Genomic DNA, 121896 nt, shown 5'->3' on the forward strand with positions numbered 1-121896 from the left:
GCTTCACGATCATCAGCCTGAGGACAAGCAAGCAGTGATTTGTGCTCAGGGATTGAATTGGAGGAAGGTGGGGGGATTCTTCCAAGCTCCACCCCCAAAATAAGCTCCACCCACAGTGATTTGCCAAAATGAGAGGCCACGCACAGTATATTGTGCAGATGGCCAAGAGGTGATGATGTGTCCTTGGTTGATCCGCTCTGAACTTCGCTGGGCTCTGCCCATGGGCTCCGCATCCTCTAGGCTGGGGGGCGGGAATCAGCTGTGACATCCCCTGAACATCACCCGTTTGTGGCCCCCAGTGAGACATCCCCGGCAGTACACCTCGCAGCATCGCCCCCCTTTCTGACCTGAGGAATAGTTGACAATGGAGACATTTAAATTATTCATAAATTCGTCGCTTTCAAAGCCAGAAGGGACGGTTAGATCATCTAGTCTGACCCACTGCATAACCCAGATCAGAGAAAGAAAAGGAGTACTTGTGGCACCTTAGAGACTAACCAATTTATTTGAGCATAAGCTTTCGTGAGCTACAATACAGACTAACACAGCTGTTACTCTGAAACCAGATCAGAGAATATGTGGTGGGGTCCTCACCCCACACCAGCCCTAACAGGGTCAAGGAAGCTGAGAAAGGGCCAGTTAGTGAGATAGGCCACACATGAGGGGTTAGGCTAGAGAAGCAACCCCTGACTGGAGGATGAAGCTCAGCTGAGCAGTTGTGGGCTGGGTTAGGATAAAGCCAGGAAGCTGGCAACAGAATGGCTGTAGTGAGGAAGTCTGTAATCACCCTCTGTGCATCAGAGAGAGAAGGAGGGAACTGTTTTTCTTGTCCTGGCCTTCCTTTCTAATTTGTTGCCGTTCTATCTCCGGGTCTATGCCCTGTGAGTTCTCTCTGATTGAGCCCCTCTTCGGTCTCTTTTTCGACGTTCCACAACAGATCATGTGTGCTCCTAGCCACCCATATTGCTAACACACCACCCCTGTTCCGGCAGAGGGTGGACTCCTCCCTCCTTTTCTCAGTCCCTTGTCCTGCCTGAGCATCTACTGACGTCTTCCCCATCTCCTGTCCCAGCAAGGGATGGACTGTCCTTCTGGGTAGGTTGGCCTCTAAGAATTCTTTAGTGAGCTTCACTGCACTGTCCAGTGCTGAGGGTTGGTGCCGGGGCACCCATACAGAATAACCCGCATTTACTCCTGTGACTTGTGTTTGACTAAAGCATACCTTCTAGAAAGTCTTGGTATGAAGACAACCAGAGACGGAGAATGCACCATTCCCCTTGCAGGTTTGTTCCAATGATTAGACGCCCTCACGGTTAAAAATGTGCCTTATTTCAAATTTGAATGTCTCTGGCTTCAGCTTCCAGCCATGGGTTCTTCTTTTGCCTTTCCCTGCTAAAGTAAAGAGTCCTTTATACCTGGTATTTTTTCCCTGTAAAGGTCCTTAGATGCTGTCATCAAGTCTCCTCTTGATCTTCTTTTTGATAAACTAACCATTGAACTGCTTAAGTCTCTCTCTGGAAGGGGTTTTGTCCAGGCCTTGAATCATTCAGTCTTGCATTCCTGAGTCCCACCACACCAGATTATGAGGCCTGGGGCAAAGCTTTGGGACATCTGCTCCAGCATCTTCCTCCGTCACCTGTCTCCGGCCAGCTGTGCATGACAAGAGGTCATTCAGTTGCCCTTCCAGAAGTGGCCGCTCCTTATGGGCGCCTCCCTTTTGGAGGTGTCCAACCTGCGATACCTAGGCCTGGAGATGCAGGTGCTCAGCACTTCTGAAAATCAGGTTCTGGATGGCTCTAAAAGGGTGAAGTGGAACTGGAGAAGAAGAGGGCCAGGTTTTGGGAAGGTCCTAGTGTGGTGGGACTCAGGAATGCCAGGCTGCTATTCTCAGACTTTAGAGCCTCAGCAGGTAACAGCAGCCTCTCTGCATGCGGCGTAAAGATCTCTCTCTTGCAACTCTGCCTGCCTACCACATCGGTCGTTGCTAATGCAAACGGCTCTAGTAGGGCACCCCCAAGGGCTGCCAAAATCGGTGCCCACTTTTGAAAATGTTGGCCACGGTAGTCGTGTAGCAGGCGTCAGATGAACGGGGAAGCCTAAGGGAGGATTCGGGCTTTTCCACTGTCGCATACAAAGGACTGGAAGGAAGGCCCCTGCAGCAGATGCTACAGGGATGGGTGCACTGGAAGTGCTGCCTTAGCTCAGAGGAGACTCGTTCCACACACAAGTGTTTTAGTCACTGGCTAAGGCAGGAAGCCGAACTCCAGAAAGGCAGAGATCAAAGTGGAAAGGGAACTTGCTGCCAGCCAAGGCCCCCAGCACTCTGGGATCATTACAGCGAAGGTGTGAGCTGGGAAGGAAAGAGTGAGCTCATCCCACCCAGCACACTGGCTGCCTCTGGAGAGATAGGGCACTTAGTCTAGGGAGAAGCATCCACTGCACTCAGGCCACCCTCCTGCCTGGGGCAGGTGCTCACTGACGTATTATGGGGTACCAGGTAAATGCCCTCCTTTTCTTTGTGCAGCTGGTTTCAGCTCCCTCCTCCTTTAGCCTAATGGTCAGCCGCCCATTGCCACCCTCCACCTCCTCCCCAGTCATGGCACTGGCAGGCATTACATTTGAAAAGGAAGCTAACACTGAGTCTGTAGCAATAAATATCTCAGTTTGGGGAAAGAGAAAGAGAGACTTCAAAGCAATCTGTTAAAGGGTGGTCAGGAACAAGACTCTGAGGAGATGCCATTGTGGGGCTCCCAGTGATTCTCTTCTGTTAGGGTCCAGCTCAAATCCCTTTTACAGCATTTTTGTTTTAAAGGATTCTGCAATCAGCACTGAGTTGAGAATGTTGCACCCAGAGTATGAACCAGAATAGAATCCAGGTCACCTTCCTTGAGCTGGATTGGCTCTGCAGGGCTAACCAACGTAAAATGTTTTTGGGTCAATAAAGCAGAAGTAACTTACAGACTCACTGGGAGTAGCTCTAGTAAGAAGGTTTCAGAGTAACAGCCGTGTTAGTCTGTATTCGCAAAAAGAAAAGGAGGACTTGTGGCACCTTAGAGACTAACCAATTTATTTGAGCATGAGCTTTCGTGAGCTACAGCTCACTTCTGCGATTTCCATAGTATGCATCCGATGAAGACATTATATACACAGACACCATGAAACAAGGAGGAGGTATTGTTTCATGGTGTCTGTGTATATAATGTCTTCTGCGATTTCCACAGTATGCATCCGATGAAGTGAGCTGTAGCTCACGAAAGCTCATGCTCAAATAAATTGGTTAGTCTCTAAGGTGCCACAAGTCCTCCTTTTCTTTTCTAGTAAGAAGGAGAGGCAGGCCACATTCTGCAGCCTTTTCTCAACTGACTAGCACTTACTCAGATCCAGTGAGGGCCGTTTGTAAAAAGAATAAATATTTGCATGTGATTTAGACTGGTGCTGCTGCTTCTCTCTCTCTCTCTGTATATAATATAGCCATGAGATTGTTTGTGGTGTCATGTGCAATCTCAATTGTTAAACATGAGATCTGGCTGCAGTCTGAGGGAGTGTGTGTGAGCTGTGTATTCTATCCTATTCTGGTTTTTGTAGGTTTTTATACTGCACTCATCACCATAGTATCTAGCGCCTTCCAGCTATGTATTAAGCAGTGTGACTAATATTTGTGACGTGTTTTTTCTCCCATCCTCTCCCTGGAGGAGAAGTATGTGCAGTGGATTGGTTTGGAATTGTTTTATTATATACAGTATAAAATTTGTGCATTATTTCTAATTTCTATATACCCACAGATGCATATGTTGCTATATGTTTATATTAGAGAAGCCAAGACCAAAGGAATGCACCTTGTCCTAGGAGTGGAAGGTGATGAGGTTTGTGATGGTGCTTAGTTCCTGGGGGAGTTCATTTCCCCAGTGTTGCACCTGCCCCGAAAAAGCACTGTCTCCTGCACAGACAAACTTTACCTTAACTGTAGTTCCATTGTGCCGGAGGAGTGAAGTTGTCAATGTGACAACAGGCTACCACCAGTGAGTCCTTGATCTGCAAAGCACCAGACAGAGGGCTCCCAAAAGAGACTGCAAAGTTCGCATTTTATTTTATTTTTACAGATAATTTTAGTAAAATATAAACATCTGTTAGCGTTGCTGAAGTAGGAAGATTCGGTTTAGAAGAGTTCCCCATTCTCCCAACCCTGCATGGCATACGGTGGCACCTGTACTGTTGTTTGCTCTGCTTACCACTGTCATTCCATGATATTTTTAGTCAGGCATGCAATTCCACACTTGCATGAAAAATGTTGTTCTCCAGGTGGCGTGACCTCACACATTCTGTGCAGGAGAGGTTGTTCTACAATATGGTGTCCTCCATGTACATTCGGGGACTGGACAGAATCATCCCATGGGCACAGCTGGCTTGGGCAGACAATGTGTGCCTTGCATATGCAGACGGCATGCCACCATTGCTTGCTAAGATTGTTTCTCTGCCTGAAGAAAGTAAGAGGTGAAGTTTCGAGGGTCTGAGTGATTAAAATAAAAGTTAGGTGTGTCAAAGTATGCTAGTATAAAAGTTGTGCCCTAACGAGGAACAGCTCCAATTGTTATTTGGGGGGGGGGGGGGAGTTTCTACAGTGTTTTTGGATTAGTGTTAGCAGAGTTGAATAGTTAACATGTTGCACCTTCTCCAAGGTGCAACGTTGTCAAATTTACACTCTGCAGGTCGATTTCCCATGTTCTTGCCTGTCTGCTTCTCCTTCACACGTGCTTTGCACTGGGTCTTTACGCTACGGTTTTCACTTCCATTGTTTGACACCTGCCACTGCTTCTCTATTTAACCCACTTGTAAATGTGTCTTACAGACTCCACTCTGTTCCCAGTCCACAGAGGATATGAGTTTTGTTACAGCCCCACCCTGCCGGCTTTAGTTCAAGCCATTTAACAGCTTGTGTTTTGAGTGCTGGATGGCCCCACTTCAGTTCCAGGTATGTCAGCCAAGATGGCGGCCAGCACAGCTCCAGGGCTTTACATCTCTATGAGCCTCCCCACAAACTTGAATGCAAGTTTGGGATTTGGGAACAATTCCACTTAGAAACCATTTTCAATAAACTTCTGGGGTCTAGGAACGGGTCACTCCCATGGGGGCTCATCCTCTGCCCTCATTTGTCTATTTTATTCAGCTGCCGCGTCCTGTCTGCCATGTAGGTGGGGAGCTCTCCGGGATAGGGACCATCTTCGTTGTTCCATGGGGGCACCGTGCCTGGCACAACAGATCCCTGGTCTTTGACTGGCGTTCCCAGACGCTCCCATGCTCTACGCAGGAATGGGCGCAGCACACGTGTCTCCGGGGTGGGGGAAGGCCCCTTGAGGGGCAGCGCTGGCAGGAGAAATGCCTGCCCCAGACAGGGCCTTGCCCTGGGAAGGGCCCGGAGGGGCTCAGGCCAGCTGCAGGTTGCGGAAGCCCATTGTGACGAGGCTGGGCGACCAGAGCGTGAGTGTGAAGGAGGAGGCCGGGGGGGCGTGGCGGGTCATAGGCGCCTCTGTAAGCCAAAGCCCCAGGCATCGGGGCTGTCCCGATAAAATCGGGGCATCCGGTCCCCCGTGGCGGGGCTGCGAGGTGACGCCAGCCCCAGCGCGCCAAGGGCTGTGATGTCACAGCAGTGACGTCACCGAGCAGTGACGTCACCGGCGCGGGAGGGGGGGTCACCCGATGCCGCGGGCCTGGGGCTCACCCCGAGCTGGGCCAAGGCGGGGGGGGGGGGTCGCGACCCCCCCGCGGGCCCCGCTCAGCTGCGCTGGTTCTACCCGGGCCCGGAACCGCCGGCGGCGGCCCCTGGTTTCCGCGGGGACCCACTTCCCGGACGGACCCGGACCCGGCCCCGGCCCCGGCCCCGGGCACCGCCCCCTACAGGACGCGGCCCGGCAGGTGAGGCCCGGCCGGGGGGGAGGGGAGGCCGCTCGCCCCCGGGGGCTCCTGCCCCGCCCCCATCTCCCCAGGGTGCGCTTCCCGAGCGCCCCCTGTCCTTGTCCTCCGCCCTCCCCCCTCTCGGGGGGCACCTGCCCCGGCGCTGCCCCCCCCCGAGGTGCCTGCGCGCCCGGGGGGGGGCGCCCCGTATCCTGCGCCAGCAGTTGGGCAAGTCCCGCTGCGGGGGGTGGGTGCTGTCCGGGGGGGGCGGTTGGTGCTGTCTGTGCCCTGGGGGGGGGGGGCGGATCGGCGCAGTGCCTGTGCTCTCTGCTTGCCTGGAGGGGGATACACCAGCCGGGGGGGCCTGGCTTCCATGCCTATAAAATATGGCAACAAACAGTAACACTGAAAATACAAACTGTTCTGAAGTTTTTCCACACCTCTTTAAATAAATCCCACCACCCTGAAACCACTTCCTCCAGTCGCAGTGTGCATCCCCACATCTTCCTTCTCCTCTGTCTGCGGGAAATTCTCCCTCCTTTTCCTGATCCACATTTAACAGGAGCCCCCTGGGATTTGTTGAGTTGTCTAAATTTCTGGGTGGAAGTGCTGACATAGAGCTGTTTGGGAAGTTTGAAAGCATCTGGTCTTTCTGCAGACAACAGATGTGAGTTTCTGTTAGTTTGAGGGAAGCGTTTTTTTCACACACTTCAGAGCAGCACGCAGGCACCATCAGCTGATGCAGAGGCAGACAACGGCAGAAAGTTATCTGGTAGCCTGCTTGTGCTTCTGGTTTGATCATGCTCTGGGACGATGGGGCACACTCCTCCTTTTGCAAGATTAGTTACAGTGGCAAGAGCTGATCTTGGAAGAGAGGCAGTGATAACCACGTGTCTGAGGACAGGATCAGACCCTTTGACTAGCTCAGCAAAAAGAGTGTTGCTCAAGTCATCTAGTGTGTTTTTATAATTACATTTGTATTTATACTGTGACCAAGGTGAGATTAGATAATGGGGATTTGTAGAGACACATTTGAAAGAGGAGATGAGTTAGAGATGGAATAGCAAGGAACGATTTAGGAAAAGTTTAAGCAAGAGATAAATTTCTTAGCAGTGAGGGAATTTGTGCACTGGCATGAGCTTTCTTCCTAGGGTGTAGCTGGACCACTCTTACTAGAGATGTTTGAGAGATGACTCGGGGCCTAGGAGTGACTGAGGTCACTGAGTGAGCCTTTCTGTCCAGTCTCCAGCAGAGTCATAGGTGCTAGAGATGCAGCTGACCTATGTTACTTTGTCACCTTGTTCATTCACAGAGATCAGAGCAGGGCTGCGTCCTGGAAGGTGTCTTCTGGTGTTTTGTGTGGTCTAGTTTCAAACACCTAAAGCAACGGACAGTGTTTTCTGTATAAATTTGACTCGTAAACTGACGGTATTGCGGGTTTACAGTGTAGAGCTGCTGAGCCCGTTCCCATTTTTGCTCCTTCAGCAACTGCTGTGCTTCAGCATAGGAAAGAGAAGCGTGATGATGGGGCGTGTTGTGCAGGTGGAAGAATACGGGTAAAACTGTAAATAATGTGAGGGCGTCTGTAGAGAAACTGTGGCTTGCAAGGAAATAATCCATCAGTTACTTTAATGCTTATGCTTAATTTCATTTTAACCGGTATGTTGTTTTCCTCCTGATAGGCTGAACCGTAGCATCATCTGAAATAAGTGACAGGTTTCTACTTTAAATCCCAGCTGGGTTTCCTAAGAGGATTTATACCACCATCTAGTCTACGTATTGTTAGTGGTCATATGTGAACAATACATGGTTATTAGTGTCTTGGAAAATGAACTGACATTGATAAATCTGTGACAGTTACCCAGTTACTTTGCATTGTACTGTGGCTCCATTAGCATTCTGAGATCACCTTTGTTTGCTTTTTACTCCTAATTTGACAGCTGTGAGGCTGGCTCCTGTTTTCCTACCTTTAGACCTATAATTTCTGGCTGAGTAAAGCATTAGAGTGGGGAACTGGGGGATGGAAACACTGTCTAGGGTGAAGGGAGAATGTTAACTCCTTATATATCAGTTTGTTAATCCCATAGTTCCTGCTTCTCTGGCCAGTCCTAGCTGGTTTGGGGTTGTGTTCCCCTCCCCACCTTCAACTGTGGTGGTGCTTTATCGTGTATAGAATTTGGATCCCACAGTTGCCCATAATTACCGCTGTCTTTTCTGCCACTCATTGCAAGGCTTTGTGATGTCAAGAGCTGGGGTGAAACCACCACATGTACTTTCACTTGTTACCTTAGCCATAGTAGGGTAGGGTTTGAACCTTTCTCCAAAGACAGAAGCTAGTGCATTGACTTGCTGTCTTGCTCCTGCAGTCCCCATCCCACGGCAGCAGGTCTTACACAGCTGTGCATTCTTAGTCAAATTTGATTCTGTTTTCTGATGTAGCGCTCTGAAAAACTGGTAAAAGAAAGGAATCTGCCCCAGCCCTTGCCAAACTAGCATTGTCCAGCACTTCTGTAATACTGTACACAGTTGGCACAAGTTCTGTGAAGTCCATAAATGCACAGGACCAGTGAAAGCTGCTGCTGCTTATTGTTCCTTTAAATCTGCGCTGGCACTGTGGTGAAAAGAGGATAATGTAAGTCTGTGAAGCTGCAGTTTTGAAGTGGTGGCTACACCTGGCTCTTTGAGCTTTACAGGGGAAACCAACTAAGCCAAGTGTCGTTAATGATACTGGCTTGGAACTCTCTGCTCTTCAGTGACACCATGGAAATGCAGTCAGTCCCAATTAACACCCTTGTTAACATTCCATGTGTGCTCTCACCAGCAATCCGGCCTTGGGGCTACTAGTTAGAAAGAGGTGATTCTGGTTTTGCTAACAGTTTATGTTGCCTTTTTTTCTTTCTTTAAATTTGTCTGTAAAGAGGAACGTGAGAAATGGAAAGATGTTGTGCTGGTGTCGCCTGTTTTGTTTTTTCCATTTCATTGGTGTGTGTCATGTGCGTGCAGTGACCACACATCGTAGTTTACAGCCCACTTCCAGATGTCTCTGCACTAAGTCACGGGCTTCATTGCGGAAGTAGAAATTGAGGTTGTTCCGCAAACAAGTTTCTGATTTGGGAAATTTCATTAGTGTGGATGAGAGAGACAGGAAAGCTCACGGCTACGTCGATGCAAAAACTAAATAAAAATCCATCGTTGACGGTAGGTGTTAGCAACGAGCATCTGAGCTGGTGCCAAGCACAGCTGAGCTGCACGGCATTTGGATTTTACATTGATTCAAAGTTGCCAGACAAATTCTCTGGTTGTTTGTTGTTTCTGCTACTTCACGCTACAGGGGGTTGTGTGATGGTTTCGAAGCCCTATGAAGTCAAAGGGCCAGTGACCCCATCCTTGAATGCAGTACTCCCACATCTTTTCCTTTTTGTGAAATGAAAATTTAGATTCAGTTGGACAGAAGTTGGCTTGTTTTAGTTTCACTTTAAGGATGCTTCACTTGTTGAGTTAAACTTTAATAGTCACTGATACATAAGAAGCAACATAAAGTCCTTTCTCTCCTGCCCTTTGCCATAGCCCTTTCCTTATTTTTCTTCCTCTCTTTGGCTGGGTGTGTGTGGCTCAGGACAGCGTCAACCAATCAGAGTCTTCCCTTTCTTCCTACTGGGCCTGCTGGTCCAGCTCACAACCGCCGTTCCAGTGTTGGCACTGCCCTGGACGGGGTTCTGGAGACCCTCTTACCCACAGCTCTAGCTCAGTTTCTCCTGCACCCTTCTGTAGCCGTCTCTTCCTGATGCTACCAGTGTAATGTCGCTCTGCCCTGCCACTGGAGAAACAACAAGCTGCAGCCACCACGGTAGCACAAACATATTGCTTTAAAAAAGAAGTGGCTGATGAATAGCATTTAGACATTCCAAACGTTTGTCTCCATTGCTGTAAAAACAAGAGAGTCTTTTTCTGAACTTCTCCCACGAGAGAGTGGACTTTAATGTCATCTTTCAGAGTAGCAGCCGTGTTAAGTCTGTATTCGCAAAAAGAAAAGGAGTACTTGTGGCACCTTAGAGACTAACCAATTTATTTGCGCATAAGCTTTCGTGAGCTACAGCTATAATGTCGTCATGCAACCTGAGCAGAATGTGTAACTCTTATGCGAGCCCATAATCTTCCCCCGTAACGGTGGGGACTGTTGCTTAATCCCAGTTCCCTTGTGGATGTTTTTCTACATTGCTGAGCCTTGATACAATTTAACATGGTTCACACACACTGTGTAGGAGAGGTAGTAGGTAGGGTTCAGTGGTAGGGTGCGTGCCCGGTCAGGATAGCGCTGCACCGGTAGAGCTGGGGGTTGGGGGGGCAGCCAGCCGAGCTCATGCTGCCACGTTGCCTGGCTCTAGTCAATGCTGTTAGTTTCCTGCTGTCCAAGCTTTATTCAGAAATGCTGTAACAAATCCCACAAGTCAATAATGGTGGGTATTTGCTTGCTTGCTTGTTTTCACTTGGAAAACCAGCTGCTTGGCTGTAACGTATGGTGGCTGCACTCTGTGCTGTTTCTGCCTACTCTGGCTGTTGTGCCCATTCTGTTAATGTTGTGTCATGTAGGACAGAACCTTGTGCCTTTTACAGTACCTGTGATGATCAATCAGATCAGAAGGGGGGACAGGCCTCCTTTGCGTATTTTCTTCAGTCACTGGAAGTGTTGAGTTGCTACAGGACGGCATCAGTAAGCATTAATTACTGTGCTAAACTCACTTGTTAAAAATAAATGCTTTTTTAATGTACATTTTTGTATTAAGTTAGATTGTGATTTAGAGATTCCACTGTGAGTGCTTCGGGCTGTCTTCCTGCGTGTGTAGGTGGGGCCTAGCACCTAAACAGGCTTAGAATGAAAGCTACCCCCTTTTTCTTTGTGTGAATATTTTGTGTAAATTCCTGGATATTCCCACTTCCTGCTCATTGGTTCACATAATTTCTCTCTGCAGCATCGAGTCTGATCAAGTAATGCTGGCAGAATGTTGGGCTCCTGGATATTTTGCCATGTGAATTTACCCATGCGATGTCTTGTTCACGGAGTACACCGCTGGAGGTGGCCTGCCTGTGGATGGAGGAATGTTGGACATTTCAGAAAAGGTTTGCACACCACAAGAACATCATTCAGTGCTAGGGTTACCCCCGTCTTCACCAGAGCTTTGGCTTTTGGTGATAAAATTGCCATCATTGATCAAAATGGAGAGCACACATACAGGGATCTTTACACTCAGAGTGTCCACTTGTCTCAGCAACTCTGTGAAGTGCTCGGATGTTCCAGTGGAGACCTAAAGGAGGAGCGGATCTCATTTTTATGCCCTAATGATGCCTCATATGTGGTTGCCCAGTGGGCTTCCTGGATGAGTGGAGGCATAGCTGTTCCTCTGTACAGGAAACACCCAGTGCAGGAACTGGAGTATTTCATCCAAGACTCCCAGAGTAGTCTAGTCATTGCCACGGAAGAATATGTGAGGGACATAACCCCTAGTGCTGAGAAACTGGGATTACCTGTTCTGCCACTTGTTAACTCTGGTAGCAATGGTTGTGCAAGTGATAAGGCTGTGGAAGCATTCCCCTTGGCAATTGACTGTCCTGAGTGGAAAGATAGAGGAGCCATGATAATCTACACCAGTGGGACTACAGGAAGACCAAAAGGCGTCCTTAGTACCCATCAGAATGTGCAAGCTGTGGTGAGTGATACTTCCCTCGTGATATACTAATGGCACGTTATTGGAGGTCAGTTTTTTTCAAAAGTGACTAGTGATTTGGGGTGCTTCCTGCTGGGTGTGCAGCTTGAGCAACTGCACTCTGAAAATCCAGGCCCCCCTAAAGTGTCTCAGGTTGGCACCCAAAACGATTAGTCATATTTGAAAATCTTTATGGGTGTGTATGCACTGTGGCTTAGGCTCTCGTGGGTGGGCGGGTGCTTTCCTGCAGGGGTGGTAGTGACTCTATAAGTTGCCTTTTTTACTGGTTGCTTTTCTGCAAGATGACTTAAATGTATCCATGCCCCTCACTGAAGTATAATTTGATCCAGCACGTCACTATTATGTAAAGTCTGTGCATTATTTAGCTATATATCCCCAAGGCAAAAAATCCATTAGCTATCTGAGCCAAAAAGAGTTAGAAGTCTAAAGGAGTGTTCTGATTGCCTTGCCAGTTCAGTGTCTCTGCCTGCAGCTGATAAAATCACACCATTAAGGGGAACAAATACACAGCATCTCAAAGATGTGGTATCGGACTAAAATGGTTCTAGATGCTCTGATACTGTGGCGAGGGGGGCAGTATAAGAACCTAGACAGAGAGAACAAGGGCTTGACTGTATTGAGGAAAGACTCTTTCCTCACAAGCGTTCAGATCATTTGGAAAGCAGACTGAACAGTGGCTGTGTCTGGCAGTTTGGTGCAGAACACCAGGGTTGTAGCGGCTGGATAAAATCTGCCCTCCCCACTACAGGAAGGGGGAATGGAATTGTGAATGACACTACCAGATTCCAAAAAGAAAAGGAGTACTTGTGGCACCTTGGAGACTAACAAATTTATTTAAGCACTGTTCAAATACCTTTTCTTTTTAGACAAGCTGGAAATCACCTCTTTGACTGCAAAGGTTAGGCTCTGAAAGGCATTGTCCTGCCTAAAAGGGCTCAAACTCGAGTGCTTTAGAATAATTTTTTCTTTTGGAAGCTTAAAATTAATATTTTCCCAATATTGGGTTTATTTTCCTTTCTATTTATGGACCATTGACTTCCTGCCCCCAATTTCTATTTCTCATGGATTCTAGTAAGCCAGCACTGGTCAGCTTCTTTTTGTCAGCAGCATTATCAATGGTGTCAGCAAAGTTTCTTAGATAACTATTGTTTCTGCTGACTCTGGTTGTGCAACAGGAGGTTAACAATAGTGTAGGTCCTACCTAAACAGCAGCTATTAATTTCTAATTTTTTGGCAACATAGATAGAGCTATAGGTGCCTGTATTTATATACATATGTATTCTATAGATGCACAGAATGTTCCCATTCAGTTCTATTTTTATGATAGATGCTTTTCTCCTGTTGGTCTCAAAGAAGAGACCACACTTGCCTAGCGTTGATCAAAGGGGCTATAGGTCTTCCACCGTGCAGGTTCTTGTCTGTTTTTTACTGGTGACACTTTCATTCTGACACCTATTTTTTCCCATTAATCCCCTGAATTTATGTTCACATTCAGGGCCCAGAAACTAGCCCAGGCAGGGACATGCTGCTACCAGCTTAAACAGTGGAGCTAGGGTTTGAGCTGGGGCTCCTGAATTAACCATGCTTTCTCTGTGGTTAGAGCTCTGTTCTGTGGCTCTGCTGGTGGTCACCCTGTCCTAATGCTGGATTGCATATTTTTTCCCCAAGGTAACAGGGCTGGTTGACAAATGGGAGTGGACAAAGGAAGATGTTATCTTGCATGTGCTGCCTTTACACCATGTCCACGGAGTGATCAATAAGCTGCTGTGCCCTCTTTGGGTGGGAGCTACGTGCATCATGCTACCTGAGTTCAGCCCTCAGAAGGTAAGCCTGGAGGGAATGTGTGTTGGCTTTGAAATTCATCAGCAAAGCCCCAAGCATTCTAATTAGAGTAAGTTTGGAGACAGGGTCTTAAACAGTTCTAGCCTATTTAGCTTTTGGTTGCGTCCAGGTCATGAATTGTCTTGTTAAAAAGACTTTGAACTGAATATTCAATCTGGGGCAAAGCAGCTTCTCTGGGTGGTTTTAACTTGTTTGATTATTAAACTGCTAATAATCCGTAATATTACACTATGCTCCTTGGTAACGCTAGGAGGTACATGCTGTCAAACCAGGGCACTACACACAGAATAATAACGGAGTTAATTTAGGATCAGGAAAGATGAAAACATAATTTACTCTCTTGTTTTGTCACATACTGTACCTTAGCAATACATTGCCTCAAACACTTAACGTTTGTTTTGTATTTCCATATTCAGTAGCTCACAGTAGCCCTTTTTCTGTGTTAAATACACTCACACTCAATGTCTTGTGTGGTATGTTGCTGGTGTTAGAATTTCTGGTGCCCCAGGTGAGACTAATACAATGATACTTGATATTTATATGCAAGCTCTGCTTTTCATCCTCCAAGCTCTTTAGAAACATTAGTAAATTCATCAAGATTAGACTGGATAGCAGGTTCCTACTCTAGGCCACAATGGGAGAGAGTTAGCAAAATTGAAACTTTTCAGAGTCCCTTAGGAAAGGTGGTGGTAAGCAGACTGTCCTCATCAGATTTGGAGCAGAGATGCTGTTAGAATGTTGTTTTCCTGCAGATGCAGGAAGCCCTGGGCCTGGTGCTTTGCTCTACTGTGGTACCTTGGCAGTGCCAGCGGTTTTAAAGGGAAAAAAAGTGGTTATAGCAGAGTGTGTGTCTGTTAATGGAGAAGAACACATTTAATCTGTTTCCACCTGGGATTGCCTTTGCCACTGTTGTGATGGTGCTGCTTGTTTGTAGAGTCCCTAAGGCTGGTCCTGAAGAAGAATTTGGGAGATCACTCTGGTCCATCCTTTAATTCATTTAACAATCTAACTACTGTGGTGATGGGTCCTGTAGAAGACCCTAAGGTAGAGAGATGGGTTTGTCTTCTACCCAAAGTGTGTAAATATCACTTTGTGAACAATGTGCCAAGCATTGAAACCAAGTGTGATTTGAGGAGAGACATATGCTATGTTCCTCTTCCCTGGAGACAGCCCCATCCGGTAGACTGGTGAGAAGGCAGCAGTCTGATAAGAACGTGTGATCTAAGTGAGTCTGACAGAAATAGGTGAAGAGAAGATAAAGGAAGCCGGAACACTGGACTCTGAAATGGCCATCCTTTGTCATGCATGTGGCATTCACATTCCAGGTGTGCTACAGGTATCGGGGCTCCTGTATTCTCAGAGCTAGGGGAATCATTTCCTTAAGATAAGCTGAAACAGGATGGACATTAAGGTGGCATTATAAAATGGAAAATCCTGGAAATCTTCTAACCTCAATCCCAGGTTTCTTCGCTTGTTGCTCACTTCCTGCTACTCTGAGCCCTTGCTGCTCAGAGATTTGGGTCCAGCTGCTTGTTGGAAATGCACCATGCAAGATCAAATAAATACAACCTGAGAAATGCCTGGCTATGCCTAACTCCCCACCATGTAATGCCAAAGAGCCTGTGAGGGGAGGAGTTCAGGATAGCTTAGGTTGTCATTGCAATACACCTTATAACTCATCAGTTCAAGCTCTTCCGGGAAGTGATGTGGGAATTCAACAAGCAAATAAAATATAGAAGGGAATAAAGTACAATAAACAACAGTGCCGAACACTTCCCCTCTTATTACATGGCAGGCGGGGGAGAGGGGGATTTTTTGCCATGCAGTCCCCATCTCCTTGCAGAGCTATGCAGAGCAGCAGATTAAAGTTATGCACTTCAAGGCGCTGGTGCCTCAAGGCCTAATTCTGCTTTGGTCAGTGGAGTTACTCAACGTTAATACCACTGTAGCTGAGATTGGAATTTGGCCCTCAGTCTTTAACTAGCACCGGTTCCTTTATGGCCAGAAGGCTCAGTGTTCAGTGAATAATTGGGCTTTCAGGTGCAGAGGCCGGCTTTAAGTGGGAACGGAAGAGTGCATTTTTTGAGATTACTTCTCATAGGAGCATAAATTGATAATCAGTCCTGCAGCCACCCCCGGGTAAGACCAGGACACACATTACTAATGAGCAGCCATGGTCAGAGGCTTTTAAAATTATACTGTGCTCTCTCTGTATGCTTCAGGTCTAATAAGGCTACGTGGGATATATAGAGAGATATGAGCAAATGCAAGAAATCGTTGTCCTGTTCACTTGTCGAACACAGACGTGTCTGACTCCTTTCACTCTCCCAGGGAGTTCTCTACAGCCCATGCTGACTTCATTTTACACTTTCCACCTTGAGTCCCCCACAGCAGTCACCATCCTTCCAGATGTGGAGGAATGGAAGGAAACCTCCATCAAAGCCTGTCCTCATCTGGTGAATGGCATAAGAAAATTCCTTCCCTGAGAGCTAAGCATGCTGCCTCCACAGCTCCTGCAGGGAGCAAGCAGTCAGGATAATACCCAGCAGTAGCTGGACACTGGCGCTGCCCAGCATTAATATTTCAATTTAAATATATAGTGTATGTGCATAAAGCGTTTCAGATGGATACAGGTCCTCTTTGGGGTAAGGCAGCAGGTTTAAAACAAACAAAAGGAAGTATTTCTTCACACAACGCACAGTCAACCTGTGGAACTCATTGCCAGAGGATGCTGTGAAGGCCAAGACTATAACAGGGTTCAAAAAAGAACTAGATAAGTTCATGGAAGATAGGTCCATCAATGGCTATTAGCCAGGTTGGGCAGGGATGGTGTCCCTAGCCTCTGTTTACCAGAAGCTGGGATTGGACAACAGGGAATGCATCGCTTGATGATTACCTGTTCTGTTCATTCCCTCTGGGGCACCTGGCGTTGGCCACTGTCGGAAGACAGGATACTGGGCTAGATGGACCATTGGTCTGACCCAGTGTGGCTGTTCTTATGTTCTTGGGGTCCAGTCTGAGTACTGTTCTTCCCTTGATATTTAAAATCACTGCATCCTTAGCTTCCCCGCTCCAGTCCTTAAAGTCTTTGGGAAGAACCTTCTTTGAAACCCTCACCTCAACAGAACACACAGACTAAGAATATTTAGCATTTGCAGTGCTTGACAGCTTCCAAACACTGTCCTGACCTATTGCAGAAGGCAAGGCCTTGGTGCTTCGCTAGCCTTGGTGATACACTGAGGCAGCTAATTGCAGGCAGGGTCAGGGTGAAGAGCACACTGATAGTCCTGAAGCAAAGCCAATCCAAAGCCCCATGTGCATTTCTCCCCATCCTGTGGCATCTCATGATTGATTGTCCCTTGTACTCTTGTGTTTCTCTGAGCTGCTCTCCCGACATCTGCAAATCAATGAGTTGATGCTGAAGAATGGGCTCTGCTGGGAGGAGGGGGATGCTCAGTCCTGCATTCCCCAATCAGATTGCTCAGTGAGAATTGACAACCAAGGGCAAGCGAGGACTGCGCTGGAGGGGATCCTTCACTTTGACCCAGAGGGCTGAGCTCGGGTGGGGCAATCTGCATGGAAAGTGATGCAGGAGCAGTGAGCCAGCTCCATTCCAAGAGCTCTCAGGTGCGGTCGGGCCTCTGAAGGACATCATTTGCCTTTTTTATTGTTTTCGTTCCCTTTATTTTTCCAAGGGCCTCCCCAGGGAGCTGAAAATGGTTTGATCGACACTACAGAGAAAGCACACGAGGGTAAAGTAGGCTTTCTTGTGGAGTTTAATGCAAGCTGCTTTTCAGTTCCAGTCGATTTTCACCAGCTGTTTACAAAATGCCCTTTGCTACCAAAATCAGCTTTCAGAAAAGAAGCACAGTTTCAGTGGAGGATTTCGCAGAAGGAGTCTGAGTTTTGCTGCTTTTTTTTTTCTTCACCGCACCTTGAGAAAACAGTCAATTACAGTGTGATGTAAAGAAACCCAAATGGCAGCTAAAACACTTGACATACTGATCAAAACAAGGCTAGGAGCGTACTCTAAACCTGCAGCAGACATATTTAGCCTTGAGTGATACTGGCATGGGTTCAAGAGAAACCACAGCAGCATGCCCAATGTGCCTTTGGTTTCTAATGACTAACACTTCATTATACAAAATAAATACTTTATTATTTCAGTGTTCATTAAATTACATAATTTGCGGCGTGCCTTATAATCTGAGATACAGGTGCCAGTCTGGTTTAGTTGGTGCATTATTTCCTCTTGGCTAGAAGATGGTTCATGTCTCAGATAAAGGCTTGGTTTGCATCCTGTGCAGTGCGGAGTTAGGAGTTGTTTTTCAGACCCTTCTGCCTGGTTCTGGCGACTGCCCAGGAGGAGGTTAAAAATCAAGGTTCTGGAACGACCCCAGTGTCCTGGCCAGCATTCCCTCTCTGCCAGCATCTGATGTCCGAGGCTGCATGTGAGCTACTGTGAAGCTCACAAAAGGACTCATTAAAGTGTACTGAGATGCCTCAAGCGTGAAAGTTGCTTCATAAAATCAGATTCTCTTTATTAAACGAAGACGTATGTTACTTTGCTCTAGCTACTATACATGTTATAATTCACTTTATAGCACCATCTGTTAAGAATGTCTTGGTTAAGCTTATTGTAGCATCCTTTTATTGTAAGTTATTAAAGAATATAGCTGCATCTATTAATCATTTGTTAATAAAGGGTTTATAAATGGACCTTAATTCCCACCATTGCTTTCTGCTCCTTTCAAGTGGCATTTTAAGTACCTTGGTGCGTGCTCCTTTGGGAACGTAACATGCCCTCGTGCAGGGAACTGGGCTCAAGACGCACACTCTACTGCCCCTTGGGCCAGTGGGGCTAGATATGTAATAGAAGTAGCACATTCCACCCATGGGGTGTGTCCCTCATTGCACTGGAGCGACCTTTCTGTTTTTCTTGGGAACAGTGTTACGTGATCTTCAGCGAGCCATAGAAACTTCCTCAGCCACATGGAAGTTTGACCTGAAACTGGGAGAGTACAAGGGAGGGAGATAGTGAGAGGCTTGTAGGATTCCCTCTCCAGAAAGTACTGAGAGCAAGTGTCGCTCTGACCTTTCATCTGTTTTGTTTTGTAAGTGAATTTAGGACAAGGTAACTTCCAGATTGATAGCCCTGGAGAATGAAGTCCTCACTTTATCCAAAGGAAAGATCCTGTGTAGACAATGACAGCCCAAGCTTCTCACGCTACTCTCGCCAATATGCCTCAGTCTTGAACTACAGGGGCCGCTGTTAGGTCTGAGAGGCAAGTTCCATGTCTCTATCACTGGACCCCTTTGCTGCAGGTGCCCGCCAGGATGCGGGTATCATTGCCTTCTAGCCTTGTGCAAGAGAGAGTCTGTTGTCTTTGCTTTGCAGGTTTTTTGTCTGAACGTCTCATGCAAAAACAATCTAATATTGAGCAGTTCCGCAGAAGTGTGTAAAAATATGAACAGTGCATGCCCTCGTCTGCTGGAGGGTGTATCCGGGTTGGCTGCATGATTAAATGCAAGGCCCACTCTTGCCCTCAGCAAAGCCCCAATGCAGCGCCGCCTGTACTCTGAGGTCCTTTGTTAACAAATACGCTGATACGTAGATTTCTTGGCCTACATTTTCAGAAGTGACTAGTCATTTGGGGTGGCTGAGTTTTTGGGTGTCCAACTTGAGACACCTTAAAGAAGGCTGATTATCAGAAAGTGCTGAGCTCCTGTCATCTGAAAATCAGGTCCCTTGAAGGTGTCTTATGTTGGGCACCCCAAATCATTAGTCTCTTTTGAGAATTTAGGCCCTTATGTCTAGGTGGCAAGTGGCCTCAGTGCACCAGCCTTTCACCTCTGGAGCCTGAGGGTCTGATCTCAGTTAGTCTCAGCTAAAGGAAATGTCTGTGTCACAAAGCCCCTGCACAGCTGGGCGTGGCTGGTAGTCTTTACCCGGGAGGCTGAGCAGCGGGAGAGGCAGCACTGAGATGCATTGGCAGGTTAGTGTGCAGAACAAGAAGCAACCTCTGCAGCTCTCTGTGTAGTTTCGCGTTCCAGCCACTCCCATAGGCCCCTCACTTCACGAACATCAGATTAGTCCTTATATTTTTAAAATAAAAGCAAATGCTAGCATACAAATTCGTGAGCTCCAAGGAACACAACCATTAGAAAGGCACTATTCGCCTGCTGGGAATGTGTGTTCCCATTCTGTTTCAGTTGGAGAAAGGTGATTGTCTTTTCATCCATTCACCGGTGGCTTTAGAAAGGTAATTTTATTTCAGGCTCAAAGGGAAGTCTGGGCCTGGTAAGGGGCAGGTCACTGCTGGATGGATTATGCTTGATCAGTTCTTGCAAACATTGGCTTTACACAGTTATATTTGTTCTTCACTTCCCCACAGATCTGCTGTCTGTCCTCAGCATCTGTTACAGAGTAATGCCTTTTGATGTGTGTGTGTGGGGGAAATAAAAAAAATTGAACCAGAGCCTGTCATATTTAGTTATATTGCTGGGTCCCAGGGAAAGCACTTGCCCCTTTCAGTATGCCTGCAGCGTGGCGAGGGTTTAAAAGCTTCAGACTGAAATGCAGAGGGGGCCGTTAGTCTGCACTGATGAATAAATGATTACAACCAGAGTCATGCAGAGCGCAAACAGTTTGGGGTTATAACAAACATGAAACAAAGCCACCAAGGGCCCGATATCCTTTTGAAGAAAGGAATGTTTCTCTTTCTACATATTCCTGTAAATGGCCTGAGTTGTGCTACCCATCAGAGGTTCAGCCGTGAGGAGACAGCAAAGCCCCCCTCGCTGTTCTCCACACTCCTCTGTACTATGCATGTTACTTCCGCTCAAAAAGAAACTGTGTCACCACTATGCATGTGTGGCCCTGTGTTCTGTTTAGTGCTCCTTCCCGGTGCTGGAATTTCTGCATGTCTATGGACCCTGCTTCTATTGCAGTTGATGCTGGTGTCCCTCCCCAGAGATCTAGTTTGGCAGTGAGGCACTCAATCTGAATCAGATCCGTAGCTGTTACAGAACCTATGAAAATTTGGGCATAACCAGCACTTTAGTAATCAATACGAAAACATAAAACAGTCTCCGAGATCAAAAGGGAAGGAAAGGGATGATTTAACCTGCATTAGGGATATTGTTACTTATGAAAAGCATTTTTTAAAAATTCAATAACAACTTAAATGATCCAATAATTTGTGACTGGTTTAGAAAAGAGGGCCCACTGAATTGTAAATAGCTACAGTAGCCCAGGTTGTCTATTACCTGATTGGCTTTGGACTGGAAAATCCATTATGGTGTTCTTATTCCTTTTCAGATTGAAGGCATCTTAATATAATTTTCCACTAGGACATTACATAAATATTTCCTTTAAGAAAAACAATAGCTGTTTCAAGTAAAAGGAAAACACTGTCTGTCGAATACCGGATCCAGAAATTCACAGGCAAGCAGGAGGGATTCCGGCCCTGCACCATGGATCTGAGATCAGAATCTTTCACAATCACTTGCAGGAAACATGACCCTGATTTGATTTTATTTGTTTTAAACAAGCCAAGCAGGCTCATTGTCATGCTGCAAGATGGTGTGTGTGCATCCATGTGTGTGTGAGAGAGACTGTTGTAGTCTTCCTAGTCTATGGGAAACCTCTCCAAATTGTTTGTTGTTCCTCTGCCCTCCAGTCCCAGCCTGGGGATGTTCACTGCTTTTTCCAAACTCCCTTTCATTTTCTGTCTCTTCTCCTGCTTTTGGAATGTGTAACTCATGATAAAGGTTGTTGTGTGCAGTCTAAGCATGGTGGACCCTGGTTCTTCTCCCACCTCACCTCTTCTTCTGTGTTGCCAGTTGTTTAAATATCGATTGTTTCAGTGTCTTTGGCTTCTTCTGGATTTGTATTCAGTACTGTGCTCCTCCTTCCACTGAAAGTGAGGCCTCTGGAAGGGAAAAGAGGTTAGTGCTTCTCTGCGATGTGTGTGGCCAAGTCTCTCCCTCCAGGCTGTCTTGCAGAGACAGCCAAATTGGGTGCAGTTTGGGAAGTTGCCATGCAAAAATGCAGGCTTTGTGGGTTGAAAGGAGCTGCTTGTTGTGTGTCACTCAGCCAATCCCCCTCCATCATCACATCTCCTGTCTGTTGTAGGAACTACTAGGGCAAATCTTGCACATTTCCCATCACATTAGGGTTATTTTGCATCCAGTTGGTGGTTCTGTTTTATAACTTTCCTTCTCCCTATTGTCACTTTCCCTTTGGCAAAATCTTCTAACATTCCACTGGCGAACAGACAGACTTCCTGTGCAAAGGTGGGTAGCAGAGAATTAGCCCTTCTTAAACGGAGTCTAGCTCCACTCAGCACGGTTTCTGAAAGTTCTTGGGCTGAGATGCATGTTTTACCTGGTGAATTGATAAGCTTAAAGGCTGATCAATACAGCACAGGTCAGCAGGGCTTAAGCACGTACCTAACTTCAAGCATGTGAGCAGTCCCGTTAAGTTCTTGCCAAAGTACCTTGTTGACTGGGAATTTCTGAGCCCCCTGCTAGGACGAGGAGGCAGTGCATTTATGACGCAAGCTGTATCAAGATGCCCCAGGTCAGTGCTGCTAAACCAGCATCTGTCCACCTATAATCTGATTGCAGAGTTTGAACCATATCACTGTTAAGACTGGATTCAAACACAAAGTTGTTTTTTGGATTATACATCGGGTGTTTCAGGGTGGTGGAGCTTAATGAGGACCTTCTTGTGATGATTTAGGGGTGGGGGTAACAGCCAGATCAGAAGGCAAAAACAACTGAAAAGGAAAAGCAACACTTGGAGGAAACAGCAGTGAAAGGCCCCAGGGAAAACCCTCAGATAGACAGGTAGAGAATATGTCTATAGGTGGGCTCTGAAACCAGTATCTCTTCTGGTTCGTCTTTAAATCATGTCTAATAAATTTTGAAAACCACCTATCTCATATTCAGAAGTGCTGAGCATCCACAAATCCAGCTGGAGTCAGTGGACACTAACTGTGTCCAGCACTAGCGAAAGTCAGGTCCCTAATGTCTGCTGATCACAGGAAAGCAAAAGTCCAACAGCCCCAATGTACAGTGCAAGGTGTACCAAAAACCCCATTGTTTTTAAAACCACTTTGCGTCCGGAGGGTTTGAACTGGTCATTCAGGTGAGCGAAGTAAAATAAAATGAGGGATTGTCAATATCCTGTCCACCCAAAATTGATGTGGTGACAGTGACATATGGGATAACGGTGAGGGAGAGATTGATTACACTGCTCTAAACTGGAGGGCGTCGGAGGATGCCATATGCTGGGAGAGCAGAGCTGGGCAGCTTACAAGGCTCTCTAGATCCCAGGAGTGATTGATAGCCTCAGGTGATGAGGCTTTTCAGATCCATCCTCCTCAACTGTTGTGGTGTTGTTTTTTTTTTGACTGAGTAGGCAGCGATGGATCCTACAGACCAGACATCTCTGTGGTTGGGAATGGGGCATCAAGACCAAGTTCGGAGGACATGGGACCCAGCAGCTTCTGAGAAGGAAGCATGACTTGGGATCTATAATAAGCCTTTGCTGTGATTGAGAGTGTAAAGACGGCTGCTGTAGATGAACAGGAACTGAGCTCTTTCATCATAAGTAACACCGTAAGAGTTTGTTAACCAAGTCTGAAGGGGAGCAGTGACGCCTGGATTTTCTTGCAGTGACCTTCAAAGAGCACCTCACTCCTGCGACATGCTCCTTGGAATAAGAGAGTAGAGGAAGGGGAGGACACAATATAAAATATCCAGGTGCAAAGCTTGGGGGTGGCAGCAGTTACCTGAGCCCGGGAAGTAGGAGACATGGGGTTGTGACACCCCAGTTAGGCATGTGTTTCTTCTTTCCCATTGCCCCCACCCCGTCACGCCCCTTACCATCTGTGGCCTGCCGGAAGAAGGAAAATATACTTTCTTGCCCGTGCTGCCCTTCCCAGCACTGTAGCCATCACTTCTGGTTCTCAACGTTTCCCCAAGGCCAGGGAGCCAACCGGCCCCTCTTTCACTGCTCATTGCTTGAGCTAGGTTTGTGCACTTGCCCGTGCAACTCCCTGGCCTGGGCACATCTGTAGAGTTTGGTAGTTTTCTTTCCTTCCCAAAGACATGGAGCAGCTGCAGAGGAGCCTCTACCCAAGACTCGGTAGTGTTGGAATGGAGCATTTCCCCACGCGGGGTGTGAATCACTGCATCTGCTCTATGGATTTGGTCTCCTCCCAGTCCACAGTCCACTTTCCCCTGATGCTTTTCAGGTGCTATTGCCCCGACTCCTGTAACAGCAGAAGGAAGGAGGTCCCTTTAGATTAGGTTCTACTGTATCCGGTGGATTTCTAACCTGTGCATTTATAACTCATCCCGCCAAGCACTCTCTGGGACGGGAAGACGCTCCCTTTAGTTCAGTGGGGCTGAGGCCTTTGTTAGATGTGTCTTGCTATATTAACAATAACAACATGGTTTGTATTTTTTTAAAGGCCTGATTGTTCTGAGGCAGCGAAGTGAGAGCTGGGGGTAGGTGGGTGGTGGTTCAGTGAAGAAAAAAGTAGTGAAATTGAGCCAGAGAGCAGGACTGAGGGGAAAGCAGCCGAGCAGCACTGGCATCCAGGGTGACAGCATAAAGGAGAATCACTTGTTCCCCTTCAGTCAATTCACGCTTTTGTTCCCCACTGCATGCACCTCTTTGCAGCTGAGCATACCAAGGGAGGGAGGGGAGAGGAGGCCCGCATTGTCAGGAGCTGTTAAGAAATACATTTATCAACAACAGGGCAAAATCCAGAAAGGAGGGAAGGAGCCTGCTGTCCCCAAAGCCGAGCTGGCAACAGCCTTTTATTTATTGATGGGGTTGTTCCGCTCCCATGTTGGGGAATGCTCAGCAAGGGGAACGAATGGCAGTGTGGGGGGAAGTTAGCCAAATTTAAATATTTATGCCTCTCCTCCACCACTTCTAAATGGCCCCAGATGGAGATGTTCGGCCAGTCCAAGAGCCATTCGAGTCATTCACACATCGTCATAGCAAGCTCCTTGAATTTGACCCAGTTGTAGTTTCCAAGTATTAGTAGGACAGGTGACGGAAGACTTTTTGTCCTTTCTTTTGCATGTTTCTTTGGGAGGGATGCAGTTAGTGAAAGCTTCCTCTGCTGGCTCCCAAACTGAGCCGTCTGTCCAGTTAGACTGTGGCTGCATCTTAGTAGAAGTCTTGGATGGAATATTTTTCAAACCAATAGAATGTCAGGAGATGCATGTTCCTGTGATGTTGTCAGAGGTTAATTTCCAGTGAGGGTTACGTCTTATTTAAAATTGAAACGGGCCCATTTCACAAAGCTGAAAACAATTGAGCCAAGTCAGTTAAGATAGAGAATTGAAACAGAAAAATGTGAATGATAATTGGGAATTGTTTAAGAACACTTTACTAGATGCTCAAAAAGCCACACTCCCACAGCTGAGAAAGAAGGCCACAGTGGTTAAAAATCAACCTGGCTTAGTAGAGAAGTGAAAGCAGCTATAAAAATAATTATATATAAAAATAAATAGAAGAAAGGGGATGTTGATAGTAATTAATTAAATCAGAAGCTAGAAATTGTAGAAAATGGATAAAGGAAGCAAAAGGACACAAGAAAAGATCTATGGACAGCAGAGTTAAGGATGTAAGAAATTTTTAAAGTATATGTGGAAATGGTAGAATTGTCAATAATGCAGAAAAAGCAGAACAGTTCAATAAATATTTCTATTCTGTATTTGGGAAAAAGCTGGATGATGAAGTCATATCATATGATGGAATACTTTACATTCCAGTAACACAGGAGAATGCTAAAGAGCAGCTTCTAAAGCTAGACGCTTTTAAATCAGCAGATCTGGATAACTTGCATCCAGGAGTGTTCAAAGAGCTGACCGAGGAGCCCTCTGAACTGTTAATGTTGATTTTTCAATAAGTCTTGGAACTCTGGGGAAGTTCCAGAAGACTGGAAGAAAGGTAATGTGCCAATATTTTAAAAGGGTAAGCCAGATGACCCAGGTAATTATAGACCTGTCAGTCTGACATCAATCCCGGGCAAAATAATGGAATGGCTGATAAGGGGCTTGATTAATAAAGAATTAAAAGAGGATGCTATAATTAATGCCAAACAAGATGCATTTATAGAAAATAGATCCTGTCAAATTAACTTGCTATCTTTTATGATGAGATTACAAGTTTGGTTGATAAAGGTAATGTGACTAATATATTTAGACTTCTGTAAGGCATTTGAGTTGGTATTGCACAATATTTTGATTAAGAAACTAGAATGATACAAAATCAACATGGTACACAGTAAATGCATTAAAAACTGGCTAACTGATAGGTCTCAAAATGTAATTGTAAATGGAAAAGCCTAATTGAGCAGCTGTGTTCCTAGTGGTGTCTGCTGGGATCGGTTCTTGACCCTATGCTATTTCATATTTTTTATCAATGAAGATAATTGGAAGAAAACACAATTTGCAGATGATGCAGAGATTTGTGGAGTGGTAAATAATGAAGAGGACAGGTCACTGATACAGAGTGCTCCAGATCACTTGATAAGCTGGATGCAAGTAAACTATGTGTGTTTCACTACGCCAGGGGTTCTCAAACTTGATTGCATCGCAACCCCCTTTTGACAACAAAAATTACTACATGACCCAAGAAGCGGGGACCAAAGCCTGAGCCTGGGCAAGCCCCGCCATCCTGGGTGAGGAGGCCAAAGCTCAAGGGTTTCAGCCCCAGGTGGGGGGGCCTGTCACCTGAGCCCCACCACCCAGGGCTGAAGCCAAAGCCAGAGCCCTGCCACGCCAGGCTAAAGCCCTCAAGCCCCAGCAAGTCTAATGCCAGCTCTAGCAACCCCATTAGAATAAGGTTGGGACCCACTTTGGGGTCCCAACCCACAGTTTGAGAACCACTGCAATATGCTAAACGTAAGGTCATATGTCTAGGAACAAAGAATGTAGGCCATACTTGCAGGATGGGTGACTTTGTTCTGGGAAGCAGTGACTCTGAACAGGACTTGGAAGTCATGGTGGATAATCAGCTGAACATGAGAGGGTACAACGCTGTGGCCAAAAGGGCTAACGTGATCCTCGGATGCGTAAACTGGGGAATCTTGACTAAGGTTAGGGAGGTTGTATTATCTCTGTCTTTGGCACTGGTGCAGCCACTAATGGAATCCTATCTTGAGTTCTGGTGTCCACAATTCAAGAAGGATATTGATAAGTTGGAGAGGGTTCAGATAGCACCAAGAATGGTTAAAGGATTGGAAAACCTGCCTTAGAGTGAAAGACTCAAGGAGCTCAATTTATTTAGCTTTAGAGAAGGTGAATGGGTGACTTGATCACAGTCTATAAATACCTACATGGAAAATAGAAACTTGGTAATAAAAGTCTCTTCAGTCTAGCAAACAAAGATATAACGCAGTGGTTCTCAAACTTTTGTACTGCTGACCCCTTTCACACAGCAAGCCTGGAGACAAAGCGGGGTTTGGGATGGAGGCTGACAGCTCGTGACCCCCCACACAATAACCTCACGACCCCCTGAGGAGTCCCGACCCCCAGTTTGAGAACCCCTGATATAACAAGATCCATTGGCCGGAAGGTAAAACTAGACAAATTCAACTTACAACAACTTACTGAGAGATGTGCTCGATTCTCCATCACTGACCATGTTAAAATCAAGACTGGATTTGGCCTTCTGGTCTTGGAATCTTATAAACTTATAAACATTCCAGTGAACTTATAAACATTCCAGCAAAGTAGATCTCCCATCTCCCTCCCCCGAAATATACACATTGCAAGAGTTTTTCTCTGTGATTCGAGTACTTTGGCTCAGACCCTTGTGTATTGTAGTGGTCAATATGCTGTTTCTTCCCTTTAAGAAGCGAGAGGATCTCTGAGCTTTGAAAGGCTGGTGACTTCATATAGTACTGTCCAGGGCTGTATTTCCTAGAGGAATGGATGGACTCTGCCATACATGTTTATTTTCATGTACATGTTAACATCCATATCTTAACAGTTCTAAAAGGTGCTGGCTATTAGAAGGTACGGTTTCTACACATCATCCCACATTGACTGATTGGGAGAGTGAAAGCAATGGAGGGATTCACTGCCAAGATTACCCTGGTGCTTCTGAGAATTGATTGATGGTGTGGGGGTCAGGATGGAGGGTTTTTTGGACATCATTGCACAATAGATTGGGTTCAAGATGGCAGGGATGCAGGGGGTTCATCGTTTTCGTAAGTATTAGGCATGAGTTAGAGATAAGATCTCTAACTATGGGTTAGAGATAAGAAACCACACTGGATAGACTCGTATTCTGATTCGACAAGTCACTTTCCCCTTCCTCTGCCTCAGTTTCCCTTAACATAATACTAAAGAATGCTGACATAGCTATTTGGAGGGTTTGTAGAGTACTTGCTTGTGAGCCTTCTCCCAAAGGTGGTATGGAAGAGCCAGTGGTGGCAGTGACATGAAGGCTATTCTCCACAGTTTGTATTTAGGTGTCTTGTCTTTTTTCCTTTCCAGGTTTGGGAGAAGTTCTTAAACCCCAGAGCTCCGCGGATCAACGTCTTCATGGCGGTCCCCACTATTTACTCCAGGCTGATGGAACATTATGAAGAACATTTCTCTCAGCCTCATGTCCAGGATTTTGTACGTGCCACGTGTCAGGATAATTTCAGGTAGCTGAAAGATGCCTGTCTTCACAGCCTAAGAGGCTTACAGACAAGACCTAGAGAGTACATCCTCTACCGTAGATATGCTCACGTTGTCCCAGCCTTCCTGGGCTGGAGAAGGCTCACTAACACTGGAAAATGTTATGAGGGGAGGGTGTAAAGAAGGCTGGGTGCAGGTGATGGAGGAATGGAGAAGTTTGAGCCGTGTGCAGAGCATCTCGAGGATAGCTCCAGCAGTGAGCACAGTGGATTGTAGGATGTCATTCCTGTAGTGCTTCCAGGTTCTCTAGGACTCTCTCGAGTTGTGGCACCAGGTTCTGCTTCAGTCCAATGACCAGGCCAATGGCAGGCTGTTCTTGCTTATTAAAAACCATCCGTCACATACAGGCTCACAGTCCTGGCTCCAAAGCACAGACATGTAGGCAGTTATGTTCAGGCAGAGTGCCTGGTTAAAGCCTGGCCCTGCTGGATTCTTTTCTAAACTTCGCCACTCTGCAAAGCTGGGCAAATCACTTCGCTTCTCTGTGCTTTAATTTCTCACCCTGAAAAGTGAGAACGATGATACCTTGCAAGAGTGATTATATGTGGGGTCATTTTAATCCTCTAGTCTGACCTCCTGCATAATACAGGCCAGAGAACCTCACCCAATAATTTCCACATCAAGACCATACGTTCTCTTTGAGCTAGAGGGTATCTTTTTAGAAACACATCCAGTCTTGACTTAGACTGCAAGTGATGGAGGAGCTGCCGTGTCTGTGCTGTGTGATGTAACTTTCTGATACTGCTGAATGGTCTGAGATTCCCCAAGGCACTACAGATGGGCAAAGGCTTCTTGTACTACAGAAGTAATTCTCTAGAGTAAAGAATATACTGGTGATCCTCACCACGTGGCATTTCCTTGCACAGGTTAATGGTTTCAGGATCGGCAGCCCTTCCTGTGCCAGTCCTGGAGAGGTGGAAGAACATCACCGGACACACACTGCTGGAGAGATATGGGATGACGGAGATCGGAATGGCACTTTCTAACCCCTTGCACGGAGTTCGTGTCCCAGGTATAAATCTTCTTCTAAGGTGGAGAGGGTTGTGAGACCTTTGTGCCAACCTATATTTTATTGTTGTTAAATGCGTTTTGTTCTTCTACTCGGAGAATGTGTGTCTGCATCCAAATTTCTCCCAAGTCAGGATTGGGTTAGGCAGGAAGCTGCTGGTCAGGACTGGGGGCATTGGCAAAGCTGTGGGGGAAGGAGGGGTCAAGGAGTAGGATGAGGGGAGTGCTGCTGGTCAGGATTCAGGGGCATTCAGAGAACTGTGGTGACCCATAATTCTTAATGGGGGGGCACAATTTAAAGGTTTGGGGGGCCCATGCATCAACCCTGGGTGCAGGAACCTTCCAGTTCCAACTCCTTGGCCCAGGACAGCCAATCCCGCTGGCTCCTGAGCGGCTGGGGCTGCAGGAGTGGGGCGCACATGCCCATGGGCCAGCCCCTGTCCCTGGGCAGGGGAACTCACAGCAACAAAGTTTCTCCCTGGAGTTCTGTGGCCCTCGCAGACACTTCAGCAGGGGGAGGGGTGCAGGCAATGCCCCTGACACAGCACAGGGAACCTGCTCCTGATGTCTTCCCTAGTGACCCTGTGCCAGGGTGCACTCTCCCTGCCCTGGCAAGGTAACCTTCTGCGCGGGCCACTGCTGCCACCCCAGCCAGGCTCTTGCAGGCAGTCGCTGCGCTGCATAGAGGCAGCAACCTGGAGCGGCCACCCTCACCCAGCAGGAGAAGTGGCTCTGTCCTACTGCCTCCACTCCCCACTCGGGCCCGGCTACCGGGGAGAGGGGCCAGGCAAGCTGGAAATGTGCCACGGGTGGGGTGCAGCATGAGAAGGACAGTGCCTTCAACACTCGCAGAAATCGGGGGTGGAGCCTGTGTGGCGCCCCCTCCCCCGTCACCTCTGGCTTTTTCGGGACCCAGAGCTAGGATGAGGGATGCTGCCTGTCAGGACTGAGGGGCCTGGGCATAGCTGGGGAAGCAGGGTTAGGATGTGGAATGCTGCCCGTGGTGATTGAGGTGTCATGGGAGTAGCCGCTGTGATATCAGGCAGGAGGCACTGGGCTCCGGAGCTGTGTGTGGAAAGCTGAAGCGTGCATCTGAACCCCAGTTTGTCATAAAGAAATAAAAATGCCTGCAACCCAGGCCTGACTTCACTCCGCTGTGGCAGAGCATTTTTACTGAAGGGTTCCCGGTAACATGTTTTTACCAGCTATTTTAGGGCTTTCCAGTGATAAAGGTAAATGCACTTGTATGATAAAGAAAGAGGGTAAATCTTAGTAAGAGCCTCTCTTTATAGTCCACAAGGGACGTGCTGTACAGCAGTTGCCTAATGGTGTCTGAGAAAGAGGGGTCAGCCCCTGTCTGTCTGCAGGGATTTTCCAGCTCCTCTTAGAGCTGCTGGAAACAGGCAAACTAAGTTCCAGCATAGACCCTCCTGCTGGTTGTCTCTGTTTTTCACACACTTGCCTCCACAGAAGTGACACTGCTGGCTAGGTTGAGTCTATATCCGTCTCCTCTGGCACAGCACTTCCTTGTTCCCAAAGGCTCTGTGCTTCCTCACTGCAGCACAGCAAAAGGACGGAGTTCTCTGTGGCTTGCCTTTTGCTTCAGCTCCTGGCTAATAGCTTTTCTGCCTTCCCAAGAGAAGGGCTGGCACTTGGTCCTTCTCTATGAAAGGTTAACATGTAATACATGGGCAAGCAGGAAGCCTTGTGTTCAGCTGAGAATCAGGCCTGCTGGAGAGACTGGTGAGACGTATCCTTTGCATCAGTGATGGAGGGCTCTCTGAGCTGCTTCCCTTTTAACTGAAGGGCCTAGCCACCCTTAGTTCTAAGGGCACCATCTGACCTTCCTCTACCTCTTCCTGATGAGGAGAGGAGAGAGGCATGCTGCATCTAGGTGGAATTTATTTATTTAGAATGATCTGTTGCAGATTCACTGGTTTTTAACAGAATCTGCTCGCTGCTTTTTATTTCGATTCAATGAGGAGCAGTCACAGACTGGCTCAGGCTCTTCAGAGCCTCCAGCACAACCTGAAGTCTTCAATGGAAAAGATGGACCAGTCCAGCAGCTCCATTTCTGCGGCGAGTCACAGGGATGGGCCTGTCCCCCAGTCTGTGATACCTTGGAAGTTGTATTCATGTCTGGTATCTCAGTTAGGTTCTCCCCCAGCTAGCAAAGTGAACAACGCTGGGTACTTGAGATAGGATGTCTGTTCACTATTATTTTAGTGCAGGTGTATTGCTCCTTTACAACCTAATACCTCCAGTTCTGTGAATGTACGGAGGGTGGAGAGCAATTTTAGAGGTCACCACGTGGGAGACTGCTCGTGGAAGTAGTTCTGATCTGTCCCTCCCGCACTGTTGGTTTTATGTGTAAGGTTCAGCACAAGCAGCTGCGTCTTGTGGACAAGGGTTGTCTTGCTGCTTTTCCTTTCTGAGCCTGTTCTGACCCTACAAGTCAGGTCTCGTTTGTCCTGGATTGAGAATGTGCTGTCACTGCATCTTCATTGAGAAAAAGAACCATTTCTCATCTGTGAGCCTGAATTTGTGAAGTAACTATATCACTAAACCAGGTCCGCCCCCTTCTGGGCAGATAAGTGACAGCCTTCGCAATGTAGCCGAGGGGCTCAGAGTGCCATTGCATTCACTCTAAGGACAAGTAGCCCAGCTGACCTCTTTCTGAATGGCCTTGGTGCCTATTGAGGGTTACGAATGTGGCCCGCCCATACATAGCCAAAATTTGATTTCTGATGCATCTTCCTCCCCCTGCCTTTGCTCCGTGCAGCTTTTGCATCTTTGTGATGTTTCCTCTTTGGCTTTCTTGTTACTGTTGTAGTTTTGGTACTTAAGAAGGAGACTGAGCTAAACTGCCAAATAAATAAAGGTAAAATTTGCTTTCTTCCATTGTTGTATGCAGAGTGGTAGCCATGTCAGACCCAGGTTATCAGAGAGACAAGGTGGGTGAGGGAATATCTTTTACTGGACCAACTTCAGTTGGTGAGAGAGACAAACTTGGGTCAGAACCCAGCCTCCCCTCTGCTGAGCAGCACAGCCACCAAGAAACCTCACTCCAGGCTCAGCTTCTCAGCACTGACTCCCTGTGGAGTACTGTCTCATTTGCAGGGGGTTGGTTTCTATCTTCAAAGTTGTCCATGGCACCCAAGTTACCTGAGGGGACTGAACACCTTGCCAGATGTCATCATGACTCCCCCACAACAGCTCAATTCCACTGGAGGGAGCCTCGTGTGTACAGGAGATGAAGCTTTCTCGGACTCTGGCTGATGAACCTCGAAATCACTCAGGATCAGAACAAAATGCAAATGCACTTCTCCAATCTTGCCGGCCCGCAATAACACACTCAGACATCATCCCCCTCCTACACCAAATCTTGTCCCTGCTGACAAAAAGACAGAGCAAGAGAATTATTTTGTCACGGGCACACTTTGTAATTTTGTGAGGTGCCTGGATACCACAATGACGGGCGCAGTATAAACACTAAGGCTTAGTCTGCACAACAGAGTTGGGTCAATGGAAGGCAGCTTAGGTCGACCTAACTATGTAAGTGTACACACTACAGCCTTGCTCCTGTCGATGTAAGTGCCCTATCAACACCAACATGATAACTCCACTTCCAGGAGAGGAGCTGTGAAATTGACAAGAAAGCCAGGCTGTCACCCTGGGGCGGGTGGGGACTCCAGGTAGAACCTAGCTGCTCCAGGCTCCTACCCGGGCTGTTGCTCGGGCTCCCCTCTCCCCACCAGGCTGCTCCCCGGACTCCCCATGGGGAGCCTGGCTGCACCAAAGCTCCCTGCTGCCCATCAGGAGCCTGGGCAGCAGCAACAAGACACCTGGCTGCATCCTGGCTCCCGGCAACACCGAGGCTTTCCAGGCTCCCTGCTGGGAGTCCAGCAACTGCCCGGACTCTGGGCAAAGAGCTCCCAGTAGGGAGCTGCGTGCAGAGCTGGGAGCCTGGGCTCTCCGCTCCCCCCACACTGCCCCTTTTCAATCAGCGAAAGTGCTCCCCGTGAGGACGTGCACCACTGACCGAAAGAGGGTAGTGTGGACATGCACCACCGCAGCAATTACTGTGGTGGCTGCAAGTCGACCTAACATAGGTCGACTTAAATTTATAGTGTAGACATACCTTAGGATGGTGCAGGGAGAAAGATGATTTCATTGTCTTCGTTTTCAGTAGGAAAAGTGAGAATAACCACCAGAACGAGAGAGAAGTTTTCCAAGGGATAAAGGTGAAAAAGAAGTGAGAGTGAGGATGCCTCCGGAACAGATAAAAGAGAGTAATTAGAACTGGAGACAGAGTCTCTACGACTGGATTGCTGACACTAGAATAAACCAAACCTATGGGCAAATGAGAGTACCCCTAGCAGAGACAATAGCCAAGGCCTGGAGAAGTCCTAGTAACGGATCACACACGGATGCACACACACACCTCCATATATAAAGGGACTGGGGCAGAAATAGACAACTACAGACCTGCCAGTCTAAGCTCTGTGTTGGAAAATACTGTAGAGGGAAAAGTAAGGGATGACTTGGACAGGTATGGGTTACATTGGTCTGCATTTACAAGAGGGAGATTCTGATAAACAGGTTTGATTAATTTATTTCAGGAACAGCCAATTGAAAAGCAGGTGGGTGAAGCAGAAAGCGAATTTACTTGTGTTTTGAAAAGGTTTTTGATCCAGTATCCCATTAGAGGCTATTGTCTAAGGGTATCCAGGAACAGTACAATACTGAGGGTGAAATTTTCAACAGGATAAATAGGTTAATGGGTTGGTAACAAAGAAGTGGGGGTTCATTGGGACAGTTCCTATGGCGAAGGGGTATTAAAAGAGGGAGTTCTGAAAGGATTAGTGGTGAGCTCATACCTGTTCATGCTCACCCTTGACCTCTGGAAGGGGATGTGCTGCAAGGTGGGCAAAACTTTAGAGAACACAGACCTGGGAGGGCCGGCCGCTCCTTAAAGGGAGAGACACTGGATTCCGTGAGACCTAAAAACAATAGAGGCAACCATGGCTTTGGAACTGATGTAGTGTAATATATCCAAGTGCTAGTTATGCTAGTAAGGGTTGAAAGGCGGAGATCACACTGGTACTGCACAAAAGGCTGCAGAGACCACGCATGGAGGGTCTGACACTATCAGGGCATCGTATTACAGGGAGAAGGTTGAAGGACTGGGAAAGGTACAGAACAGAGCAGCCAGGAGGATCAAGGGACTTGGGTTATAATAACTATTCCAGAGGATAAAAAATCAGAAAGCACCAGCCATTCAGGGAGTTCAGGGAAACTTCCTTATACAGAGAGTAATGGATCTGCAGAACAGACTCCCAAAGAAACTGCATCTGTGAAAATGTTAAAAAAGGGTTTAGATGAGCAAAAGCATTACCTGGGACAAAAGCTAGACAGAGGCTGACAGCCCTCAGTGTACTGCTGTCTGGTGCTATTACTATCTTTATTAAAAAATTAGCAATGTATCACTCTGCTAAACAGGGGAAATCACATGGCAAATTCCTCTGAAAATTGAAGAGATTCCAGGACAGCAGCCTTTCGGGCCTTGCCTTGCTTATCCTTGCCTTTTCTGCCCTGGCATTTCTCTCTGTCGCAACCACCAGGGCTGTCCCACTGATGGTAGTAAGGGTGGCAGTGCTGGCGTAAGCAAGGAATTGGCAGCTCACCAGCATTTTGGCCACCATGTCCATGGACTCTCTGGCTATACTGAGAGCTGAAGTCACCCGCCAACACAGCAAATATGAGGGCAGTGGGGAAGTGTCAAAAGGCTACAACCCTAGATGTTTTGACTCTGTGAGTGGCAGATCTGTGCTCCTCTGAAAAGCCCACATTCCGTTTGACCATACTGAGATGTCTGTGTTAAAAGTAACCCTTCCCCCTGCCCTACACACACACATGCAGACACACAAGGAAGTCCAGAACCCGTTAGATTTAGAGCAGGAGCAAGAACAAAATGCTTCATTATTTGCTGTTTCCATAAGCTCCTGCCTCAGAGGTGACCTGGCCCCGAGCCCTCCCTTCTTGATATAGCTGGTGTCTGAGGGGTTGAGAGCTCTAAAAGCCACTCTCTTGGGAACTCTGTCATGCCACCTGGAACATCCCTGACAGCATGGCCTCAAGGGCGGGTTTGCTCACCAGCCGAAGCATAGCTCTGAAGGTGCAGGGGAGAGGGGGGGAGCCTGAATTTTCAAAAGAAGAAAAGATGAAAGATTTGAAAGATAACTGTTTGCTTGTATATGGTTAAAACCCTGTTTAAAATGCCTCTGTTTTCACCAGCTCTCGTTCTAATCCCCCTGGTGCTGTTACTGTGAAGGGAAATGAATAATTCATGGACAGAGAATGCCTCACTGGGCCTAATCACCACTTTAATTGGAGGTTTAGATCAGAGGCGGCTAATAGCTCCTACAGCGGGGACTCCATGTATTGTTGACAGTGAGATCGCTGAGTGCCTTATCGTTGGCCTGTTTCAATTCTCCCAGGACGCCACCACACATACCAACAGCAAGGTCCCCAGATACCGAAGGACGTAGACCACAAGGCCAATTAAATTTATCTGGGAAGAGCTGACAACTTTTTTAAACAGAGGAGAACTGGTGAAAGAATAATAGGGTCACTCTCCTTTCTGACTGCAGCCTGTCTGATGCCGACTGAGCTGACATTGTGTGGGCATGTTGCCAGCATTTCTTAACATGCATGAGCGGATGAATTGGGGGGTGTTGAGGGGGAAGGTGCAGGGGTTTCTCCCCAGTTGTAGCCCTGAATTCTGACCGGTACTAAAAGGAAGCCAGTGCTGGTTTTTACTCACCATCTTCTTGTAATCTAATCCTGATCTCCCCTGACTCAAATGGGGAGTTACTTCTGATTTACACAGCAGAGAGATCAGAATCCGTGTGATCTTTATTTTAAAATGCCACACGGGCCTGAGAAGCTCAAGTCATTGTCTTTGCATGAAGACTTTAATTATAATGTTGTGTTCATGTAGCTGCTATTAACATTGTCAGCATTTTCCAGCATTTATGGACCATTTTCAAAGGTTTGTCATTTTTGCTTAACACCAAAAAGACACTTTCTGGATGGAGTGTGATAAACCAGCTTCCAAGCTACTGGGGGCTTGTTTTACATATTAATTTTATTTTAGCTATATAGGAAATAAATTGATGGAGCTTATTTATTAGTGTAATGTGAGCAGAAACTTCCTTCTCCCCCAATATGAAATCACTGCTATGCTCGAGGAAGATCACATAAGAACAGCCATACTGGGTCAGACCAAAGGTCCATCTAGCCCAGTATCCTGTCTTCTGACAGTGGCCAATGCCAGGTGCCCCAGAGGGAATGAACAGAACAGGTAATCATCAACTGATCAATCCCCCGTCGCCCATTCCTAGCTTCTGAGAATAAGAGGCTAGGGATACCATCCCTGCCCATCCTGGCTAATAGCCATTGATGGACCTATCCTCCATGAATTTACCTAGTTCCTTGTTGAACCCTGTTATAGTCTTGGCCTTCACAGCATCCTCTGGCAGAGAGTTCCACAAGTTGACTGTGCATTGTGTGAAAAAATACTTCCTTTTGTTTGTTTTAAACCTGCTGCCTATTAATTTCATTTGATGACCCCTAGTTCATGTATTATGAGAAGGAGTAAATAACACTTCCTTATTTACTGTCTCCACACCAGACATGATTTTATAGACCTCGATCATATCCCCCCTTAGTCATCTCTTTTCCAAGCTGAAAAGTCCCAGTTTTATTAATCTCTCCTCCTACGGAAGTCGTTCCATATTTTTAATAATTTTTGTTGCCCTTTTCTGAACCTTTTCCAATTCCAATATGTCTTTTTTGAGATGGGGCGACCACATCTGCATGCAGTATTCAAGATGTGGGCATACCATGGATTTATATAGAGGCAATATGATATTTTATATCTTATTAGCTATCACTTTCTTAATGATTCCCAACATTCTGTTTGCTTTTTTGACTGCCGCTGCACATTGAGTGGATGTTTTCAGAGAACTATCCACAACCACCCATATGAAAACAAGGCAGAGAGCACATGGCGTGATTGTGAATTGTGCACAGCCTTGTATGGGAAGAACAGCAATTCTTTGTTCTTTTTTTTAATTAGAGTTGGAGAGATCAATATTAAAATCACAGCGGAACTAGCTGCCTCTTGGAATTGATTGTAGGATCCTTTCACCACTAGGGTCACCAGTTCAAATCCAGAGCAATAATGGCAAAAAGTCCTTACCATCTGATGGGTGTGTGGTGGCCTGTGTGGAATGAGTTGCATCCCAGACCAGTTCCTCGTGGGCAACGCAAACACCATCATCATAGTTGATGTAAGGAATAGGGGGAGAAGGATAGTAGCTAAGGGTATAATTTTCAAAAGTGTCTCCGGGACTTTGGCGTCAAAGTTCCATTCTCAGAAAAAGCCAGTGAGACTTTTCCCTAAGTATTCAACATTCATAGATGCATAGAGAGTAAAGCAAGAAGGGACCATTCCATCATCAAGTCTGACCTCCTGTATATCACAAGCCATTTCGCCCAGTTACACCTGTATTGAGCCCAATAACTTGTTTGTCTTCCAGAAAGCCATCCAATCTTTATTTGAAGACCTTAAGAGATGGAGAATCCATCACTTTCGTTGTTCATTTGTGCCAATGATTGATCACTCTCCCTGTTAAAAATTTCTAATTATAGTTTATGTGATTTTAGCTTCCAACTATTGGTTCTTATTCTGCCTTTCTCTGCTCGGTTAAAGAGCCCTTTAGTACCTCATATTTTTTCCCCAAGAAGGGGAGGAAGAAAAAGGTAGTGGGACATAGGCTCCTAAATCATGTAAGTGTTTTTGAAAATTTTGTCCCAAGTACTCAGAGCATACCCCAACAGGCTACAATGTGTCTGGCTTTTCACGTATTTGCGATATTTTAAGTGACTTATGACATGACCTTGAGTGCTCCCAAAATTCACCAGGAGAAGTCTACCTGTTCAAAATATATTAATACCAGTAGGCAGCACCATCTCCAATGGAATGGGATAAGTGCTTAGGTCAATCAGTCTCTTTTTTGTATTCTGGTGTAATTCATGGTCTCTGACCAGATGAGATGGAATACATTTCCTCAGCCTGGCAGGCCTTTTGGGGCTGTTACAAAAACTGTTCAAACCACACATCTAATAATAATTGGGTGTATATAGTAGATGACCTTTATACTGTGAGAAACTTTAAAGCCTGTATCCCACTTGCAACAGGAACCCATCCCTTACCTGTCATGTAGTTTTCTGTTTGTTTCTTGCCAGATTTGCTAATTGTTAAGGTAGTTTTGTTGCAATAAAATCTCTCTTCCTCATAGCCCATCTGCTCTTAGTTGATCCTGCGGGGAAGTCATAAATCTAGACACATCATATCCGTGTCCATGGTAACTGACTGATGTGACAAAGACAGGATTGTGATGTCACAAATACAAGATCACTGGAGGTTAAACAGAAAGAGAGGGTCAGCAGTGAGGAAGAAGCCCCATGGACCCAAATGCTGAATTACAGATGATAATGGGGGGAGTCAGAAAATGACCCCTCAGATAGAAGTGTTCCTACCCCCCAACTGTTTGCTGCAGTGTGCAATTCCCGTTCTAATATCGTCTGACATAACAGCAGCACTTGGACTGAACTGTTACAATGCTGGTGGCTGCAGGTGACTTGACCGCTCTCGCTGCCATCAGTGAAGCTGGCACTGGTGGTAGCAATGGGGACAAACATTGGGGAGAAAAGGCGAGGCTGAGCGTTAAGTAAACATTGCATCATTTTTATCCTCAGAGGTGAAAATCATTATCCCCATTCCCCAGGTGGGACAATTGAATAAAGTGAAGCACAAAGGGATGAAATGTTTTACCCAGGGCCCCAGAGAGAGACATTGTCAGAGCTTGTGATTAACACTAGTAAGCCTGGCTCCCTGCCCTGTGCTCCAGTCCCTCTGCCTCTCAGCTCTAAAGACCATTTGAGAATGCTGGAGCCAGCTGATTAGTTGTCGGTGATGTCAACCCAATTCCCAGCAAATATGTGTCTCGTTCTGTATCATTTTTACATCTAATTGCATTTCCTAACCACAGTAAAATACACCAGGCCAAGCGTTTCAAGGGAATTACTGCCCTTGTCAGCCTGGTGCCCTGGTAACACCACCTGCTGTGTGCTGCGATCACCCATGGAATACCCTCCATGTTCTGTTTGCTTTCATCTGACTCGCCCTGGGGAGTGGGTGACTGTGTATTGGGTCAGGGTTCAGGATCACCTGCTGGATCCCCGACGTTTTCTGCATGGAACTCTTCTCTCTCGGCACGTGAAGCTGCTTGCCGCTGAACCTGGCTTAGAAAAATAATCACTTTCCACTGCCAGTTTCTCAGATATTCAGACAAATAACTCCTCAACACTGCTGTCCCCTCTCTCTGCCAGACAGAGGAAGCAGCCTTGCTAGCTGGAAAGCTTGGCGTGGAATTTGCTAATTGTGACACTGAGCATTGGACTGGAACTCTAGAGCAGCTTTATAAAGCACCAGTTGGGTGCCTTTAAAACTCTGGCTCCCTAGTTAGTGTCTGTAGAACTGTTTATCCCATTAAATGTTCAGTGAAGTGTAATGTCATGAATTTCTACACAGACATGTCTCGTGCTCCCCACCTGCAGAGCACTCGCAGCTGACCTCTCCTTCGTCGCCCATTTTGCGTTAGACTTCAGCATTCACCGTTGTATAAATCGCAGGAGTTGAAGGTACAAAGTATCAAAGCGAGGATAGCCTTCTACCAGCGTGTGCTTGTGAGATGCACAGTCAAGCCCTTTGTGTAATCAGAAACAGCACGTACAACCTCTGGCTGTGCCACTATGAACCAAGGCCACCACTGAATGAGCTTGCCGGTGCCTTGGGGTTAGGGAGTTCTGCAGCAAAGCTGCCCTTGTTTCTCTCTGAGGGTTAGCCAAGAAGGACATTTAGTGAACTGGATAGTTAGGATCCTGCTGTCTGCAGTTTTTGGAGGAACTTGGTCCCTGGACCATAGGCAGTCGTTCCTGACACTGTCAGATTTCCCCGGCTTTGAAAACTGAAACCTGTAGAATAATGATGTGTTTTGAACTCTGCTTTTCTCCTTTCGTGTTTTATATGCAGCGTATTGATGCAATATAAAAACTGAGATAATCCCTGGCAGTTTTTACATCTCTGTGCCATTGCCTTCCCTGTCAAGTCCGGGTGGTAAGAAGCTGAGAGCAGCTGTAACAATCACTGTGCTCTTTCTTTTCACATGTATGCTTGTTTTCCTTTATAAACACAGCTTCATTACTGAGCTATGAAGCTGTGCCGACGTTTGGTCTGACCTCAGAGAGTGACTGGAAGGGACCTACTCCGATATGGAGACGTGTTCACTTTTCTAGGCATTTCTTACAGTGCCTCCTTCAGTGAACGACTGAATAACATAGCAGAAGGTTTTGCAAGCATGTATGGGATGCGTGTTTGCTTCACCTCGTATGAGCGCTGTCTCCATAGAGGGTAACCTCCTGTTCTGTGGCTGCACAGTGCCACCCTGCAGAGCTCAGCTGCAGAAGAGCAGTCCCTTTCTTCCATGTATCACCCAACTCTCTCTTTCCCCCTTGTTTCCTTTCCCAGGATCTGTGGGGACCCCGCTGCCAGGGGTGGAAGTGCGCATTGCCACGAAGAGTTTGAAAAGGGAAGGTCCTTCCTACACCATCCACGCTCAAGGAGATGAATGTGACACAAAGGTAGCATGCAGCTATGCTGTCTGCTTCTGTCTCTTATATCTGCCTCTCTGTGACAATCTGCTAGGGTTCCCAGAGCTGAGTCACTGTGTTACCTCTCCCAGCCTCAGCAAGTGGGAGCTTTGCTGCTGCTAAGCTGGGAGAATCAGCTCCCTGACACACCAGCCTGTCGCCCTGCCAGCAAACTGTTAGGACTCCATCAGTCCAAATCTTGCCTCGCAGTAATAATTAGTGAACCCCGATTCCTGAGTTCCTCAGAGTTGTATATCTGCAGTGCTCAGTCCCTCTCGCTATAGCACTCCCAAAACTATCAAGTTTGCTACTCCTTTAAAGAGAGAGTACGCAGCAGCTTATTTATCAACTCGTTCTGATCTGCCTGGTGTAAACACATTTTAGTCACATATTTCCAGCACATCTGTAAAATTCTGTGTGGATTAACCATGCATAAATCATGCAAGAATATTAGTGATCAGTGAGTTATTAGTTTTCCAGTGATATATTACATGTCCTTTTTGGATAAAGATCATGACAACAGTGTGACACTGGCATTGGGGTGCTCTTCGGGTCCTGCTCTCAGTGAAAATTCTGAAAACACTTCTCCCCTTCCCCAGAGACCCAGAAAGAGGAAGACATGCTTGCTATTCGTAGTGACTCACTGATATTAGTTATTCTCGTCTCTTTATTGTATGCTATATTATGATGTGGTCACTGGAGTTTTTGAAGAATAGGTTAGACAAATACCTGTCAGGGATGGTCTAGCTAGTACTTAGTCCTGCCTCATTGCAGGAGACTGGAAAGATGATCTTTCGTGGTCCCTTCCAGTCCTACATTTCTAAGATTCTGTGATTATTCTGTGTGTGGCACTTTACAGACCAAACAAGTAACTGTCCTGGCCCTAAGGAGCTTGCAGGGTGTAGACCCGCTATCTATATGTAGGTTTGGAGCAGCAGGCAGAGTGCAACTTAGAGACAACACCTTCCTCCTCTTTCCCACCTCCCCGATTGCCAGGGTGCCCTTCACCTGGCTGCCCTTTTGTGCCCTCATTGTAAGTGCGATTCATGTCACTTACTGTAGATCGATAACCACGTGATCTGCAGGCTCACTCAAGTAAATAGATGTGTATGTGAGAGGAATTACACCAGCAACCACTTACGTGTGGGTGCAAAAAAGGGAGGCCAGTCTCTGAAAGCTGGTCCTAGACAAAGGAATGATAGAGTTACTGGACTCATTCGTAAACCAGGTTAGTTTCTCCTGTAGCCATGTAGATGCCAGGGGTTCTAACGGAGTTCCTGATGCACACAGGAAGTACTTGCTTACACTGCTCATGTAACTACCGGTGACAAGCTCAAAGAAAACTTCTTAACTCTGTCTCCTGTAAATCAGGATTGAGGTGGTGGGTTGGAACCGAGGTGCATCTGTACAGTGAGGCCAGAACTGGAACAGCAGTGAGGGAGATGCATAACTGGCTTGAAATCCATGGGAAGAGCTGTGTGTGGGGAGGTCAGATGGCATCTACCCTCAGTGTGCCACGCTGCAGCCAGCACTATGTGACTCATCTTCATTTGTATAAAAAATCCCTAGATTAACTAAAAGAGGTTTAAAAAATGTGAAGGCTTCTCAGGGCATTCTGGGACGGTTTGGAGTTATGGAGCCCATCTGTTAGCAAAACCAGCATGATCTGGGCGGGAAAGGGACTTGCCATGAGTCTAGCTGTAATTACTGGTTACATCTTTTGGCCTGAGCGTTAAATGACCTTGTTTTGCTGAGAGATGGGCAGGATAGAGGACTCTTAAAATGACCCTGTGGGCAGTTTAACAGATGAGAAGCTGTGTCCCGTTTTTGTCACGTCATTGCTAGAGAGAGCCCGGAAATACTGTTTGCTTTCTTATGTCTGACTCCTCGTCTTGCAGTTACATGTCGGCCCTTTTTCACTTGCACTGGGTGGGGACATGAAATGTAAACCATTTGTCCCAGTACAATTTTAATAATGAGCCCTTTACACTATTCACCCTGAAGGATCCCAGTGCTCTTTACGAATTAGATCTAGAATAGACTAAAGACTCCTTTGCCCACTACAGAAATCAGTCACCTCTGGGGTGAGATGTGGTCACTGTTTTTAACATACAGGTGAACAAAATATGTGTGGTTTTTGTTTGATTTTAGCAAAATTCTGGACCAAAGCTAGGCTGGCGGTGCACCTGAGCTATCCGCTAGTCCCTGTAGGGCCACTGGATCTGGTTTTATTTAAAGGGGAAGCAGAGGAGAATGGGAGTCCAGACTTCACGTAGCTAAACCTCGGTCGTCCAAGCCTGGTTCACGTCCCCCTGTGGTTTCAGGGAAGTGAGGCTTTGTACTACTGTGTATAGTTCTGAGCTGGCTAGGTTTACATACCAGGGGCCATCATTTACCCCTTTGCACCTGCCTGTCACCTCCTCCCAATTATCCATCACTAGGCATTTCCCTCATTCAGTGCCACATACTATATATCCTACCAACCAAACTCAGCCCCGATGTAAGTAGTTGCAGTATATATTGAAGTCTAAATGCTCATTTGCAGTCACTGGGAGCTGCACTTGCTTACCCCAGCTCTGAAATTGGCCCTGAGCCTCTAGCTGATGCCTGGCTAGAGGCTGACTTTCCATCAAAGTCTCCCTAGGGCCTTTTGAATGTTCTGCTGAGTTTGCAAGATGTCTGACTCTGAACGTACAGGGAGACAGAGATGTTTGCCTCTGGGTATTGTCCTGATCATTCTTCTAGTGTGAGTCCAAACAGCTGTCCCCATCTCTCACGCACTGCCCCTTTGCCCAGACTTTCAATCTGTTTTTTCCGTAGCCTGGCTGGAAGTTTCTGAGTACTGGAAGGGAGACTGTCCCATCTGCTTATGTCTGTCCTTTGAGCAGCCCCTGTGCTAATGGGCCTGAACTAAGAGATGGCTTTGTTTGTTGATACTTACTGGTATTTCCAGTCTGTCCCGTTTCTAACAAACTATTTCCAATGGCAAAGTGCAGCAGCGTACTACTGTAGTTGTCAGGAAGTGACCAAGATGGGAAGTACGGGTGCTGCTTTGAATGCATATCTCCATAGATAAACTCAGTGAGGTGCCAGGAGTTTAATATCGTTATTACGTGGAAGCAGCCAGCCTGAGCAGCATGACTTTATAGTCCATGGCTGTGCTGTCCGCCAGGTGCTAGTCACCTGATGAGCTCAGAGGCTCTCACTATGCACCTGTTCTGCTGGAAACAGCAGTGGCTTTGGCAGAGCCCGAGAGAAAGTGTGTGTATGTCCTAAATTAACAATATAATTTAACTCCTGCCTGCCTGCAGGACACACTGAAAGCCTCAACTAATGCTTGTTCCTGGGCTGACGTGATGGAGCCTGTGTGCTGGGTGCACGTTTGTTTAATCATGTATATCACCAGAAAGTATTTCAGTGAAACATGCTTAAAGTAGAAAAGTCGCAGATCCCCCTCCATCCCCCCTGACTGAATCAAAGGGAAACACGCTTAGCTTTGTTTATACGCGATGAAAAGAGGGATCTGGTTAGCTGATGAGGCTTCCCGACTGCCATGTCTCTCTCCCAGAGATCAGGACTCTGACTCAAATGCCAAGACTCCTGGGTTCCAACCCTGGTTCTGCCACCTCGGCAAGTCACTCAACTTCTTTGCGCCTTGGTTCCCTCCTTTTGTGAAATGGGGATAAAAATATTTACTTCCCTCCCTCACTGTAGGGTTAAGAGCCATAATTAACAGGTGCTGAGGACTTCGAGATCCATGTACTTAAGCCAAAAAGAAAAGGAAGTCAGGCAAGGGCAAAGTAATGAAAAAGGCAGATAGGTAAGAGTTAAAGAACAATAAACATGGCAATCAGATACAGGTTGAAGAATGAAGCCCACACAACGCAGGAAAGGAGGTTGCTTCCCATCCGTCTCCATTTATTTATGTATTTGATTTTGATTGATAAATCCATCCGTAAGCTCCCATCCTAGCTCTGGGCACTGCTAGATGTTTTGATGTTGAAGAACATTTGGTCATATGGAAAATGACCAAATGTCATGTAATGGCCTGCTCATCCCACTCTAGGAAATAAACACTTAAAGCAGCTATAACAGTGTAATAAACACTTGCAGAGTCTCTGCTTCGACTCAGGGCAAGGACCTCTCCTATATAGAAAGCACAGTGCTCTTCGGTGGTACTATACAAATAGTAATGATGTTGCTATAGAAATGTAACTCCTGGCCGTTGTAGGGACATCAGGCTGTGCTGGGAGAGGTGTCCCTTATGTACATTGCACACTACATTGGAGAGCATGCAGAGGGTTAAGGATGAGTTTGGTGGTGTCAGCAGGGCTGGCAGTGACTAACTGTAGGGTGTGCTAATGAGAAGCTGCAATGGTTAGGCCCACAATGATCCTCGGATCCTCTGTTTTCCTGTGAGAAGGTGATCCTTCTGATTGGGGGTAGGCTTGCTATCGGGGCTGTCCGCGAGGCAGTCACACTTCAGCTGTGCCGTATGAATAACCAGAACCATTCCGTCCTCACTCTTTTCCACAAGCAGCAAAAAGAGGCTGCGTGTGCCAAGTAAATTATTCTTTTCTTAGCTGTACAAAGTGTTTCAAGGTCATTGCCTTGTCCTGCTTGTGTTCGGCCATCTCATCCTCAGGAAGCAAGACGACAGACTTTCTTTGAGCCATTTGTTCCAAATACCATGCATAGCTGGCCTCATCTCATTAAATGCGAGGGAGGTTGTTTGTTTTCTGTTAAATATTCACCCTTCAGACACCTTTGTGCTTCTGGCTGAAGGGAAGGACGCAAACAGAACTTAGAGACTTCTCTCAAAGATGAGATACTATCTCGTCCACCACAGATGGTATAGAGGGAAGGCTGTGGGGTGTGTGTTAGTGTTGGAGGGTGGGGGAACATTTCCACTGTGCAGTCTGGTAACTGTGTAATATTGCAGCAAGGGGACTGATGTAATTTGCAAAGTTGGTTTCTGGCATGCCCTGAAGATCAATAATCTACTTAGCTGAAATTTTGCTGCATCTCTTTGTTCCTTCTTTTTTTTTTCCCCCTTTCCTTTCATTAGAGTGTTGGATTCCGTTCGTACATATGGCTCCATCAGTAGGATTTCTTTGTAACCCCAGTGATTATCTCTAGTCCTCTCTGCTCTGAGCAGGAAGAGTCTGAGAAGAGCAGTTCGGGGTTGGGATTGTTGCTGGTTGACTCTTTGTATCACTTCCCTGCCAATGCCGGCTGTTTATCTATGCACGCCACCTAGATTTCCCTCTCGGAATCAGCTCCCCAGCTCTTGGTTTCTTCATCGCTGTTGGCCCAGGGCTGTTCACACAGCGCTCCCAGAATATTGCTGGAGAGCCAAGGCACCGCATTACATCTCTGTCCTGGACATGGTGCTGAAGAGTGAAGTGGTACCTCGGATGGCAAAGGCCAAACTAACAGGTTTTGCTTTGATAGTTTTCATTTCTCCCCATATTAAATTCTCAGCAAATGTGGCTTAGCTCATTAACCTGGCGACCCCAGTGAATGCGTCACCAAAGCCCCCCTGAAGTGCTGGGGTGTGATGGGAATGCAAAGTTAAAGGAGATTTCCGGCAGGCGTACGCTGAGAGGAACCTAGGTGCTTCAGGCAGTGCTGGTTCAGTAGGTGGAGCTTTCCCTCTGAGGTGGTCCTGAACAGGGACCCAGCATGGTGGTGGGGTGCAGTGTGAAACAAGCAAATAAGGTCCTGACTCCTTTTAGTATTTAAGCACCCTTAGGCACTTCTGTGAACAAGGTGTATAAATCCAGGTGTCATGGCTAAGAGTGGCTCCCTGAATGTCTTCTGCACTTCTGATTTGACACTGTATTCTTCGCTTCTCTCCTACGCAGTTGTGTAGTATTGTAAATGTTGTTAAACTGCTGCCACATACCATCTGAGAAGTGGCCTCATTTCAGTGGTTGGTAGAGCGTTCCCTAGACATCCCTCGCCGGGAGCTGTGAGGGTTCATGTTTCTTTGAGATCCTCAGAGGAGAGTTGTAGGGCTTAGAGTTGTAGACTTGCCAGTTCTGATTATTAGAACGGATCGGTTTCTGGTCCTTTGTGACAGCAGCCGCTCTGAACCTGTTGCTGCTCTAGACAAGCTAGGCCATCACCACCATCATAGCCATGGCCACTTGCACAAGAAGCAGTCACTGAATGATTATCTGCCCATTGTGCCTGTGGGGTTGAGTCAGGCCTGGGCTAGACACATGTGCAGTGCTAATTCAATGCTCAGTTTAACCAGAGAGGTTAAGAGGAAGAAGATGTCTATCCTGGCCTTCTAACCCCCCACTAACGCTTCCTCTTTTGACTTGGGTGCTTCTATCCTACTTTTCTTTGGTCCTGCAACTGTGACCTTTGCTCACCCGAGGGCTTTGGCTTCCCCTGTGACATGGGTGCTGCATGCAGGAAAGGGTTACTTTTTTCCACCATTGAATATTTCAGTTTGCTTTGTTCTGTGCAATGCATATTTCATACGCTGTAGCTTCCCAGCTGGCACAAGCCTGTAAACCCTGTAAGCGTGACGGGTATTCTCTCTCTCTCTCTCGCTCTCTCTCTCTCGCTCTCTCTCTCTCTATTTATTTGGGGGTGGGGGGTTGTTGGTTTTTTTGTTTTTTTTTCCAAATTGCTCACTTACACGAGAGCCAGCCCCCAGTCCCTAACAATAGGGGTCTATCAATAGATAAATGGCTTCACAGCTGTATATAATGCTACACTTTAACCAGGGCTTTTATGGCAAGTAATTTTCTTATGATGAGGCTGCAAAGAGAGCTACGCGGGACGTATGGGTTGCAAGGAGCTGGCAGCCGGAGGATGCTGCAGCAGCGGGGCTTTGCTTCTCTCCTTTTTCAAGATCGTAATTATCTCGTTGCTTATCCATATGCAAGATGTCGTTCTGGACGGGAAACGGCGCTGCTCTGGCCATTCTTCCCCACATAGCCGCCAGTGTCTCCTGGCCCCTCCTCCTGGCCCCCCTTCAGGTCTCTGCCCTCTGTTAGGAGCATCCTGACTGCTGCCTACACCTACATATAGGCACAGAAGAGGAGCTGCAGGGTTGTGGGTCGTTGCCAGACACCAGATAACACATCCCATCATCAGGAGCTGCCCCCTCTGCCTTCACTATGTCAGCGTGTACAAGAGGTGTGTCTCTTGTTTGTATTGATCTAAAACAGAGGTGGGCTTTGGATCCGCGCACCATGTCCCTGTGGCCCCATGGCGGGGGGGAGGCAGAGGGCTCCGTGTGCTGCCCTCCCCTCCAGGCACTGCCCCCCGCAGCTCCCATTGGCCGGGAATGGGGAACTGCGGCCAATGGGAGCTTTGGGGGAGGTACTCGCAGGGGAGGGCAGCGCACGGACCCCTCTGCCCCCCCCCAGGGGCCTCAGGGATGTGGTGCCGGCCGCTTCCGGGAGCGGCGCAGGGCCAGGGCAGGCAGGGAGCCTGTCTTAGCCCCGCTGCGCGCCGGTGCCACCCCGGAGCCGCTCCAGGTAAGCGGCGCCGGGCTGGAGCCTGCTCCCCAACCCCCTGCCCTGACCCCCCTGCTGCACCCCTCCTGCACCCCAACCTCCTGCCCTGAGCCCCCGGCCGCACTCCACACTCCCTCCTTCACCCCAACCCCCTGCCTTGAGCCCCTTCCTGCACACCGCACCCCCTTCTGCACCCTGCACTCCCTCATGCACCCCAACTCTACATTCATGGCCCTGCATGCAGTTTCCTCACCCAGATGTGGCCCTAGAGCCAAAAAGTTTGCCCACCCCTGATCTAAGATCTTCACAGAGTCAGGGGAAGAGCTGCTTGGTTACCAAGGTATCTGACACCCCCTATGAAGAGCTCACCTGTGAAGAGTACAGGCTTCCTTGCAGGGCTGCCCATCAAGGACCCAATCCTGTAAGACACTGAGGGCCTGAGCACCCTTAATGCCAGTCAAGGTGATGGTGCTCAGCACCTTGCAGTATTGAGCCCCCGATAAGAGCATGGTCAGAAAAGTTACTTTGCATGATTGGTTCTGTCTGTCTCTCCAGGTGTTTACGTGGCCCATGGGAGCTTAGTGTCTGGCTCTGCTCTGTTTGTATGGTCAGTCGCATCTCTTGCCTTTTCTGACAAAAATAAGTTCTTGCTCCTTCTCTCTCCAGCTAGCCCTGCAGATCCAACCCAGCTCTGGGAGAGGGAGCTGGGGTCTCTCCTGATTTCCACAACAGTGTAAATTACATTCTGAATGCAGATTCCAGATTCCTGGTGTTGAGCTGTGTAATGGAAGGGTCTCTGGGAGAGTTTGCTGCACTGACCACTAGAAACAACATTTTTACACTTCTAAACTGCGCAGCTTTGGTCAGGAATCATTGAGTGGAAATCACACCTGGAGCCGCGCAATGCCCGCAATTGTCCGGTCACTGTACAAAGGGTAACAGCTCTTTAAAAGACCCCCTGTCCTCTCCACCATGCCCAGGATGTCTAGTGCTACACGCATTCAAGAGGGAAGACAAGCCCTCTGAGATTGCTGATTTCTTTAAGGGGCCTCAGTTTACAAAGCCATAAACCGTTTTTCTAAATGAATGTTAAAAATAAAATTGGCTGTTTATACTTTAAGACAGAGGGGAGTTGCCATCCCATCTGGGGAGAAGATATTGTCAGGCCATATATTTTACTATCCTGAAAGCTGGCCAGTTTGGTCTCCTTTCTAGCTGCCCTGGGACACATTTTCGACATATGTGCAGTGCTTTTCTTTTATTAAACATTGCACTTACTGAGAATGGGGGAAATGTATTTTTCCTTCTCTCGGGAGTTCCCTGTTATGGATAGAAGGGGAGGCCAAACTTTTCCCTATGGGGATGAGTTATAGTTTGGAGGGGACAGCCATTTTCTGTATGTTTCAGCAAAGGACACCAGTCTGTTCCTTGAAGCATGGGGTCTCTTGCTGTGGGTGAAAGGGGGGAGCAGTCTTTTCCTGTGTCGATGGACACGTCATGCTGCAGGTTGAAAGCAGAGGCCTCTTCCTGTGAGGGAGTGATTTCATGGGTGGGTGGAAAGAAGAGAAGCCTCTTTCTGGGGAAGATGGTCTTGTGATGATGGCAGCTTGCAAGGCTCCTTTACACTAGAAAGGAGAATGTACATGATCTCCATGAGGGGAGATCCTGCATTCGTCTGCTCAGCTGCAATTGGGCAGAGTTGCAAAACTCCCAGTAGCAGCTCTATTAAGATGCAGTAGGTTTGTAAGCTTGCAAGCACCTGTGTGGATAGTTTTCAGAGTAGCAGCCATGTTAGTCTGTATCCGCAAAAAGAAAAGGAGGACTTGTGGCACCTTAGAGACTAACAAATTTATTTGAGCATAAGTTTTCGTGAGCTACAGCTCACTTCATCGGATCCATGCAGTGGAAAATACAGTGGGGAGATTTATATACACAGAGAACATGAAACAATGGGTGTTACCGTACACACTGTAACAAGAGTGATCAGGTAAGGTGAGCTATTACCAGGAGAGCGGGGGGGAGGGTAACCTTTTGTAGTGATTATCAAGGTGGGCCATTTCCAGTAGTTGATAAGAACGTCTAAGGAACGGTGAGGGGTGGGAATAAACATGGGGAAATAGTTTTACTTTGTGTAATGACCCATCCACTCCCAGTCTTTATTCAAGCCTAAGTTAATTGTATCCAGTTTGCAAATTAATTCCAATTCAGCAGTCTCTCGTTGGATTCTGTTTTTGAAGGTTTTTTGTTGAAGAATTGCCACTTTTAAGTCTGTAATCGAGTGACCAAAGAGATTGAAGTGTTCTCCGACTGGTTTTTGAATGTTATAATTCTTGACGTCTGATTTGTGTCCATTTATTCTTTTGCATAGAGACTGTCCAGTTTGGCCAATGTACATGGCAGAGGGGCATTGCTGGCACATGATGGCATATATCACATTGGTAGATGTGCAGGTGAACGAGCCTCTGATAGTGTGGCTGATGTGATTAGGCCCTATGATGGTGTCCCCTGAATAGATATGTGGACGCAGTTGGCAACGGGCTTTGTTGCCAGGATAGGTTCCTGGGTTAGTGGTTTTGTTGTGTGGTGTGTGATTGCTGGTGAGTATTTAATCTATCCAACTATACTCTTAGCCCAGCAGAAGAATCTCTCCTATCTCGGGGCCTCTCCTTCTGCCTCTCCACCCCCACCAACATGATACGGTTCTGTGGTGACCTAGAATCCTATTTTCGACGTCTCCGACTCAAGGAATATTTCCAACACACCTCTGAAGAACATACTAACCCACAGAGACCTTCCTACCAAGACTACAAAAAGAAGGATTCTAGGTGGACTCCTCCTGAAAGTCGAAACAACAGACGGGACTTCTACATAGAGTGCTTCCGCCGACGTGCACAGGCTGAAATTGTGGAAAAGCAGCATCACTTGCCCCATAACCTCAGCCGTGCAGAACATACTGCCATCCACAGCCTCAGAAACAACTCTGACATCATAATCAAAAAGGCTGACAAAGGAGGTGCTGTTGTCATCGTGAATAGATCGGAATATGAACAAGAGGCTGCTAGGCAGCTCTCCAACACCACTTTCTACAAGCCATTACTCTCTGATCCCATTGAAGGTTATCAAAAGAAACTACAGCATTTGCTCAAGAAACTCCCTGAAAAAGCACGAGAACAAATCCACACAGACACACCCCTGGAACCCCAACCTGAGGTATTGTATCTGCTACCCAAGATCCATAAACCTGGAAATCCTGGATGCCCCATCATCTCAGGCATTGGCACCCTGACAGCAGGATTGTCTGGCTATGTAGACTCCCTCCTCAGGCCCTACGCTACCAGCACTCCCAGCTATCTTCGAGACACCACTGACTTCCTGAGGAAACTACAATCCATCGGTGATCTTCCTGAAAACACCATCCTGGCCACTATGGATGCAGAAGCCCTCTACACCAACATTCCACACAAAGATGGACTACAAGCCGTCAGGAACAGTATCCCCGATAATGTCACGGCAAACCTGGTGGCTAAACTTTGTGACTGTGTCCTTACCCATAACTATTTCACATTTGGGGACAATGTATACCTTCAAATCAGCGGCATTGCTATGGGTACCCTCATGGCCCCACAGTATGCCAACATTTTTATGGCTGACTTAGAACAACGCTTCCTCAGCTCTCGTCCCCTAATGCCCCTACTCGTGCAACATTGATGACATCTTCATCATCTGGACCCATGGAAAAGAAGCCCTTGAGGAATTCCACCATGATTTCAACAATTTCCATCCCACCATCAACCTCAGCCTGGACAAGTCCACACAAGAGATCCACTTCCTGGACACTACAGTGCTAATAAGCGATGGTCACATACTATACTGGAAACCTACTGACCGCTATGCCTACCTACATGCCTCCAGCTTTCATCCAGACCGCACCACATGATCCATTGTCTACAGCCAAGCTCTACGATACAATCACATTTGCTCCAACCCCTCAGACAGAGACAAACACCTACAAGATCTCTATCAAGCGTTCTTACAACTACAGTACCCACCTGCTGAAGTGAAGAAGCAGATTGACAGAGCCAGAAGAGTACCCAGAAGTTACCTGCTACAGGACAGGCCCAACAAAGAAAATAACAGAACGCTACTAGCCATGACCTTCAGCCCCCAACTGAAACCTCTCCAACGCATCATCAAGGATCTACAACCTCTCCTGAAGGACGACCCATCACTCTCACAGATCTTGTGAGACAGGCCAGTCCTTGCTTACAGACAGCCCCCCAACTTGAAGCAAATACTCACCAGCCACCACACAACAAAACCACTAACCCAGGAACCTATCCTTGCAACAAAGCCCGTTGCTAACTGTGTCCACATATCTATTCAGGGGACACCATCATAGGGCCTAATCACATCAGCCACACTATCAGAGGCTCGTTCACCTGCACATCTACCAATGTGATATATGCCATCATGTGCCAGCAATGCCCCTCTGCCATGTACATTGGCCAAACTGGACAGTCTCTACGCAAAAGAATAAATGGACACAAATCAGACGTCAAGAATTATAACATTCAAAAACCAGTCGGAGAACACTTCAATCTCTTTGGTCACTCGATTACAGACCTAAAAGTGACAGGTTTCAGAGTAGCAGCCGTGTTAGTCTGTATTCGCAAAAAGAAAAGGAGGACTTGTGGCACCGTAGAGACTAACCAATTGCAATTCTTCAACAAAAAATCTTCAAAAACAGAGAGAGACTGCTGAATTGGAATTAATTTGCAAACTGGATACAATTAACTTAGGCTTGAATAAAGACTGGGAGTGGATGGGTCATTACACAAAGTAAAACTATTTCCCCATGTTTATTCCCAACCCCCCCAGCTGTTCCTCAGACGTTCTTGTCAACTGCTGGAAATGGCCCACCTTGATTATCACTACAAAAGGTTGTTCCTCCCCCCTCTCTCCTGCTGGTAATAGCTCACCTTACCTGATCACTCTCGTTACAGGTTTCAGAGTAGCAGCTGTGTATGGTACCAACAGTGCATATGGTAACACCCATTGTTTCATGTTCTCTATGTATATAAATCTCCCCACTGTATTTTCCACGGCATGCATCTGATGAAGTGAGCTGTAGCTCACGAAAGCTTATGCTCTAATACATTTGTTAGTCTCTAAGGTGCCACAAGTTCTCCTTTTCTTTTTGTGTGGATAGTGTTCTTTGAGGTAATGATTTTTAACTGAAACACCTTCCCAGCCTGCCGCTTGCACGGTATTTCTGATAACAAAAGCCAGTGGGAGCTGCAAACCCATCACTGTTCGGAGATCTTTAGGCATTTTTAAAGAATATTGTTTGCTGGGCGTCGTTTGTGATGTGTTGCATGTGGCTGTTGCACTAGGCCGGACGTCCCCTCTGCTATTGGGGTGCAAAAGACAGGCTGGGAGTCAACTAGAGAGGGAGCTAGTCCCCGGCTCACTGGTTGGTGGAGCAAGAGAACGAAGTTTGGTTATGGGACAGGAGTTAGAAGTCTGGAAAGAGGGAGGAAATGTGTAAGAAACTCCACTTGCTGTAGTTGTCCTTTATTCTGTTAAGGAGGAATGACCTGTAGAACATGGGCCTTGGCTCAGATTATTCACTGTATCCCTGAAATTCCCTGCTAGCACAATCAGCATTGTGCGGTGTGAGGAAATCCCAGAGCACATTGGTCCTTGCTGGTGTTATGGGGGTTATGCTCTATGTCACTGAGCTTTCAATGCATCTCTCCAATGATTCCCAGCCATTTTTCAGACCCTGCAGGAGTCCCCTTGTGCTACAACATAAACATTTCCTGTCTGAGAGAGAACCTGTTTTTCATCGTTGCTGGTGACTAGTCTCTAGACACAGACTTTAAGAACAGGATTTTCAGTGTAGATACAGAATTTCTTGCACAACCTCCGTACTTGCCGTTTTGCAATGATATTGATGGCTGGTGTGACACCAGCTTTTATTTGAGACCTCATGTGGCGCTCTATGGTGCAGTAAAGTGTACTTGCCAAACCCAAGAGAGCCCTGTAACCCCTCTGCACCCCCTTGCCAGTTGGCAGTAAGAGGTTCTTGGATCACAGATTGATCCTTGCTGGAGTTAGGGGGTAACGCTCCAGGCCACTGGGGGGTTAATGCAGCTCTCAAACAATTCTCATCCCTTGTGATCTGAGACCCATTCAGAAAAATCAGACTGCAGATTTGCTTGTTTAAAGTTTCTCTCGTCAGTGTTGTAAGTGAATTTAGTGCGAGTGAAAGGGAGGGGCTGCTAGCACTGGCTTGGGTAGGCCGACAGTTAGTGCAAGAAGAAGTAACTTGAAGTGCTTGCATTTAACTTCCTGTGAGCAAGGCAGGAGAAAGAGAGTCCTTGGGACGGATTTGAGCGAGGACCAGGTGGTGACTTGGTGAATTGGGATCAGGAGGGCATTCTGGTTGGTAGACGAGGAAAAAATCCTCAAGAACGAGGAAGGGAGCTGAGCGGGCATTGAGGCTGGGGTCACTGGCAGAATGGGGTCGGGAAGTGGGTGGAACATGACCTGAGCTGTGCAGTCTTGAAGGTGGGCTGGGATGAGACTTGTCAAACTCACGCTTGTGACATAGCTCAGATTGCAGAGGTCGGTTTACACATTGACCTGTGGGGCCACCACCTGCAGCATATCCTTTCTGTCCACCTCAACTTCTCAGTAAGGCTTCTGAAAAGCAAACAGTGGCAGGATGTTGATTGATTCTCTGCCTGGTTCTCAGAGAGACTGGCTGCCTGCCCCCAGCACAGAATCAAAAGAGGCATTGCAAGTGCACCTCGGAAATATCTCTCTAATGAACAGTGCGCGGGAAGCGGGAAGATGGGCTGACATCTCGCCTCATTTATTATTTTCTGAAGACTGCGAACAAGCAAGGCAGCACTATGGAGCTGTTGGCATTTCTGGAATAATGTTACACTTCTCAGTTATGGTGTTAGTGTAGATCAAGAAGTTTTTTGTCCATAACATAATTGCAAAGATGATTGATCTTTCTCAGTCTTGGTTGTTTACTGTGGTTCTTGCGAGATCATCTGGCGTGAATCAGTGCAGTAACTTTTAAAGATCAGGATCACTGGAAAACATACATTTGCTTTTGTGTTTCAAACATAGTAGCAATTGCTGTAAGTACAGGGTTCGTTTTTAAGTGAAAATGTTGCAAGTCAGTCTTGCTTTTGCCCCTTTGCTTTTAAATTTATAACCTTCCAAGATGAAAAATAAATTGATTGTGTTATTCCCAGTCCTCTTACGAAGAGTTAACATGGCAAAAACAGATGTGAAATGTGGCCTTGTAGATTAGTCTGGGCTTTGGGGTTTTTTTGCTCTATGTTCTCTCCCTAAGGAGCAGAAATCTGCCTTCCTCCAGCAAGAAGAAAATTGTACTGTGTCTAAATTGCCTCCTGCTTGCATTCTGCAGGATGCTGCAGGACTCAATGCTCACAGAAAAGATAATGCATGCACAAAACATGGAACTTAATGGGGAATGTTTAATTATGAATGTATCTGTGAAACCTGATTGCCTAGGAGACGGGTAATATGCTAGCGAACCTTATACCACTAGGACATCAGCTGAAATCTGGCCCAGGTAGATAGTGATTAAAAGGTGCTATCTGGTAGCTGGTTTCTGCAAATGAATTAATGGTCTCAGACCCCTTTGTAGAGGACAGGAGCCTGCATCCCAAAACCACAGCTGGCACCCTCGGCGAGAGGCTGGTGATTGAAAGTGCCATGCACTCCGTCCTCTCTTTCTACAGATGGCATTTTCAGGCAGAGCTCATGGGTCCAGCCTGCCCCTTGCACAGGGGGAGGTTGGTTTTCCACTCCTTCGGACTTCCAGTAGATGCTGGGAATGAAGACTCATCGAGCTGGCTATCTGTGCGAAGGGACACAGGAGGCTAGTACCTCCTTGGTTTGGGCTTACGTTGGGCTGTCTGTATAGCTAGGCTGGGGAGGGGTCATTAGGTGGTGGCTAGGGGTTACAGTAAGGGTTTCATGTATTAGTAGCACGCTGCTCTGCAGTCACTCTTGACTCTGGGAATCTTCAGATTAGGTAATGCCCTTTCGAGGGGTTGGAGAATGTCTCCAGAGGCGCCGAATGCACGGAAGCTCTTCGGAAAGGATTGAGGTGTGGAGCAACATGGTAAATGAGGCTTTGCATAAACTCTGCCTGCTGTCGGGAGCTTTGCTGTGGGTGTGGCAAGAGGAGGTGGGTGACAGGGAGAAAGTCACTGAAATAAAATGTCGAGCTCTAAAACTATGCCTTAGGGGCAAACATTGCTCTGCAGGTGTAGAAATCGAGCTGAGCGTGCAGAAGCGGCCACGGAAATAGAAGCAGCCGTTGGCTAGTGAGCTCCCAGTACTGAAGACTTCTTATAGCTCCTCTGGGTGGTATTATGGGCCAAATGCAGCTCTTTTCTGCCGTGGCATATGGTTAATTAGTTTTCTGTGTGATACAGTGCATAGAGACCGCTCTGTAGCCAGTATTGTACAGCCATACCATGTACAGTATGTACAAAGGGTCTGAGTTAAATTTTTTGCTCTGTTACAAATAGTTTTTTTCCCCGTGGTCTAATGTTTAAAAAAATTATTAGTTGTGAGAGTGTTAGTAAAATGACTGTTGCCTATAGCACATGTCCTAGTTTTTGTCTCCTTATTAGACACTTAAAAAAAGGTGGGATTGCTTAATGATTACTTGGTTCAAAATAATTTACTTACAAATGTAATGTGAGGAAACACCCCAAGCCCAGTTAGCCAGCACAGTATAATACTGATTGTGGAAGTGGGAATATGTTGTTAAGAATCATTTTTTTTCAAATTTAAATGATCTTGCTGCTTTTTTTCATATGCTGTCAGTGATTGTGGAGGGCACAGCTGGTGCATTTATGACATATGTCCCACTAGAAAACATCGGCATTATCACTGTCTTCAGTTACTGTGTGCTGAGATTATGTTGCCTTCTGTGCACAGTGTCTGAGTTTGAATCTCTGCAGGTCCTAATTAGCATAGGCAGATTCTCTCATAACTCAGGTTTCTCTTCAAGGTCACTATTTGGTAGCACTCTGTGTTGCGTGACACTCATCACACTGTAATGATAGAGGAACTTGTCTATAATTACTTCTTATCTAGTGAAATACTCAATTTCCAGTGAAAGAAAAGGAAAGTCCAGAACTGATTCAGTGCAGTGCACTGTAGAGATGGTAATGCTGGTTGCAGTGATTTTTTTCCTGTGAGTGGGGAAGTCTCTCGTCTGTGTAAGATGTTCACACTGTGGTCTGTTGTTAATGAGAAGCATCAGCTTGAACACTGGTCCCATCATGCTTTCATTAAAGTCTGTGTCCATGAGCGAAACATGTTTATGTTGTGTTTTAATGTTTTGAGATCAGTGAGCTAGGCCAGGAAGCAAGGAGGAAGTAGGATGTTGACCATCTCACTTACATAGGACTGTATTGCTACAAGAAATTTTCGAGGGACCTGCAGCTACAGCCCAGACCACACTTACACAGAGCTCACCTCACAAACATATGCAGCAATGCTGGTGAAGACAAACTGACGTGCGACTGAATCCGGGAAGTGCTGAGCCGGAGATGCAGCCTCCTGGATGAGGAAACCAGGGGTTGATGCTGAGAGGTAGAGTCCGGGGCGGGGGATGGTCTGTATGGAGCGGCATGAAGAGGAGGGTAGGAAACCAGGGTGACATGAACTGGGAGGAGGAGGAGATGGGAGTGCACATGGTGTAAGCTCAGTGGTTTTGGTTTGAGGGCTGCAGCAGCAGGTGCAAGGTAGGGTGTGAAGGGAGATCCATGGCACTGGGCACGTAGAGAAGAAGCAGGTGGTGTGGAAGAGAGGCAGAGGAGAAAGGACAGGAGACTAGGGGGCACCAAGAAGGACAGGGGAGGCAGATTCTTTATCCATGTGGAATGCCTAAAATGTTCTAGATGTGAAGCGCTTCAAGCTTTGGAAGTAGAAAGAAGCTTTCTTCTCACCCCTCGCTCACCCCTCCTCCTTCCCCCCCACCCAGGTGTAACACACGCATACCTACTGCCTCTGGCCATCGTAAAGGGTTCCGGAGGGGATTGCTGCTGTCACAGGCCTCACAAGATCTCTTGGAGCTGGCCTTTCCCTGTGAGAAGATTTTATGAGGCCTATCAAACAGGACTTCCCCGCCTGCAGCCTGTGGACTGTGGGCCGTATGCATCCGGCACTCGTTTGGAAAAATGGTGCCTGTAGACCCTTGGTGAGGGGTGGCTGGAGGGCGTCAGCGGGACTCCACTGAAACACACGTTCAACTTTCGCGCTTTGTGTGAAAAGCTTGTCTTTGTGTTGGTACTGTGCAATGCCCCTTTGCTCCGTAGTGCAAGGCTACCTCTGATGAAAGGTCTGCCTCCATTAACGTCCACTATAAACTCCTCTCCGGTGGCTCCCTACAGAGAGGGGCAACATGCATCAGGATTTGCAGGAAAACAAATGGCCACTCTGAGCAAATCAAAGGGCTACTTGCCAAGTGGGAACTCCCACCTATTTACAAGCCGCTGTTGCTTCCGGCTAATGAAGAGGTAAAATGGAAGCATTGAAAATACGCATTTTATAATCACCCGGATTTATTCCTTCAGAGGATTTATTACAACCTTTTATTTTCATGTGTGGAAAATGTAATCTTATCTAGTGCGTCGGCAGGTCCAGTTCAATTTGCTGAATCCGGTTTACAGTGGAAAGCTATCAAACGCCAGCCTTCTAGGGCACGCTGTCTGAATGTTAAAGTTGCTAGAATACAAAGCAGTTGAAACGTGCATTAAAATATGGCACTTGGAGAATAGGATATCTATGCAATTAGCAATCTGATGCTTTCAGCAGCTGCGTGTAACTTAGATCCAGTGTATCAACAAAGGATACCTTTGAGATTTGACAGAGTGAGGAGCTAGCTAGCTAGCTGTATGATGCTGCGGTGAAAGCCCGGAATTTGAAACATGTAGTGGAGTGTTCGGCTTGGTGTGTGCCTATGATTTGGGCCTGTGTCGAAGGTGAGCAGTTGTAACTGATAAGTGCCTTGAACCCTGAGTTTTAATTTATGCTGTTTTCCAGCAACATGAGCTGCCGGCACTCAAGTGGTTTGCATCCTCTTTGGACACTGGGGAGCAGTGCCAGTGACATTCCGAGTTCAGCAAGCAAAATCCTATTAAGATAACGTCACGGCCTTTCTGTTTTACTGTTTGCAAGCCAGCCATAACATCATTAAATTACACAACAGGGAGGTGCCTGCTGCCAAGGAGCTCTGCTCTAGATAAGATGTGGGTTGAGCCTCTGCCAAAATTTTAGTTGATATGACAAGAAATTTGGAGCCTGTTCAAGGTTTGATTCATGCAAGGAGGAGCAGCGTGCAGGTAAATACCACGCTGGATTGTTCACCTGTGTAGCTAAAGATACATACCCTCCCTTCCTTTTGGGACATGGCAAGTGTTCTGCAAAGACCTTTTATAAGGACAGGTGAAAAAGCCCAGGCACATTCCTGCACTGCAATGCAGCACAGCTTATTCTTTGTAGAGTGCTGGACGGGTTGTGCCTAAAGAGGTTGCTGTTGCCTGATTTACATCAATCTTTGTTTCAACATCTAAGAAAAGAAAACATCAAATCAAGTGGGAGCTGCAGAATAACCAAATGCAGCTACTAATGAGTTCGAAAGTCATTCTCAGTGTCTCCTGTATCCACCTTTCTGGAACTGAGGGGCAACCTTTCAGATGAAGGACTTGAGTTCAGGGGCTCAGACCATTAATTAAATGCATGTACATGGGGGATAATATATATTCTGTCTTTTAGATTTTTAGCTGAGATGTAGCTTCAAGTGCTTAGATCCAGTTGAAACTCTCACTGGTTTTACTGGAGCATGTGTTTTGAGAAATGATTATTTTTAAAGCCAAAGTGACGCTTCTTTGGCATCATTTGTAAGAAGCTGTGTTATCCAATGGTTAGAGCCTGGGACTGGAAGTGAAAAGAGCTCTACTCTGGGCTGAGTCACTGAATCACTTTGAACAACTTGCTTTGTCGTCTGATGCCACAACTTTACCAGCAGGAAAATGGAGTGAAGAGAGCCCTCCTTGTAAAACTGCACATGGCCTCTAAGCTGGGCTTTCCCAGGGAAATGAGTTACCAAATGTGGTTAAGAAAAGGTCTTTCTGGTGTTTTGAAGTAGAAAACCTTTGTTACCATTTGACAGTTTTGTGGCGGTGCTAAGCCTGACACGCTGCGTGTTTCAGACTTTATTTTATTTCTTTGGGCACGATGCCCAAAAAGCCCCAACACTGTTTGTGGGGCACACCTTTTGGAGCCGCAGCCACGGAGTCACTGTAAGGCAGGGCCCTGGGTGTATCAGAGCAGCCCCACCTGTGAGAACTGACTTCAGTATCTTGTCTGTGTTGCAAGAGCTACAGTACCTAAGTGATTTGAAAAACTTCCTTTATGGATATTCATGATGAGGATCCTCGGGAGTAGGCTGTGTATGAGCAGAGCCCACAACAACCTCTGTCACTGCACTTGTTGTCTCTTATGCATCTGCATCCTCCCAGTTATAAAGCTATATACATTTTAGGGACAGCTGCGTTACCATTCTGGCTCAGACCAGTGTCCCGTCTTGTCTGGCGAACTTTCTGTGATTCTTCAGATTCATGGGATCATCATGTTACATTCGTAGCTTCAGAACTTGCTGATGCAGGTTTGAAGAATGCTGAGGTGTCTCTGTAGCCTTTGCATTCTAGAGAAGCTGAAAGGACACCTGCCACTCTCTAGAATACATCGGGTTTCATTTTCTCATGTCCCATTTCACAAAAATGAAAGGTGTCGCACTGTCAGCTCTGCAAAGTGAAGTCTTTTAATTATCCACACAGCAGGCAGCAGTGCAAGCTTCCCCCATGCTACCTTCCCTCATCCAGTAATGTGCTTCACACCTGACCTGGCGGGACCCCAATGGAGTGTGGTGGAGTACAGTTTCCATTCCTGGCCTTTCTAAAGAAATTGGATACAGAGTTCTGCCAGTGGTGATAGAGGCGCTGGTGCTGTGGACACTAAAATGAAACCCATCAGCTCGTTCACCAAGCAGCTGTCAGATGGTAATGCCTTTTTGCCTCTGGCAATCCAGGCTAGGGTTGAGTAAGTGAAGACCCTCCGGCCGTTTACCAGAAAAGCTTAGGTTTTGGTCTTGCTTTATTTTCTCCCAGCCTGCAAGTCGGTCAGCAGCTCTGACCTGACTTATCAAACTGTGTATTTTGCAGGGTGCTCCTGCAGTATATTTCTCTGGATCTGGTGTTACCTTAATTATACCAGGGTTACAGTCTTTTGGAGGATGCGGCCAAGCGTCCCGTGACAGGTCGAAAGAGAAGGTTCTGCTGCCTTCCCCAGGAGGGCAGGAGTTCGCTTTTTTCCCATGCCAGGCGACAGGTTGCTGGAAGTGCCAAGTGGCCCAGCTGGTGTCTGGTGTCCTCTGCAGCTGTCATTTCAAAGGCTGAGCCATCCACCAACCCACAAAATTATCCCAGCTAAGCTGGCTGCTGTCACTGCTAGACACACAGACTGGTTGGCAACAGCTCTCTAATGGCCAACTCAGGCTATCTTCTCTCGTCATCTTTATTTCCCCCCATCAAAGGCTCCATACTAGACAGGAACTGCCTTGCCAGCTCCGGAAGGTTGGGTGTGAGTCTTTGCAGTGCACACCCGTGGTGATCTTGGAGGCACTGGAAAGGGTAGCTCGAGAGCAGTGCATGACACCTGCCCTTGCAGGAAATGTGACACAAGCAGCAAGAGCCTTTTCTTCTGGCCAAGGAACCTCCCTCCCTACATTCATACTCAATGAACAGACTTCTCTGCAGACATGGATCAGCTGTGCAGCACACTGACAGGGAGACGCTGTCATGCTCACACTCGAAGGGCTCCTCAAATTATGTCCCAGAGAAACCATTCACGTTGCTGCACTGCTTCTGTGACTGGCTCCCGCAGCAAGGAAGGCCGGGCCAGGCATTTCAGATGCACCATGAGATAAAAGGAAATCTATGAACACAGGTCACAAGAAATTAGAAGGCACGACTGATGGCATGGTGTAGGAGACTGCCCGTGATGCTAGGTGAGAGGCACCACAGGAAAAATGCTTGTCAAGCCAAGAGAGCTTGCTCTCCTCTGGAGAATTGAGGGCCAAGCTCAGCTGGCCCAGAGAGATACAAATAGTCTCCAACAGGGAAAGAATCCTACTATTGAAAGTGTGTTAACCACGTTTCCTCCTTGGGGGACGGTTAAGGAGAACAAATCTATAATAGATATATACGAACCTCTCTTCCAGGAGAGAGGATTACCTTTAGATTTGGCATTTTAATTTACAAAGTCTGAGAACTGTGAATAACTTTTGCCACCTCCTGCAGTAACTGTTCATCCCTCCTGTATTTATGTTTCCATGTAGCTCTGTATGTCAGAGCAGAACAGGGTATCCATCTTCCAGTCACGTCTCTGAACCTAGAAATCATCACAGTAGTGGAGCAGACAGTTAATCCATGTCAGAAGCTCTTTGTTCAGGTTAGAGGAAGGGAATGTGGGACTAGTGGTGAGGAGTTAGGGTCATAAATTCTTATCCCTTCTCAGACATGTGGCACCTGTGTGATGCAGGCAACTCAGCCGTATTGCTGGGGGAAGAGCAGGGGCCTGGGCTTTCTGAGTAGCAAAAGTAAAACACCTAAGAGGAAACCCATTTTTGAATTCGGTTTACAGCATAAATAGCCCACGAAACTGGCTGCTGCAGCATGTTATTGAGGCAAATAATTTAACGAGTAAAAAACAAAAAAAGGATCTGAACAGAATAATAATTGCTTTAAACTAGGTGGTCCCAGTGGTCCCATATGGCCCTTGAATCTGTAAATCTAGGTATGGTAAAAAATGCGAAGGTCATCAGCCTTTGTGCATCAGCAAGTAAGGTCATCTCCATCAGGAAGTCATTTCCCTGCTGAGATGTTGTTTCACAATTGGCCAGATGCATTAAGGAGGTGTCTCCCTGTCTCTGGAAGAAGCTCTCATTGGCTGCCGTCAGGGTTCGGGTACCAAAGTAGCTAGATGAGGGTTTTCAGTATGACAATTCATGTGTATCAATAACTATGCATAAACATCAATCCCATCTGAGCTAGGAGGTGTTTACATAAGCTTAGAACTTTGTCCTCTCTCTGCTTCTCAGTTAAAGCAAGAGATACAGCAGATGGACTGAGAACATCATGGCTCACAATCAGAGGGAGTTCCAAAGGCACTCCCTGCCTCTCTGAGCCTTGTCACTGAGGAAGCTGTAGCTTAGGGGTGGAAATCTGAGGTGGCTATCACTATTGATGTATGAATATTTGTCACTGCTTTGGAGAATGCATTTGTTCTTCATTTGCTCTAGGTGACCCCCGGCTTAGATGGCAAAGAAGGGGAGCTTTTCGTTAAGGGGCCTACAGTATTTCGAGAATACTGGAATAGACCTGAAGAAACAAAAGAAGCTTTCACACCCGACGGCTGGTTCAAAACAGGTACTGTGCTGGTCCCACTGGGGTGTGCATGAACAGCAGGAGGGGAGGGGAAGTCGGTTTGTTCCACAGGGGTCTTCCTGCTGGCCGGTTCATGGAACAGTGCCAACACCAGTTTCAATAGGGGGCACCCTGCAGATCTTTTCTCCCTCTCCCATCTGGCTGGAAGCAAGGCACAGCCACAGTGCCCAGCTGTGGGAAGAATGTGGTGGGTGGGTGGGCATATCACGCCATTTTTGGAGTATGTGGCTGAGTCCTTGGTTGTCTGGGTGTGGGTGGGCTCTCCCAGGTTGTGATTGTCTTCAGAAATAGAAGCTTGTCCAGATAGGCTCTTCAGTTTCGCTATTCCCGTGCCAGTCAACACGCCCCACCCCTAAGCAACAGAGAGAGTTTTAGTCTGTATGCTTGCAAACCTGAGAAGCTGATAAATATGTATACATCTATTGAACTGAAACCTGAAAAACAGTAATTACTTAGCACTGTTCATAGGGGACTGATCCTACTTCCATTGAAAATGATGGCAAAACTTCCATTAACTTCAGTGGGGTTGGGCCCTTCATAATTACAACTTGCTTGGTTTACATAATCAGCAATGGCAAACCTGGCTGAGTATTTAAAACAATGGATTGTAGAATGAAGAACAAAGAAGATGCAGGAAATGCTGTAATAAGGACTGCAGGACATGGTCACGAATTTTTCAATGAAACCTTTAAAATGCCATGGGAAAGGTCAGTGTCAGCAAATTCAAAACTCAAAAAAATTTGGAATTGTGGAAGTGTTTTGGTTTGATGTTTTTGAAACAAATTCCAGTTTTCTAGTTCACAACAAACTTTTATTTGGAAATTTAAGCTAATTATAGAAAAATAATTAGTTTTTAAACTGGTCAAAATTGAAACAAAACGTTTTCATTGACCCAAATGATTTTTTTGGTTTTTGTTTTGGATTTTTGGCTCATGAGAGTTGTTGAGATCTTGACTTTTTTCCCTGATTTGGGAAAGGAAAAAATGTTGAAATCTCAAAAATGTTCATTGAATGGGAAAACTGTTTCACACCCAGCTCTACTATTCATTTTGTACTGGATACCAAGTTACAAGTGTCTCCGATGGCACCAATACAGTTTGCTTGCAGGTCCCATTCCTGCCGTGATGGTATACTATTTCTGAGCAGGAAACAGAAACCCCTGCTCTAAAACAGGCTCTGATAGCAGCAATCTGATGAACAAAACCATGTAATGTCTAGGTTCAGCCCAAACCAGCGCAGGTTGAATTTCAAACACTCATGCCCAGTCTCCCAATCAGGCATTATTTCCCAGAACTGTTGGCGACTAATGTGCAGTAACAAATTCAAGAAAATGAGAAGCTGCTGACAATTCCTGAACAGAAAAGAAGAATAAACTCAGAATGTGCACAGCCAAAGCTCCGCACTCCTGGTGCCACGGAGCTGCACTCTGAATGTAGGTACAGTAAGAAAATAGCCCAGTCCCAAAGTGAGTCTCAGTGCAACGACGCCACAGGACACCTTGTGAAGTTGTGTTTGGCATGTTAAATCGGCCAGGTAGTATCTCTGTATTGCTCTGTTCCCATTATCTCTATTAGTGGCAATGTGCTTTTTGAATTATAGACTAAAGTCACACACTATATTTGTCCTCTCTATATCCAGCCTGATTGACCATTAATCTTGTGGGTGGCAAACCAGCTAGGGTTGTTTGGGTTGGGTTTAAATTTCCATATACCCAACCCTAACACAACCAGAGCACTGCAAATCCGCAGATAGCAGTTTTATATCCGTGGACCGTTTTTGTGGATCGGATGCAGATACAAATTTTGTATTCACACAGGGCTTTAAACATAACTAGGACTGGCTTTTCCATTTCCCCCCTGGCTGCAGGTCAGCTGTGCCATCTCTGAGCTGAGTTTCTGGTGCCCTCTTTGTGGCCCGTTTGCTTATTTTGTGTTGCATAAGAAAAGCTTTACTTTTTTAAACTTAATGATGGAGCTGCGATACTGCAAGTGTTGCCACTGATCTTGGTATCATGCCAGCAGCGGTGTTTCATGACACGGTGTCAGCAGGCACTGCAAAGTGCAGGGCAATCAGCTTTAGAAAAATTTTTAGTCAACGCTCCTGATGAATATTTCAAATGCAAAAGAATAGCATGCATTAATTATTGTAAAGAGATGTCTTTAGGAGAAAATGATTCTGAAATTCGGTTTAATTTCATTGTAATGTGCTGCAAACAGGAAGGGAGTATGTGTGTTTAATTGGCTCTCGGGGGTAAGGCCTGGAAGATGCCATGCCTTTGTCACAGGCCATTAGCGATACAGACTGCATAATGAGAGAGTACAATCAGCTCACAGCTGCCGGCTCCTACGGGGAGAGAATGATATTAAATAGAAATCAGTATAAATTAAACTTAACCCTTTCACTAGCCAAATTAAGCCTATCAGCCAGGAATACTGGGGGAAGTGAGAACAGCAGTGGGTGAGGGACGGGTCGGAGGGTGCCTGGGAGATTTTCCCGCTAGCAATCCACCAAGTCTGGCTTCATCTTTAATATTTTTGTGGCAATGTTGGCAGGAGCGGGGGGGATTTTTAGATTTTTTCTTTCTGTTTTCCCCAGCCCCATCTTTCTTGCATTTTTTTTCTTCGGACCTTTTCCCCCATCCTTTGCAGATGTCATGCAGGCAGGCTTATTCCAGGGCTAGTGTGGCTCAAATAACCAGAGGTGCTATATCGGCAGTGAAACCATAGCCCCTCCTAGACCATCATGTTTGCTTATTGAAAATGAATATTTATTTTCATTCTGAAAGATTGAGAGCTCCCAATACTTGAAAGAAGCCATTCAATAGAGCCAAAGCTTTTGTATGTTGTAGCTAGGTGGCTGTTACTGAGAGCGCTTTTAAGAATGAATTGAATGTGTTAACTGGAGTTCATTAACTTTGCAGTAGAGGGCATACTGCTAGAATGCAAATGAGATAAAATATAGCTACAGTACAGTGATCATTTACAGATAATGCACTAATATTTATAAGTGTGTGCATGTGGACACAGCTCTTGGATGAGGGAAGATACTTCTGATTCTTCAGTTTCTGAACTGTTTTAACATCTCTCTAGCACTGATAAAAGCCCATTTTAGCATTAGCATGCTAAAACCCTAATCTGTGTCCCAGGTACCACTACATGCAGATGTCTAGCGCGGATGAGGGACCCAGCCTAGTGTGATCGCAGGCTATTGACAAGGTTTTTCAAGCACTCTTCAAGGACATATGGAAGTGTGTGCTCAGCGGGAGTAGAAATGAGATGTGAGAAGAGTAAACTTGGAAACAGTGTGCAGTGCTATCACTCATAACTCCTGAGCTGTAATTTAGCATTCAGCTGATTGTTAATGACAATCCTAGAAACCAGCAGGTCCACAAATGAAGAATAATTACTGCAAGGGAAAGCACAGAGTGTCACTCTTGCTACACCTTGTGACGGGTCTATCCAAACAAAGGCACATCTTTGACATGTCTCTGTCTACACAATGAGGATGAGAAGAAGGGAGAACCATGCAACTGTCCGTGGCTCTCATGACACTTGAGAGTGTAGTAAACAATAAAATAAAATCTGTGATGATGGTAGAACAAGGCAGAGAATGCAAATCATGGGCTGATCTTCACACATGACAAGTGGCAACTGCAGAGTATTCAGAGAAGTGTGTCGTGTTTGATACAGTTACCAGATAACAGGCTTTGTGCACTCAGATCCCATGCATCGCTATGCAAATTCAACCTTAAATCTCTCAAGATGGCCAGTCAAGTCTCATTGTTCTTGGAGAATCCAGCGGAGATAGAGAACTCTTGTGATCTAGCCTCCTAACTGATCTTGATTCAAAAAGCATAATGTCCCATATCAAAGGAAGTCGGAACTAGCCCCCCTTCCCAATGGTTTCATTATCAGGATGATATGGATGAAGCTGAGATGTAGAATTTGCAGAAATACAAACTCCCCTCTAGCCCTGTGCATTGTGTAATCCACCAGAGAGCAAGAATGGGGAAACAAATTCTCCTGGTTGATGTACATTGGAAACATTTCTTTATTTCCTAAAGTCCCGAGAGCTGGAATGCCTGCATGCTTGCTCAAGTTCATCACTTCCGGCTTGTGTACAGTATCAATGCTATTATCCTTCCCAAAAAAATCATCAGTGAAGGGCAACTGGCAACAATTTCATTCTTTTGTGCCCTCAAAAAAGGGTATCCAGTCAGTTCTCCACCCCATTGTGTTCTTTATTAAGGCACCACTAAACATAGGCACAGAAGAAGGAGGCTGGTTGTTCACTGAGATCTCTTGTTGTGATGGTGAAGGCTCTCGTAGACTCACCTACAGGGACATGTGCTTTGCAGTGTCTTGCTATCAACCATCTCATGGAGGATAGACCAATTTAATGTATTCAAAATTAATCCTTCAGGTTGAGTCTGCAAAAACTTTGGATTATTTTATCAAAAAGCTACTTCATCCCATAGGTTTCCATGTCAAGGTTGTTATTTGCCTGGTAGCTATTGGTCCCAAACCACTCATGGTAATTTGAAATCAAGAGGACTTCACTGTTGTAGTGTATGCCTACTAAACCATAACTTCCTCCCTACTACTTCATTCTCCATCAAGTCCTTCCAGCTGACACCATTGTTAGACGCACCACTCTCAGGCTGGATGATCCGCATTAGATAGGATTAGTGTTTTTAAAGCCCGATCCCATTTACTAAACACTCTTGAAAGGTGTAACAGCTCAGGACTTGCAGAACTACCTATTGCCGGCATCTGTCAAGCGACCATATGTTTCACTTTCTGCAGCTACAGGCTCACTCTTCAGGCAGATCAGTCTCTTCAGCTCTTCTGGGTGCTCCCAATTCCCTTCGCTTGCCTTGCCCAATACTCTCCTCCTTGTCTGGTCGGTGTCTCTGTAAATGTGTCTGCCGTATGTTTCTCAGGAAGCACAGGAGGAAAAACGAAAAAGAAAGCAGGGTTAATTCTTGCTTCGGTGGCCTGTTTTCCCTTTTTACCAAAAGCTCCTTTATGAAACTCCCTTCTTCCTCTCTGACAGGAGAAGGTCTGGGTCACAGAATTACAGAAACATTGGGCTGGAAGGGATCTCAAGAGGTTTTCTAGTCCAGCTCCCTGCACTGAGGCAGGACCATGGAGTCTGCATTTCTCAAAAACATGCTGTGGGTTGAGGATGATCATTCCCTGTTTACAGAAGTGAAAACTGATGTTGCCGAGTGTGGCCACGAGTCCCCTAAAGCATTGCCTTTTTCACGCAAGGTACAGCTCCCTCCAGTGCTCCTGATGAAAGCTATACCAAGAAGGGGAAAGGAGCTCAACACAACAGTAATACCTATGGTCCCTTATCCTTCTCCAAACAAGAGACAAGCCCATAGATTCATCATTCAAGAAATACATATCTACATCCTTCTACAGATGTTCTCATTTTAAGAGGCGGGACAGAGACATCTAAAGTAATCAGTGTTTTAAAAAAAACCCTGCTGCTGGCAATACTTCATGACATGCATAATCCCATGATCCTTTGAGAAGAGTCTGAACTGTTGTTGTCATGTAGGTTATTTACTGCTACTGTCTTCCCCTTCATTTCATTAGATTTGCACCGGGGCCATTGTCTGTCTCTCTCACTCACTTTGGTTTGGGTGAATTTGATTATTTGTGTTGTGTTAATGCTATCAATAGAGCTACCTAGATCAAAGGCCTCCAGCCATTTCCAGAGACTGCTGGGTATCCACCTATTGTTATATACCTGAGCAGGGCTGAGTCTTAGCAGAGCAAGACAAATCCACAGGAAAAATATATAAGGTCCTCCCTCTCTTCTCAGTGTGATACCTTCACCGTGAGCTAGCCCAGCAGGGCTGGGGAACGAGAGATAAACTCAGACCCAAATGTGCATCCCCTGCACCATCACAAAGCAATCCCCATGGTTTGAAGAATATTGGTCTACAAATATTACCCTGGTCATTGCCAACATTATGTTCTTCTGTTTCCTCCTCCCTGCTCCTCTACTCATCCACCCAAGCTCTCTAGTACCTGTACAGGCTAAAAGCTGTTTACAGTGTCGTTGCCGAATAAGTGATGATCTTCATCAAGGCAGCCAATATGTAGTCCTGAGTAGTCCTCGTTGGGGGACAGAAGGATTTGAGGGATTGTATGGATTCCAAAAGCGGTATAGTGCCCAAAGTCTTGTTGGTCTGACCCATGCATCCTTTCTCTGCTGTGCTATCGAATCCAGGGCTGCCTTGTCCTGAGGAATCTGGCAAAACAATGGCCTGAAATAGTGTGAGAGAGAAGATCGCAGAGCTGCATTGTCCCCAAGGGAAGGCTGGCTTCCAGTCAGATTTGCCCATACATCCAGAAAATTAGAATCTGGTGTATATGGGGAGATTTATTTTCAATTACAGGTTCAAGCAGACACATGAAATAGCACTGGGTTTGAAGGTAGTGCATAAATCCTGCTGCAAATCCTTGTATCTCAGCTCCATATAATAAGATTTTATTGATTGCTATATTGGATCTGTCAGAATAAAACTCTCTTAATGCATGCATCAGGGCTGAGAAGATAGAAGGCTCGATGGTAGCAGAATCTGCTTCAAGAATCAGTGCACTTTGATTAATATGTCGTTAAGAAAGTAAGAGTTATTTAACCTGTTTGATGTGCATTTCAGAATGATGACTCATTTCTTTTAAGCTTCTTACTTTGAGCTTATTAAAAAAAACAACAGCCCTTGTAGCTGTTTTTCATGTTACTGAATCTTGTTATAGCATTCAGAGTTCTTGCCAGATCCCTTTACAGTGGTCATGAAACCCCCATTCCGCTATCAAATACATTTCATGTAGGCCAAAAGGCCTCTTCGAAACACACCCCTAAAGTCCTTCCATTTAGGGCTTTAGAAGAGAGGGGACATCCAAGAATAGCTTTCCCTTTATTTTTGGGTAGAAAAATCCCCCCAGACATTCCACAGTGGAAAGGGGGATCAGAGAAATGATGGAGAAACAGATTGAGAGTAAAACGTAATCGGAGAAAGCAAGAAGTACCATCAAATCTGGGATGCTTCTGCCTTTTCAAACTAAGGGCAGCCTTGCTGAGTCTGGGCAATGAGCAGGCTGTTTGCACGTGTTCTCACTGAGCGTGCAATGCTTCCAGTTTGGGCTTCTCCATCACCTCATAGGAACTGCAACAAATCGTAGGGATCTCAGCTCACTCGTGACAATTGTGTAAAGTGATAACACTCACAAGTCCCTCCAGAGAAACCCCAGGTTCTTTGCCATTGATACACATCTCATCTTGAGTGTAGGGGCCCCGTGATTTTCTGAAGCAGACCTTATGTACTACATCTCTCAAGCATCTTCTTGTACTTGCCCTTCTTGTGCAAACTTGGTTAAGCACTGTTGTAAGTATATAATAGGGACACAGGCCACTGGGTCACAGTCTGAATTATTTTCTCTGTAACTTTGGTTTGAGGTTCTTCTGTCTATGATTCAGTCCAGCCAGTGGCTCAGTGTAGGAGCATTTAGGGAAACAGTTCTTGACACAACTAAATTACTAGCCAGGATGGCTTAAGTTGGTCACGTGGAGAAAAGGGACAAGCTGGGACTCCCAGTGGCATTCGAACACCTCTTTAAAACTTCTGAAAGGCCCAACAAAGCCAGTCAGAGGTTTCCTTTGATTTCCATGGCTTGATGATTTTAACCCAGCCAACCCATGAAGTTTGCCATCCCCACGCCAAATTTACCATGACAAATTGACACCCCTTATACTGATGAATAAGGCAAAGCCTGCTGCTACCATCCAGCCCAAAGATATCTAGTATCTGTGTGAATTATCTTGGACAAAGGGGCAAACCTTTTATAGCACCTTGGTTTTTTCAGCTGGGGTCAGTCTGAATATGCTTCCATTCCCCCTTTGACACGATCTGACTCATCATGTCACCAAGCACAAAATGGGATAGCAATATGACACTGAGCAGCCCACAGTGTGTTTCCCTGGGCATAGACTTTCCTTGGCATTCTCCCTATCTCTAGAGATAAGCAGGTGTTTCCCAGTCAATGAAATCATTTATGTTTGTGGGCGTAACACTGACACCTGAAACGGAAAACGTGTTAGCCTGATCAAAGCAGTTTATAAATAGACATGCATCTAATTAGCATCCTAATATGCAATTTTTCTGTTTGTTTGCAATGTCTCTCCTAGTCATAAATTCAGCTAATACAAATTCTATTTTTAAAAAATTATTGCTTAATTATAATCTGTTGCAGATGTTGTGAGTGACTTACCGGTTTGGTGAGCCCCCAGGATGAGGTATTGGCTCCCTCTGAGGTTGGGATGGGGAGTTTCTTTTTCTGCTAGTTACACTATTAAAGCTCACAAACCAGGCATTGTGAATATGGGGCACTGTGCCTAGAGGTGTCTGACTTGAAATAAAGCCCAGTTTGTGGCCTTTCCCTGGGCTGAGCTAAAATACAGTGAATTAGCGATATGGACGCATATTCATTTAGGATCATGTTGAGACAACCAGACCCACTTCACTTGTGAGCCTCTCTTAATTTGAACCCAGGGCTGCAGAGGTGGAAAGCTAGTGCACTCACGCACCAAGAAAACAGCCACACCCGAAGCACAGCTATGTCTGATGGTTTTAAGCAGGACATCAGACTGAATCTTCCTGATGTGCAGACAGAAGGCCAGCTTCATTCCCAGTGTCTCTTCAGAGAGCTCAGTGGAGTCACACCCGGAATAAGGTGAGCCTGTGCTTCCAGCCAGCCCTTATCACAGAGTTGCCATCTTTAAGATAAAAAAGTATAAAGATGTCATGGTGGCTAACGTGCTAACTTTTCCGACCTCGTCATTAAAAAGGAGAGTGTGGTTCAGATGACTAGGAATTTCCAACGTTGTGTATTAGGTTAAGAGATTCCTTATGGCCTTGAAATGGTTTTTGGTTTCCTACCAGTACAGATGCTGCTTCCAGGAGAGAATTCCCTTTTCTTTCTTACTGCTACGAGTTAGTTCCTCCTGGTTGGAAGGTTTGACCGTGCTCTAAAGAAAGAACGTTTCAGGGTTTTCTGATGGCTGCCAAGTCTTAGGTGCCCTGGGATGTAGCAAACCTGAATCTCTGTGTTTCCTTAACTGGCTGTGTAAGTCACCACTGTATGAAGTCAAGGGAGTTGCTCCAGATTTACATCGCTGTCAGTGAGAGCAGGATTGGGCCCAGTGTCTGTGTACGGCTCTAAAAAGCTAACCTCTAATTGCATCGCACGCTCTGGATGGTGCAGATTTGATTTTACCAGAGCGCTATGGATTTAGGATTCAGTTTTCAGAAGTGCTGTGCAGTCAGAGCTCCAGCTGGAGTCGATGGAGCGGCAGGTGCTTGGCACCTCTGAAAACCAGGCTCTTGGCTGTCAGTTCTGGTTTCCTGGTTTCTTTCGCAGTTTTTGGCGTATCAGTCCAGCTCTCTGAGTCAGGGCATAGTTCATTCAGGTTTCAGGTGTTGGTAGCGACTTTTCCTTCCTTCCCAGGGCAGGAGTGCAGAGTCCCCTCCACAGTTATACTTTACAGTCGACCAGTCGCATCTTGTAGGCCAGGTGGAAGTGCCACTGACAGGGATGACAAGTCAGCAGCAGGAGTTAAGGGGAGACATGAATTTGAGTGGGAGAGCGAGTGGGCTGGCACGAGGAGCTGGGCCTACCAGTCACCTTTCTGCTTGTACTAAGTAGACGTTGCTGTTGGATTGTTGATTAGACCTTCTTTCTTGTGGGTACGTATTGCTGTTCTGCATAGACAGCACCTCTGTGCCTACCCAGAATCAGGAGCCGCTCTCTCACAGGGAAGGATCAGTAGCAAGTAATCTGACAAAATACCTGAGTAACATTAGTGGGGGCAAAAGGGATAAAATGCTGGTCCTATTGAAATCAATGGCAGAGGTCCCATTATCTTCAGTGGGGTCATCATAGTTTCTAGCGGGGCTGTACCAGCTCTTCTTCAGGACTGCAAAGTATATGCGGAGTGTACTGTGATAGACCCAGGACAGTTGGGTACAGCAGAGCAGTAGAAGGCCGATATACTGGCCACTGGATAAGCAGTTTTCTGTTCCCTGACTGACCAGAGCAGGGGCTGTTCCAGGCTAATGAGAACACCTGACTCCAATTAACCTGCAAAGAGTCAGGTGAGGCCCTTAAGCTAATGTGAACACCTGACTCTAATTAAGGCCCCTCTGATACTATAAAAGGGTTCACTCCGGTCAGGCCGAGGGGAGCCAGAGGAGAGGAAGTGCGGCTGAAGGGCTGGGTAATGAAGACAACCTCAAGCCACTGGAAAGGGAGCCCTAAGGTAAGGGTGAAGAAGGCGTTGAGAGAGAAGCAGGAGAGCTGTGGGGAAGTGGCCCAGGGAAATGTAGCAACTCTGGCAGTAAAAGGTCGGCTGCCAACAGCTGCTGCCATTAGGGTCCCTGGGCCGGAACCCGGGGTAGAGGGCAGGCCTGGGTTCCTCCCAACCCACCACTACAGAAACACCTCCTGGGAGGGGAAGACAGGCCCCTGTCAGGACAGGAGGCTAAACTGTTCGGGAATAAGCCCATAGGGACAACAGAGACTATGGGAGTTCTCTCACCAACCTCCTTGCTGGCTTACGATGAAAAGGGCTCAGTAGACTGTAACCCTGGCCCTAGAGAGAGAAGGGCTACATGGAGGGTCGCAGTGAGCCTCTGAGGCTAGCATAAACCGCCTGGAAGCGCGGGACCCACGGGGACAAGGTTGGAGTTCTGCCACAGTACGTTTCCCAGACCTGAAGAAGAGCTCTGTGTGAGCTCAAAAGCTTGTCTCTCTTGCCAACAGAAGTTGGTCCAATAAAGGATATTACCTTATCCACCCTCTGTAGTATCCTGGCACCAACATGGCTACTACAACACTGCCTTTGTAATAGCTTCCTTTCTAGATGGTGGAGGCTGACGGACTCGCTACCATAAGTGCCACCATTCCTGCTTGGCAAGACATCTGCAAGAGGTTGTGCTGCTGCCTTTGGATTTGATGACGCTGCGGGTTCACGTCCCAGCTGCCAGGCAGGTTCCTCCCCCTTGTTGGAATCCTTTGCACATAACCTCACAAGGGGAGCATAACTTAAATCAGCACATCAATGGGAAAGGTTACTGTGGCATTTCTAGGAACCTCCAGTCTTCTGTAAATGGATGGCTGATGGTGATTATTTTCAAACACTAGATCTCATTATTGCAGGAGATGCCCTATTCAAGAGTAAATTGATTTAAATCCTACCTTCCTTCTTCGTTTCTCTTTCAGTCTGTTTTTCTTCTGCTTCTTTTGTGTCTTCCTCTTCCTCCCTGTCTTCTTACTGTTGCTTGAGGCAATCCAGTGGTGCCCACCCATCTGTTTAGCTTGCTGGACAGTTTTTCAGCATTTTGATTTACATAATCCAGCCTACTTGTAAGTGGAGCACAAAAGCAAGGTGGTGGAATTGCACAAACTGATTACAGCTCATAGGACAAATCAGTGAATTATATTGACCTTATTTCTCTCCTTTCCCCGGTATATGGAAGTAATGTCTTGTTTTTAACGGACATAATCCAAGACCAAATGTCTTTAAGTGGTTACACTTTTGTGTTGTGTTTGTAGAGCAGGCTGACGATAATGCTTGAAAAGGAGCCAAATGCCTCTAACTTTTAAGAGGCTCCCTCTCCAATCCTTCCCATCCGCTCTCTAATCCTGCACAGATAACATCATAGGAAGTGATAGCTCCAGGCTCTTTACTTTCAACAGAGCCATCCCCGTGGGTTTCAGTCAAGACAATTGAGAACATATTTACTCACAACTAATGGTATTATGCTGTAAGCAAAAATATAAGGGGCTCCTGTATATTTAAACAAACAGTTTATGCTAGAAATCTTTCACCAGTTCCCCCCCATCAGCATTCTCCCACCACTGTCTCAACGGCTTATTTAATTATCTGTCTTACAAGAGACAAGGGCAGGCCACTGCACTGGGAAGAAGAGGTATTGCTCTCTTTAGCTAAAGTGTAACTGATCCCTCCGCTGTTCTGCAAAGGGCAGGAGCAGAGCAAAGGTTTTTATTCTAATGTTTTTATCATTAGTTATTATTTTTAGCAATTCACACACGATAGCCAAGCTCTTCAAAGTGCTGAGTGACAGACACGCTCTGCTACTCTGCCACACCTTGGAGCGTTTACTTATTTATTACTCTTGGAGTTTTCTTTTTCATCTTGTCATCTGCAGGGATTTCTATAAATATTTAAATGCAAATTTTTACTTACCCAGCTTCTTTTCTGGCTTGTCCTTTGGGCAAACCCATCTGCAGTCATTCTGGCTGTGAGCAGCAAGGAGGCTCAGCCTGCTTGTGTCATGTCAGTCACCCATGAGTTCCTGTTAATGATGAGTGAACCTACAGGGGCTTGGCCGTTTGGTTCAGAGAAGCATCCAAAGGTTTGGCTGCTTATCTGTTCCAGTCCATTATGGTGATATGGTGCCTTTCATAGCAATCTGTGCTTGCTTAGTCTAGATATTGGAAGTCTTCTGTAGCCTGAAATTGCGTCATATCTCACTAGTGGATATCAAGAAGGCTGTTAGGGCATGTAAGTGAGGAGACAAGGGTTACTGTGCCTTCAGTTATTAAGGTAGCATCCACAACATGCTTGGGACTGTCCAAGCATATAGATTAACACCATTCCTCCCCAACGGAGAGTCCGCGAAAACAAGTGACGAAGTATAGGGGAGAAAGATTATACATATATGCTGATGAAACCCATGCGAACTTTGGTATGCTGCTGTCACCCAACTCTGTATCTCCCTCTCCTGGGACCCTGGGGGAGCAGCTGAGTCCCTTTCCCAGCCTGGAAAGGGGAACTGGAGCATGCTGAGGGCTAGCTAGTTGAGCATCAGCCCAGATGAGTTTCAGGTAGTGTTGAAGGAGGGAAGCAGAAGATGTGCCTGGCGTTATATCTTCCTTTTTGATTGAGGTTTTGTGCCTGCCATTCATTATTCTGATAGCACATAGCAGCTCCAATCAGGATGTGCTGGGTGCCGTGTGAATGCCCAGAAAGGCACAGGGGCTTGCCCCAAAGAGCTTATACTTGAATTGGAAACAAGATACAACTTCCTTGCTAAGTGCAGATGAGAAAAAGCTACGCTGGCCTCTGCTTGTACCTGATTGTTTATCTCCTGGGCTGGGCCAGGGGGTTGTGATGTTTTCTCTCAGATGAGGACCTCTCTCCAAGCATCCACACCTTTACATGGCGAGATTGCTGCAGTGTGCTCTGCACAGGGCTCCACCTCAGATCCATTCTGAGGCTGAAGCTGGGGCAGTATGCAACAGCCTAATCCCTCATCAGGGTTTCCTGTGAGCACATGACACGTGTTCTGTGATTCCCATTGGCTACCTGTTGGCTTCTGAGTGAAGTTTGAGAAGTTAAATGTCCTGGTACTTTTCCACCTGAGAGTCTGCATCTCTTCTCATTCTATACTGCCATTGGTGTGATAGGTAGAGGGACTTGAGCGAGAATGCCTTGGTTAAAATGGCGGGGCAAGAGGTTCTGTGCAAGGGGCTGTTCTTTGTAGATGAATCCCCCTCCCTCCACCTCTTTGTCTGAAATAGCCCAAATCCGTTGGCTGCTAGGACATGCTGCAGAACCCCTCTGTTCAGATGGGTTCGTGAGGACTGCATGAGGGTTGCTGAGAGAGGATGGGGGATAACACTTCCCACTGTCAATTAGTTTTGGCTCTGTGCGTGAAGCTGATGCTACTAGAACTATTCGTTTGTACTGATTGTGATTTTAAAGATCTGTCAAAGGCACCTGGAGCACAGGGCTGGGACTTCTCAGTGATGTACATACACGCCTCAGACTAAATGAAGAATATCAGCTAGTCATGTCCGGTGGAGATGGAACAAGAGCATGATGCAGTGTGGTATGATGATCTTGTTCCTGTCCACGCAGCTCACGTCAACCCAGGAAGCTGTGTCTATGACATAAGCTGAACAGCTGACCTGTTACTGTTGTACACCCTGGCATTGCATACACTGTGATATGCAGGTGCTGAAGTGGATGTTTAATACCTACTACAGTGGTTGGCAAGAACATACGTCATCTCTCTTGACCCATCTGCAGACTGCACAGCACATCCTTCTGTGGGAAATGAAGGGACTTTATAAGGCACAAAGTCCTGCATGGTGACTTAGACATGGAAGTAACATGGCTGCTCTTGGACCTCCAGCTGCTGTCTGCCTGTAGGATCAATCGGTCTTTGGAATGGATGGAATCTCTTCCAGAAATATTGATTATTTAGGAGCTGCCAAAGAAGCAGAAAGCATTGGATAAAGTTGGACAACTATTTGTTTGCTTTTCTGAGCAAGGACTATGGGGCTGGTACAGCTAGAGGTCTGCTTTCACCTTATTTTAAAGGCTGACCCAAACGGAACAGTGACGTGGAGTGTGGTAATGCAATACAACGTAACGTCATAACACAAATGTCTCACCGGCAGGAAGCCCTTACAAGAGGGTGGGAGAGAAGATGGCTGTCAGGCAGGGCTGGTAGGAAGTGCTGGAGTGGGGGAGTCTCCCACGATAAATGTTGGCAGCTCCATTACTTGGGGGCATTCCAGGCCTCATTTTCAAAAAGGTAAAAGCCCACGGTTGTGCTCCGAAAGTGTGTGTGCAATTGCAGACCTAATTTGTACACGGTTACTGCAGTTGCATACCCGGAGCTGGTGATTGCACCTTGAAATGGCCACTGTGACCCATAACTGACCCTTTGTCCATGTTTATACCCAGTTTGCCCTTGTAATTTTAATGCAAATTAGATGGAAAATTACATGCATATTTTTGTGTGAGGCCGTGGGCAGATTCTGGCCATTTAAAAATCAGGCCCTTAAAACGAGACTGGTCAGCGTACTAAAGGGTATATCCTAGGGGCAGTCCTGCACCAGGCTGGGAACTAGGTGACCCAATAGGGTTTTCCCTTTCGTTCTTTAAGCTAAGCCTCTATTGGACAACGAGAGCTGCGGTGTTGTTTAAAAGAGAGGAGAATATCAGTTTGGACCCTGGGCTTTTCCATGCTCGTTCATTCCACTGGTCTTTCTAGTCTGACATCCTGCAGTGCCAGCCACAGCTGATTCTTCCAAGGAAGGCAAGAAACCCCTTTAATGCACCTGGCAAATAGACCTGCAGGCCAGGACTGGGTGCAGAGGCATTGCTGGGAGCCGTTGGGACGCAGAGAGGGTGAGGTGCTGTTGATCAAAAATCAAGGTTGAGGTTCAGAGGCTGAACCATGAGACGAGTGAGGCTAGGACAGGAATCTGTGTGAGTATTACCGCTCGGCATTGAGGGGTATTACCACTGCTCTGGGACAGAGTAAAGCTTGTGCAGAGCAAGAGTATCTAACATATTCACACAATGAAAAATGAAACATTAAAGGGTCATGAGACATTCTGCCCTGTAAGGAAACAGCCTAGGTAGATGCTAGCGACAGGAGTTCTGGCGCAGGTTCTTTTCATCCTGCTGACAAGAGGCTCAGGGAGGCTTTTTCTAACCTAGACTTGAGCCATAAAGACAGTGGGGATTGTTGCTTCATAATAAAGAATGAGGAGTAGCTGCGCTCATCCCAGTCCAGTAGTGAACCTCCACTAGCGAAAAGCAGGGAGAGTGGGGAGGGCGGCTCGGTATTCGTCATTTGCAATCTGAATTGTCTTATCAGAAGCCCCTTGCCTCCCAGATACTTAGAGGAGCTCCCAACGTGTCTCCTTCACTGCTGCATCTCTGATTTCCTCAGCTCAGCTGAATTGCTCATTCCAGCAAGGAGTGGCTTATTAGCACAGCTCTCTGTAAGATGCCCTTGAGTGGGGTTTTTTTTTCCAGGTGTAAACGCCAGAGGGAGGCTATACCAATGCCTTGCATTCTTTCATCTCAGCAGGGTTTTGCCCTTTCTCGCAGCTTGGCTCTGACAGCAGGCTCTGAGCTGCTGTGCATGGAATACAAACAGGCTTCCAAGTTCAAAGCATGACAAGAATTCCATTCCAGGCTGGAGGCGTTTTTTTTTTTAATGCTGGGTGCTCCGGGGGTCTCCGGGAGAAGTTTTGAGAGCCGAGTTGGGTTGCTTAACCCCTTCTTTACCAAGAGTTCCTGGTCAGACCCGACAGCTTTCACAAACAGGGGGGAGAGGAAAGCAACATGTTCAGATTCAAACTGTGTTGTGATTCTGGTCCACCTGATGGGGTGGGTGGGGCGGGGGGAGCCAAACGCAGTGAAACATTTGCATCTTTACCTCTCTTAAAATTAGCCATTAGGGCACTCGGAGGGTCTGTTCTCTGCTTGGTGAACACACAGCGGCTGCCATTAGTGTTAATGGGAGTTAGGCACGCGCACTGAGCGGCAAGGGTGCCCCTAAGCTACAAATCTACTTGGCAATTTTATTATGTAAATAAATGGTGCTTGCACATACACCTGCTGCTGCTGCTCGTGGTAATGTTCATGGCAAGATATGTAAACAAACAGCTATTCCCTTCCAATGGATTTATTTCCTTTCTTCTGAGCCATTAAATTACCTCCGGATTCTATGCAGGTACAGATCTGTAGCGGTGTAAAGATTGCACTCTGCCTCGATAGACTCTGACCCACAAAGCATGACAGCTGGCTATTATTTTCAGATATTGTTTGAGGGTTTTTTAGTCACCTGTATTATCCTTAATGTATTGGCTTCTTGGGACACCTGCACCTGCTACAGGACTTTAACTGCTAGGGGTCAGATTCTGCTCCAAGTCAGTAGCAACTCTCTCATTAACTCTGCTGGGAGCCGGGTCAAATCTGAAGTGGGTCATTGGAAAACCAGAACCTGCTCATGTAATCCATCCCCCCCGCCCCGCCTCAGAAATCTGGCTTAATTTACCTTAACCAAGGATGAAATTTGCCCCTTAACATAGGGTGTAAATGGGGCTTCAGTGATACATAAAGCCTGGTGTGGGCTCTATGCTCGAGGGTGAATTTCACCCTGAATTTTGTCCTCCCCTGCCTCCAGTACAAAGGATCATGTGAGGCTCCTCAGGTTCTCTAATGCTGTTCAGTTATTGATGGGACCTACACGGAAAGCAGCCAGCTCCTCTGAAAAATGATGTGCCCATTTCCTAACCATAGAAATGGCTCTCTTAGCTGTAGCTGTCATTCCAGCTCTCGCATCTCTCTGCCATTCTGTGGGTGCAGTGGAGTTCTTTGGCAGTCAAATGGATTGCATCTAAGGACATCTGCTGCCAGTGGGACCACTAAGGCACTATTTCTTTGCCGTCAGAGTCCCAAGATATATGCAACATCCATATTGTACATTTCATGTCTCCCCCTTGGGCTTCTGTACTCAAGAAGTGAGATGTCTGCATATTCACCCTGTGCAAATCTAGTCCCAGGCGGCTCTGTTGGGAAGGTGAGAGGCACGGTGTGAAGGCTCCTCCACATCGCTCAGTTGGTGTCCCGGGAAAGGGGAGCCTGGGAAGGTCGGGGGAGGGGAATCGGCTTCCTTATGAATAATTTGTACATTATTAATATGCATGTGTTTTTTAAAGAAGTTTCCAACTCTCCCTCTCTGTCGCTGTCTCTCCTCTCAGCAGCCTTTGATGCTTTATTAATGATCACAGTGGAAACCAGTCAGACACGATCCCTCAATGGACAGGAATGCCAATGGAGCCTTTGAACAGATTGGCTCATAATGCAAAAGCCAAATGGTTATTGGGGCCATTGCATTCAGGGAAGTCATCCTGCAAATCTGTGTGAACAAGTTTCACTCCTCATGGCCGGGGACAAATCCCAGAGAGGGTCCTCAGAGGCAGCACCTGGCTTTTGTGAGGGATTTGTGGGGTAGCAGGTCCTTGGCACCACATTGCCCTGTGCTCTCTGGTCACTTTACAGGGCATACACTCAGTCAGCATGTGGTAGGAGCTGTCCAAAGAGCAGGGTTCAGAAAGAGATTTCTGGCTTTACAGCCCATGCCAGTGGGGATTGAGCTCAGAGGACAGGGGACACTTATGACCCAATAGGCATCTATGGAATCTGGGGTGTTGGGTGTTGCTGCTAATTAACAACAAAGCAGGAAGGATGCGAGCCTTGTGTTGCAAAAAAATGTGGCCATGACAGTAGCAGCGAAATGAGCTGAGAGAAGCTGACGAGCGGCAGTGGAGGATCAGGTAGAAGATAGGAAGTGGGAACAGACAAGCAAAGCTGGTTTCTGACATGTAAATGTCAGGCACTCTGGATATAGTGTTGGGGGGTTCCCTGTAACTGTAAGAAGTTACATTGTCTCATTTCAGCATGTCTGATCCTGTGGCCCCAGTACATGCTCAGGGCACGCTGGCGTCACTGGGAATCCTGTGTACATGAGGGTCTGCCCAGCTTTGTTAAACAGAGCAGGCCTCAATGGTGAAATACACTTAGAAGGAAACAATCTCCTCCTCTCCATTAACAGACAGAATGGACTCTCCCAGGGCATCTGAGAGACACTGAGCAGTCCATGCAGGTAGCTAGGACTTACTGTTTCTGAGTGCATCCTTGTGCAGATTTTCCATGGTCATCCCAGCTGTAAGACTGGGCTGCAAGTTATTTGGAGCTGCAGCTCTCCTGTTGTGCACAGGAAAGATGCCACTAGCATGCGTTTGACATCTTTGCTAATGTTCTTGTCCTAGGCCTTGTCCCCTGAGGCTGCAGGAATGTTCAAGAGAGGATTCCTAGATTCAAAGGCCAGAAGGGATTACTGTGGGGTGGGAGGGATAGCTGAGTGGTTTGAGCATTGGCCTGCTAAACCCAGGGTTGTGAGTCCAATCCTTGAGGGGGCCATTTAGCAATCTGGGGCAAAACTTGGGGATTGGTCCTGCTTTGAGCAGGGGGTTGGACTAGATGACCTCCTGAGGTCCCCTCCAACCCTGATATTCTATGATTCTATGACTGTGATCATCTACTCTGACCTGCAGAGCACAGGCCAGAGACCTGCCCCCGAATCATACCTAGAGCAGAGTTTTTATCAAAACATCCAGTCCTGATTTAAACATTGTCAGTGATGGAGAGTCCACCGCAACCCTTGGTAAATTGTTCCAATGGTTAACTACTCTACCTTTCTCTGCTAGACTGAAGAGCCCATCATTAAATATTCCTTCCCCGTGTAGATATGCTGTAGACAGAACTAAAATGTCACCTGGTATGATAGCACATTGGGCTAAGGAAAACCATGAGCAGACAAGGAAGCTGGTGGTGTGGGGTTTACAAGTCAAGAGCAGGGGTGTGGAAGTCAAGACTCCTGGGTATATTATTCCTGGATCAGCTTCTAGCTTGCTGTGGGGTCTTGGGCAAGTCACTTAACCTCTCTGTGCCCTTGTTTCTCCACCCGTAAAATAGGGATAATAGTTCGTTGGGTGAGTTTTAATTAATTACTGTTTGTTGAGCACTTTGATATGCTTGGATGAAAGTCGGTATAGAAGGGTAAGGTGTGTCCTACCCCCAGCCCAGGTTGTTTTTTTAAGCATGGCGCTTGTACAAGTGTGGACAATGTATTGCCCTTGTGTAGAAATGTAAGATTCTAGAGATGCTAATAACTGGTTTTTAGCTACAGTTTGCGCCAGTTACCTCTGGAGCAGCTTCCTCCTAACCAAGATGGCTGACACCTATGACAAATGTTATTCGTTTCCATTTCTTAAATCATGCTAAAGTTGCCTCTGTTATTTAGCCTATCATCTAGCATTTCATTGAATAGATATATCCCCATACATCCTCATTGGCAAGGCTGTGTGAATCCCCTTCAGGAGAAAGGCCATCTCTGATCAATTCCAGGAATGCAGCATACTATGCAAATGTTCAGAATTCTCTGCACATTAGGTTAGCATCTCCAGTGAACAATCAGTTGTGTACGATGAGTCAGTTAGTTGAGATTGTTCATCTTGTATGACTGGGGATCAGCCCCATAGCTGTTAGCTGAACTTTTGATATCACTCATGGTAGGAGATCAGAGCCCAAGTTCTCTTGATAACAGGTCTGTTTCAGTGAAAGCGGATTTCCCCTCTTAATTAATCGCCTCTTAATTTCACCAGGCACTCTAGCATTGGGGTTTCCTTGGGCTCTGCTCTGGTAAACAGCAGCAACTTTTGGAGAAGGGAGGGAGGAAGGCTGGCCTTGTGGTTCGGTCACTGGACTGGCATTCAGGAGAGCTGGGTTGAGGTTGTGGCTGTGCCACAGACCCCCTGTATGACCTTGAACAAGTCATGCTTTTTGCCTCAGTTTCCCCTCTTTCAGTTGGGAATAATACTCCCTACTTCACAGGTCAAGGGGGTGAAATACAGTGGTGGGCGGGGCCATGCATGCCCCTAGATAGATTGATTCTGTTCTCCACAAATCTTCATTTAGAAGATCTACGACAGCAGCTCACTATCTACTGTGGAGTCAGTAAAACAATTTGCTAGATAATTATTCTTGCAAAATGATGACTCTAGAAAAGCGTGAATTGTCGTTAGGATCTGAAGCAGAAATAAAACTGTGTTCAGCTGTGCAGAAGCGAGACATATCCCACTCTATGTTGGAGCACAGTCCAAACAGGAGGAAGTGGGGGGACAGGTGGATAAGAGGATGGGTAAATGGGCCCTGTCACATCCAGGTTGCCAGCTGGAATCCAGCTAGGCTGGGAATGACCGAATGACGTTGGTGTCTGGTGACTCCCAGGTGCTAGTGTGAGATAGGCTAGTGGGTAGAGCTCCGCTCCACCTTTGGAAAAATTTCTGTGACAGCTTATTGGCAAAGAGAAGCCAAGAACCGAACGGGTGACTGATCTCACCCCTCTGGTGGCTCTGCAGCTCAGAGTCTCAGCGTTTCATTGGCAAGGGCAAAGAGGAAGCGCATGCTACACCTGCTCTGTGGACGGCTAGATGACGTCAGTCGGTCAGACACTTATTTCCCCAAGTACCAAAATTCACTCTCAGTGAAAAGGCGGAGGTAGAGGGGGAGAACATGCCATGATGTGCATCAACTCAGTGCAGACAGGGGCTTAAAATGAGCTGTTGACTTATTACAGAACATTTTAGGGACTGGAAAGAAGGCAGCTGCAGCTTTGAAGAGGATGCCAGGGGGAGGGGCAGGTTCGTTGGACTGAGAGAGACACAATCCAGCTGGTGTGCTAGTTTCCCATTGGAAGTAACTGGTTATGCATTTACCAGTGTTGTGATGCGGGTGAAAATAAGAGCAAGTTGTGGCCAGCAGGTCTCTGACTCCTTTTCTGTCACACACATGGGGATTTGCTGGCAGTAAAATCTGCCCCAGTGCTTCAGAAAGGTCAGCTCAGCTTGCCACTGATTTTAATTTAGGCTGAAACATTTACACTTTCTTTAACTATGGCCAGAAATGTTTGCAGGGGGAGAGAGACAATGAAAAACTTGGCATTAGAATAAGCCAGAGCAAGGCCAGGGGGACACGAGGAATGGCCAATACAGTAGTGCCATGGCAAGCCCTGGGAAAATGCAGTACTTAAGGGGCAAACTTGGGACCAGTACCCCGGAGTGGCCTGAATGTTGTCTAAGAAAAATAGCCAAAGCAGGATAGAGAGCTGCTGTCTAATAATACTGTAGTCCGGGCTGCCTTTTCGTGTTCTGGGTGAATTTGCTGATGAAAGTGAGGAATTAATAGCCCTGACTAGGGCTGGAGCCGTGTAACTTCTGCCATGCAGCTCTTCCAATCCTGAATCTCCTTCCTTAGAAGTTTTTAAGGTCAGGCTTGACAAAGCCCTGGCTGGGATGATTTAGTTGGGGATTGGTCCTGCTTTGAGCAGAGGGTTGGACTAGATGACCTCCTGAGGTCCCTTCCAACCCTGATATTCTATGATTCTACGACTTGTGGCACCCCCTGTTATTCCAGTCTTGGACTGCTCCCCCTCCCCCCTCCAGCTGCTCTTCCAGTTCACTTTAGTTCTGGCCTACAATGCCCACTGCTATTCCAGCCTCTCACCTACTTCTGCTGTTGCATCTCATTCCTCTTGTAACTCCTGCTATTCTAGTCCTGGCCTTCTCTCCTCAGCAGAAACTGCCAATCATGCTAAAGTGGGCTGTATTATCCATTGCTGATAACTAACAAGGATAAGCAATCACTGGATCCTGGACTGAGCCCAGGAAACTCGTGTCACTGTTGTCAAGGCAGCTGCTAACCTATTGTAGGTCTCCAGAGGTAAAAGGCCAGTGCACTGAATAGCTGTGCCACCAAGCTGCCATCTCCATACACTGGGTTCCAGAGAAATGGGATCCGGTTCGTGCTACCTGTTTAAGGACTTTGCAGTTGTGTAGGCCAGGTGCAGGGGAGCTAACATGGGAAACTCAGTCTTGTCTGTGTGCTTTCAGTGCTCTCCCTTTCCCAGTGCACCATAAATAAATTCTCCTAGTCCATCCTAGCACACTGTATCAATCTTGTTTAATAGACTGGAAAGCTTATTGCATGGCGGCAGGTCGCAAGGAGTGTTGAGGTGATGGATTGTGCCTTCCCGGAGTCGAGCGTCGTTGATGTATAATGAAATATTTATGATTTATTCCAGCTAATAAACTGGAATGAAGTGTGTGATGTATGTGAGCAGATGGGAGAACTATTGATGCAGTTTTCATTGTGTGTGGGGGGAGGGGGCAGTTTATGTCCCTCTCAGACACACACACGCGCACACACATCCCTTCATACCAGGAAATGCACACTTCGCTTCTGTGAGCATGGCAGAGCTGAATTCCATTGTTAATCTTCAATTCTTTCACCTAATGGTTTGCCACCGCATGCCCTCTTCCACACCTGTTCCGGAGAGCAGGAATCCTGTAGTTGTAGCCAGCTATTCCTTTTGAATTTTAGACTTTGGGCTTGCTGTCCAACTGAGAGCTGCAATCGTGATCCAAACTCAGTAAAATAACAAGGCCTTCCACTTCTCCCACCATGGCCTCAGTCAGCTGGGAGGCTGGAGTAGCATCCCCACTATGCCGAGCTCCAGAACCTTATGCTCTTGATGTTTCTGCGTTACCTACAAAAATCTTGTTCATGGGTTCCCCACACACTGGGAATTCCATAGCCAAAACAGAGGAAAATCCCTTTATTTCACCCTCTGCTTCCTGTATTTGTTATAGAAAGTTGATTTGCAAGAATGTTGTGCTCACCGGGGTTGTAGCAGGACCTGGATGCCCAGCTCTTAGATTTTATCCTTCTCGTAATTCTTAGGTTGTTTTTTCTGCAGTCAGGAAACAACATGGGAAGAGGCAACACCATTTTTGCACAGATTCCAAGGCCAGATGGGACCATTGTTATCATCCGCTCTGGCCTCCTGCATAGCACAGGGCAGAGAACTTCCCCCCAGATAATTCCCAGAGCAGAGCTTTTAGAAAAGCAGCCAACTTTGATTTTAAAATTGCCAGTGATGGAGAATCCACCGTGACTATTGGGAAATTGTTGCAGTGGTTACTTACTCTCACTGTTAAAATTTACACCTTATTTCCAGTCTGAATTTGTCTAGCTTCAGCTTCCAGTCATTGGATTGTGTTAGACCATGCTCTGCTAGACTGAAGAACCCGTTATTAAATATTTGTTCCTCTTGTAAATACCAATAAACTGTAATCAAGTCATCCCTTCACCTTCTCTTTGTTAAGCTAAATAGATGGAGCTCTTTGAGTCTATCACGATAAGGCAGGTTTTCTAATCCTTTAAGCATTCTCCAGGCTCTTCTCTGAAGCCTTTGCAATGTATCAACAATCTTCTTGAATTGTAGGCACCAGAACTGGACACAGGATTCCAGTAGCGGGTGCACCTGTGCCAAAAGTAGAGGTAAAATAGCCTCTTTACTCCTACTCAAGATTCCCCTCTTTATGCATGCCAGGATCGTAATAGCTCTTTTGGCCACAGCATCACCATGGGGGCTTGTATTCAGCTGATTATACACCACAACTCCCACATTTTTTTCGGAGTCACTGCTTCCCAGGATAGAGTCCCCCATCCCGTAAGTGTGGCCGACATTCTTTGTTCCCAGATGTATATACTGTATTTACATTTAGCCGTATTAAAACACACAGTGTTTGTTTGTGTCCAGTTTACCAAACGATCCAGATCACTCTGAATCAGTGACCTGTCCTCTTCATTAATTACTACTCCACCAATGTTTGTGTCATCTGTAAACTTTACCAGTGATGGTGTTATGTTTTCCTCAAGGTCACTGATAAAACCACTAAATATTGTAGGGCCAAGAAATGATCACCGCGGGGCCATGCTGGAATGCACCTGCTCAATGACAATTCCCCATTTACAATTATATTTTGAGACTATCAGGTAGCCAGTTTTAATCCATTTAATGTGTGCCATGTTAATTTTATATCATTCTAGTTTGTTTAATCAAAATATCATGTGGTACCAAGTTAAACGCCTTTCTGAACTCTTAAGTATGTTACATCAACACTATTACCTTTATCAACCAAACTTGTAATCCCATCAAAAAAAATATCAGATTAGTTTGACAGGATCTATTTTCCATAAACGCATGTTGATTTGCATTCTTTATTAATCAAGTCCCAGATCAGCTGCTCCATTACCTTGCCTGGGATCGATGTCAGGCTGACAGGGCTATAATTACTTGAATCATCCTGTTTACCCTTTTTTAAATTGGCCCAACGTACACTTTCTTCCCATCTGGAAGTTCCCCAGGGCTTCAAGATTTATGGAAAATCAACTTTAACAGTCCAGTGAGCTCCTCAGCCAGCTCTTTTAAAACTCTGGGATGCGAGTTAACTTCTTCCTCTCAGCTGATTTGGCTCATAAAAGTATATAAAAAAATGAATGATCTAGAAGAGGGAGATCAGGAATTGGTGTCCTTCCTGTCTCCTAACACAAGAATAAGAAGACAGTCAATGAAATTAAAAGGTGGGAAATTCAAAACTGACAAAAGGAAATGTTCTTCTCACAACTTGTGATTTAAACTGTGGAACTCACTGCTACAGGAAGTTGTGGAGGCCAAGATCTTGGTGAGCTTCAAAAAGGGATTAGACATTTATATGGATAACCGGAATCTCCAGAGTTATAATAAATGATGGCAAAAATTTTGGAGGGCTACTAAACCTCCTGCTTCAAGGGTTAAGACAATCTAAGAGACAAGGATGAAATGTAATGTGAGGGGCAGATTAGCCCACAACTGCCTAATGCAGATTGCTTGCATCTTCCACTGAAGCATCTCGCACTGGCCACTGCCAGAGCCAAAACACTGGACTAGATAGACCTGGGGTCTGGTCCAGCCTGGCAATTCCTATGTTCCTAAGTATTTTAGAGACCAGAATAAGAGATGGGGAAACTGAGGCACAATGATGTTGGGAGCCTGATTTTCACTATTCACTGTTGCTTTGCACAGCTCGGGTAACTGGAGAATACAAAGAGCCAGGTATGCGTCTCACTGGCCTTTGCTCTGCCCAGTTACCTGTTCTGTCTGCAGACATATGCACGTGCAGTTGCATGTCCGTTTGTGAAAATCTGGCCCTGAGTCCCAGATTCTCTGTTGCTCTTTGTTCACCTTGCACCCTTCAGCTCCGGGGAGGAAGGAGCCCTAAGTGTCTTGCTCAAAAACACACGAACTTGGTGGTAGTGCTGGGATTAGCACTCAAGAATTCCTGGTTCCTAGCCACATACTCAGTCTGCTGGACCATCCTGCCTTTTAAAATCAGTCAATACATTAAACAGTAACCTGGGGCTGCCAGAGTGTGACCCCTGCCTGCCACCAGTAGCACAAACCCAAAGTAAAATGAAACAGTCAAAGGAAAGGTACGCACAAGAGTCTACAACAGGGTAAAGCAGCTCATGTTCAAAGCCTCCCACATACCATCTAATGCCCTGTACCATGAAAAAGAGACAAACCATGTTCCACCCCCTCAGCGTGCCAGAGTTGTCCCCCTGCTGTTCCATTTTCCTGCCTAATTAGTTCTTGTTTGCAAAGCCCTTTGAGATCCTCAGATGAAAGGCGCTGAAGAAGGACAAAGCGTCATTATTTCTGACTGCCTCAAAGAAGGGCTCCTCGAGGGTCTCACAGCTGGGATACCGATTGTCTCGCCGACATGCTAATTTGGAGAGCCCTGTGATTCTCCAGGTACGGTCTGTGCAAAGGAATCCAGTAGGGAGGACACCTCATTCTGTCTTTGCCCCCTCGAGCTGAGAGATCGCTGTGCCAGCCAAACAGCCAGCAGCAGGGAATTCCTATCAGAACTTGTAAAGAAAAGCTTCAAAGCTCACAAAAGAGCAGGCTGCAGACCCATCAGGATCCTCGTATCAACACCGCTTCATCAGAGGCACAGAGACTTCCTGCTAGCAGCCAGCAGCTTGGGACTCGATCCACAGGGTGGATATGGGGAATGTCCTTTCTACACTGAGCTTCCCCAGCTTGGATCAGAAATAATTTCCCATCACTTCGGCTGGCGTCTTGTGTTGGCACTAGCGTTACTGTTAACACCATTGCTTTTGGCGTTCACTGCAGCTCCAGTAACCTGGGGATGATGGAGATCTTTTAAATGCCATTTAAATTCCATTGGAAAGTCTGTGTGTCAAAGGAGATGTAGTGGTATCAGGACCAGCACAGGAGATGCACCTGGTTCGTGAGGCAGCTCTGAAACAGTAAACATTCATCTTTCACTGTGATCCTGTCCTTATGCCAAACAAGTTATATCTGATTCAAAATGTTTCACATGTACAACAAGCCAAAGCTCTAAGCGGGAACAGTTTGGTCGTACAATGATGTGACACCTGTCAAAACAGCCATTGGGCCTGATTTTGAAAGTCCGCCTCTAATTTGTTTAAGCAAAGGGGAAGATGTAGCTTTGCACCTGCAATACCTGACTGGGCCCACAGATCAGGGAGTTAAATGGCTAACTCATGTGATTTGGCCCACAACTAATGGTGAGCACAAAATGTAGGCAAAGTTGGTTGTGAGTGTAAAATTGTGCTGGCAAAATTACAGGGCTGGGTTGAGGGCCACTTTACAAATGGGGCCCCAAAGTGGCTAGGGCTAAAGCCCTCAGTCCAGAGCTTACATTTCCGGGTTAGGAGCCCGGGTTGGACAGTTGGGAATATCTGGGGTCTAATCATGTTTTGTTTAATGCTGTTAAATGGCAAACCCTGTTCCAATGTCACAGTGTGGCTGGGGCTAGCTAACAGGGCATTGCTAGGGAGATGATAAGGGGGAAGCTCTTCATATCACTGAGGTGATGTAGGTGAAGCAAGGCTATCCACAGAACTAGCTTAGAGCACCCGCTGTCACTAGCTTCTGGTAAACTGAAATATTTCCATAAAGCCAAGTGCCTGGCATGTATCTGTGTGACAGGTGGAGTATTGTAGCTGCATGGGCTATGCAGGGTGGGCTCAGCTCAGCTCACACTGGGTTTCATGCTGATCACCCCGCTTAGCCCAAACAATACTCCTTTCTCCCACTCCACTTTCCCTCTATTGCATTTTTGCCCCGCAGATTTTCTACAGCTGATCTGCAGTCTTCTTCCCCCAGAAACAAATAACTGAGTGAGATAACGAGGGAGCTAAGGAAGAATAAGCCTAGAGCCTTAGAGAGTGAAATTCAACCCAGCTCAAGGCCCATGTGCTGCTCAAGTCCTGCTTCATCACCGAGGCCCTCTGCAGAGGGGTGAATTTCACCCTGTGAACACTGCAGGAGCAGAACGACACTAAGAACCACCAAGAGAACTCAAGAACCCTTGGAACGGCTGGTCACAGTATTAGCTGCCACCGTGGCAGGGGGTTAAAGTCACTCACTTTTTTCTTTTTGCTTATCTACAAAATTCATTTCCTTTCAAGCTGATGTTTCGCTGCTTACTAATGTAATGGCACAAGAGAATGGCCGTTAGCCCTGTTCCTCACTGGGTGAATTATCAGAAGTTCTAATTAGGGTGACCAGACGTCCCGATAATCTGGACTGTCCCGATATTGAGCAGGTTGTCCCGCGTCCCGACCAAAGTATGGTCGGGACGCCATTTGTCCTGATATTTTGTTCGGGCGCGGTTTTGTTGTTTGGTTTTTTTTTTCCTTAGGCGGCGGTGACAGGCATGGGGAGCGCTTTTTCAGTTGTTACACTCACCCGGCACGTCCGGGTCTTCGGTGGCACTTCGGTGGCGGATACTTCAATTGCTGACGGGCTTCAGCGATTGTAAGAATTGAAAAGGCACTCCCCCTGCAGCGGTCCCGATGTTTTGTATTTAGCATCTGGTCACCCTAGTTCTAATGCCATTTAGAGGTCACCTCTGTAGAAATTATAGTGGGCCTTGTATGTGGTTCTGACTATGGACCGTAGGTTCACAGAGCAATGGCAAGGCTTCCTGTCCCCATGTCTGAATTGTGAGTGGAGCTTCCTGTGATTCCTACAGGGAGAGCTGTGCATTTATAACAAAGGGCTTGGAAAATACAGCTTTGAAATAGGTGTTTCCTCTTCTGAAGCCATCAATGCCCATTGCCTCGCCTTCCCCTTTGCAAGGTGAGTAGTTGGGCCTTTGTGGGCAGCTCCCCACTGCACAAGCACCCTCTGTGCATAATTGGATGTAGAAATGTCTTCTAGTGATTACAAAGGCTGAACATTTAGATGTTTGATTTCAGCAAATGGCTGAACACTGCTGGTGCAAAAGGGGAGACCAGAGTAAGGCTGGGTTTAATCAGGCCAGCTGTGTCCTAATGTCCTACTTTCCTGGCAGTTCACTGCTGGGTTTTTTTTCCCCTATAATTTGTGCTACCTCTTCAATTCTGCAGAGCCAGTCTAGCGACCGGAGCAGGGCTGGGGCCTGTTCCGCCTCAGGCATCGTTGGTAAAAGAGGCAGGGAAGTTCTGATTCCAGGTTTTTTCATGTTGCTGCTGTACGAAGCAGAAAGCCCGCAGCGTGGTTTTCACGTGCCCAGCTGGGTTTACGGGCTGTGTTCCCTGTAAGCTGCGCACTTGGGCGGCCGAACAGGAGAGATTCAAATGCCGCCCAGCTGATTAGAGATCGTGCGATCGTGCCAGCAGCGTGTGTTCAGGTGCCCCTCCCTCCACGTTGCTCCGTCCTGCAGCTGCTCCCGGGACCCTCCTGCTGGCTGTGCAGAGTGTGGGGAGGGTGCTGATGTCAGGGGTCCCCCTGCCCCTGTGCCCCATCTCCGCAGAGCAGGGAGAGGGGACAGCTTGGCTCAGGTCTCGGAGCAGCTGTGGTGAACGGTGAGTGACTGAGTGCCTCTCTTAAAGTTACAGTGCAGTGTTTCTGAGATCTTCCCAGAAGCCAGCTCACACAGTCTGTTTTTTGTTTCTGCTGGTGGCACACATCTGCACATACCTCGGTGCACATAACAAAATTTATTCTGCACATGGATGGAAAAAATTAGAGGGAACTTTGTTTACGGTCCTGGCAGATAGAAAGCATGTCTTTGATTTGTAAACTTCATGGAGAATGCATCTGGAGCTGGCCAGGAACGTCCCTTCTTGGGGCTGATGGGAATGCACTTAACAGCACGTGTTGGAATACGGCTGGCCTTTATCTATAGGGACCATTAATGCAAAAAAAAAAAAAAAAAAAAAGTTGTAAATAACATAAAGAAACTGACAAAAGCCAGGAAAGTCCAAGTTGTAATTGACAAGCCGGTGTGGTGACTCAGTGTTCACTGGTGTGTCAGCTCTGTGCTCTCAGCACCACCAGTTCGTGTCCCCACTAGGGACTTATGCTGACACTGTCATTACATTAAAGATTGCAACATATGTTTCTGAGGACTCCCTCCTCCTTCCGCCCACATGTGCCTTTTATTTCCAGACACCTGGGTTCAAATGTGCCCTAGGTCAAGAGTGAAATGAGATTAGTGCTCTCGCTTTGGTTCCCAGTGGAGATTGTCTCTATCACAAAGCCGTCCTGATGCAGGACTTGCTTTGTTGGTAGGCTCCGCTTAGCACCATTCTGCAGGGCTGATGAACGATGTCACTGAGCAAACATTTCTCAACCGCTAGACCTCTAATTTAATTTCTCTTTTTAATTGTGCACTGTGGGTCAAATCCATCTCTGGTGTAACCCCCTCTTAGCATCAGGGGGCGGAGCAGTCAGGATTGTTGGTAAATTGTGTAGTTAATTGCTTGACCACGCTTTGGTTCGGTATGAAATATATTCAAAAGACCAAGTAACTATTGTCAGTCAGGTTTATTGCTGAAAGTCAATAATCATGTAATCCAGGAAGAAAGGCTCAGTACAATACTGGTTTCTGGGAAGCCATCCCATGCAGCGCTGTTAAATTCATCTTACACAGAAGTTACACGTTTCAGCTAGCAGTATTTTTAGGATGACTTTACAAGTTAGAAAACTCTTTACAAAAAGAAAAGGAGTACTTTTGGCACCTTAGAGACTAACCAATTTATTTGAGCATAAGCTTTCGTGAGCTACAGCTCACTTCATCGGATGCATACTGTGGAAAGTGTAGAAGATCTTTTTATATCTTCTGCACTTTCCACGGTATGCATCCGATGAAGTGAGCTGTAGCCCATGAAAGCTTATGCTCAAATAAATTGGTTAGTCTCTAAGGTGCCACAAGTACTCCTTTTCTTTTTGCGAATACAGACTAACACTGCTCTTACTCTGAAAACTCTTTACACATCACTGAAATCCAACCCATCTGTTTGTGCCAGTTCCTTAACGTGTTGTTCTGTTCCTTCCTTGTCTTTGTTTTGGATACTAGAATTCCAGGAACTGGTATGTAACGATACCTTCTTCACTTGTAGCAGGGCAGAACATTCATGTATTTTGCCTTTGATGAATTTCTCATTGTCTAATGCCAAAGCTGACTTCAGCTTTGCAAAGTGTTATGGGATACTTAGCATAAGTGAATGGGATTATAGAAGGACATAGGCCAATGTAGTTCATGTAACTGCTAGAAATACATATATACACAGTATAATGATAGAGTGATATCATGTGCATAATGCATATTAGTACATGTGATGTGGATAATACATGATGTGGAGATAGAGGTGGTTAGGGACTATTTAGAAAAGCTGGACGTGCACAAGTCCATGGGGCCGGACAAGTTGCATCCGAGAGTGCTGAAGGAATTGGCGGCTGTGATTGCAGAGCCCTTGGCCATTATCTTTGAAAACTCGTGGCGAACGGGGGAAGTCCCGGACGACTGGAAAAAGGCTAATGTAGTGCCCATCTTTAAAAAGTGGAAGAAGGATGATCCTGGGAACTACAGGCCAGTCAGCCTCACCTCAGTCCCTGGAAAAATCATAGAGCAGGCCCTCAAGGAATCAATTCTGAAGCACTTACATGAGAGGAAAGTGATCAGGAACAGTCAGCATGGATTCACCAAGGGAAGGTCATGCCTGACTAATCTAATCGCCTTTTATGATGAGATTACGGGTTCTGTGGATGAAGGGAAAGCAGTGGATGTATTGTTTCTTGACTTTAGCAAAGCTTTTGACACGGTCTCCCACAGTATTCTTGTCAGCAAGTTAAGGAAGTATGGGCTGGATGAATGCACTATAAGGTGGGTAGAAAGCTGGCTAGATTGTCAGGCTCAACGGGTAGTGATCAATGGCTCCATGTCTAGTTGGCAGCCGGTGTCAAGTGGAGTGCCCCAGGGGTCGGTCCTGGGGCCGGTTTTGTTCAATATCTTCATAAATGATCTGGAGGATGGTGTGGATTGCACTCTCAGCAAATTTGCGGATGATACTAAACTGGGAGGAGTGGTAGATACGCTGGAGGGCAGGGATAGGATACAGAGGGACCTAGACAAATTGGAGGATTGGGCCAAAAGAAACCTGATGAGGTTCAATAAGGATAAGTGCAGGGTCCTGCACTTAGGACGGAAGAACCCAATGCACAGCTACAGACTAGGGACCGAATGGCTAGGCAGCAGTTCTGCGGAAAAGGACCTAGGGGTTACAGTGGACGAGAAGCTGGATATGAGTCAGCAGTGTGCCCTTGTTGCCAAGAAGGCCAATGGCATTTTGGGATGTATAAGTAGGGGCATAGTGAGCAGATCGAGGGACGTGATCGTTCCCCTCTATTCGACATTGGTGAGGCCTCATCTGGAGTACTGTGTCCAGTTTTGGGCCCCACACTACAAGAAGGATGTGGAAAAATTGGAGAGAGTCCAGCGAAGGGCAACAAAAATGATTAGGGGTCTGGAACACATGACTTATGAGGAGAGGCTGAGGGACCTGGGGTTGTTTAGTCTGCAGAAGAGAAGAATGAGGGGGGATTTGATAGCTGCTTTCAACTACCTGAGAGGTGGTTCCAGAGAGGATGGTTCTAGACTATTCTCAGTGGTAGAAGAGGACAGGACAAGGAGTAATGGTCTCAAGTTGCAGTGGGGGAGGTTTAGGTTGGATATTAGGAAAAACTTTTTCACTAGGATGGTGGTGAAACACTGGAATGCGTTACCTAGGGAGGTGGTAGAATCTCCTTCCTTGGAAGTTTTTAAGGTCAGGCTTGACAAAGCCGTGGCTGGGATGATTTGATTGGGGATTGGTCCTCCTTTGAGCAGGGGGTTGGACTAGATGACCTCCTGAGGTCCCTTCCAACCCTGATATTCTATGATTCTATGATTCTATGATATTGATAATGTGATACATATTAGCCCATCATATATTGGTCAACAGTATTGCTAACACTCTGTAATGGGTGATAAAGTTGACCTAATAATTCAACTCTTAACATAGTTCTGGCTCTGGCAGCGGGGTCTGCCAGTGGCGAAGACGCTCTCCAGCCCAGTTTTATCAGGACAGTTTTTCCTACGCATTCCTGCTGTCCCAGAAACTTCTTCCAGGAAACACAAAATGTCCATGTGTTTCATTTCATCAGCCAAAGTGTTTGTTGTTTTATAAGCACAAAATGTTCGTTCGTGACACATGGCTATCCCCTGTAGAAGTGTTTCTGTGTTTACCGGGAACAAGTGATCCAATAGAATGAGTGCTCACTGTGGTGAACAGTGTCAGGAGTGAGAAGTCTAGTAAGTGTAGACATGCTTAGCGCTGTCCTTCTGCTCAGAAAAGCATGTTCATGGCCCTCGTTCAGTGTGTCGTCATAAACTCCTTCAGGCACTGACACAGACAAATCCTCCATTCTGAAAAATCCACCTGTTAGGGTGAGTCAGCCGGTGTGTTTTCGTGTTCTGTGGGCGCTGAATGAACGGACTCGCCGCAGACGGTGGAGTGTCCAGCATTCAGACACCGCAAGGAGGCCCGTGCGTGCCTCAACAAGCTTCCAGCACTGCTGGCGCCAGATATGGTTTCAGGGTCTGAGGGGAAGCCATTATTTTATTTTAAGTCTGCATGTGGGAGGGGGACAGTCATTAAACAAACAGCAGCATCTTCTTAACTAGTCTCACTGGAGTAGGAAACCTCTCTTGGCGGGGAGCCATCTAGTGCTCTGTTGTGCTGGATATACTGGCTGGCTTGATAGGCTGGTAGCAGATGGCACAGGGCAGAGGGTAATGCGCCTGTCCTCTGTGCACCGCCATTCCCCGGAGCCCTGGAGGAGTGACACGCATAGTATGCCCTGTCCTGTCAACAGTGGAAGGGATATCCAGTCTCGGCGGCTCGGGGTTTAGAGAGAAGAAATGGGAAGGGAGAGAAACCAGAGAGAGGGAGAAATCACAGAGCACGTCCCTGGGGTTAACAGCAGTAATAATAATACCAAGTAGTAACACAGCTGTCTGAGGCCACAGAGTGTTTGCATCAGACTAGGGGTGTTGTTGATATTGGTGGGACAGGAGCCATCCCAGGGCAGAGAGGTGGAGCGTGGGGGTCCCACTCCCTTCTCCCAGTGAGTGCCCCCATTCACCCCTAGTTACTGTTACCTTCTTTTTCTTATTGCTTAGTGACTATCTGGGAAAGTAGCAGCCCCGGGTGCGGCTAGTAGGAAGCAGAAGTTTTTTGAGAACCTTCCAAAAGTGGCAACATGGAATCCAACTGGGATCCGGCTTCTGGCCAACCAGAGCAAGAGCAAGTACTTAGCTTGCTGAAAACCGTGTCTGGGGGCATTGGAGAGATCAGAGCTGCCCCAGGACTCAGGTGACCCAGCTTGCAAGGGTTACCTGCACGAGGGAGAGCGAACGGAATCTGCCCACACACACACCGCTCCTGGTTCAAGACAAGGGGGTGTAATTAACACCTTGCCACATAACGACAGGAGGGTTGGTCTTGACATCACAAGCAGAAGATGGTGAAGTTCCAGGAGGAGGGTGAGCAGAGAAACCCACTAATTTTCAGAGGGTGCTACCCAAAGATCCCATTTTTTGATATTTAGCAGGTGCACTGCTCCCCCCTGCTGGGCCAGCCTCAAAGAGGAAAAACAATGGCTTTCCCAGTGACATTGCTACATGCATTTCTTAAGGAGATGGTCATGAGACAGGCTGGAGAGCTGAGAAGCCTTCCCTGTGGACCCACACACCTTGGGATCATGCCACATCAAGGGGATAGCAGAGATGCTTTAGAACAGAGAGCTAGATCTCCACCTGGGAAAGAAATCTGCAGTTGTATTATTTCGTATCTCACTACCTTCACAGGAGCGATCAGGGGCATAATTTCCAATCTGCTATAGAAGCAGAGAAACTCTCTATCAGATTTTCTAGTAGACCTTTCACCAAACCATTAGCATCGGCTCCTCGTCCCAAATAGCAGCCGTCGGGGAACTGGGTCCACTCCAGTCTTCTGCGCTGGGTGTTATATTTTCTCAAAGCTGGGCACAAACACTGTCGCTTGCCCTGGGTCAACTTAAGCCCAGCCCATATTTGTGAGCTCAGCCTTCCCCAATACACAGCTAACGGCAAAGACATTTTGTGTAGAACCCCCTGTTCTGAACCCCCAGTGCTTTCTGTCATTCCAGAGGAGCTCCCTTGTCAGGAGTGGCTGAACCCACACACACTAGAACACTGTACTGCAAAAGGGGCTGTCTGCCTGCTAATCTGTGGTGGTGGTTTCTACTTTTTTATGGTGTCAGAGTTCCTGCAACAACACCAAGCACACCTCTAAGAGCTCTGTCCTGCGGTGCTAGGCTAACACCCCACCTACAGAGCGCCTCCTTCAAGGGAGCGTAGCCCAGTTAATTCAGATAAAGCTGGAGATAAAGCTATGGGGGAATGAGTGATCTCATCAGTCACAAGGTACTTTCACTACTGACATGGAGACCTGGGTTCAGATATGTATCACATCTCCAGCTGAATTCATTTGGTGGACTTAACCCATTCCTATTGGACAGCTGTCTGTTTCACAAAACTGGCACCATGTGCGGAAAAATGGCAGCTCCACTTTGTGTAAATAGTGACGGGTGACGTGGACACCGCTGTTTGCTGTTGAACTAGGTCAAAATTCCCTCTCTTCCTGGCTTCTGTTTATGAATACAACCCCGGTCGCTGGCTGCGAGCACCTGGTTCTCCACGCCCGCTCCTCACTCCTCAAGTCGCATTTCAATTAATGTTTCATTCTACACATCTGTCAGTCTCACAGACTGCCCTGATGTCTAGAAAACTCGGGTCATTTATCACATGGGGCATGAATTCCTTTCAACCACCAAGAGTCAAATATCAGGAGAGTCCCCGCATAAAAAAAATTCCCATCTCTTTAAAATATTCAAACAGTTCTTGATATACATGGGCACACTTTGATTATTGTACATGAGAAACCAAACTCAACACAGGAAAATCTGGGGATAATGTATCGGTTCCTGGTTAAACTGAGGGAAGTAACACATGCGGATACAGCATGTGGATGCCCGATTCAGTGGAAATGCACATATTGTTGGAATTGACCCAGATTCAAAGCCTGGGTCTAGTCGCTCAATTTCGAGGAGGAAGAGTGGTCCTGTGACACTCAACAGCAACTGCTCCAGCAGACTCAGGTGCATGGTGCCTGGCTTCAGAGAAAGGCCAATCCAGAAGTATGGCATCATCGGAGAGGGAGGGTGATCCTAAGGGCTCCATAGTGGGCAGAGGAGAGAGAATCCTCATTGTTAGGGCCCTAGCAAATTCGCAGCCATGAAAAATGCGTCACGGACCATGAAATCTGTTCTGCCCCCGTGAAATCAGGCCTTTGGTGTGCTTTTGCCCTATACTATGCAGATTTCACGGGGGGAAACCATCGTTTCTTAAACTGCGGGTCCTGACCCAAAAAGGGACTTGCAGGGGGGTCACAGTATTGCTGCCACCCTTACTTCTGTGCTGCTGCCTTCGGAGCTGGGTGGCCGGAGCACGGTGGCTGGTGGCTGGGTGCCCAGCTCTGAAGGCGGTGCCCTGCCAGCAGCAGCGCAGAAGTAAGGGTGGCAATGCCATACCAGGCCATCTTTACTTCTGCGCTGCTGCCTTCGGAGCTGAGCGGCCGGAGTGCGGCGGCTGCTGCCACCTACAACTCCTTTTTGGGTCAGGACAGATTTAAATAGCTGAAATCATGAAATGTCTTGTCTTTAAAATCCTATGACTGTGAAATAGGCCAGAGTGGACCGTGAATTTGGTAAGGCCCTACTCATGGAGAACTAGAGCTATTCATCTCTGGAAGAAACTATTTGCAAGCCCAGAGATAGCCACTGAGCATCATGGCACTGGTCAGTCTATGCCCAGCCTGGGACCATGCACCAAGGTACCCAGAGCTGAGCACATCGGAGAATCAAAGCAGTCCCTTTGGATCGCTTCTTGCTGCCTCTTTCACGGAGACCCCAGGCTTTGCAGCGTGGTTGGCCGAGTTTCCTGGGCCAGCTGATAGAGGCTACAGTCTCTCTGCTACTGAAGCTTTTTGGGGTAGCCTCGAATACTCCTGGCCAGCCCGTTCTGCAGCCGTTAGGCCAGACCTCCCACGGCTAGGAGGATATTCTGAGCACTGTGGCTCCCTGTGTCCTTTCACTTACCAGAGTTCCACTTTCCGAACCAGCATCGGAACCAGCAGGGGGAAGCAGGTTAGCGCCGGGGGGCTAGGAGGGCGGGCTCTTGAACTGCAGCAGTGCTGATTTCAACCACTCAGGCCTTTGTCTGAGGCTCCTGTTTCATGAGCCGTCTCCTTCCGATTTGAGCTTTCCCACCAGCAGTGCAATCAGGTTCGTCAGTGAAACCACAGTGGGGAATCAAGCTCAGTGTGTGGACACAATGCAACTGTGTGTCATTAACGAGAGAATGGAGATTGACGGATAGGTTAAAGCTAAGAGTTCTCTTGTGCTCCCGTCAAGAGTCTGCAATTGAAGTCAGTAGTCCTGAGACACCCCCCCACCCCGCCCAAAGGGTGGCAAAGGTTCTATTAGCACAATGTGACTAATCATCTTAAGTAGCTATCGAAGTGCAGCCCAGCTTGTTAAGCATTTAGCCAGGCTGTGCTGGGATGACCTCTCTCCTCAATCTTCCCAGACTGCAGTACAAGTGACTAATTATTTGATCGCACCTGCCACACTCGCACTCGCTCTCTGTGAGCCCTCCAGAAAGAACCATTCTAATTCAACTCGCCGTTTGGTAAAAATCCAGTCCTTGTAATGAAATAGCACCAGCCCCCTCTTTTCATCATAACCAGGCCTGGTGTGGGTGGCGTTAACCCCAGGTTTAGAAATCAAACTCCTCTCTAAAGCCTCCAGCACTGTCTGTTGCAGTGGAAGTAGCAGGCAGCACCTCCCCAAACACACCAAACACACTCGTAGCAGGTGTGGGTCCCACTGGGAAAGGATTAGTTGGGTTCTGCTGACTCCCTAAGTCAGGTAACTCGTTACCCTAACCAGAGGTGCAAGAGGTGGAGGTGGCTGTCTAGAGAGAGTGAGGAAGGATCTAGCAGTCCTGGTGCAGAGACCTAGGAACAGCCAAGCCCAGGGAAAAGGTCTGAGATGAACCTCATGCTTAATCATTGTTAATTGTCAATAAAACCAGGAAGGGGTGAGCTGGGAGTTGATCTAGTGCGTGGATTGTGTCCAAGCACATTGGGAAAGGAACCAGCCCACAGCAGAGGTAATGCATCTTCTTATTTGTACAGCTTTCAGATTCAAGATTTTTTATTTAGGAAGGCAGAGTACCACTCTTCACTTTTCCTTCTGGTGGGTGGACAATCCTTTCTGGGGGGGAGGCAAAGCAAGGCTATCTAACCTGCTCTCAGTCTATAGGTATCCCTACGTCAGAAATCTCCACACCAAGCCCTGGGGACAGTGTGTGTCATCCCAGTGGGGCTGCCTGGAGCCTTAAGATGCTCAGCAGAGAATCTCTTCAAATGCTTGCTGGCCAATAGCAGATGTCCTGCAAACAGCAGCCAGCAGGTCTCTTCCAGAGATGAGTTTTGACCAGTGCATTGAACATGGCTCTGTGGGTGTGGTGGCACAAGCTAAGCAGCAGCAGTAGGACCCACTGGATCCACGCCTGGCAGCACGGAGGGGTGCTGTCTGAACTGATCCGTGTGGGAGTGGCGGGACTGGGAAAACAGGCAGGGCCATGAGGAGGAAACGGCTGCTAAGCAGCATTTGCTCTGTTTGCAGGAGACACGGCGGTGTATAAAGAGGGCATGTACTGGATCAAGGGCCGCACCTCTGTGGACATCATCAAAAGCGGAGGCTATAAAATTAGCGCCCTAGAAGTCGAGCGCCATCTGCTAGCGCACCCCAGTATTGCAGGTAAGGTGCAGCACCTTGTGTTCTCTGCTCTTGGCTTTGGAGGGGTGCGGGCAAATTAAAGTGTTATTGCTCAAGGTGAAAAGCTGTACCTGGAGATGGTCCCAGGGCAGGCAGGCACTGGGCAAGCTTTCCCCAGGCATCTCTGTCCCAGCTTGCAGTGCCCCCCAGGCCTCCAACTGATAGGAGACTGGTGAGGATGCCGAATTGGGCCAGAATTATATTGAAGCCCAAGTCTCAAGAGCGGGTCTCTGAGCGTGTTTGCAACCATGGCCGCCCAGTAACAATGCCCCATGAGCTGCCTGTGGTAATGTGTGTTGTTCCTCGCAGAGCTCCATTCTGGCCATGTTAGCTGCCGTGTTGGTTTGGTTTTGTCTCTGTGCTGTGCAGTAATGAGGATAGAAGGCATATGAGGGAGGTGCCGTTGGGGAGCCTTGCTTGGGTCACAGCAGTAACCCAGAAGAACCCAATGTGAGACTGCCTGAGGGTTCTTGCCTGGAGGCTGTTTCACGGCCTTTCCATTAGCAGGGTTGGGTGTGAGTGACAAGCAGACTGAATTCAGAGCCTCTGTGACTGAAGCCAGGAAACTCACAGCCAGGTGCAGATTCAGCAGCAGCTCACGTCAAATTTTGGAAATGATAAATTTTCATTAAACCTTCCCTGACCTCCTTGCTGACCCTTCATTCGAGGAGGGAATCAGTACCAAGGTGGGGTTGCCCAGTAGGGGATGGAATAAGTGCAGGGCAGGACAGTTCTCTCTTTATCCAGGCTACTTGGGGAGCTTTCCCGCTCTCTATTAGACCCTGCCATTGGAAGAGTTCCTGATATTCTTCTGTCAGCTCTACCCTGTTACTCCTAGTAAATCTCCCCCCCCCGCCCCCCCGTCGATCTTCTCCTTCCCTGTACGTGGCTGTTCCTGCCCACCTGGCCATTGTCTCGGCAGCTTGCAGAGTTAGCTCTTTTACACTCTTCTCCTGGTCTCTTGGAAATGGGGCTGAGTTGCTTCAGGCTGAATCTTTTGCTTTTTCTCCAGATGTGGCTGTGATCGGACCTCCAGACGTGACGTGGGGCCAGCGGGTCAGTGCTGTGGTGAAATTGCAGGAGGGTGAGATGCTGTCTCTCAAGGACCTGAGGAGCTGGGCAAGGTAAGTGCCAGTCATGGGACAGTGCACAGCAAATGCTGTAGTCTACTATTGGTGGGGTTGATAGCACCACCTGCTATTAAGGTTGTCCGATACTTCCCATTATAATAGCCTTTCATTTGCTTATAACTTTGCCAAACTTCAGCTCTTTGGGTTGCAGTTTCCATGGGACTTGTATGCTGAATTATTTTAAGTTTTAGCCAATATGGTTCAGCCATTTCCAAGAACAAATTATGGGGGGGAAGATACATTGATTTACCATAAAAAAAAATTCTGGTTACCTTTTCTTTGAGAAAGTCTAGTGCCTACGTGCTTTGGAACAGGGCTCTGAAATGTAGCCAGAATTGGCCACTGAGTCAGGAATGTGCCTTTTGCTGTTCCCATGAAAATCCACCCAAATTTGGCCACGTTATAAATCTCTGAAAAAACTCAGTTCACACATGCTGTCAAACGGAGAGGACAGACCAAGTGGGGTCCTGCAGGGGATAGTCCTGGGGCTAGTACTAGTCAACATTTTCATTAATGATGATGATGATGGAGTGGAGAGTATGCTTATAAAATCTGCAGATGACCACAAACTGGGACGGGGTTGCAGGCACTTTGGAGGACAGGATTAGCTCAAAATGATCTTGATAAATTGGAGAATTGGTCTGAAATCAACAAATGAAATTCAATAAGAGCAAGTGCAAAGTACTACACTTAGGAAGGGAAAATATGCAGAACTGCAAAATGGGAAATAACTGGCTACGCAACAGTACTGCAGAGAAGGGTCTGATGGATCACAAATCAAATATGAGTAAACAGTGTGATGCTCCTGTGTAAAAGGCAAAGGTCATTCTGGAGTATATTAACAGGAGTGTTGCATATGAGACACATGAGGTAATTATCTTGCTCTTCTTGGCACTGGTGAGGTCCCATCTGGAGTACTGTGTCCTGTTTTGGGCACCACACTTTAGAAAAGACGTGAACTATTTTAGAGAGTCCAGAGGAAAGCAAGAAAAATAAGAGGTTTAGAAAATACAGTCTACGCGGAAAGGTTGGAAGAATTGGGAAAGTTTAGCCTAGAGAAAAGATGACTGAGGGGGACCTGATACCAGCCTTCAGATATATGAAAGGTCGTTATAAAGAGGACAGTGATCAATTGTTCTCCATGGCCACTGATGGGTGGACAAGAAGTAATGGGCTTAATTTGCAGCAAGGGAGATTTAGATTAGATATTAGGACAAACTTCCTAACAGTAAGGGGAGTTAAGTACTAAAATAGTTTACAAGGGGAGGCTGCGGAAGTTTTTAAGAACAGGTTAGAAAAGTGGCTGTCGCCGATGGCCTAAGCTTACTTGGTCCTGGCTCCGCATTGGGGGACAGACTAGGTGCCCTCTTGGTCCCTTACAGCCCAACATTTCTATGAGTCTGTGCTCAGGAGAAACTGTTTAGGGTTTAGCAGCTGCAATCCCGAAAGATTCCACCCTCACTGGCCTGCGCCGTCCCCTCACTGCTCCTCGGTGTGACTGCCAGTCGGAAGGGCTTATAATATAGTTTGATTGTGTGTAATTATTGATGTAAGTGCAGAGTGATGGAGAGGCAGCATGGGTCCTGTGTTGTAAGAGATCAGTAGGAAGACATGGTTTCATTTGGAGACCACTCATAGACAGCTCAAAGGGGCGTCTGGTGTGAACGGCTCGGAGCAGCGAAAACACACTCAGGGCGTCAGCCGGTCTGGTAGTTTGGGGCGTTGGTCGCCAGAAGGAGTGAGCTAACTGAACCCAAACAAAACCAAAGTGGTGCACTGGGTTAGAGCCGAGCTGTAAGCAGCACTGTCTGCCACAGGGCCCGGGGCTGCAGAAAGCTCAGCAGCTCCTGAGACCCGGGTGCTAACTACTCCCTGTGCAGGTGGTAATGGAAAGGAATGGGCTGCGCTCCCCAGAAGTGCGCTTGACGAATGGTGCAGTAACGGGCTGATTCTCTGCCACACTAGTGGAAGTTACACCCTCGGTAGCTAGAAGGGGCTGTGCAGTGAAGCGGGGGAATGGGGCACAGTCACTCATGGAACACACAGTGTAGCAGAGAACAGGAGCTAAAGCAGGGACACTGGGGCAGAAGCATCATGTTTCCTCCCCAGTTGTTTCCACCAAAGCAGGGACCTTTGCTCAGGTCTCAGCTGATAATGCTGCTATCTTCCCCCCATCCTCCTTCCTGTCCATTTGTTCATCAGCCTTGGGAAGCCCATCCATCAGGTCTCCTCTCCATCCCAGCGGGGGCGCTGTAAGGCCCAGCCCAACAAAAGGAGCCCTTCCAACACCCATTTGCAGGAGCAGTTGCGGTAAAGGCGCCTGTAGCTCAGAGGCAAACAGTGGCACAGCATTTCTGCACTGAAACCCTGGGCTAATTTTCCAAAATCTGGCCAAAAGCTATTCATTTGGGCTTGACACGCTAGGCACAGAGCCAGTACTGACTGGAGGGAGAGCCGGGCCAGGCCCCGAGGACCCTGGGAGCCTCCGCAGCAGCCGAGCAATGGAGAAGCAGGATCTCTTTTGTTTATTATCATTGTTATTATTATTAATTATTTTATTATTCCACTAGCAAACTATATAGTCCTGGAGCCATTTGTGTTCCTGGAGACTCCTTTCCCTAGGGCTGCGGATCGTTCTGGGGAGGCTGGCGCTATTTCACAAACAGTAGGAACACTTGTTTCATCAAGGGCTGCACAGCTGGCCAATTAAAGATTCCCCTGGATTTGCAAAATCGCAGTTGGAAGACTACAATCGAGGAAATGGAAAGAAGATTCTAGCTGGCCAGCTGCTGCTCTGATTAAACAATTACTTAGTGGGAGAAAAAAAATCAAACAAAGGAACCAGCCCCACGCTGGCTGGTCCAACAGAGCAGCCAAGTCTGAGCCCCAGCATCCTGCCTCCTGCTGGCACTGCCTCCCGCAGTAAAAACATATTCATCCTTTTACACCCACTAGTCTGGGAACCCTGAAGATACCTGGCAGTCTGCTCCATACCTTTACATTGATTCACTCTTGGAATCTATGGCTGGGACTCACCTCCCGGGGGGGGGAAGCAGCTCTAATGTATTCGCAAATCTCCACTAGCAAAAAAGGGATGTACCTGCCCTGTCACTGGGACTGAGGCGTTGAGACGGGAGTGCGGCAGGGTGGGGAAGTTGGAGATGAAGGCACCACAGAGTGTTCATTTGATAGCCGCTGTGCTTGTCTTACTGATAGGATTGGAGTTGTTTCCAGCAGTTCCCTTTATCCTTACCTGTTACAGCCCTTGCCCACACAGCCACCGTCCCACATACTGTCTAGACGGCAGCTCAGAAAGGCCATCCTGGCCTGTCTCAAATTAAATCCTTGACTCTAAGCTGGTGCCCAACAAGGCACAGTCCCCAGAATGCCAGGATGCAATGCTGTTTGTAATTAATCTTTAGCATGAGCCCTGCAGTCCCAGATGTTTCCTGTGGCACTGTCTGGACCAGCACATGCAGGTGTGCCCAGATGCTTCAACCAGTCCTCCCTTACTGTCTCCAGTTAGTGCATCTTCCCAAAGCACAGGCAGGGAGATCTGTGCTGCTCTGTGACCTCTCTGCTTTTGTCTTTGCCTGGGCTTTGTTCGCCTTTGTCTAGTCACAATCTGCCCTTCAATCAAGCCAGTCCGCAGGGAGAGAGCTCTCCCATCTCCTCTGTTCACGGTGCTTAGAACCTCTCCGGCTTATACTGTGATTCTTTGCCGTGCGCAGCAAAGATAGTGAAGAGAGGAGAAATCCAGCCAGTGTCTGCTGTGCCTTAGAAGGGGCAGCAAGGGCCCCAGGAAGCGTCCCTGCCCCTTGCCCATGTGCTGTCTGGTGCTGTCTCCCAGCACCACACTCATGCTGGCTTTTCCCCTCAGTCCACATCGCTCCCTCTCGCTCTGTCTCTCCCCTTTATTTTGTGTGTCACTTACGTTTGTTTTGCCCCTTTCTCGCACTCCCTGGCAGGCGACACATGTCCCTCTTCAGAGTGATTCATTTTGCAGCTTTCGCCTCCAATCTCGTTTCGTGGTGACAGGCGCCATCCTGAGTTAGAGCCGTCCATATGGCAGGATGTGTTGATCGTTGGGTTTGGAAGGGGGAGGAGGGATGGTGGTTGACGAGCTCAGTGGACTTGGCATGTTGCATTAGAATCAGTGTTAGGGAGCTGCCTGTCGGCGTTGGGTATGGCCCCAGGTTAGTGATATGCAGGCAGCAGAAGGCGGGAGACAAGCCCCCTGCTCTTCAAAGGCTGAAGAGACTTGGTTCCTGAGCTAGCTCTGTGCTGAGACTCCCTCCTGTGAAAGAGAGAAGGAACATGGGCCTGCGTGGTGCACATCTGTGCGTAAGGGCACACAAGTTAGCCATTGAGCATAGCTGGCCGGCCTGCGAGCTCATCTGTTACATTCTAAGCAAAGCAACTAGTAACGAGGAGACCCACTTAGAATTGTGTAATTCTGCATGGCTTTGCTTCCTTAATGATATTACTCTGCGTTTATCATTTGTTTTCCCTGCCACTGCTAATCGTAAGGATTGATTAGTATCCATTCGGAGCTATCCATTCTGCTCACTGAAGGCAGTTCATCCTCCCCTCTCTGGGGGCACGCACAGAGGTCTGTGGTGCGTTTTTTAACCAACTGGCGTGCACAGGCAATGGGGGTGTGAAGGGACTCGGGAGCCCAGTAGGTCTGTGATTGTCTCGTCCGTCCCCAGCCAACAGCAGGTTTGGGTCACAAGTGACGTGAGTCTCACTCAGTGTCTTAGAGGGGACGTCCCCATATCCCCAGCTGAAAGTGACTCCACGGTTTGCGCTCCCAGCAAACTCAGGAAGGCCCAGCTGCTGCGGAGGCATCTCACTCAAACACGCTGCACCTCTCCCAGTGCTTTTGGCACTGTTCTTCTCCCTGCTTCCCCAGCTCCTTGGGTCTGCACAGGCCCTACCGGGAGGGACCTCATTTCTAATTCCCTATGCTAGGAAGAGGCTCTTACTGCCAATGCGTCAGCTCCCCCCTGCGAACCCACGACTTTCGTCAAGCTCCAGGTGTGGGACTCCTTCCCTGAGGGTCTCTCTGCAGCGCCGCCCTGGGCATGGAGCCATACCTGGGCTTGTGTGTGTCTGAGTGAGCCAGGGCGCTTCCTGGAGCTGACACACCGGTGATGTCACACTCCTGTGATTGTGAAATCGTAGCCCAACCCCACAGTGGGATGAACTGGGAGAGGGGCTGCTCACACCAGATCCCTTGTGGTCATCGGCAGCGATGAGGCCGCTCTGTTGGTGAATCCTTAGGAAGTGGCGAGTCGTGGGTCCAGCGAGGGCAGATGTCACACGTTAACGGGAGGCTGCCTGTCCCATGGTCTTCCTGAAATGACTCTCCTCTGGGCGGGATTTCACAGGTGCGTCCGTCACGCTCAGATCCGCCGAACCTTCCACGCCGTGATCTTGCCGTGTCGCCAGAATCCTTTGTTTCCTCTGTGAGCCTTGCCAGAGCCCTGCCATGTTGTCCCACCGTAATGGCCCCGTTACAGGAGTCTCTGTTGGGCTTCGTTGGGGAGCTCGTTGTGGACAGAGCGGCTTGGTCCTGCCCGACTAAGAGGATCCTGTTTACCCCCGTGCTGCAGTCTGCTGAGGCCGGGGTTGGGATTTCTCAGATGCATCCTGTTGCTGGCTGTAGAACTTGAGTCGTCTGCCAGAACTGGGTTAACCCTTCACATTCCTGGAAGGGGAAGCTTTGCTCTGCGTGTGTGTGTTGCATTAGATGAGGAAAGGGTTGTGATTAACCCTTTCCTTGCAGTCATAGAGTCAGAACCCTTTTCCCTTTCTGCTTTATTGGATGTTCTTATCACAAGTTTTTTAACCCCTCAGCTCCCATGTGTGCCACCATCCCATGATTTGAGGGAGCCCCTCTTGAAGTTTCATCTTCCTTTTACTGTGTCTACAGCGACTGCTGTCCCCAGAGAGAGTGGAGCATACCATCTGGTGGCTCTGGAAGGGAGGTACCACTGTAACGGTGAAGGTTATTGAAAAAGTATGTTTCTGTGTTCCAGGGACTCCATGGCGTTCTACACTGTCCCCACAGAGCTGCTCCTGGTGGAGGAGATCCCACGCAATCAAATGGGAAAAGTCAACAAGAAGCAACTTCTCAAGCACTTCTACCCAACCTAGTGCGGCACCAGGCTGAGAGCAGGAGCCAACTGAGATGGCTCTCCCCGTCATGCCTGCTGCCCGAATGGAGTCTCTCTGAGGAGCTTTCATGCGTCCTAGTGCAATGGGTTTGCCTTGAAAATGATACTAATCAGGTGCTGTCAGTGATTTCTGCAGTAGCAGCTCTGTGCTTGTCATGCTGGGATTGTCAGTCAATAAAAGCTGGTTTCATTCCACATGGTCTCCTCATTGGCTGAGCAGGACCTGGAGAAGAGCAGGGTTATGTTCCTTCTGTAGGAGCCACGCTCAAGAGTCTCAGAGCCACCCCCCCCATCGACACTGAGCAGCCAGGCTCAGGAATAAATTGTGTGTGTGAATACCAGGGAGGTCTGAAATATTTTCAAGTAAGAGGAGTGTCCTACGTGCATGCCAGGGCTGATAATGGAGGACTTCAGCCTCCTGAGGACTTGCTGGGCAGTCCCTGGTCCACTGAGTTAGTTTTTAGATGGATGGGAGATGGCCAAGGGGAGCAGGCTGTGCTGGGGGTTGGGCTGAGGGGAGAAGGAGAAAGTCGCCATGTGTGTCCCATTGTTCAGTCCAGCATCCCTCCTGCAGGCTCAGGCTGATGGGATCCATTCTGCACCCCAGGGAGAAGCCATGTGGGCTGGAGTGAAATGGAGCCAGCCTCGTTGCCAAGAGCCCTGCAGTCATTGTCCAGGCAGAGCTTGGTTTTGAAGGGGGTTTCCACCTGGCTTCTTGCTTTGGACTGCAGTGTGCTGTCCCCTCCACCAGTTTATGGCGATTATGGCATAATCCTGCAAACCAACAGGAGCTGATGGCACTCAGCACAGGACAGACGATGACCTACCCAGCTGACTGTGCCCAGGCAGTAGGAGTCAGTTTGTGACAACAGGCCCTTCCCATTCAACGTGGGATGAATGGCTCTGTTTATTAGGGTGCATGGTCACGGGCTGCTTTGCCATTGACTCCGGCGGCAATTCTCCAGGAGTTTCGGGAAACTTACAGGGTAAGCGCCAGGTGATTGCAAGGAGGACACCGAATTATTTGTCTCTTCTAAACCAGAGTCTGAGTTATATGGAAATGGCCTTAATACCCAACAGGGGTAGTCCCTGTACCATACAGTCCGCACAGATAGTGAGCAGCGAGGCACGCAGAGAATCTACTTAGCACTGTGTCGTTCCCAGGTAAGAGTGGCACATGGCTAGGATGGACTTTACACTGTAAGATGAGGTCTTGGCATGGAGGGGAAGGTCTGTACAGGAACTCCTGAACTCCTTCCTCCCTGTCTTCGTGTCTCTCTGCATGCTCATCCTAGCTCTTCTATATCTCTCAGCCTCAGGCCATATGCAACTCATCCCAGATGAAATTACTCTTTAAATTAAACTCCTCTCTTCAGCCATCCGCAGTGATGCCTGTTAATTCTGCCTTGCTTTCCGCGCTTCCCTCCGACTTTCCCCCCGTGGTGGGATTTTTGTTGTGCTTTGTTTTGTTTTTATGGAGCAGTTAAAGAGTCCGTCATTTAGGGGAGTCTAATCTCTTTGTGGGAACGTCTAATAACCTGCTGTAAATTGATATCTGTCCGTTGGCATGCTTCACCACACGCCTCCTTCTGTTTTCCTGCAGATGTGAAGAAGCAGTAATTAGAGAAGCACAAATAAATACAAACTGCTCTTAATAACCCACGTGCAGCTCTCTCTCTCCTCCCCGCTCGGTGCCCAGGAAATGCTTTCTCCTCATGGCTGCCCTGGGCTGTCTATGTGCAGACGTGATGGTGGTGCCCATCCAGGTGCAGGGTTTATGCAGGCCCATGTGCTTTGTTTTGACCCCAGGCTTCCCCTTCTGCATGGAGAGTGGACTTCAGAGGGGCCGTGTCTGTGGGTATTCTGCCTGGCGGATTCACAGGGCGCTATTGCCATTTGCCAGCATTTCAGGAACAGCGCCTGGCCAAGCCTGCCAGGTGAGAGGAAATGATCCAGAGCCCCCCTGCGCCGGAGGGGTGGCAGGGTCCACAGACTGCCACCCCTGCTAGCTGTGGGGAAACCACACTGATGGCTGGTGGGGGAGGAGGGTTCCCACCACTGCCAGAGAGGAAGGGAGCTGGTTGGGGGCTGAGGACAGATCTGAGCCTTGATTTGCTTTCTTTGCAGAGTTTGTTTTAAAAGCAAAGCACAATATACAGAGTTGGGGCAGGGGGAGGTTTAGCTTATCTGAAGCATGCAAAGGCTAATCCCCCAGGGTAATACACAGCACCCGGGAAGTAGAGATCACCTGCCAGGAACCAGCCCGTGGAGGTGGCGCGCAGGGCATTGGAGAGCGATCAGGCCATTCTAGCCGAGAGGCACCTGGGAGATGTGACTGTAACACCAGGACTGTACCTCCCACGGGAATAGTCATAGCAGGGGCTAGGTTCCCAAAAGCCAACATCTGCATGAGTGGAGAGCCGGGGCCCTTCGGGGGGAGGGAGGGGACATGTACACGGCACCTGTAAAATAGGCTTTTGAAATCTGGCTGGAGATGGTGCCTTAATGTTTTGCCTGGTGACTTCCCAGCTGATCCATCCTCTCATTTTCAGAGGACACCCCCGAGCCCATCCCTTAGCTCCCTGCCTCCAACCCCTTTGGTAAGGCACCGAGTCCAGCCTCTCGGTTTCCATCAAGAGCTTCCAGTCCCCAACTCCCTGGGCTGAGCTGCTGCTTCCCCCTCCCTGCTTCACAGCAGGTTGCCGGGGCCTTCTCTCCTCATCATCCGTCAGAGCTGCTGACAGCTGTACCGAAGCCCCCCCACCTCTGTGCAAACACTGTGCTCATTTCAGATGCTGCAGCCTGCACAGAGCAGACCCCACTGAGATCTTACACTCCACTCTCAAATTAGAAACAGGAGCCAGGCGCCGGGGGAGCTGCGCTACTGACAGCTCGATAAAAATCTGTTTGCTGCTTCCTCCTCTCACGCTCACCTGGCTACGGGGGGAAAACAGTCACAAAAAGCCTTTGATCTCAGCTGCTGGGCTCCTTGATAGAGACTCGCTCTGCTCCCAGGAAGTGTGGCTGTCCAGGCTGCCTTGATGGGAATCTCTCTCATAAAGGTGGCAGGAAACCCTGTGCTCTCTCCTTCCCGCCCCCACCCACCTCCCCACTCAGCCATCCCAGGAAAGATCGAGGCTGGTACTGGAGGGGAGCGGGTGGCCTGTTAACGCAGGTCAGTGCTGCGGCCCAGCTGGTACTTGTGATGTGCCCCACCACCTGGGCCCTGCTCACCCCTGGGTGTACAGGAAGCAGGAAGGCAAGCTGCACTTTGCTGCAGATTTCTGCATCCCAGCACACGCAGAATGGGGATGTGCGGGGAAGGCCCCATAAGGAGACAGTCGGTTAATGTAGCAAACTCCCGGCAGGCCTGGTGCACGTCACCAAGATTCACAGGGCAGGGAGGTGTTGTTTCAACAGTGCCCACAGGGGGTGCTGCAGATCAGGATTGAGGGGTGTGAGGAATCGCTGCTGGGCTAGCAGAGGGTGGTGGGAGGCTGCGCCGGGGGACACTGGCAAAGCGGCGTATGGGATGCTCACCCGGCGCTGGCCCACGGTATGCTCCATCTCCCCACTGCCATCAGCCCCTCGTCTGCATGGACACGCTGGGGATAGGAGCGATCTGCCCCCAAGATGATAAAGCGGGTGTGTGGAGGATGCGCTCCTGAGCGGTCAAAGGGACTGTGCACTGCGTGTCCTGTCTGCTCCAGGCACCCACGCATCATTCCGGATTCCTCGGGGGGGCGGAGCCGTGCTCCCTGCCCGGGCCGTGCGTGCTCTCTGCAGCCCTGTTCCCAGGGAGGCCGGGGGCCTCCGCTCGGGGTTCAGTGCTGCTCCCACAGCCCTCTCTGCACACGCCTGATCAGCCGGCGCTTCTGTGTGTCTGACGTTGAATAACTCTTCGCTCTCGGCTTCTGGAGAGAGCAGCAGCTCCGCCACCGCCGGCCATGGTGGAGCGATTGTTCCTGGGTCTGCTGATAGCCTGGCTCAGACAGCTGAGGAAGAGAGCGTGCGGGGGGGCTGGGGGAGTGTTACCTGTGCCTGGGTTCAGGGAGAGCGACTGAGCAGTGTATTCATGCAGAGAAAGTCAGGGAGACACGGGAGGGGGGAGTGTGCAGGCCGGCGGCCGGGATGGACTCTGCTCAGGAATCGCTCCATTCCCGCGCCAGCTGTGGGGTGCGGTTCGAGTGAGACCCAGGAGCAGCTGATGGAACGGAGCGAGGGGTGCAGCTGGGCCCGGAGCGGGCGCATCTCCTGCCAGAAGAGAAGTGGGATGAAATTTCCGTCCAGGTCCTAGGGGTCACCAGGCTAGAGCACAGCGAAGGCAGGGCTGAAATCAGCCCTTTGGCTGCAGTAGCTTCCTGAAGGTTGGGTAGTTGGAGGATGGGCTATAACACAGAGGGAATGACGCCTTCCTCCCCCCTGGCTCTGTCTGGGCTAGACTGAGCTCTCTGGGGCAAGGGCTTTCTGTCTGTACAGCCCCGAGCCCAGCGGCCGCAGTGAGGGTGCAGCTCACGCAGCGGTTCTGGCGGCGGAGGCTTGCAGAGCACAGGGGTATAGTGGAGCTGTAGTTGAGTGAAGCAGGAAGGCGGGCGCTGTCCCAGCCGCAGCCTGGGGCCATCAGCCCTGAAGAAGTGCTGGGTTGCTCGTGGCTGGATGAAGACTGGGATGTACAAACCTCTCCTCCAGCTGCCTCCGCGCCCTGCAGACTCCAGGCCTGCCCCGCAGAGCCAGCCAGCACCAGCCATGGGTCACGAGCGGCTCCCCTGAACTGTGGGTTGGCTCCCCTGCCGAATCAGGTGCCTGGTGCTCCGGCTCCAGTTCCCTCCCTGGCTGCCAGCGCCTGCCGCGCGTGATGAGCGGTGGGGGAGATTCTCTCCCCCCGCACCAGCCGGCCTGTCTGGGTGACTCCCCAGCCAGAGAGAGACCAGCCCGCGGCTCAGGCAGGGTGAGCGGCGCTGCTTCCGAGCAAAATGCCCAAAATGCCTCGTGGGTTGCAGGGAGGCGGAGGCTGAGGCTGTCATGAGACGGGGTCACATGGCCACCGCAGAGCAGCCCCCCGCGCGCCTGCTCCCCGCTTTCAACCTGGGCTTTCTGCCCGGCCTGGGCTGGGCTTGCCGCAGACGCTGGGCTTGGGCGTGCTGTCCAGCCAGGCACGCAGCGGGCACAGCGTGCCACGGGCCCTCGGCTGAAGGTCGCTGGTTTCCTGGAGGACAGGGAGTATTGATAGGCCGGACCTTTATAAACGGATTTTTGTCCCTGTTTGACCTCAGACTTGCTGTGGAAAAAAGACCCAGAGGCTCCTCAGAGGCGGGGGGAATCAATAAGCTCCGGGAGGCGGAGGGAATACCCTTGCTGCGAGCAGCAGAGATGCCGGGGCTCGGGAGTGGGAGAGGGGACCGTAAACAGAGGCACCTGCGTGGCAGATTTTCCTGCCCCCATGGGAGCGGACGGAGGCCATCCATCCTTGTGCCGGCAGCTAGAGGGCAGGCAGGATGGATGGCGGGTGGGAATTGAACTGGCGGCTCGGGGGGCTGGGGCGGAGGCCGGAGGGGAGGAGTAATCAGGCCCCTTGCTGTGAGGATGATGGAGTGTCCCAGCTCCTCGTGGTGGCCCCGGGGCCTGCCGGGGGAGCGTCTGTGGGAATGCAGCCAGCCCGCTGGAGCATGGAGGGTGAGGCTTGCAGGGGCGGAGGGGTGGAGGGAGGGAAGAGAAGAGAGAGGATGCAGGGGAGCAGTGAGCTCTGCACCTGCTTTTCAAAGAGCCCACAGGTGACTCCACACCTGGCTCAAAATCCTGGGGGTGGGCAGTAAAGTCCACTGCCCTGGGTCACACTGCTCGGGGGGGGGGGGGGGGGGGGCACACGTGGATTTCACCAGTGCCATGGCAGCGTTAGCAAGAGGGGGGATCTGATTCCACTGGAGATCCCAGGCTGTGATGATGCAGAGAAAAATTTCCCTAGAAAAAGGTTATTTCTTTAATTTGGGGCCGGGGAAAGTGTCGGGTCAGTACTAGGGGGACTGCTGGCCCCTGTTACCCGCAGGGCAGGGCAGGGCGGACTGACCCAGAGCTCCTGTGGCAGTCCGGGGGGGCCCATCCAGGTCATTGAGGGGCTGTGTCACCACTTGCCTGCAGCTGGGGCTGCCTCCCAATGCTTTGCTGCTGTAGCTCCCACCTGGGCTCCCCGTAACGGTCAGACAGCAGCTGGTCACCCCCTGCGTGTCTCTGTCTAGCCACAGCTCTGACCCCAGCAGCCCATCCGCAGACACCGGTCACACTCCGGCTTCCAGCAGCCTTGGTCGCTACTCGCAGGGTGACACTGACACACTCCCCATCCCCAGTTGTCCCCAGAAATGTGTTCTGCACAGCCCTGCCCGCTCCTGGACAGTCCAGATAGATTAGGGCCATTGCCTCTCTAAGCAGATCAACGTATAACAGTCTGCTACCTTAGAGGAAGTTACCCAAACAATCCACAGCACTGGATTAGTTTTAATTAAAGCAGCCTGTTCCTCCCTCTCACACTCCGTCTCTCCCTCCAGCCCCTGGCTGCATGTCCTCCGGCTGCATACGCAGGTTTATGGGCCCGCAGAGACATTTGGGAGCGAAAACACCTGTGAACTTCCCTGGACTTCTGCAAAGCTGTCGCCGCTGCTCCAGGACCGCGCAGAGGAGAGGCAGGGAGTTCATCCGCGGAGAGCCCATCATTTCAAGCATCAGGGAGCTCGACCCAGGCATTAAGGAACACAAACAACCCCAGTCCCAGCTTCCTTCTCTGAGCTGTCTGCCAAGGCAGAAGGTCAGTGCTCCCTCCGAGGTGTTGGCCTGAAAACAAACATGAGAGCCACTCTTCCCAGCTGCCCCCCCACACACACACACACTTCCGCTCTATTTCTTGCTGGAATGTGTCCCCTTGCATCTCGGCTGGACTCAGACATCAGTGAGGAAGGCAGCTCCTGGGATATCTGGGCCGTTTTACTGCTCTGGTCTCCTGCAAAACAGCAGGGACAAAGCTCAGAGCAGCCTGGTCCAGCTCCGCGGCTATGCTGTGAACTGAAGAGAAGGCACAGAAATATCACGGAGCTGTAGCATGAACCACTTCTCCTGTCGCCTTGCACAAGAGAGAGCTGGCTGGGTGGTGGCAGGATGGAGCTCATGGGCTGGGGAGAGAGTGGCACTCCAGAGCAGAAAGTCTCCTCTCTTCTCTCTCAGCAAACTCAGGCTGGGGAGCAAGAAGCTGCGGGATGCAAGGCTTTGATGGGGATGCTGGTGTGGGGGGACCGCACATGTCTTCTCTCTGGGGCTGCTTGGCACATGCCTTCGGGAGCCATTGAACGAGGAAGGGGAGCCCTAGTTCTGAGGTCTGAGCGGGGGTCCCTGGAAAAAAAATCCACAAGTAACTAGATGGAATAACTTTGAGTGAGGCGGTCCTATACCATCTGTGAGGAAGCACAATTAGTGAACCTCTAGAGAACATCTGGGGACATGCCCAGAGTGAAACAAAGCAGGGCTATTGGGTGCATCAACTGTGCAATTCCTGAGTCCCATGCCCCTACCTTCTGCACGCACCAGGCCATCCATTAGCGCGTTCCCTTCAACGGGCGCGTTCCCTTTGCACCGCTTGTATTGCGCTATGACTTGTGAAGCTATGCACATAAGTGTTCAGATGCCCTGGTGATGGGCACCGTATAAACACTTCACTGGACACAGGAGATCCCTGTTGTTGGGTACGGGTAACTCAGACATTCAGCTCTTGTAGCAATTTGACACCCGCTTTGCCCAGGTGGCAGCCACCCCAGCTAGCGCGAGGCAATGGACAAGCAGACCCAGGCCAATTAGTGCATCCATTAGAATAGAATAATAATAATTAATAATACGCTCTTGGGGAGTGATTTTCAGCCAGGGATCTCAAAGCACGTTACACAGGGGAAACAGGTGTCGAAGGGGGATGTGGCCATGGCCCCTTGTCCCCCTGCCAAGATGGGTGCCCGCTGGCATGATGTTTGTGCTGTGTGCTGTGGCGTCCTTGTCCATTGCTACTTTCTAGCCTCGGCTTGGTAACTCCTTATAAGCAGCTACACTCATGTCCTCTTCGGTGCACTGAGCTAACTCGGGTCATGTGATCCCAGATCATTCCAGTCACCTGAAGAAGGTTCCATGCATGTGAACTGGCCCATTGGTAATGTGCTAATAACTTTTGCAGATGACACAAAGCTGGGAGGTATTGCCAGTACAGAGGAGGACCGGAATATCATACAAGAAGATTTGGATGATCTTGAAAATGAGTAATAGAAATGGGATGAAATTTAATTGTGCAAAGTGCAAGGTCATGCACTTCAGGACTAACAATGAGAATTTTTGCTATAAGCTGGGGATGTAGCCGTTGGAACCAACAGAGGAGAAGGAAGGTCTCCTCTGTATTGGTTGATTACAAGGTAACCATGAGCCGTCAATGTGATGAGGATGTGAAAAAGGCTAACACAGTCCTGGGGTGCATCAAGCGAGGTATTTCCAGTAGACAGGGAAGTGTTGTTACCATTGTACAAGGTGCTGGTGAGACCTCATCTGGAATAGTGTGTGCAATTCTGGTCTCCCATGTTTAAAGAGAGATGAATTCAAACTGGAACAGGTACAGAGAAGAGCTGCTAGGATGATTAGAGGACTGGAGAAACTCCCGGACGAGAGAGACTTAAGGAGCTTGGCTTGTTTAGCCTAACAAAACAAAGACTGCGGAGATATGATTTGCTCTATATAAATGCATCAGAGGGATGAACGCTAGGGGCGGGAGGAGTTATTTCGGTTAAACGCCAATGTGGACACAAGAACAAATGGATATAAACTGGCCATCAATGAGTTTAGGCTTGAAATGAGGCGAAGGTTTCTAACCATCAGAGTGAAATTCTGGAACAGCCTTCCAAGGGGGGCAGTGGGGGCAAAAAACCTAACTGAGCTCAAGACTGAGCTTGATAAATTTATTGAGGGGATGGTATGATGGGACTGCCTAGGTTGGCATGTAGGCAATCTGTGACTGCTAGCAGCAAATATCTCCCGGCCAGAGACGAGACACGAGATGGGGAGGGCTCTGAGTTACTACAGAGAATTCTTTCCCAGGTGTCTGGCTGGTGGTCTTGCCCACCCTGGTGGGTCTAACTGATTGCCACATTTGGGGCTGGGAAGGAATTTCCCCGCAGGTCAGATTGGCAAAGACCCTGGTGGGTTTTCACCTTCCTCTTCAGTCTGGGGCACGGGTCACTTTCAGATTTAAACTAGAGTGGTGGATTCTCTGTAACCTGAAATCTTTAACCCATGACTTGGGGATGTCAATAACTCAGCCAGAGATCAGGGGTCTATTACAGGAGTGGGTGGGTGAGGTTCTGTGGCCTGCAAGGTGCAGGAGGTCAGACTAGATGATAATGATGGTCCCTTCTGGTCTTAAAGTCTATGAGTCTCTTCCGCCCCAGCTCCAGGGGAACTAGCTGTCGCTCCTTCGGGGCTGTTGTCAGAGGAGGCCAGTCTATTGAAGGTAACAGGACGGTATCTTTTTCTGCCCTGAAACAGCTGTGGAGGTCACCACTTGAGACACTCTAGGCACTTGTGTGTGGCACTGTTGTGAACTCCCTCCAGAATTCCCCTGCCTGTCCGTTCACCCAGCCCATCTGTCAAGCTGTTTCAGCTGCAGAAGTCACAGTGGTGTCTGGGCCCTGAGTACAGCGCGCTCGCACCATTGGCAGAGAGGGTGAAATGACAGCGCAGCGGGCGGGGGTCCTGTCTAGCAGTGGCTGCAATGCCCCAAGCAGGCTGTGTGAGTTTGGGAGTGTTTGTGGACAATTCCCCTTCACATATGGGCCCCGTGCCCTGCGTCTGGCACAACAGAGACCGGCACAGAGACGGCCTTGGGCATCCTCAGCCCTTTCTTCTGAGCACCGTGCAGTAACCCACTTTGCCTTGCTCACCCCACCTCTCCTCCAAAACTTGCGGGCCCCCTCCTGGGGTCGGAGAGCAAGCACGCAGGCCCCTTTGATCCCCACAGCTGCCCATGCCTCCCCGGCTGGATTGGCCAGCGGAAGGCCAGGCTGAAAGCATGTTGCGTCCTCCGGGGGGGCAGGCTGGAGCGAGCAAGCAAGCGAGCGGGTGGAGTGGCTCATGGGGAAGGTGACATGTTAGAGGCTGATGCAGGGGTTTCTGACTGGCCACAGGAGCTCCCCCCAGGTGTTGTGCTGTCCTGTCGCTGCTGAGGAGGGGACTGCAATATGTGCATGCAGCACAGAGGTCCCGGGCACGGGGAACGGCTCATGGTCACCGGGGTTTAGTCTGCTTGAGGTGTGTCGGGCACGGCGAGGCCATTGCTGTGGGGCTGTCCCCTGGTAGCCTCCCAGCCGCTGATGCATTGTGCTGCCCAGCTGGCAACTTCAGACCATTGCCCCAGCTGTGCTCACTGATTCTGCTCCTAGAAACACCTCTCTGCCCCCATCGCAAGAAGCGAAAATACCAGAAATGCCCCAGCCCTAGCACACTGTTCTGATCTATTGCAGTACCACGGCGGGGCAATGAGCGACTCCCCCATGCTGCCCCACCCTGTCCCACATGAGCCCCGGGGGTCTGTATTCTAGGGGAGCAAAGCCACAGCAGCAGCCAGCACTGCCCCCTCTCCCCAGGCCAAACCCACTCCGTGTTCGCAATGTGGCTGTGGGGGGGGGGAGCGAGAACCGTTCTGCAGGAACGCAGTGCTGAGCCTTTGTTAAAACATCAACGATGCAGTAAATTTTTTAACTTACCAAATAGATCAATATCAAATTATCATGTCTCACATTCATAACTCTTAAGCAAGCAACAATGGGGAGAGACAAGGTCACTGGAGAATAAATAGCAGCAAAAGCTCTTAATGATCTATCATTCTCGACAGCCCCAGGCACCCAGCACCGGGCCCCTGACAAGATCATTAATAAAACTCTGCAGGAGCGCTATCGATTGTTTTGATGGATGATCACAGGTAGCAAATACTGTAAAACACCTGGCTGTCACACACTCAAATGAGTGGTTGTGATGCCGACTCGGTGGGGGAGGGGGGCTCTCTCTTGTAGTTTGTCTTTGGGGGATTGACTCTTTAAAAGCGTTTCGGGGCTGATCCATGAACCTTTGAGCTCAGCACTTTGGCCCGGCGCCCCGGGGGCTCGCAGGGGGAGGCTGGGCCGGAGGGAAAGGGGAGGGGGCTGAGCCGGTCGGAGCAGGAATCTGGCCTCATCCCAGCTCCCGGCTCCGCAGCACTCCGGCCGCTCGCTCTGAGTGAGGGCGAGACAAGGACGAGGCAGGTCAGAAAGAAGGGGCAAGAAACGACGGGGCCAGTGCCAAGCTCATGACAAAGGTGCCACCCTGCGGGCATGGCTCTCGCTCCCAGGCACAGCCAGCAGGGGCAGGGCTGGCAAGGCCAGGCCCTCCCTCAGACCCTCCTACAGTTTGCTGCAGCGTCTTCTCGGGCTTTGCATATGTGGTGTCGGGAACAGGCAGCGAGGCACAGAGCCTCGGCGTGGGGTAGGGAGGAAGCTGGCTTGGGTCACCAGTAACACGGGACCAATCCCAACTGCTCTGCTTTGTTTTCCCAACCTGCACGTGCTCCCCTCCTTGGGTAGATCCTCACGCCGCATGCCCCAGGCCAGCGCTGCAGTTGGAGAATGGGGGGCTGCAGAAGGAAGCCCAGTGTGGAGGGAGCTGTTTCTTCTGGGTGCTGTCCTGGGTCTGGGTGGGCTGGACACTTTGCAGCTTGCTTAGGGCAGCAGTGCGTGTTGGGCCCCTGTGGAACCAGGCATGTTGCACCACCCGGAGCTCCCATGCATGGCAAGAGCAGGGCACGTTCACCAGTGAGAGATGCCTGTCTCTGGAGGACTCCCAACAGGGTGGGTGGGCCTGGAGCCCCATGTTCCATGGCCGGCCCCCTGGGGACTAGGGGCACTGTGGGGGAGGAGTG

The 121896-nt window shown here is 48.1% G+C and overlaps 1 protein-coding gene across 9 annotated transcripts; it reads left to right on the top strand.

Moving 5' to 3' along the window:
* Positions 1-4851: 4851 nt before the first annotated feature.
* On the top strand, positions 4852-110132 carry ACSF3 (acyl-CoA synthetase family member 3). Of its 9 annotated transcripts, none has more exons than XM_043526207.1 (10): positions 4852-4969; positions 10860-11594; positions 13281-13436; positions 27990-28144; positions 29045-29190; positions 40846-40958; positions 63879-64005; positions 102473-102607; positions 103638-103749; positions 109800-110132. In XM_043526207.1, the coding sequence occupies exons 2-10, from the start codon at positions 10890-10892 to the stop codon at positions 109915-109917; spliced, it is 1767 nt and encodes a 588-aa protein (XP_043382142.1). In that variant the 5' UTR covers positions 4852-4969; positions 10860-10889; the 3' UTR covers positions 109918-110132. The 9 variants fall into 9 exon arrangements, 6 of the variants coding, with proteins under 6 accessions (XP_043382142.1, XP_037733644.1, XP_043382143.1 ...); XM_037877716.2 differs by lacking the exon at positions 4852-4969 and adding an exon at positions 5817-5910; XM_043526208.1 differs by lacking the exon at positions 4852-4969 and adding an exon at positions 5842-5860 and having other exon boundaries at positions 10856-11594.
* Positions 110133-121896: the final 11764 nt, after the last annotated feature.

Source organism: Chelonia mydas, chromosome 12, assembly GCF_015237465.2.
Source record: "Chelonia mydas isolate rCheMyd1 chromosome 12, rCheMyd1.pri.v2, whole genome shotgun sequence".
NCBI lineage: Eukaryota > Metazoa > Chordata > Testudines > Cheloniidae > Chelonia > Chelonia mydas.

What these genes read in the sequence shown, in the direction of transcription:
- ACSF3 (XM_043526207.1), top strand. Translation starts at nt 10,890, where the DNA reads ATGTTGGGCTCCTGGATATTTTGCCATGTGAATTTACCCATGCGATGT. An exon ending in ATCAGAATGTGCAAGCTGTG is followed by an intron (nt 11,595 to 13,280) that starts GTGAGTGATACT and finishes TTTTTCCCCAAG; the next exon opens with GTAACAGGGCTGGTTGACAA. An exon ending in CTGAGTTCAGCCCTCAGAAG is followed by an intron (nt 13,437 to 27,989) that starts GTAAGCCTGGAG and finishes TTTCCTTTCCAG; the next exon opens with GTTTGGGAGAAGTTCTTAAA.